This window comes from Ambystoma mexicanum, chromosome 5p, assembly GCF_040938575.1.
Source record: "Ambystoma mexicanum isolate Mex_15411 chromosome 5p, UKY_AmexF1_1, whole genome shotgun sequence".
NCBI lineage: Eukaryota > Metazoa > Chordata > Amphibia > Caudata > Ambystomatidae > Ambystoma > Ambystoma mexicanum.
Window position 1 is genome coordinate 370183020 of NC_090930.1, and position 144179 is coordinate 370327198.

The 144179-nt window shown below is 45.6% G+C and overlaps 1 non-coding gene across 1 annotated transcript; it reads left to right on the top strand.

Annotated features, from left to right (window-relative positions):
• Window positions 1-47004: 47004 nt before the first annotated feature.
• Window positions 47005-47112, top strand: LOC138481852 (U6 spliceosomal RNA). The gene has a single exon (XR_011274450.1). It is a non-coding gene; the product is annotated as a U6 spliceosomal RNA (small nuclear RNA).
• Window positions 47113-144179: the final 97067 nt, after the last annotated feature.

Here is a 144179-nt window from a genome sequence, read left to right on the forward strand (position 1 = left end):
TCCCATTTCTCAGCTTTTTAACCATACTGCAACTCTACCACAACAATGCTCGTGTACGTTAATATAGTGCCACCAATACTTCACCAAGCAAAATCTAGAATGCTCAATATGCTACAGACACCTCCTACCCAGCCACTTATCCAGCAGATTATATGATGGCTGTTATAAAACAATGCTCTCACAAAGTGCACAACAAAGAAAAAATCAGAACAGTTACACTTAAGTACCGTTACCGTGCTGCTTCCATTTGAAGCAATTGCTGTGCACACTCCGCGCCCCGCGCCGCGCATCGTGAACAGTAAACAGTACTTGGTGTACTTGGTGCGCAGCGCGGGTGCGCTGGTGTCTATGTTTTTATAACGTCAGAACGAGGCGAGCACTCCAGAAGGAGGAGTCAGCGTGTTTGGCGCCTTTAACAAAGCAAGAAAATAAAAAGAAAAAAAGAAAAGTCAAAATTGGAGCGTGTTTCAATAAGGAGCTAATATGAAGTACGATTACAATATGAGTTATAAGTTGTGCACAACGTGCACAGCTCGTACCACGAGCTTGATTCAGTCACCTTTTTCTATTTTCGACCTCCAGGCAAACTGGTGTTACTGTAAAGGACGTCCTCCTCATGGACCATCAGCAACACAGCACCGAGCAAGGAGCAAGTCCCACGTTGAAAGCGGAGCGCTGAAACAGCTGACAGGAGCGCAATCCGAAAAGCAGGTTCCCGGACAGTAAACAGTACTTGGTGTACTTGGTGCGCAGCGCGGGTGCGCTGGAGTCTATGTTTTTATAACGTCAGAACGAGGCGAGCACTCCAGAAGGAGGAGTCAGCGTGTTTGGCGCCTTTAACAAAGCAAGAAAATAAAAAGAAAAAAAGAAAAGTCAAAATTGGAGCGTGTTTCAATAAGGAGCTAATATGAAGTACGATTACAATATGAGTTATAAGTTGTGCACAACGTGCACAGCTCGTACCACGAGCTCGATTCAGTCACCTTTTTCTATTTTCGACCTCCAGGCAAACTGGTGTTACTGTAAAGGACGTCCTCCTCATGGACCATCAGCAACACAGCACCGAGCAAGGAGCAAGTCCCACGTTGAAAGCGGAGCGCTGAAACAGCTGACAGGAGCGCAATCCGAAAAGCAGGTTCCCGGACAGTAAACAGTACTTGGTGTACTTGGTAACTTCTTTCTTTTACAATTGCAGTGAAGACCACTCTACTGGAAAACAGCAACACCTGAACTACAAACACCAACTATAAAGAAACCTGCTTATTCCACACAAAAAAGAGTAAGTACAACACTACCTTAGTTTCTCTGCCTAATCTTTAAATCTCTCCACAATCTTACTCCCCCTTACCTTTGCTCTCTCCTCTCTTTCTCCACTCCCTCCCACTTCCTTCGTTCTGCTGACCACTTTATTCTCACTGTTCCTCCTTCCCCTTGTGCACATCCTGTTCTGCTCCTTCCATCTCCTAGCCCTGCACTGGAACTCCTTACCTCTCTCCTACCTTTTCCTCATTCTGCACTTTCCTCACATCTCTCCTCACATCTCTCCTTCTCCATTCCCCACCATGAAACTCCTCTCCCCTTCTTGCCCCCTCCCCTCTCCCCCCTTGCCTTATCTCCTCAATCATCTCCCTTCCCTACCCTACCCCATCGCCCCCAATTCTCACCCTTCACCTCATCCGTTTCCCTCCACCTCCTCTTCGCCAACCCTCCCTCTCTCTCACTTCTACTGCACCACTCTCCTTCTCCCCAGTCTTGGTCTGATTCTCAATTTTTAAATTGCTTCCACTGTTACTGTTATAATGTTAATGGTTATATGTATCCAATCGTTGTTAAAATGTGTTACTCTAACACACTGTACGGGTGATTCATGTAATTTGTGCACCAAAAAAAACAAAGATGTGTGCACCATTCTGCCCACAAATAACCATTTATTAAAAAGGCATTAGCATGCAGAATCGCACACAAATCCCCGTTTTTTGGAGCACAAATAACATAACTCAGCCCCTAGAATATTAGTATTACAAAACAAATAATTGGTTTAATTGTATACCATAAGATTTACTATTAGTGCTTATCCTCACCACTAGCTCACTTTCTACTGTCATCTGAACCACAGTATAGTAACACACAAATAGAAGAATAGCCTTCCCAACTAATTGTAGCTGCATAATGCACAATCACATACCACCAGATACATCTTTACCATCATACTCAGACACTCATGCATACAGCACACATACATTGCACAACAGCCCAACCCATACCTTCTTTTTTTGTTTCAACAGACCCCACAGAATGCCTACCAGAAAGCAAGTCCGTAGAAAGCAAGGCAGAAATAGAGCAAATGAAAATAAAAAGGTCCAAAATAACCATCCATCTCTAGCAGAGTTTGAACAAATAAAACAGCTAACAAAGTCATTTAGCAAAACAAAACAATTGTCCAGTACAGAAACGTTGCCTCCTCTATCAAAATGTAAAAGAAAACAGAAAATGATTAACAAGAATGCAGCTTCCACTAACGCTAAAACTGCTCCTATAAATCTTGATATATTAGGAAGTAACCATACCAAAAAAAGTATATTAGCAAAAATGTTCCACCACAGAGTCCTTCAGAATCTTATAAAAACAGGAGACAAATCATGCACAACCCTTAAAAACTACCGTAGAAAATTAATCTTAGAAGGTTTGATAGACAGTGCAATCCTTCTCAAAAGAAAGTTGGTTATTTTAGTGTTAAACAAAATGAAACAACTAACAAAACTAAGTACTAAACTACAAAAAAGAATTCTCAATAAACAGAATCAGCAAAAATACATTCTTAAATATCTGTGGAGGTGACTGGAGTCACACCACAAGCACAGAACAATATTTCAATGAAGAAGCATACAAACAAAATCAAACAAAGACAATTGCCATCCATAGTAGTGGACGAGGTTATGAAAAACGTAATAATGCCATACTGGAACAATAAATACTGCTTACTAAAATATCCCCAGAAAACTCAGTATCAATTCTCCATTCGACTGAACCAGTAATTCAGTATACAAATGGCCATGCATGTCAATGTGCAACATTGCAAAAAAATCTTTCAAATCTTTACGCCAGTTCCTCAATCAATGTGTTAAAGGCATAGCCAAAATCAAAATAAAACTGCTGCAAAATATGGATACCTGCCCAGCCCGCAAATACACAGGACTGCAAGGACATTCATTGGCCTGCATTTCAGGACCTATTTGCAAAAGCACCTTCCATCATATCAAAATGATATTAACACATCATTCAACTATAAGAAATCTAGTCTATAAACTGTACTATGCTAAAAGTCCTGCTTTAGCACTAGCCAATTTAAATAACAATCTTCTACATGTTACAGCCAAAGACCTACTTGAAGAATTCAACCATATCCAGACGAAATATTTTGGAAGTGAAAACCACTTACAAAATTCAATAGCTTTACAACAGACTAGCAACAATTCTGCACATGGCAACCTTCTACTACACACATACAAAAAAGAAATACTAACATTCAAAAGTACATCCGCTGAAGTACCAAACCACGTGTGTGTTGCCGCAGAACTTTTTATAAAAGTAACACAAAAACTATAGATGTAACATACACATAATTTGGAATTATTCCCACTACCAAAACCCCTGCAACAACTCAATTTATATGGGAGCATCATAATTCAAACAGTGCACCCATTTCAAGCAATAATACGCCTTCAACCAAAAACAGCAAAATTACCTCCCTCTGAATTGGTCAAAGGCAATCGGGGCAAAGTAGTGTATTTACCATTTGATCTAAAAGAAAATGTGGACACTCTGGGAGTGCAACTTCCAATAGAGCAATCTTTAATTGTCTTAGTAAATGGTGTACCTACAAAAGAAAAACAAAATTGGCAACAACTGGTAGACTTATATAAAGTTAGACAAGCCTTGCAATATCTAAACGACAATAATGAATACTACAAAGAAATAAAGATTGAAGAAAACTTAAGGGAAACAACTAAAATAATTCAAGAGTCACCAGGAACTGGTGAATTTGAACTTATAGATCCTGCTACAGTATCCAATATTTTAGACCATTATACAATTCATCCATTACACTCTAATGACAATATAGAAGATGCACTAGAAACGTACCAAATGCGACAAACAAAATGATCACCAATCAGCATATGGGAAAAAAGTATAGACGCACATGCTTTTCCTCTACTCTTTCCTACTGGCTAAGGAGGAAGGTACAATGATACACCTATTCAAATAACAGCATCAGAATACCGCTCTTTACGGATGTATTCTGACAATCCCAGATTTAGACAAAATGTGTAATACATATTCCACCTACTCTTTGAAAGTGAACTAGCAACTCTATGTTACAGAGTTGCACACACATTAAAATCAGGAACCCACTTTCAAAATATGTCAGCTACGCAATTACTACATCAAGTGCAAGAAAAAGATTAGGTTTTACAATCAATCATTACAAATCTATTAGCAAACATGCGTGGTACTGAAGAGTACTGTTTCCAACGTCACGGAGATGTACATTGTATGATAAGAAACCATGGCACAACCTCTTTGTTTGTTACATTAAGTTGTGCAGAATATGCATGGGAAGATTTACACGATTTCCTACGCATATCAAACAAAAACAAAACAAACATAGATATACTAACACCTGGAGAACTTTGCTCTCTAGATCCTGTTAAGGTTTCTAGATATTTCCATCATCGCTTCATTGCTATGCTACACTTTATTTGCAATAAAACTGTTCCTCCCCTCGGAGAAGTGCAACACTTCTTTTGGTGAAAAGAATACCAAGCCAGAGGAGCACCACATATCCACATGCTTGTATGGATTAAAGATGCTCCTAAATTTGGTCAAGACAGTGATGCCACTGTGTTACAGTTTATCAAAAAATATGTCACTTGTGAAATTCAATCAGAAGCAACAAATAGTGATCTTCATGCACAAATTGTACAATGTCAAAGACACAAATGTGGCAAATATTGTTGTTGCAAATACAAAAACAAAGGGAAATACTACACCAATTGCCGCTTTGGTTTCCCTAGACAGGTTACAGAAACAGGTGAAGTGAACAACTTCATGTCTTCAGTTAAACATAGTGTTAAAGATAAATCAGATAAAAATACATATTACATAAAAAGAACAGAATAAGCAAAATATATCAATGATTACAATGCAATCATTGTCCTATCATGGAATGCAAACATAGATGTGCAGTACATTGCAGACAATTCCACTGCAGTTGCACAATATTTTACAGCCTACTTATCCAAAGCAGAAAAAAACAGAGCTTCAAGACCTCTGGAATGACCTGTCATCAGACAAAAGACTGTCTCAGAAATTGTACAGTTTGGGCATAAAAACGCTCTCCCATAGACAATGTGGCTGCTATGAAGCTGCAGATTGTTTAACCGGTACTGCTTTGTATGGACAATCTGAAAATATAGTATGGCTAAGTCTTGGTCCTGCTAAATCTAGAAAAAGTGTTCTCAAATCATACGATGACATAGCCAAAAATGATCCCAACAGCCAAGACATTTTGAAAAACAATTTACTAGACACATACTACCCAAACAGAAGTACCACTTTGGAAACCATGTGTCTATACCACATAGCCCAAAACTTTGCATACACAAATAATATAAAACCAGGTGTAAAAAAAGGTAGATACAGAGTGACAAATTGTGAAGGCAGCTTAGTAAAACTTACCAAACCAAGTTTAATTAATCATATTAAATTGTCATTAAAAACTCCTCAACATAAAGAACTATATTACATGTCCCTGTTACAAATCTTTAAACCATGGAGAAAAGAAGAAGAGATACTAGATAACTTTGACTCCATTGAAGACGCTTTCAAAGCAAATGAAAGCACTATAACCAATGTAAACTTTGAACAGTAGAAAACAATGTTGCACAATGAACAGCAACACGAAGAAGAACTCCAGGCCCAACTACATAAGGACACTCCCGACAGTAGTCAACCTTTTGTAACAGGAAGCCAATAACCACTGGGACAGCCACTATTAGTAAATGAGGCAGAATTAGCTATGACAGAAGTAGAAAACACCATGTGTCAGTATGAAGATACAGAAGACTTAACTGTACTACAATCAAAACTAAACAATGAGCAGTGTAGCATTTTTCAAGAAGTAACAAAAGAAATTGCACATGGTGTACAACATGAAAATAAAGAATGTACCTGCCAAAATTACAAACCTATACTACTATACGTCAGTGGTGAAGCTGGTTCAGGCAAAACATTCTTAATCAAAATAATCAGCAAGTTCCTTCAACAATTGACAAACAACAGACTGTCAGCTGTTGTAACTGCCCCTACAGGTTTAGCTGCCTACAACATAGGCGTTGTCACTTTACACTGATTACTACTCCTGCCAGTAGAACACCAATACAAATTAGAATATTACAAACTTACTACAGAAGCTGCAATGGAACTACGCAGAGTGTTAAAACAAATGAAAATGCTACTAATAGATGAAGTGAGCATCGCCTCCAACCTAATGTTGGCTTTGATTCACCTCAGATTACAAGAAGTACTTAAAACAAACTAAATTATTGTTTTAGGAGATCTTCAATTGACACCAGTGAAAGGTGAACTTATTTTTAAAACCTTAGGACACAAACTCTGCCGTAAAACTGTTGGCAGGATAGGAAATGTTACCCTTTGGCAACATTTCCAATACAGAGAATTAACAGAAAACATGCAACAGTGTGCAGACCTCACCTATGCCAACATTTTAAAACGTATTAGAGTTGGTGTATTATCTCAAGAAGCACAAGCAATATTAAAATCCCGGCACATCCATGCACTTTATGGCCATAACTCATGTGCTACTGATGTCATGGAACAATTAGCACACAAAAATGTCAATTGTATGTCCTTGATGCCAACTCTTGCAAGCTGTTCCAAATTCAATGAAACAATGTTGAGAAATGCAACCAATAATTGAAATTTCCGCAACAGACAAACTGGACGTACATGGTATGCCACTACCCATGTGTCAACAGGCCACAACAAGAGAAAATTCCTTGGAAAATTCAATCTCCAACACAGCTGGTTTGGAGAAAAAATTTAAATTATCTTTAAACTGTAGAGTAATGCTTAAAAGTAACCTTGATGTCTAACAAAGACTAGTTAATGGAGCACTGGGTACAGTTGTAGGCTTTCAAACATACCCACGTGACAACAACATTCAGTTTGTCAATATTCTCTTTGACAAACTTTCAGAAGTAAAAAGGATTGGGTGCTCAACAGCTCGATTCTTTCTTTTCAAAGACATGTATGTACGCAGAGAACAATTTTCTCTAGCATACACAGTCACCATCTACAAATCACAAGGTCTAACCTTAGATAAAGCATTGATAGATATTGGGAACACTGTCGTCAAAGAAGGCATGAGCTACGTAGCACTATCACGTTTACGTACACGTGACAGTCTATTTCTAATCAACTTTGATGCAAGTAAAGTAAACGCTGATGTTCCTTGCATTTTAGAATACAATAGACTACGTTCACTATACACCACCATCTAAAAACATATCCTGTTCCACAAAAAACTAAACGTTGTAAAAGAAAACCACTTCAACCAGAAATGAAACAGGATGTCACTACAAATCCTCCAAAGAGAGTAGAAGAAACTAATACTTCATTAATTAGTGCAACCAAAGAAGAATCTATTACTCAAAGTAACGCACGTACTTCTTCAAAGAAGCAACACACACTCCAAAAAAATGACTTGGACACAGAACTATCTGGTCCATTCAAATTTTCAAATGTAACTGGTGTAAGTTGTTATGCAAATGTAGCAATCAATATTTCAATTGCCATCAAATATTGACAACATTTACTTACACAGTACAGACCAATTGTGTTTGCAAATGTTAGTACTTCATAGAAATGCAACCAACAATCCTGACAACACCTACAGTGTTCATGGAATAAGACAAGAATTGGAATCTGTGCTGGAATGTTGAAATTCACTATAAACTCACACGAAGATCCACAAGAATGTCTAATGTACTTGCTACAAGTACTGGAAAACAAAAACATACCTATAAATGAAATCTTCCAGATTTCATACATGTGTAAACATACATGCTCTCTGTGCAACAATATGCAATATGAGCAAATCCCTAATGAACGTTTTGTGTATGTATCCATACCTAACTGTGAATCCATTCCATTTCAGCAACTTGTACAATATGCAAACCATGGCAGATTATGTACTACCTGCAATTCAAATAATCGCTCCACCTTACTAATACAAACACATAGTAAACATATAATATTAATGCTTCTATGTTATAAAATGCAGATGGTACCAAAGACAACTGCAAGCTGACTGGATTCACACATAGTTGTGATCTATGGGCGTGATATGCTGCGGTGGTTGTGGCCAGGGCCATGCACCCAAGACTCTAGGCCCTGGCCACAACCACTGCAGCATATCACACCAATAGATCACACCCATAGAATCAAACTTTTTAACCATGCAGTATGGGCAATTTTTATGTCCGCTGACAGCCAAAGTGTTCTAAGAACAGTTTTATTTTGCTAGCGTACAGTATGGACAGAAACAGTGTTCTTAGGACACCCCCAATTTTTGGTAAGTGCGGACATCCCGGACACCAGGCCCATTCTTATAACAGTTTCAACTTGCCTGTGAACAGTACGGAAAGGAACAGTGTCCTTAGGACACCCCCGTTTGCCCAATTACAGACATCCCGGACAGCGCAACTGTCCGTGGATATGACGAACACAACAGGGGTGCCTGCCACCTAAATAAATACAGCATTTGAACCATCTCTTACTCTCCTACCCTCTCCAAATGCTCTAACACCAACACACTTGCCAAAGTTGTATTTCTCCACCATTTGTCACTGTGCTGTGCACAGATCCAAGATGGCGGGCATTTCCAAAAATAGGACGCACTTCACGCTCTTCACCATCCAATCAGCGAACATGTCACATGTCCGCGAACATGACGTAAGCTGATCGGCCAATCAGGACACTGTCCACGGAGCGAACAGGGAAGTGTGTCCGCAGAGCGGACATAGATATCAGTAATTTTTTGTGACCTACTTTTTGCTCGTTTTTTAAAAAACTACTGGACGGATTTTCACCAAATTTACAAAAGCACACTTTCGAGACGAAGCCGCTGCTTTAGCCGCAAATTTTGTGAAAATCCGTCCAGCGGCTTTGGGCTGTAGGCGTGAGCAAAGTTTTTTCCCCATTCACGCTATGGGAAAAAAAGAAGTTTGGATTCGGCCAGGAGGGCGAAGTTATAAGCCACCCAAAAAGTGCTCTTCCTATGGGAATAGCAACTTAACCATAACTACAGAGCCACTATCATAGCTGTGTAATTTGTGAAAGAGTTTAAGGATTTTTTTTTTTAAAGTAAGCATACCTCTATTATGCATTGTTAGATGCAGATCTTGTTGTATCTGGAAATAGAACTATTGGACAGTAGCACCGTAGTTTGTAATTCATATGCCATTAACATGAGTTATGTACTGTGAGAGTTCAAGTGTACATCTGAAGTGTTGAAGTGACATGACAGGGTAAGGTTTAGACGTTGTGTATGTGATTGTTGGATGGATGTGTGACACTTTGAAAGCAGGCAATGAGAGAGTGTTGAGAACATTAACACTGAGGGTAGAAGAGCTGCCCCTGTGTTGGATTGGCAGAAGTGGCTTAAACTGGGCAAGCTTGTTTTGAATCTGTTTGCCCTGAAGGATTGAATTCTGCTGCTGCTGGTGGAAGAGTTTTCACCTATCCACTGCTACTGCTACTGCCACTTTAAGAAAACCTATTTCAACAAAGACGTGTAGCGGAGCACCTTCGTGGAGTCCAAAGCCGAGTCCAATCACTCACCAGTCAGCCGACTACAGCTGAGTGTGTTTGGGGGAATCAGCTTGGGGAGACTTGGGGAATTAAGTGGATTAAGGAGCTGATTGTTTGAAAGCGTGGCCAAGAAACAACTTAAAAGCGGCTTGCCTGATGTGAATGACCCTGGAGAATGGACGCATAGCCTGCAAAGTGGCTGGCTGCAACATCCCGCACATCCTGCACAACAAACGTCGTGCTGGTGAGTGAATCAGGGGGAGGTTGATTGACAAGCAACACTGACTACCCACTTATGATAAAGGAAAACCTGCAGCCTTGTTCTCCCAGACCTCCACAGGCAGTCTCTGCCTCTCCTCACCCGTCATTGTTGGGGTCTACCTTGGCCTCCAAAGATTCTACACCTCCAACACGTCTGCTGGAACTGTTCCCCCCTGCAGAGATGGGGGTATTTCCACCTGCTCTACATGGCGGCCTTTCAGATTGGGGAACGGGGGCATTGGATGGACATGGCAGCCCTCCGAAATGGATAATGTGAAGCCAAAAATTGCCTCACCCTCCTCCCAGGTGCATCTACCTCGCCCGCAAGAAAAAGAAGAGACAGCTATGGAGCCCCCCGTATTGTCGCCAAAGAGTGTAGCCTTTGGAGATTCTCATTTTACCGCTGCCCACACAGATTCTGGGGCATTAGAAAGTGGAGCTGTGGTATTTATAACACACACTATGGCATCATTAGGGCCTAACCCCCCAGCGGGACCAGTGGTAGACCCTACCACCCGAGCCCCTCAGACCACAGCAAGAGAGGCGGGAGTGGGATAGCATCTGTCTCGCCCTCAATCTCTGTCCCCTGTCGTCTGGATGAAACAGCCATTTTCTCTGACCATGAGGCTAATCAAACTAAACTAAATGCAAAATCAACATGTCTGGCAACACAACTCTGATGCAGACAATAAAACAGCATGGTAATGTGGTGAATGTTAACATGGAGACACAAAAAATCAAACAATACCAGAACTACAGAAGGAGGAAAACTGGTCCTGGTTGGCCACTGCTCTATCAACCAATCCCTCACACTAGGACAACCCCCTGGTGAAGGGGTGGAGGAACCTCATTTTCATTTCATCGAACACAAGGGGCTTGTTTCATCTCTTTGATAAAGAGGAGTTAAACTGGTGTGATCTGGATTTTCTGTGCCTATAAGAAACCTGGCTAGGAGATTGCCCAGTCTTGGATTTTATTACATCGATTCTGAATCGCACTGTGATGGATGTGGCAGGCCGTCCACAAGCAGGCTTACTGACTTTGTCAGAAGTGGCATAGACTTTGAAGTAAGATCGCATATTACAAGAGGACGCTACATCCAACAAACCACGTTGGGATCTAAAGGGAACTTCCGGTCCTCAAAGATGGAAGGCCCAAAATGTCTAACAATCATAAACATCTACTGGACCCCGATATGTTCCAGCTCTAAAGAAATGCTCAAGGAGGTGGCCCAGGTAGTTGATGTAGCATACAACCAAGTAAAGCCTTCAATCATACTATGCGGCGACCTGAACTCTCCCTGCATTTATGACCAGCAAAAGGCCACCTAAGAACATTTGGAAACCACCAATGTCCAAGCTCAGAGAGGAGACCTGTGGATGGATTTAATGAAAAGCAGGAACCTCCACATTGTTAATGGCCATTTTGAAATAACAGGGTATCGCCATCACACCTGGAAAAGAGGTTTGCAAGGCTCAGTCATAGTCTATGGGCCGTATCATGAGTTGGGCAGCATCCCAGCGGTTTTACTGCCGGGATACCGCTCAGACTAATAGCGTTTCTGCCTAACGGTCTAGGGCTATTAGCGCCGGATCAAGGGTTGGGCGGTAATGGGTATTCCCCATTCCCATGGACCCAATGGGCATTTTTGGTGGAATTAGGGCATGCTAATAGCACTACGCTAATTGTGGCTGAAAATGGGTGTTTAGTTGGCGCATTTAGCCTCAGCTTAGAACTGGGAGTAAATGCTGCCAGACTTGAGATTGGGTGGACCCTATTATATGGCAATAATAGTGTTACCGCCACATTTAAGGGCTACTGCCCAACTCGTGATGAGGCCCCATATCTTTCTTTCCAGGGACTTGATTGACTCTGTAGACTCCTTAGAAGTGCTGCCGACTGCCTTCAGCGATCATCACATCTTAAAAGTGTCATTGTTCAATCATGCAGCTAGAGAGAAAAAATCTATGATCGGCGAATTTGAGTAAGTAAACAACGGGTGCAGACTGAGAATCACTAAGAAGGATCTCAAGCTACCAACTGTCTCTGTTCATGAGAAGATTGCTGAATCATCTACTCTGAGCACATTGGGGGCAGTTAATTATGTTCAAACACCGGCCCCCTTTTTGGTAAAAAATGGGTCAAAAGGGAAAGGTTCTGGTGCCCAATTGCATGCAACCAACTGATAGTCATACAAAAAAGGGAGATGAGGAACTCTATCTGATGGGCCAAGAGAGCCACCCCTTTGAACTGGAAAATGTCAGTGTGAAGGATCAAAAACATCTACAACAGCTGGCTAAAGGGTCATAAAAACGCTATTATAAAGCATGTCACGGAACAGATGTTGAAAATTATCTGCTCCAAAAACACAGCAGAAATTTGAGGCCTCTTAAATCAGACAAATCAAGACCCCAACCTTTCACAAACAAATGAAGTGTCAGAGACTAGATGAATCGACTTCTTCAAAACTTTATATGCTGCCCCCCAGACAGGCCCAAGAGCTATGCAGCGTGACAAAGCCCATGGAGTTTGAACTTCGATCATGAAGACCTGATCCACTTAATAAACGTGCCAATCCCTCCTGAGCCCCAGGTCCGGATGGCCTTTAAAATGCATCACTCAAGGAAAGCCCAGTGGAATGGGCTGTAATGCTTCAGATGATACTGAAGACTGTGTTGAAATCCTGAAAAATTTGGGACTCCTGATCGTCGGCTAGTGTAGTACCAATCTTCAAAAGTGGTAACAGACAGGATCAGAGTAAATATCAGCCTATTGTCTTGCTGGACATCCTAGGCAAAATATATGCAACTCTCCTTCTAAAGAGACTAAATACCTAGATGAGTGAGGCTGGTCATTTTCATACATTCCAGACTGGTTTTGTTAAAGGTTTGGGAACAGCTCCCCCCGATATGTATACTATCGACTCTGAAGGATAAAACCTTTAGGACCAATGGCAAGTTGTACTTGGCCTTTGTAGATTTTCAAAAGGCATTTGACAGTATCGATACGCAGCGTCTATGGAGCAAATTAACAACTTGGGGATGCCCGGAAGACCTTGTGGCACAACTAAGGTCTCGTCATTCTGACATCTCCATTAAAATCCCATTGCCCACTTCCAGATCCCTCCTTACTAGGGCTGGAGCCCCTCCTCAACGCAGCTGCACAAGCAGCTGTACTACCCGACATCAACTTGAGCGCTGCAGGAGCAGCTAGACCTCACCTGAAGCCATGCACAAGTCTGCACCTGTGATGAACAGCTGACTGCAATCTACGTTTTGTGCTCACTTGCAGAGGCCTACCTGGCCTGAGTCTGAGGCCCTTTTGCCTAGACAACATTACCTACGTGGAGCCGCTGCTCCGTGGTGCACTCCACCTGTCTTACTTTGGGCCCCAAAATGGCCGCCGATATTTCTCCTGCATTTGTTTGTATCAGGTTGCTAGGCAAGCACAGCCAAACGTGTTTATAGGCCGTGAGGAAAGCTGGAAGGTGTAAGCTGGCTCCTCGCCTAAGGCCCGAGCACAAGGCCATCCCTGTCTGTGCCTGTCCGAGCCTCTTCGGGCCGTCGGCCAAACACTCTGCATGCCCTGCCCTCCTTTCCCTGTCTGATCCCTCGCCTTCTTAAAACCTCACCTTGCAAACTGTAAGTATTATAACTGCTAAATCATCACCCCCACCCAGCTACCAGAGTCCCTGCCTCTCCTGCATCACTGTCGGCATCCACCTCCTTTGATAGTGCCACACTGCCCACACATTGCACAAGGCACGACTCTGAACTCTCTCTATTGTCACCATTTAGCACCGACCACTCCTACAGCAAGCATTTGTCACGCCTCAGCAATTGACACACTACAACAGCAGAGGTAACTAATCAGCACACTATCTTACATCCTTCGGTGATACCTCCCTGATGCTATAATACAGAGCATTTCAAAACAACAGCATGCATATGCAGGCAAACCCACGTCTTCGCTTGCAGCTCCTGCTAATACCAACATGAAGGCATTTTATACCCTAACGTATAGTACAGTAAGGCACTATTAGTATTCTTCCCGCCTGCACATCTGCATGACCTGCTGTGTTGTCTATTGCTGTTACCACTATTCTCCCATGCTCTGCTAACCAATGCCAAGACCAGTTTTGTATTGTACCTGCATGCCCTTGCTTGCCTAATTGTTACCAATATCAGAGATGTACTGTGCCTCTGCGCCCTTGCCTGCCTAATTGTTACCAATACCAGAGTTGTACTTTGCCTTTGCGCCCTTGCCTGCCTAATTGTTACCAATATCAGAGTTGTACTGTGCCTTTGCGCCCTTGCCAGCCTAATTGTTACCAATACCAGAGTTGCACTGTTCCTTGCACCCTTGCCTGCCTAATTGTTACCAATACCAGAGTTGTACTGTGCCTTGCGCCCTTGCCTGCCTAACTGTACCAATACCAGAGTTGTACTTACCTATGCACCTCTGCCTGCCTATTTGATGCCCTGACTAGATTTGCTACTGTCCCAATCTAACTACTGCCTACCCGCAGCATGGTGAACAAAGAGGAGGAACATATCCCCCCACACCTTTCCTTCCCTCCGTCTTTTGCCCCCATACTGCACTACACGAAATGACGCCCAACCACAATCACCACCCTTCCTAGCTGCCAGCCGGGGGTTTAGGGAGCTCACAGTGCCGCTCAAGGCATCCCCAACCTACTCCATGCCTCCCTAGACCCACCATAATAAGAAGTCAGCTACTAAGACTGCGCCTCCCATCGTCTCTTCCTAACACCACTAGGAAAGGAGAAGTTCAACTATCCCTACCCCCCTAAACAGTGGCCCAAGTACCTATCCAACTACCACAAGGATGCAAGACCCTCATCCCGCCCCAATAGGGGGAATGCAGTAGCACCCTCACCTACTCCACTGCAATGTGCCCTTATCAACACTCAATCTCTCCCGGCTCATGCCTCTGAAATTCATGACCTCCTCACTTACCTGGTTGTGGACATTCTCGCCATCACTGAAACAGGGCTCATGTCGCTTCAGAACCAGCCACACGCCTAGCCCTACCACCAGACTACTCCATCTCCCGGCAGGACAGAACAACTGGTAAAGGTGGAGGTGTGGCCCTAATAGCTAAAAACCCATTGGCTATTAGACAAATTAACTCCTCAGTAGGTGAGAATTCAGATACCCTCTCTGCAAAACTCTCCCTCTCTCCTAACAATAGCATCACCTTCCATATCATCTACCATACCCCAGACCCAATACGTGACTTCCAGGGAATCTCCTGCACTTGCTAGGTTATAACTTAAAAAAACTCTACCAAAACAATCCTTCAAGGAAACTTCAACCTCTGCTTCAATGAATCAAAAAACAAACAAAGCAAGTCCTTGGCCAAAGCACTCCAGGAAATGAGTTTCCTTCAAAGAGTCACTGACTCCATGCACACTATAGGTTGCATACTAGATTTGATAGCCGACCACAACTGTGCAGTAGATTTCAGCTCCAACACTCCCTGCCCCTGGACAGACCACAACCTCATACATTTCTTCATCCCAACCCCTAACACTACTAAACTCACTCGACCAGCCCCTCAGCATTAGTCAGATCTGCATGGCTCATGACTAAAGACAAGATCCTCCCCCTCCTAGAGGCCTCAGCATTGAAACCCCCATTCTCCAAAGACCCAAAGGCACCGATAGAACTCTACAACTCTACAATCAAAGTAGCGGTAGACACCATTGCCCCACTATAGAGTAAAAAAGCCAAATCAAATTAACACTCTAATTCATTGTTCACTCAAGAACTACTAGCACTTTGTTCGAACAAGCGCTCTGAGCTTACCAAGTGGCAACCCTCCCAACACAAATCTACGCTACAGGCTTACAAAACTCTGGCCACTCAATACAAAAAATCCATTAAGGTAACTAAAGCAGCAGCCTACAACGCTAGAATCTCAAATGCAAAATCAGAATCAATGGAGCTATTTGCTATTTTCCACGAACTGTCAGCCCCTACTACTAACTCCCATGAGACCGTAAAAGACGAAGCCTGGTGCACCAAGCATGCTATGCTATATAAAATCAACCGCCTTCAGAAAAAAATCAACTCACACTACAAAGCACTAGACAAATCTAGCTCGCCAAACGCCTGCGAACAATCATCCATCGTTGTCTAAGGGGAATGCCTGCCCTGATAACTTCGTTAAAGAATGCACAGACTCACTAGCACCATTCCTTACAGCCTTCATCAATGCCTCCTTCCAATCTCCTTCCCCACCCTCAAAGAATCTTGGGTTTGCCCCTTGCTCAAAAAACCCTCCCTGGATCCAGATACGCCAAACAACTATAGGCCCATAACTACCGTTTCATTTCTGCTCAAAATCTTGGACAAAGCTGCCTATGTCCAGATATAACATTTCCTGGAAACCAACAATATCCTTGGCAAGAGACAATCAGGCTTCTGCCCACGCCACGGATCAGAGTCGGCCCTACTCTACCTTAAAAACCAGTTAGGAGAAATTATGGATAAAGGCAAGCCAGTCCGGCTCCTGCTCCTTGACTTGTCTGCAGCGTTCAATCTTTTTGATCACAAGACCCTATGCAGGTGTGAAAGTAGATATATTTTTCATTATAATGTTGGCCTAAGAAATATATATAACCTGCAGATGCCCAGAAGTTGGGGCCCACTTTCCTATGCTTGTATGCCGTGCATTTGCAAAGTTGGTCCGTACTCGAGTGCGAATAAACTGTTGTTTATACCTTTGTTTCCTCTTGACTGGTTAGTCTTCATTGGCTTACAGTAGCCTTCTATTTTCGGATTGACAGAATGGCGCCAAGAACATGAGCTCTTCCGACCAGGATCCATTGCTTGGCGAAGACAGAGTGAACAATCGGAGATTGGGAGTATCGGGGGCCCCTGCACATCTTGAGACGCGACTCCTCAGCAGTCTGCTGCTTACGATCTCTGGATGCACGCTTCGCCTAAAGGTCCTGGCGGCAAGAGATTCGGACTGAGGCTTTTTGGGAAGACGGCCAGCCACAACGAGTTGTTGATTGATTGGTACAAGAGATCTCTCTTTGGAAATCAGGTAAGTCTGTTTCAAGCTGACAGTTGCTCTGCCTGATTGTTGTTTTGATGTAAACACGTTCAAATATAGGTCTGGTGGAACTAATTGTTTAGACATGCCACCCTATAGTAAATTGTCATCCTGTTGGGAAACCCTTTGTTGCAGAGGAAGGCAATTAAAGGATTTGGAATAAATGCAACCGGTGCCACCGCCAGGGTCACCGGCGTACAATATGTTTGTAAAGTACGGTATAGGAGGTGTAGTGTTTAATACTATTTGGCATTCTCAAACCAGACATGAACCTGAACATCAGTGGCTGAAATTGGGCAGTTTTGAGATAGTGAGCATTGGACATTTGGAAACTATATTGTTGGAGAAGAAGGCGAGGCCGGAAGCGTTTGACATTGTTAGGGATTGGAGGAAGGAAGTCACACAACGTCTTAGGATTAGAGAGAAGCAAGCACGAGATATATGACACAAGCTAGCAAAGCATTAGTACATGACCAACTGAAAGAGGAAGAGGGCCATGAGGAAAATGGATAGGGGTTTTTAATTAGAAGTGCATAAAATATATCCATCCCAAGATTTGCATGCATCGGATGAATGAATGAATGAATACATTGTTGCATGAAAGGAGAAAGTCTCCTACCGCACCGCCTCCATATGTATCACTGCAACCACAGCCATCTGCACCGCAAGTGCAACCAACATCGCCTACACCAGAGGCACCATCTAATAGTTTTCCCTTACCTCCCAGTGCACGCGATATACTCTTGCTTTCATTACCAACCACTTCTAGCACTCCACTGTTAACACATGATGATACTACTGACAATCCAAGAATTGTAACTCGTACTACAATATCATCTGCGCGAAAGAAGGAATTACGGGATTGGACAGAAAAGTATATAGAAGGGGGTGACGAAGCAGCAACTTTGCATGCTCTATCTGACCATGGGGTTATTCCAGAGCAAAAGGTTTAGTTATACAAATGGGGTTGTATTTAGCAGAGGTTTGGGGTGATTTGACTGATTTGCAGTACCACAAAAATTGTGGGATTTGAATTTATTATCCACTACAAGACATAGGGCCTCATCACGAGTTTGGCGGTAACCCTTAAATGTGGTGGTAGAGCTATTACTGCCGCATTTAAGGGTCCGCCAAATCACAGGTTTGGCAGATTTCCCCCCAGCTCTGAGCTGGGGGAAATCCGCTGACATTTCGCGCTCTTACCGCCAGCGGGAAATCCGCCAGCGGTAAGAGCACGGAAATTCCCCATTGAGCCCAATGGGAAATGGGGAATTCCCGAACGGGCTCAGTGGGGAATGGGCAATACCCGTTCCGCCAAACCCATGATCCTGTGCTATTAGCGCTGGGGGTTTGGCGGTAGGGCTATTAACGCGGCGCCAATAGCGCCAGCATTACCGCCCAACTCGTGATGAGGCCCATACTGCGTTAAGAGTGTGCGACCATGTGTCAAAATGATTTGTCTATAAACGAGAACTTGAACACCTACATAAAATAGCATTAGGCGAAGGCACGCAATTACTGTCGTATGTGCAGAAGACATTTTTACCAACCTCAAAAAAAGTCAGCGAAGAAACACGCATATGTACGAGGGACGCTCTTAGATGGATTTCAGACACTTCCATTACACCCATTGAGGTACATGACGCATTCAATCAATATTCTCCGTCTATGCAGAGAAAGGTATTACAGGTAATGGTAGAATATATACAAGATGAATGTTTAAAAAAGAATTTATGCTGTCCTGCAGACATCATGGTAATTTGTAAATCTACGTTTTCTGATGGCACTGCACTGACTTCATTGTCACTCGATTAAGCTTTGCTCCTCAATAAACGTTTGCAATTACCAATGAGAGAGGTTCCTCCAACTCTTGTCGCAAAGGTAGAAATACCTGCGATAGGGGGAGCACCTGCCACGACTATACCAGCCCATTATATTTCCTGATTCATTCACGTTCCCTTTTCAAGACAGGAAGTAAACACACTAAAGCAATGAATTCCAGATATTAGAAAGCATCCTACAGGATTTTAAAAATAAATAGAGTCAGTTTTGATTTTACCAGTTTTAAATTCAGGGGATATTGATCTATTGTTTCCTGTAACTTTGCCGATGGATTTATGGAAACAAATTAGAACTATAGATGACCAAGCTGCCATGGGAGATACTTGGGTTACCCTGGAATTAGCGGATAGATCTAGGAACACTGGGGAAAAAAGCACTGTAGAGCATATTAATGTTACCGAACCACATAGTGATTAAGCATAAAGCATTAGTACCTAAGAAAAGAATTATTAGGGATAAACTCACTGCATGTACGCAAGGCAAAGGGGCGACTGAGTTCTTTAATAGATTTGAACAAGTATTTTCAGATTTCAGTGGTCGAGATTTGAGTACAGAGCTAGGAAAGAAATTGTTTGTTGACAAATTTGTACAAGGATTATTGCTGGACATTCAGTCACAGATCACTGCTTCTAAGAGTGCATGGCAAGCAAAATCTCAGTCAGAAGTTCTGCATATGGCTCATTATTAGGAAAATAGGGTAAACAATGAGAAAGAGAAAGTGGAGAAGAAGAAATGTGATTTAAAGACTAGGGTACTACTGCAACAGATTGCTAGAAGACCACAGGGTGGGAATAATGGAAATAATGGGAATACACAATCAAGGAACCAGTTCATACCACAACTAGGTACAGTATATGCATACCAATGTACCTATTGTAGGCAAGAGGGCCATTGGAGGGCACAGTGTCCGACCCTCCAGCAAAGAACAGCAAATAGAACCATTGGTAGAAGACCACTGAGAGCACACAATGGCATGCCTGGTTTAAATAGAAACCATTTTACCCAAAATGAACCCAGCCAGCCATAGGATAGTAATGCAAATAATCAGGGAGGCCAACAACAGAATAACACTGGCAATACAAATGTTTTTGATACCAACTCGCAAGCCTATTTTACTGAAGACTTTACATCTGATGATGTTTTGTTTCGCAAGGACCGCCGGAAGCACAATCTGGAACCTATTCCTATTCCCGTAGATCAGAAAGGACCCTACGTTGAAATGAAAGTCGGGAATAGAAAGCATGTTTTTCTAGTAGACACAGGAGCACAGAAATGTTCCATTGACGTTCTGCAGGTCCCAGATATCCCTCTGTCAGGGCAAAATAATGTTTCCGTAATGTTTTCAGATACACCAGTAGTAAGCCCGGTTTCTCGATCGGTGCTGATAGCCTTGGGTCCGATTACTGATTCATGCCCATTCTTGTTAACTACGAATTGTGGTGAGTAACTTCTGGGATTAAATCTGTTGTTGAAAAAATTGAATGCAGTGATGTACTGTTCCCTGATGGAGTATATTTAACTATTTCACCCCGCATCACAATCTATGACTTTGCCTCTACCAAGTGAATTACACCAAGTACCTATACATTTATGGGAAATAAATCACACTGATATAGGGATACTACATGTTGAACCAATATGAATAGTGTTAAAATCCGGTATTACATTGCCACAGTTTAAAATGTTGGTAGAAGGAGAACAGGCGCTTAAAAGTATTATTTCAGATTTAATACATCGAGGTGTTATTGAAGAAATTTCAGGTAGTATATGTAATAGTCCGGTTCTGCCTGTCTATAAGAAAGGTGATAATGCTTTTCCATACCGTTGTTATTCATTTACACGCGATTAACAAGGTAGTAGCACCACAGTTTCCCATTGTCCCTGACATCACAACCATTTTAACTATGATTCCTGCCACAGCTACACATTTCTCGGTAATAGATTTGAATAACTAATTTTTTAGCATACCCATTCTTCCAGACAGCAGATACTTGTTTTCATTCTCGCTAACAAGTTTACACTGAGAGTTATAGTATTTACAGTAAAGCACTCAAGGAACAACTAGATATGCTTGATTTACCTTTGACTTGCACATTAATACAGCACATTGATGACCTACTTATAGCAGCTGATTTCGAGGATGCTAACAAAGAGGGTACTGTTTTATTGTTGAAGCATTTAGCTCTGCATGGTTATAAAGCCTCTATGAAAAAAATCCAATATTGTTGACATGAGGTCGCCTATTTAGGCTATCTCCTGTCAAAGGATGGTAGACGTCTTGCACCTGAACGTATACGAAGCATCTTTGGTATGACTGTTCCAAATACGCAAAAAGAAGTTAGGGCCTTTATTGGCATGGATTCATATTGTAGGCAATGGATTCGGAACACTCTTGATTAAGCCAATGTTGGCATTGACGAGGAAGGATGTAACTATGCCGTTACCTTGGGATACGGATTGTCAAGCAGCTTTTGATCTACTCAGGACCTCGTTATGTTCAGCGCCGGTTCTGGGCAAACCTAATTACAGAAAGGATTTTGTCTTGTTCGTGCATGAGAGGGATGGGTGTGCCTTGGCTGTGTTGACACAGGAACATGGGGGAAGAAACAGAGGGCCTCATTACGACCTGGGCGCAAAGGGATACTGGGCACCGGTAATGACACCTGTGCCGGTAATCCCTTTGCACCCTATTCCGAGGTCCCTTTGCAGGTACTTCCTTAACGCCTGGTTTTAGCAGGCGTTAAGGACGGGACCCGCAAAGGGTCTTCAGAGCTAATAACGATACCGTAATTTACGGTACCGTTATTAGCACCCTCCCCATTCCCATTGAGCCCTATCGGGGCTCAAATGGGAATGGGGATTGACATTTTCAATGGGGGCTTACCGGTCCCGCAAAGGTCGGACTAGACCGGTAAGTCCCCATTGAACCAGGGCAGACACGGTACCGGTAATGGTGCTAGTCATGGCACTAATAGCACAATGACTAGCACCAACCTCGGAATGAGGCCCAGACTGTTTGGTTATTTTTCCTCCACGTTGGACCATTTTGCATGAGCTTTGCCTAAATGCCTTAGGGCTGCAGCTGCCGCTGCTGCCTCAGTGAAACAATGTGAGGGAATGGTCTTGGGTCCCTCCTTGACTGTATTGGTACCCCACTCAATGAATGTTCTGTTAAACAGAACACAGACTCAGCATCTCACATCTGCCAGACACACAAGGTATGAATTGATTTTATTTGCACCTCGTATCAAAATGAAGAGATGCTGTTCCGCTTTGAACAAGGATTGCACATATATATTGCATCCCATGATTGCTTGTATGCTACTGAGCAAGATACCAAAGGCAGAATTGACCTGAGCGATACAACATTACCATCACCAGAAGGAGAGATGTTCTGTGATGGCTCCTGTTTTAAACTACCTGATGGTACGTCTACTCCTGCCTATGTGATTACCATTTTAGATAGCATTATTGAAAGCAAAAGAATTCCACATTACTCCACCCAGGTTGCGGAGATAGCTGCCTTGACTAGAGCTTGTGAGATATCCCAAGTGCTCAGCATTGACATATACACTGACAGTCAGTATGCCTTTGGAGTCGCTCACAACTTTGGCCTATTATGGGCTCAAAGAGGATTTTTAACATCTCATGGTATAAACATTCAACATGGTCCCTTGATAGTTCAACTGTTGTCTGCATTAACACTTCCCAAACAACTAGCCATATTGAAATGTGCAGCATACCAGATGGTTACTGATGATATTGGAAAAGGAAATGCTTTCGCAGACAAGATAGCTAAACAAACTGCTACTGACCCCCACTCCTCGATGTATGTGTTAGATTCTAAAAAATGGGTTGCTGAAACTGGGGTCATCGAGGAGGGTGTTAGTATTGTGAAAGAGATACAGGCTGAGGCCCAGTCAGAAGAAATTGATAGTTGGGCTTTGGGACCTGGGATATTGGACAAGGAGGAATGTTGGGTAGATCAGGAAGAACAAAGATGGATGCTGCCCAACACATATTTAACCGCAATAGTTACTATGGCACATGGACCAGCACAAATTAATGCAAAGAGCATTTGTTAAGATTTAGATGCAGTTTGGTACAATGATAACATTCCCAAGGCTTCTGAACAACTTGTCCAAAACTGTATGGTTTGCTTACAATTAATATTGGTAAAGGAACACCAGCACCTACAGGTAGTTTAGGACCTCCCAAAATGTCATTTGAAGTGATCCATTTTGACTTCATTCAGATGGAACGATGCTAAAACTAAAAATATGTGTTGGTGGTGATATGCGCCTTAAGTAAATGGATTGAAGCCTTCCCTCTCAAGGATCACACTGCCATGTCAATCACAAAAGCCATGTTAAAGAATACTTTTCATGATTTGGCCTACCCAGAGTGATTTGGTCCGATAATGGACCACATTTTATAGCGGCTATAATGCTACAAGTATGCAAAGCGCTACAGATAGACAAGAGATTTCACCCAGCCTTACATCCCCAGAGTGCCGGTTTCGTGGAACGTCACAACAGTATCCTACAAACTAGCAAAGATATGTGAGAACAGCTAATTAAAATGGCCCAATGCTTTACCTTTAGCCTTACTATCAATGAGAACAGCAGCACAGTATAAAACTGGACTTTCCCCTTACAAGGTCGTGATGGGGAGGCCGGCTAATATATGTAATGCACCTAGACCAAGAAGTCAAATGAGATACAGTATACACTATTGACTGACTATTGTGATCAATTGACACAAAACCTGCGTTTGATGAAGGACCTGGTCACCGCATTCGACCTGGGGACTTTATTCTGGTGAAGGACTTCGACAGGAAGTCTAGCCATGCAGCTTGTTGGAAAGGTCCATAGCAAGTACTACTGGCTATTCACACAGCTGTTCGAGTCGACTGAAAGCACCACTGGATCCATGCAGCGTACCTGAAATGAGTACCTTTGCCTTTGCCCTATGAAGAAGGAGTTAAGGTAGAGGTTGTTAACCATGTTGACCACACAATTCTGCCATGGACAAGGGCCATTCTGATTCCAGGCTACATTTTTTGCCTAAAGCAGCCCAGGATTCGCTGCTTTCTTCAGAATCTGTTTCTTTGTTCACTGATCAAAATGTTCCTGGAGCAATGAGGTACAATCTTTGACCACAGAACTAGATATGGATTGAAGTTTCTGCTAGATTAGGAAAGTGTAGTTTGTACACTGCACCTACAAGAAACCAACAAACCAACTGCTCTCTCTTTAATCCCCCCAAAGACACAGGAACACTGTTTCATTTCAGAGTAACAGCGGGCAGGGAGAAGAACATTGAGACATGTATTCATTGATCCAGAAAAAGACTACAAGCAAGATAGGCCACATGGTCAAGTGCCACCAACGGATGAACTTATAAAGACTGTTTAGTGAGGCTTCTTAACAGACACTAAAAAGAAGAGACTATGCCTATCTTTGGGGCACGTGTAAATGAGGGCAGATGCAAACTCTCTACTGGAAAGCCCATATCTAGAGGGCTATGGTCGACAAAAGAAAAATGTATTGTGATAACGCTTACAGCATGTGTAATGATGATTTTAATACCTGCATTATGGTATCTGGAGAATTCACATTCGCTTAACATACTGCTGCCCATTGCTGACCCCAATTTGTCTCCCCTTTATGTGCATTCTCATACTCTTACACCAGATGATTTGAAACATCGATAGGGTTACCACAATAACACTCTCATACAGATCATGAATGCCACACATTCTATTTTGAATAAAACCAACTGCTGGGTTTGTTCTCTCCTACCACAACACAGTGAGAAAGGGTTGAGATGGTACATCTATCCACTACCACTATCGACCTTGTGCTATGCATACTTTAGAGCCCTGTTATTTGGGAAATTGAACGATAGTGCCAGTGGTAACTTTGATGGGACAAACATCAATGAATGTGTTCATTTGCCCCTGGGATGCTCTGTCTTCACAAATAAAAGCACCACAAATGTTGCTTTCACTAGGAACTCTGAAAAACATTCCAGACCCTATCAATCGATGATCTTCTTTAAAATGGCACCTGTAGGGAACTGGGACAGTGTCCCTCCCTCTTACACCATTAATCATGATCCAGATACAGTCCCTCTCTGTGTGAGAAAAGAAGGATCTGGGTATATGGGCACATATGATAAATGTCTGAATACTGCAGTCTTAGTGAATTAGTGAATGAAAATAGACACTTGTACACTGGGGGACCCAGATATTTTATATGTGGAAGAGAAGCCTACCCATGGTTACCTAAAGACTTGAAGGGGACCTGTTATTTGGGGATATTGTTGCCTGGGGTTTATGTCACATCCACGATAGACATACTGAAGCATAGGCCTAGAAGGGGAATAGATGATCACACCCCTCCTCCAGGTATTGGGTGACGTAGCAAAAGCCATGATTCCGTTTTGGCGCAAAGTCCTTAATTCACACCATATTAGGAGATTGGTGAGAGTACTGGAAAACACTATTAATGAAACTACTAACATATTATTCAACATGACACTAGAGCAAAAAGCGATTAGACTAGTGGCTCTTCAGAATGGGAAGGTCTTTGATGTCATGTTTGCTGAACGTGGTGGTGAATGCAAAATGGTCATATCCGTGTGTTGTGTGTACACACCTGACTCCTCCCCCATGGTGTTCTAAGAGATAAAACACCTACACATACTTAGTACTGAAGTTCACATTCCTGAAGGGAATTTGGATATAGGACAATGGACCTGGAACCTGTACAAAAACTGGGGTTGGAAAAAATGTTCAGCACTTGCTATTATCATTGTGATAATACTATTTTTCTGTTGCTTTATTCAGTGTCTGCCTGTCTTAGGTTCTGCACTAGGTAGTTGTTGTGCTAAATAACTAATTAAACTTAGGCATGCTCCCCATCCTCCTGTAGATGTAACTAATGCCTTGATAATGCAGGAAGCCACTATCAAACAAGTCATGCCTATCAATATAGAGGATAGCGATGACTCTCATTGCTCTGATGATGACGAAGATACTTGTTTCCGGTAATGTGTTGGCTTAGGCCAAAAGGAGGGTTTGTAGAAGTAGATATAATTTTTATTATAATGTTGACCTAAGCACATACACATACATAGTGAACATGCATCATTGCGGTCTCCGAGAACGCCATCTTGGCTGCTTTGCTCTAATTTCTTAGCTTTCATTCTGAACGCAGTGGAAGCTTGTAAAGTCACAGCTTCAGAAGCTTCACTGAAACCTGCCCCCACGCAAGAATGCACATTATTTCTGAGCACGCTCAACCTTACAACAGAGAACCTTGAAGTACTGGCACACACATAGCTAATCTGTAAATTAGGTACCATTCCGTCTCTCCTGACTGTCGTGTTTTAGCAGTTAACTGTGAACATGCCATTCAGACTATTAAAGCAAAGCACGATTTACAGCATATTCTTTTGCTATAATGAACAAACGACTGAGTAAGACATGTAGACTGATCTTTTCGCTTAGTAAAACATAGATAAAGTAGTGCAAAGAATGTTACATTGTACTGGGGAACACAATGGGCCTCATTACAAGGTTGGCGGAATGGGTTTACTGGTGCCGGTAATGGTGCCGGTGCCAGTATACCCATTCCACCCTATTAGGAGGTTCCCTTGCGGGACCCGCTCAGAACGTCTGGTCAGACCAGACATCCTTTGCGAGTCCCGCAAGGGGACCAGGGAGCTAATAACGGGCCCGTTATTAACGGGCCCGTTATTAGCTCCATCCCCATTCCCATTGAGCCGTATGGGGGCTCAAATGGGAATGGTGATTGGCTTTTTGAATGAGGAATTACCGGGTCCTCCAAGGTTGGAATAACCCGGTAATTCCTCATTCAAGGAACCTGGACACGATTTGGATGCAGCCATGGTGCTAATAGCACCATGGCTACCTCTAAACTCACAATGAGGCCCAATATCTTCCTAAACTCTTTCTGCCTAAAGAAAATAGTTTGCTGGGTGACATGGAGTGTTCAAGCACATGTTACCATGGAGAAATTGCCCACGTACATGGGTCTTAGGTCCTCAGTAATTATCACATGATCATTTAGCATCGATGTGTCATGATATTACGGAAATGTATATAACCTGCAGATGCCCAGAAGTTGGGGCCCACTTTCCTATGTTTGTATGCCATGCATTTGCAAAATTAGTCTGTACTCAAGTGCAAATAAACTGTTGTTTATACCTTTGTTTCCTTGTGACTGGTGAGTCTTCATTGCCTTACAGTAGCCTCCTATTTTCGGATTGACAAAGGCATCTCAAGGACCCCACCCATTTCTCTAAGTAAGCCACGTCCTGGATCAACTCCTTCTTGGAAGGAAGACTTATGAGAGTGTTCTCAGATCAGGCCTGCGCTCCCCCGACCACCATCCAATGTGGAGTTCCACAAGGCTCCTGCACCTCCTCTACACATTACAACATATCTACCCTACCACTTTTCATTGAGCTGGAACATCATGGCATAGCATATACCAACTATGCCGATGATACCCAAGTTCTCATCCCCCTGTCTGGCTCCTATTATCTTGACTTGGCCACACTCAACAAAACGTATGCCCTTATTCAAGCCTGGATGGCCGCAAATGGACTGTGCCTAAATGGAGAGAAAACGGAAATCCTCCTGGTAAAACCAAAGGAAATTCTCAACAAACTTGACAGCCAATATAAATCTTTTAACTTTGAGAACACTGTTATCAAGGCATCAGAGGCAGTCAATACATTGGGAGTCTCCCGGGACTCCAACCTCTCAATGACGCACCAAGTCAGCGCCATCGCCTCATTGGCAGCACTCACCACTAAGATAATAAATGCAGTCAAACCGTACCTCTCATCCAAAAACTGCCTCACCATAGCCAGAGCCACTATTGGGGCCAAGTTAGATTACTGTAACGCCCTATTTCTAGGTACCTCAACAAAAAACCTCAGCAAACTACAAATCACCCAAAGCAATGCACTCCAAGCAGCATTAAGGATCCCAGAAAGGGAACACATTTCACAGGCCAGCTGCAAAGCCCACTGGCTTCCTGTCAGAGAGTGCATACTCTTCAAAACCTTGACCATCACTCACATGTGCATCTCCTTCTCAGCCCCTCCTTACCTGGCTGAAACAAATCAACAAGCCACCTCCATCAGACCTAAGAGAGCCCAACACTCCAAGCAGCTTCTTGTTCCAACTGTTAAAACAGCCAAAGCCGGGGGGCGAGCGTTCCATTTTTAGCACCTAAAATCTGGAACAATCTGCCCACCTTGCTCAGGAATGAGCCATCCCTCGCAGCCTTCAGGAAAGCACTCAAAACCAAGTTCTTTAACTAGCCATGCTGACAAAGATCTTGTGGTACTATTGTAACCCCAGGACTTGCCTAAATCATGTTTGTTAAATGTCTGTCTGAAATGCTCCACTGTATCTACCTAAATGTAATGCCATATGTTTTTCTTCTCATATACCATGTAACTGTAAACAATTTAGCCTACTGTAACCGTGCCACAATGCCCCCATGCCATTGTGCGCTTTATAAATTCAAATAAATAAATAAATAAATGAAGTACACTTAAACACCAAGGGGTAGCTAAGCGAAGCAATTCCAACACAAAGAGGAGTAAAGCAAGGATGCCCTTTGGCACCAGCCCTCTTCAGCCTGTACATTTATGATTTAGGCAAATCAATGGAAAAGACTAGATGCTTCCCGCCGACAATAGATGGGGAAAGGGTTCCTTGCCTATTATATGCATACCACTTAGTCGTCTTGGACCAAACCACCATTGTCCTACAGAGACAGTTACAGGCCCTGAGGGAGTACACTGCCAAAAACAACCTCCAAATTAGAATTTAAAAAAAAAGATTTTGCTGTTAAAGAAGGCCAACCTGGCAATGGTGAAATGTTTCTGATGGTCATAAGGGGCCGAAGAAATTGATGTAGTGAAATCCTTCAAATCTCTAGGGATACACATCTCTGGCAGTATGGTAGGAACACATACTTGGGTCATCTCAATGGGAGAAGCTACAGCTCTTGCAAACCAAGCACTGATAATTAAACATTGATACTGTTGTTATTCCGTTATTTCTATTCTGGAGATGTACAAGGTTAAGGTGGTCCCGATTCTAACCTACAGAGCGCAGGATTTGCTTTGGCTCCCATAAAAACACTGGGCTATCCTGGAAAGGATCTTGTGGAAAAGGACACTGGCCATCCTCGATCAATCCCTATAGAAGTCTTTAGACGAGAGCTTGGACTATGTTCCCTAAAAGCAGCCGCGGAATGGAACAACTTGAATTGTTTTCGGTAAATGCATAGACCCAATGCTGGCAATCATAAGAGCAGTGCTACTGAAGGATGATGGGAACACTCTTGCCACTTGGGGAGCCGAACATAAAGCCAAACTGGCTGTGCTAGGCGTATCATTGGAATACCTTCACCGCTCACCAGGGACAGCAAAGAGGAAGTTGTGGACCCTGGGCTGGATTACAACATCCAATGAAGTTAACAACTACAAGCTTTTTCATAATCCGACAATCAAGCCCAGGAGCAGGGATAATCCACTGGAATATCTAAAAAAGTTCCCAGATCCACTGTTCAGGTCTGATTTTATGAAAATGCGGATGAATCTGTTTAAAACCAACAAAATCATGTCAACCAGGGAAGGCATGAAATTAACTAATCCTGATTTCAGATTTTGTAACATTTCTGGGCAGACGAAAATCCTCTACCATCTATTTACGGAATGCAAGGCTCTAACCGTGATCAGGACTAAACATTTTGGTTGATTCCTTGAGGCCTATGAAACCATAAGTACCGATGAGTGGTGTCCTATGCTGTTGAGAGGAGAGAAAATTGGCATATCTCTTGCAGCAGTGAAATTCATAAGAGAAGCTCTTAACTTAATGGAAGAGGACGATGGATTGGAGACAGAACATTAATTTTTAAATTGGATACAAGAAAGGAATTTGACATGAGGATTGTGTCACAAAATGAAACAGTTTCCTGCTGCCAAGATAATTTGTTCTGAAATAAATCAGAGGGAAACATGGAGAAGTCCACACAATTTTTCAGTCCACACATTGAAGAATCAAGGCAACTTGTCAATAAAGCTGCTATTTTATATGCTGCAGGAATGTCATTTTTTGAGAATGACATTATACGTTCTGATGGTGTGATTTTATTTTGTCAAGATGGAGTTCATTTCACAGATGTCGGAAATGTAATTTTCCTTTCCAATGTTTGGAATACATTAAAACGTTCCTGTAAGAAAATTGTAAAGGAAGCTGTATAGTGTACATTACTGGTTTACATAAAAGCAAAAACAAGGAAAACAAGGTGTTTGTTAACAAACCCCCCCAAAAAAAACAAAAGCAAGGTTCTTTTCAGCGCCACCACTAAAGATTAAATAACTTGCATTGTGTTTAATTTCCCCACCCACACCTTTGATTTTGATTTTTTTTGTTGATTTTGAGTATTTTTTACAAGCACCAAGCAGAATAAACTGCATTCGGGTGCAGATGTTAACTATGGTTTGTACATTGATCAAGGTATAGCGGCCATAGTATAGATCTCCTAGGTTTATTTAAATAGGAAGGTTTTTGGTGCTTTTCTAAAGCTTTCCAGCAATGAACATAAGCGAATAGTCAGTGGTAGTAGGTTCCATAACTTCGGACCAAAAACTGAAAACCTCCTATCCCCCTTTGAGATCTATTCGGTCCAGGGTATGGTCATTAGCATTTTATCTCCCTATCTGAGATCTCTAGTTGGCTCCAGGTGGTGGATCCTGGCACTCAAATATTTTGGTGTGTGATCGTAAAAGCATTCATGCATAAGGCAAGCCGTCTTGAACTTTACCCGATCTTCCACCATCAGCCAGTGGAGAGATCTGCGCGAGGCTGACACATGATCTCTTTTTCTCAGATGTGCAATCAGCCTAACTGCTGCGTTCTGGGCCCTTTGCAGTCACATCATCTGTTTTGCTGGAATCCCTGCCAGTAGGCTGTTGCAGTAGTCGAGGTGCGAGTTAGTAACATCCCTACGACCACTGGGTTGTCTTCCGCTGCCAGAAAAGGGAGCACATTTCTGAGCATACGCAAGGAATAATACACAGCCTTCACCTTGGCACCTACCTGGGCTTCACTCCCTAGGTTTTCCTGCCATATGCATCCGAGGTTCTTTACTTTCCTTGAAAACTGGATTTCTTCTCCTAGAATCCATGGGGTTATCTTTTGTTTTTCGGCCTCATCTCGCTCTCTGCTCCAAATAGAATTACCTTGTTTTTGGCTGCATTAAGCTGTAGCTGATTGCAATGTCCTGCATGCATTGGTCAATTTTTTCAAAGGCCTCCCCTATATCTCTGTTTCCACATAAATCTGGGTATCATCAGCGTAAGAGTGAAATCTCAATCCATACTTCCTTGATATATCAAATAGTGGACGGATGTATAGATTAAAGGTCAATGGTGACAGTTCTGATCCCTGTGGAACTCCACATTTTAGCCATAGTAGTTCTGAGAGAAAACCTCCCAGTGTTACATGCTGGGTTCTGTCCTTCAAGAATGAACTGAACCACTCTACCACTACTTTTGAGGCTCTCCCGACCATCCCAATGTGTTGAAGAATGATCTTATGGTCGATCGTATTGAAGGCCGCAGATAGGTCCAGCATCAACAATATTGTGGATCTTCCCCGTCTGCGGCTTCTAGCAGATCATCCTGGACTGCCAATAAGGTGTTCTCTGTTCCATGATTAGGCCGAAACCGTGGCTGACATTCATCCAGGAGGATCTTGCTGTCCACAAAATCCTGAAATTGACCACAAACCACTTTCTCTAAGATTTTAGTGGGCCAGCATAAATTAGCTACTGGAAGATAGTCTTTAAGAACTATTGGGTCTAAGTTTGGCTTTTTTAGTAGAGGTTTTACCAGTCCTCCCTTCAAGGCACTTGGAACATAACTCTCCATTAAGGATTTATCTATGAACTTTGTTAAAAATGGTGCAAGATTTGCTGCCAAACGAATGGCTGTGCACGCTGCTATTGGAAATGCCAGGTCCTTTGTTGGCTTCAGATGGAGTATCTGGACCAACACAGTCTCATTTTCAATGGTTTAAAAATGGTAGCTCTCAACTTCTCCCTTTAGAACCTCTGTCTCTTCTAAGGGCTTCTCCCATTGTTCTCCCATTTTCACTTTGGCAATGCTTTTCTGGATATCCAGGATCTTTTCTTCAAAAAAGTTGTTAAACTTGTTAGCCTGTGTCATGCCTGCGCCAAGGGCGCATACATTGGCAATCAATATGGACAAATGGTTATTCATTTATCTACAGAAAACTCCTGGATCTACCGCTATTCACTATTTGGACTTTATTTCCCATTTGCAAGACTTTGGTGCCTTTTTATTTTTCCCTGAAAACTACACTTACCATAATGCACTTGGCTATAACAATCCATTCCTGGCTATTCCTATTTTTCTTTATCAGAACTACAATCCCCAGAAGCCCTAGGGATTTGCTCTGCTCCCACCAGCTCAGGAACAGAGAGGGAGGTGGCCGATTGTCTGCAGGTGGGCTGAGCCAGGTGAAACCAATTAGCCTGCCTCTGTGCTGGGCTGGGCAGTATAAAGCCTGCTGCCTGCGAGAGCTCAGTCTCTTGCATTGAGAGTCCTTCCTCCACCTTTCGCGAGTTGTCTTCGGATCCTTGTATGCTGTTTATCCTCACTCCTGCTTGGACCCTACCTTACAGCTTGTTACACCCTGCTGCCTACAGCCCTAGCCTTTTGGGCTTCCTGCCTTGTTGATTGCTCCACTCTGCTGCCTCCAGTCATTGCCTTCCAGGCTCCCTGCCTCTCAGCCCTGCTCCTCTGGGCTCTCCACCCTGCAGCTGATCACGCTCTGCTGCCTTCCAGTCTCCGCCCTTGCCCTGCCGGGCTCTCCACATTACAGCGGATCACGCTCTGCTGCCTTCCAGCCTTCGCCCTTGCCCTGCCGGGCTCTCCACATTACAGCGGATCACGCTCTGCTGCCTTCCAGCCTTCGCCCTTGCCCTGCCGGGCTCTCCACATTACAGCGGATCACGCTCTGCTGCCTTCCAGCCTTTGCCCTTGCCCTGCCGGGCTCTCCACATTGCAGCGGATCACGCTCTGCTGCCTTCCAGTCCCCGCCCTTGCCCTGCCGGGCTCTCCACATTACAGCGGATCATGCTCTGCTGTCTTCCAGCCTTAGCCCTTGTCCTCAGGGCTCCCTGCTCTACAGCCTCCTCTCTCTGGCTGCCTTTGCCCTTGTCCTCTGGGCTCCCTGCTTGCAGCCTATCTCACACCGGCTGCCTTAGCCCTTGTCCACAGGGCTCCCTGCTCTGCAGCCTGTCTCTCTCCGGCTGCCTTTGCCCTTGTCCTCTGGGCTCCCTGCTCTGCAGCCTTCCTCACTCCGGCTGCCGTAGCCCTTTTCCTCTGATATTTCTACCCTACCGTCCCACTCTTGTGGGCTTACTCCTTGCCTTCCTGCTCCTCTGAGCGCTCCACCTACCTTTCTGTCCTCTGTTATCATATCCTGTTACTCGACTTTCCCTTCCTATCCTTCTGCTAGTTTGCTATCATCTCCTTTCCTGGATTTGTCTGTTGTATCTTCTCTTGTACTGTTTGTAGACCCTTTGTACAGAGCTTGTCTGCTGGTTCCCATCAGTCAACCTCTGCCCCTTCCCTTGTCTCGTTTCTATATCACAGACACCCATAGCTGCTGTTCCAAGTTATGAGCAAACAGCGTGGGACTCTGTTATAGCAAACTGTGCAGAAGGCTAGAGTATTTCCAAGGTTCGTGGAATACTCTTATCCTATTCTGCATACACCCCAAGAGGGTATTCACTCTATACCTTTTCCCTTGTTACTCTTCCCTACTCTTCACTCCCTTTCCTTTCCGCGGTGTGTGTTCCTATCTGTCCCCTTTATTTCAACACCCAAACTCGTCTGGGTGTCTTGTGCCACTCGTATTCGAGTGCCATCCTTGACAGAATGCAAGAGCCAAAAATTTCTTATTCCGTTGGCCGGAAGGGCACACACAGACCAAAGATGCTTCCCTTTCGAATTAAGAAACCTTTGCATAAACCTATGGTTTCCCTAAGGACAGCAAACAAGAAACTTAGTCTAAAGGACAGTCTCGCCTTAGAAAACAAAGATTTACAAGCACGGTACTATACCCACTGGCTAGCTGACCCTTCTTCCATGTACAACTATTATGACATTTGCGACTACGATCCGCAGTCCTTATCGGTTGAAGAGCTACAGCAAGATAATGAATTCTTACAGATCTTGTTAGCCCAAACAGTGAAAGACACTCCTGAGCCTGATAATTTTTCTAACACTGTTACAGCCAAGGATATTGCACTCATTGTGGGGGTCTCTAAACCAGAGTACGCTGTTGCTAGAGTGATATGTTCAAGATCTGATTGGCAAGCTCCCCAGTCTACTGGACACCCTCATTTGACAGGACACGATATTATGTATCCTGAGGTTAGTTCACCTAGTCCTGGGTACAAAATACCAATACTGACCATCGGTGGTCTTAATACTTCCCCAGTATCTACCAACCACAATAACCTTAAGGTCAGTCTTCCCATTGCTACAACAGAATATTCTGCCACACCAGATACTGAAGCTTTAGATCAGGCTAATGAAACATACCTGCTACAAGAAAAACTCCTCCGCCTTAAAAGAAAGACCGAAGATCTCTATGATGACTTTGTTTATTTACATAGTAAAAATTCTATGAAGGGACACAACATTCCAGACCTTTTGACACAATGTCCTACACCCGAAATACTGTCTTTAGAGATCAACTTGGTAATGCCTGGAATTGCCACGCAGAAAAGGATACAGATGTATACCAAGCAGATGGAAGACCTAAATTTAGCATATGCATCCCTTTTAGAGTCTGACACAGCTCTTTCACTTTCCAACCACAGTAACTCAGGTTCTGGGACTCTAGACCATGATTCCAATCCTGAACAATACCCGGTACCTGCCTGGAATCCAGCCTTTCCATCAGTCAATATCCCAGACCCACCGAGTAATCTGAGCACACCAGACTTTGAAGATAAGCCTGCAGAACGCCTACCCAATCATGATCCCACATCTGTCTTATTATCTGTTCCTGTATCTGCTAGCCCAATCTCTGCTGCTCCCCCTGCTGATACTTCTAAATCTGCTACTGTTGCAGCAGCTCACATCTCTCTTTTCGCAGCAGAAGCACCCCATTCCTCTCTGCCTGCAAGGACAGAACTTGTTGCTAAATCAGACAACAACTTTTCTTTTGGGATTACAGCTCCGGTTATTCTTGCTGGCGCCTCTGCAGCACTAAAACTACTAGACTCTACTCTATCAGTCTCAGGTGCGTCCCTGTCCGCTGGTTCTTCTATGGCACCCACTCTCCCAGTTGCTACAGCATCGGAACTATCCACAGCCGTTCATGATCTCTCTGCTGCGGTGGCTTCTGAAATTCCTACAAATCATGGAGAACCCGCCATTGTGACTCCTGACGTTTCTGCGGCTAATCTTGACTCTGCCATTGCTGTGTCTGATGCCTTGGGAAACCTTGCTAAAGAAACCAACTCTGCTGTACCTCTGGCTCCACCTTTCACCACCTTACTGTCACCTTTCAAAGCAAGCCTTGCCATGGAACCTGTAACAGACATTCACAGTTCCTCTATTCATGAACACTCTGTTGGGTTTTTTGCTCCAAAGACTTTGTCTTTTCTGATTTCTACCGTAAAGATTCAGCACATTGATACCGTCTCCACCTTTCAAGACTCCCACATTACAACCTTAAAAAGTTTTTTGTGCTTCATGGTATGCCTTTTTGGAATAAGACTCTTTCACGGTGTGACAGACCTTCCTCCTGTTGGTCAGTCTTCAGGGAGCCTGGAGAGGGGCCTGGAGAGGGGCATACTGTCATGCCTGCGCCAAGGGCGCATACATTGGCAATCAATATGGACAAATGGTTATTCATTTATCTACAGAAAACTCCTGGATCTACCGCTATTCACTATTTGGACTTTATTTCCCATTTGCAAGACTTTGGTGCCTTTTTATTTTTCCCTGAAAACTACACTTACCATAATGCACTTGGCTATAACAATCCATTCCTGGCTATTCCTATTTTTCTTTATCAGAACTACAATCCCCAGAAGCCCTAGGGATTTGCTCTGCTCCCACCAGCTCAGGAACAGAGAGGGAGGTGGCCGATTGTCTGCAGGTGGGCTGAGCCAGGTGAAACCAATTAGCCTGCCTCTGTGCTGGGCTGGGCAGTATAAAGCCTGCTGCCTGCGAGAGCTCAGTCTCTTGCATTGAGAGTCCTTCCTCCACCTTTCGCGAGTTGTCTTCGGATCCTTGTATGCTGTTTATCCTCACTCCTGCTTGGACCCTACCTTACAGCTTGTTACACCCTGCTGCCTACAGCCCTAGCCTTTTGGGCTTCCTGCCTTGTTGATTGCTCCACCCTGCTGCCTCCAGTCATTGCCTTCCAGGCTCCCTGCCTCTCAGCCCTGCTCCTCTGGGCTCTCCACCCTGCAGCTGATCACGCTCTGCTGCCTTCCAGTCTCTGCCCTTGCCCTGCCGGGCTCTCCACATTACAGCGGATCACGCTCTGCTGCCTTCCAGCCTTCGCCCTTGCCCTGCCGGGCTCTCCACATTACAGCGGATCACGCTCTGCTGCCTTCCAGCCTTCGCCCTTGCCCTGCCGGGCTCTCCACATTACAGCGGATCACGCTCTGCTGCCTTCCAGCCTTCGCCCTTGCCCTGCCGGGCTCTCCACATTGCAGCGGATCACGCTCTGCTGCCTTCCAGTCCCCGCCCTTGCCCTGCCGGGCTCTCCACATTACAGCGGATCACGCTCTGCTGTCTTCCAGCCTTAGCCCTTGTCCTCTGGGCTCCCTGCTCTACAGCCTCCTCTCTCCGGCTGCCTTTGCCCTTGTCCTCTGGGCTCCCTGCTTGCAGCCTATCTCACACCGGCTGCCTTAGCCCTTGTCCACAGGGCTCCCTGCTCTGCAGCCTGTCTCTCTCCGGCTGCCTTTGCCCTTGTCCTCTGGGCTCCCTGCTCTGCAGCCTTCCTCACTCCAGCTGCCGTAGCCCTTTTCCTCTGATATTTCTACCCTACCGTCCCACTCTTGTGGGCTTACTCCTTGCCTTCCTGCTCCTCTGAGCGCTCCACCTACCTTTCTGTCCTCTGTTATCATATCCTGTTACTCGACTTTCCCTTCCTATCCTTCTGCTAGTTTGCTATCATCTCCTTTCCTGGATTTGTCTGTTGTATCTTCTCTTGTACTGTTTGTAGACCCTTTGTACAGAGCTTGTCTGCTGGTTCCCATCAGTCAACCTCTGCCCCTTCCCTTGTCTCGTTTCTATATCACAGACACCCATAGCTGCTGTTCCAAGTTATGAGCAAACAGCGTGGGACTCTGTTATAGCAAACTGTGCAGAAGGCTAGAGTATTTCCAAGGTTCGTGGAATACTCTTATCCTATTCTGCATACACCCCAAGAGGGTATTCACTCTATACCTTTTCCCTTGTTACTCTTCCCTACTCTTCACTCCCTTTCCTTTCCGCGGTGTGTGTTCCTATCTGTCCCCTTTATTTCAACACCCAAACTCGTCTGGGTGTCTTGTGCCACTCGTATTTGAGTGCCATCCTTGACAGCCTGTTCCTGGGTGGCAGTAGAGGAAACTGCCATACACATTGGGTTCCTAAACCTTGCCACTACATCAAATAGTGCTGTAGCTTGGTTTCCGGCCTGTTTGATTTGTCTTTTCAGTAACTCTTTGTTTTTGCTGTAATGAGAGCTAACTTGTATTCCTTTAACAGGACTTTTGCCTTCACTGCATCTCTATCCTGTTTGGAAATCCTCCTCCCTTTGTTGACCAGACGTACTTGTTTACGCATAAGTGCCAGTGTTGGTCCAAACCATGATTTGGATTTTTTTTTGTAACTTTTAATTTTAGAGGTGCATATTTATCACAGATCTCCTCCAAAATCTCTGTCCCTTTACTGAGAAACTCCTCACAGTGGAGTTTGAGATCTAACTTTTCAAGCCTTGACTCCACTTCCTGTCCTGGGATCTTTTCCAAATCCTCCATCTTTCTGATCCACACTGGAATATTTTCCCATCCTTTCCCTTCTATTGATCCCATTCCCCCTAGTCCAAATAATTGTACATGGTGATCTGACCACAAGAGTGGCAAGGAATTGTGCCACTCCTCCATTTATTGCTTATGGGTCTAGACAGTGACCCTTGTTATGTGAGGATTCCCTAGTGACGACCTCTAAACTATGGTTGTCCAAGAGTTCACTTAGGGCATCAGAGTTAGGGTGTTCATCACTCTCCAGCCAAATGTTCCAGTCCCCCACGCAGAGAAGCTCTTTGTGTTTGCTTCCCGTTAAATTAAGATGGGCATCTAGTGTGTCCAAAAAATGCTTTTTTGTAACAAAAAAAGAAATACAATTTTTTAAAGCTATATGTGCTTCTACCTGTTTTTTATCCCATGTTCTCCAAGTTTACTTATCCCACCCTGTTCTCTCTTGTTCTCCACGTTTACTTAACTTTCCCACAACCACCTAATATAATGTCCTTTGTTTATTCTTACACAGTTTATATATCCCTGTTTGTTTATTGTAGTGGTATTTTCTTATAATTGTTTATATTATTGTATGTTTTTTTAATCCAAGTTGTTTTTCCCAATGTGCAAAAAGTACAACAGTGTTGTATGCACAAATGTTATATCTTATATAGTGTATATGATGCACTGCATACAAGATATGACTGTCCTAAACATGTGTATTAACTTGTGATTCTTAAAGTTTGTATGTTTTTTAACTGATTATGTTTTCTATTTTTTCAGATAGAAGGATATTATAAATTTTTTTAAACATAGATTAACAACCACAGCTACGGTGTAGTCCAATGGGTTCTTGTGTATTGGAGACTCAGTTAACCTCAGCAACGACTGGGGAGGGTTGTACCTGTGGGTTCACTTCGACCATACCCACGGCCATCGGCCTCAATGTGCAAAAAAGTACACTGTTTGTCCCTGAAATATCAAAAAATGATCTTTGTTGTATATATTTATGAAAAATCTATGTGACCTACCTACAAAACTTCCATATTGTAACTGCAGCTAGAGAAAAGTGAATGAACTCTAGCCATGACTATGAGTGATGAGTTATTATGTACTTCACATAACTATTTTTATGTACTATTTTTACTGTGTCTATTATTAGTCATATTCTGTGCTCAGATTCTTGATAAAAAAAAAAATCCTATATCCGCGGCTTCTTTAAAGGGGGTGCCATTGGAATATCCATGATTGTGTCTATGAGTATCAGCAACTGTGGGTGTCTGTCCGTGGCTATCCCAAACGCACCGCATGTGCTGGATTGGTAGTCATAGAAATGGAACATTTGGGGAAAAGAAATTACATGTGGACGGTTATGATTGTGTTGTTTGTAAACAGTTATTGTAACGTTTGAAATACTTTTTATTCATTAATAACACATATATTTGTACATACTTGAAAAAGGTAAATATATAGCAAACAAAGTTGTTGAAAACAAGTTTATTTGGGGGGTTGTGGGTTTTCTTTTTCTTTTAAATGCAACACATGATATGATATGATGTGATATGATATGATATTTATAACGCACCTATGCACAAGTTTTCAAGGCCCAACAAGGCAGGGGAGGGGAAACAGAGGGAGTACAAAGACAACAATCTTACTAGGCCTAATGACATTGAGATTGCACAAGTTCAGGGGAGAGGGGAGGGGAACAATTCCAGGGGAAGGGGAGGCATGTCAAGTGCAGGGCACAGGATCAAAAACAAGTAGTGCGGCCAGCAGGTGGCAGTGCAAGGGTTAAGTACAGACAACAAGTGTCTGATAAGAGTAGGTGAAGGGACTGTAGGGTTGCAGATACAGACACAAGTGCAAGGGTTGCCAGGAGGCAGTGCAGGTGTGCAACTGGGCGGGCAGAGCACTGGGGCCGAGGTTAGCCAGGTGACCAGTGCAGTATCAGACAGTGTGAGAGAGTGGCCAGGAGAGAGAGAAAGCCTACATACCAGGCATCTGAAGGAGGAGTAGGCCTGCATGGGAATGATAGAGGCAGGAATCCACTCCAGGAAGATCAAGGCTACACCCCCAACTGACCATTTGTATCTGGGAGCGGATAGCATCTTGTAGACATCAGGAGACGAGTGTCAAAGCTTGTGACAGAGCTGGCCATGAACCATGTCTCAGTGAGACCAAGGACATCAAGATACATTTCTTCCAGGAGACTGCAGATTCCTGAGGAGTGTTTGACAGCTGAGTGAGATGTAAGAGTAGCGAGGTGGAGAAGGTGGCCATCCTTGAACAACTTCCAGGGAGGGGTACAAATCAGAGTTACTCCCTGCGGAAGTATAGAAGGAGAACGAGGGTGTGAAGAGAAGATAGGAGGAGACAGCAAGGTAGCCCAGGAGGAGGAACAGGGTGACAGGGAAGTTGCAGAGAGGTGGAGAAAAGGAACCTGAAGAAGGGATAAAAGGGACAGCATGCGATTAAAGGAAACTGATAAGGCGCAGGAAGCGTCCATCAAAGGGGAGGAGGTTGGCCTGAGTGCTTTGGACCAAGATGGTGCTCTTCAGGTAAACATTAATGATTACCTTTGAGGAGTGTAAGGAAGCCAGTAGGGCCTCCACCCGGCTGCCACATTTAATGGGAGAGGAAGAGAAAAGAGAGAGCATATAGGTCATATGAAGAGTCCACAGTCAGTGAGGGTCTGTCTGGAGGAAGCGCTGGTATAGGTATCAGCAATAGGGAGGCCTCAGTTGGAGACCAGAAAATCCTTTTTGAACTTCTTCCTACCAGACTTAGTCAGCAGGGTAGGGTAAGTAGTAGAAAAGCAGTTGGAGAAGATAGGAGAAAAAGTGTGTACCATAATTGATGTGGAGGATTGGAAGAGGAGAGATGAGAGGGATGAGGGTGGGGAGTGAGAAAAGAACGGAAGGGGTAGAAGGCGACAGGGTGATAACACAGGGGGGTGCAAGCAGAAGAGACAGAACAAGACAAGAACAAGTGGTAAATAGATCAACTAAACTAAACTAGATGGAACGCTAGGGAGATAGCATAAAAGAACACAGGGCAGTATGTTCAACAACAACCAGGTTAGCAGGGCAACAAGAAACAAGAGCAGTCAATGAAAGAGAACCTGGAGGAAGGAAGAGCACAACAGTACAAAGACAATTAACAGCATAAAACAGAACAGACGGTGGAAGAAGACCTAGAAGAGGGAAAAAACAAAGTAGAACACAGAGCAGTACACAGCAAAAACAGCAAAACAAATGGATAGTTGATGAGGGAATCTAGAAGAAGGAAGAGAGCAGCAGAAACACAGAGCAATACAAGCAAAGCAGAGAACTCAACGTAGAAACCATAGAGAGGGGAGTACAGCAAACACAGAGCAAAACAACAAGGACAGAGATGCGGCAGGGGGTCGGGGAGGGAAAGGGACAGCAGGGGAGCAAGGATACTTGGGCAGGGCACGTGAGTATTGGAGAGCTGGACAGGGAAGGGCACAAGGCAATCATGATCAAGGGATTGTGAGGAGGCACACGGGCAAAGGACGAGCAGTGCGAGCAACCAAGGATGTCAGGTGGCAGGAACCAACGAAATTGAGGATCACAGGCTAGGACACGCAGGTGCAAAAACATGGCCAAGGATGGAGAAGGCGCTGGAACACATGCAAACACGGAAATGCAACGGACAACGCAGACCAAGGATGCGTCGCACGGGGAGGCAGGAAAAGGAAAGGACGCAGTGATATACGCGATCAAGTAATGCAAGGGGTTGCGCAAAATAGGGGGCATGCCGAGGACAGAGTGGGGTGGATGCACAAACCCTCATTGGAATGTGAGACCCCCAGCAGACCGAGGACACGCAGAGCAAATAGACAGTGATGGAAGGGGCGCGAGGGCACACGCGATCGAACAATGCGAGGGACCATGCATGTCAGGAATGTGCAACGGATGCAAAAACATGGATGGAAGTGGCTCAGACGTGCATGCTTAAAGGTAATGCGAGGGACAACGCAGGGATATGACCATGAAAAGGGATGGGGGACAGGCTGGCAGGGGGAGAGGGGAACTCAAGGAGGGCTGAGAGGGGATAGCACAGGTAAGCATGACAGGGAGGGGGTGCACACAGCAAGGGCAGGGTCGGGCAGAGGTCGAAGATTGCAGGGGATGTGATAGGGGAAAGGCTCAGGAGAAGAGCTAAGAAGCGCAGTGCAAGCTAACGCCAAAACTCCTTCCCCGGCAGCCGCAGACTGGAAAGTGAATCATCTGCACTCACTGTCTACGCCGCCTACCCCATTGTTGTCAAACACCTGCGTTGCTCAACACCACTGCATTGTCCTGTGAGGGCTTTGCCGCAAAGGGTCCAAACCTCAGATTTTATAGGGTTGTTAGCATGGACGTAACCAACGTGTTACGTGTTGTCGGGCAGCATATTCTGCAAACCTGCGCTGCTCAACACTGCGGCCTTGTCCCGCAAGTGCTTTGATACATGATACATGATACATCTTCTTCTTTAGACCAATTATCTTGAGTTTCTACTGTCCATGATTTGTCTACATTTTCAATGTCCTTTTTCATTGATTGTACTTCTTTTTGAATATCAATTAGTAGTTGTTTTAATTCTATTAATTAATCCATGATTCGTGTTGTGGGTATTTGTTGTGGTGCTTCTTGTTTGAGTATTGTTGATATTTGAATGACTTCTCCAACTGTTTGAAAATATTATTAATATATTTAAACAATTGAAGATATACTACACTTTATAAATAGTTATGTTGTTTGTACAGACATGTGATAGTAGGTAGATAAAGTATATCTGTTGTTACTGATACGTGTTCCAAATATATTATTGTTAGACTCATTTTACACATATATAACAAATGGACCTGAATGTGGTGTATTTTCTTCTGGTCCATTTTCTTCAGCGTCTTCTTTTTTGAGTTCTTCCTCTGTAGGATAATTGTCATCCACCCATTTCATGTAGTTTTTCATTTTAGTGTGGTTGAAGGAAATAATGTGTGTCACTTAAGATACTAGAAGTAGAAATGGAGGAAGAGTATATGAGGAGAGAAAGTGGAATATTTGTATTTACTTGCTGATTGTGTGCTCATTGTGTGGTGGGTGGCTGACAATCTGATGTCAAGTACCTCAGATGCTGTTGAACTAATTAGAGAATACATTTTTTGAGTGATGTTTATATATGCTAATAAAACTGTATATTATCTTGTATCATTGTATGACAAGATTTTCTACATAGAACACGTGGATTGCTTGAGACTGTGTTGTTTTAGGAGATTGTGCTATTTTCGGGGTGTATTTATTGATATTTACAACATGCAGCCCATTTAAGAAGGAGAGGACTTTCATTCTTCAGAAGACCGTGGAGAATTTTTGAATTTTGAGTATGTAGTTCATAATGATGGTGAGGACGTAGGTGATGTGTTGTCAAAGCATTGGCTTGCAAAGTTTTTTTGATTCTATAATATTATTTTAGATGGAGTGTTTGAAATTAGAGGTTTATGCTGCAATTGTGGAGAAATAGTTTTGACAGGGAGCACAGTTGATTTTTGGGAAACGAAAATTCATTCATCATTTAAAGAAAGGGCACAGACAAATGTTCCAAGATTTCTTTAATTGTAGTAGAGGTGAAGAGAATTTCTCTGATTAAAAATATATTTTTGTGATATATATTGGAAAAAGAACCCAAAGGCTCTTTTAAGAACCACCCAGAGAACTTTTTAAGTATATTGGAAAAGGAAAATACTGTAGAAACCTTTTTTGTTTTATAAATAGATGTGGTTATGACAGCAGACAATGAAATGTGGTGCCCTGTAAAATGTATTACAGCCATGGCTACCACTAAGCCAATGGAATGTCTTGGTTGGTGTATAGGCATCTATACTTATTGCATTAGCCGCGGGTATGATGATTCCAATTTCTGTGCTTTGATTATGTTGTTTCATTGATTTTATACTACACAATTTTACATGTGTTCCTGATTCCATGCCCTCATTTGTACCTTTATGTTTTTTAATTGTTACACCTGGTTAGTTTGGGCCTCATTACACGGTAGGCGGTGAGCCATGGCGCTATTAGCGCCATGGCTCATGCCGGTAAAATACCGGCACCGCCTTGGCGGAAAGGGGATTTACCGCCCCATCCCAAGGTTGGAGGGGCGGTAAATCCCCCTTCCGCCATTGCCCTTCCCCATTCCCATTTCTGCCCCGTAGGGCTCAATGGGAATGGGGAAGGCGCTAATTACGGCACCGCAATTTAGCGGTGCCGTAATTAGCTCCGAGGTCCCTTAGTGGGTTGGTATTTAACGCCTGCAAAAAGCAGGCGTTAAAACTCCAACCCGCTAAGGGACCTCGTAGTAAGGCGGCAGGGATTTACCGGTACCGGTATTTTACCGGTACCGGTAAATCCCTACCGCCTACCGTGTAATGAGGCCCTATGTCTTTTTGAATCTGTAAAGATGTTACGGGTAGCAGCAACTACTGGCGGTTGACTCGATCCACAGCTATGAATGCTCCAATTGTACGTCGTACTTTGTGCTGGGCTTTGGTAGCCAAGAGCATGAACCTGCCCAACCCGTGGTTATGGGCATTTGTATTTTGTTGCAGTGATCATATTATTTCAAGGATGTTTTAGCACAGATTTCTACATGTATTTCTGTTTGGATGTTCTCATCTCATGGCATGTGTTATGTACATTTGAAACCTTTGCAATATGTGTTTTCCAGCGCATTTAAAAAATGTACGTGTACCCGCGTTTATATTAGGTCCCTCAGCATGCAACCATGGTTATAGTCACAGTTATGTAATTTGTAAATTAAGAAGAAACATTTTTTATTTAATTGTGTTTGTACATGTTCTACAAAGTATTCTTTGGAATGATTGTGTTGGGGTTTTTGACTGTTCTTGGTTGTAATAAAAATGTGTTGGCCATTTTACTTGTTTGCTTTCTACTGTCTTCTTTTCATGCTATTGACTACTGAAAGCTATGAAAGTGACATTTTTGTGAACTTTTGACATTCCGATTGCAGAACTCAGTGTGTGCACATGTTCTCTGTTTGGCTATTGGGAAGATCTATTCATTATTTGGAGCAGCTGAAGGTGAGTGATTGTGTGTTTTTCTATATGTTATGCATATTATAAATTGTGTTTCTAAGATACATTAAGTATTTTTAGGTGTCTGATTTAGTCAAGTTTATAAGTATTGCTTGTAAAGTATGATTTTCCATAGTTTAGTTCAGTATTGTTAGGAGCCTGATGAAGCAGTATCACATGTTGTGCTATGGTTATATGTGACAAAAAATATATTTGCAATTAAAGGTTGTTTCTCATTGACATTGCAAGATGTGATATGAATGAGGGTGCAAAAGAAACCCTAGTGTGAACCAAGCAGCATAACTCCACCCTTGACAAATATTGCAGCTGTCTTTTTGCTTTGTAGTTGGATATTAAGGTGTTTTCTGTGACCCTATTTTGGTGATGTTCTACTGTGTTAGAATTGTGAATGTGTTTGAATGTGTCTTTAAATATGAGAAGTGTTACAAGGCAGTGCACCCGACAAAGGCTAACTTGGTTATGATGTTCAACAATGTTCTTTTGCTTATTTGTGGAGATTTGTGCATTCTGCTAGCTTACTGGGAAAGTTAATTTGAACTGATAAGTTTGGATTGAACATTTCTTTGCTTGGGAAGTGGTTTGGGAAATGTATTATGAAGTTCTTGCTAGAGTATGCCAGGTATTATTGACGTCTTGGCCTTTCTGGAAAAATACAGCCTGTAAATGGTTTCTGAGAAATTATGAAGCAAATTGAAGAAGGTGAATTCATAGAGGCTAAGTGGCTCGGGTCTTATAGTTTGCATTTAAACTTTTATGCTGTGAAAGTATACTTATTGTATATAGGTGTGAGCCTGCAAATGACATGGTTTATGCATATATTTCTCTTAATATGTACATGCTTAAATATGAATTGTTAGGTTACGGAAGAAGTGGGTATTATGGCGTACAAGATTAGCTTACTTTTAATATAGGCTTATAATTCAGAAAATGTTCTGTGCCAATCACAGATATATCACAACCCAACAAACTTAATGCCCACATAGTCAAACTCTACTTTTCTCATCTTGTCTACGCTATGTGAGCTGCTCAATAGCATTCCACATTACTCAAGCACTTTGAGGAGAGTTATACATGGGGTGTTCTTTGACACTGCAGTATTTTCACTCCCATCTAATTGTTGGTATAATTTAGCAATAATAATCAGCAACCATATTTGTCAGTTTCACAATTTGCTTGAAAATGGTGTGCTTTGGAAGGGCAGGAACCTACTATGTAATCTCCTATGTTGTTAGACAATGCACTGGCACAGGGAGATGTAAAATTAATTGGTTTACATAGTCATTTGTATCATTAAACAAGCAGTATAGCTCAACTCTTGAAATATATTGCTGCTGTGGTTGTACTTTGAAGTTGGACAGCAGGATCTTCACTATGATCCCAAATTTGAAATTCCTTTTGTGTCAGATTTTTGGACGGTTTTCAATGTGGCCTTAAATATGAACAGGGTATGCAAGTGTACACCATGTTTATTGTGTTCAGTACTAAGATGCAGACTTTAAATGTTCAGTTTTATGTGTTGAATGAATGTAAAGCGAGAAGACCATGCATCCTTCCTGCAAATTTCTGGTGAAGGAATACCTTTTGCCCTGTAGGCAGATGTAGCTCTTATATATTAGCCTTACATGATTGGAAAAAGTGTGTGCAGAAATGCATGTTGTGCAAATAAGATGAGTTTGAATTATGCTCCCTTTCGGCAGCATATTTACTCAAATTGGAACGATACAGAGAATATTAGCATGGCCCCTGCACAAGGATGATACACAAATTTGTGAAGCATTCCATATTAAAACATTTTTAAAAAAGATGAGTTTGAATTGATGGTACCTGAGTTTCTCAGTTTGTGATGTATTTTCGGTTGGAACAGTACATTTTCAAGATGGTATGACTGCATGAAACCTGAGGTAATTGTATAGATGATAGTAACCTTTTGTTTTACAGCATTAGAAATCATGATAAGGGATGGGCAAAAGAAATGAAAGATATGCATCAACTATAGGGTATGCCAGGTCATACATATAGAGAAAGAAGGAAGGACATTTGATATGGAAAATTTATTTTTTTCATACATAACCATAGCATAACTTGTATTACTGCTTGAACCATCTTCAGAAAACACTGCAATTAATTATGGAAAACTGTACTTTCCAAGTTATACATATAAAGTGTATTAAATTACAAACCTAAATATGCTGAATATATTTATATAAAGATTAATTCATATTATATGTAGAAAATATAAAGAAACTATGACTGACCTTCGCCATCCCATTTTTTTAATACAGCTTTTTTGTGAGATGCCCTTAAGAAAGCAACTGCAACATGCCATAAGAATGAATTGTGTGCAGGAAAGTCAAGTTTCAAAATATTATATTTCAAAAAGTAGTGTTCTTAAATCTGTAGATACAAATCAGAAATGTGCCAAATGAACACATTGATGGAACCAAGATAGCTTTTAGTGAAAGTAAGAAAGGAAAGCATTTATCAAATCTGTTAGTAGCTAGTAAGAGATATATATAGGAAATGTACCACTCTCTAGTTTTGTACACATCTTTGGAGAAGTGTGAAACCAAATTCTAGGTGTGTGGTAATGCGTGTTTTGCAAAAGAAAAAAGTCAAAGTATTAATTAAAAACGCTTTTCATATTAAAAAAAAAATTGTTCATATTCGTATTGAATAAACTTAAGAATGTACTTAAACTGACTACACCATTCTATATAAATATAGAAAGAGTTAATGTACTTAAACATGGCAACTTTTGTGACTTGCTTGTTGGAGACTGGAGACACACTTCTAATACAGAAAGATTTTTAATAAGGACAGTTACATTTGAGGAAAGAGTGTTCCCCTTGCTATTGATGAGAGTGGATGTAACTATGAAGTCCGAAATGGTGTGATTTCTAAAAAAGAAGAAATCCTAAGGTCTGATAATACAGAAATGGAAAGCTGGGGTCAGTCTAGAATAAAACATAAAAAGCGTTGTGAGGTATGGATGTGCAATTATTTATGCAATATTGATAATTTTTCTTGTAAAGTCTTAACAAGAGTTTTGCAAGTTTTGCACAAAAATAATTATGTTATAAGACTGATCAAGATGCTGCAGAGAATATATTACTGTGACTCTCTAGATTGTCTTGATAAAAGTAGATGTAAGAGTCAGTTTCATCATATACAGATGCTGGCTGCACATCATTCTCAAATTAGTTAAACTGCATGAGTGCAAAACACAAGTTATGTCTCTTGCACTTCTAAATTAAACACTTTTGACTGGAACTATAGAAAGTTTAGTTTTTACAGTGAAAATGATAAATATCATGCATTGAAAAGACTATGGGCCTCATTATAACCTTGCTGGTCCAGAAAAAACTGTGGCGGTAATCTTACCGCCACAGTTGTTTCCAGACCGGCTAAGTACAAGTCTGCATGCCAGAGCTGCTGTGCCTGACAGGTCTGACCATGCCGGGCACAGTGGCCACGGTAGGCAGACTGTCACAAAATCACCGGCACCATTAGCAATGGTGTCAGTCCTTCTGTGGTTCCCATTTCCATAGAGTCGTATAGGACTCTATGGGAATGGGAACTTACAATTTGCTGGTGCCAGTGTTCGCGGACCGCCGGGGGTTGGAATCCCCCGGTGTTACCAGGAAGTCCTGGTAAATTATTAGAAGTCTGCCGGCAAACTGCTGCTAGCGCTGGCAGTGTTACCACCGGACACGGAATTAGGCCATATGTGTACCTAGATGAAACACCTATAGGATATGGAAATGACGATCCTAGGCTTTCAAAGATCTGATTTTTCAGCAGTATATGTTTGAGCTGTCTTCTACTGAAAGACCTGACATTGTTTGCGTATCTTGTTGACACTTATTATAAGTTTGAAGTGCAACTAGTGTACATTGAGGAGAACATTAAAGTGATTACATTGCATCCTGTTCAAATTATTGTTAGATTGAAAACAAAGGTGTCAAATCTGCCCAAACATCATTAGTGCAAGGTGTGAGAGACAAAGTTGTGTATTTACCTCTCAATTTGGAAGAAAATGTGAACACTGTAGAAGTGAAGCGTGACACTGCAGATTCTGTATTTGTTTTAGTAAATGGTGTTGCCCCTAAAGATAAGAGCATTTTTCAACAGCGTATATATATATAGAAAGGTGAAAAATGCATTGGCGTTTCTATTGGGGTAGAATGATTTATACAAAGACAGTCTGACTTTGCTAGACTTGTCTATGCTTGATGTTGAGTCAACATACAAAAGCAGTGAAGTTCAGTTCCAATGTCTATCTGTTGCAGAAAGGAATCATTTGCATGAACATTACACTCTAAATCCTTTACACTCACGTGAAGTCATGGTTAACAGTTTAGAATTGTATCAAATGAAAGCAATAAAAGGTGTACCAATCAGTGTCTGGTAAAAGACGCTAGAAGCGTGTTGTTTCCCTATGCTTTTTCCTACAAGTACCAGAGGCAGATTGGATGATCAGAAGGTTTCAATTTCTTCTGCAGAATATTGTTGTGCAAGAATGTATTCTGAAGTTTCCCGATTCCGCACCAATGTTCAATATCAATGTTACTTATTGTATGAAAGTGAATTTTCAACATTATGTTATCCTGTTGCTCATACAATTCAATCCGGAACTAGATTTCAAAATATTGATGCATGTGGGATGCTGCAACAACTGAAAGAAAAACATGAAGCTTCATAGGGTAAAATTATGAATGTGCTTGACACAGTGAGAGGAACTAGCGGATATTGGTATAGAAGACACTCAGAGGTTAGATGCAACTTGTTGTGACTTTAAGTTGCTCTGAGTACGGTTTGGATGATATTGCAGAATAGATTTGTGAAACTAATCCACAAAAGAAGACATAGAACACATGACACCAGGGGAATTGTGTTCTATGGACCCAGTAGGAGTATCACAATACTTTCATTACCAATTGTTAGCCATTTTACACTTTACATGTAATATAGAGAATGGCTCACTAGGCACTGCAGAACATTTCTTTTGGAGGAAAGAGTACCGGGCATGTCAGGCTCCACATGTACATTTTGTATTTGTATTTTGGAATTTATAACTCACACCGAACTGAATAATTGTATAATGGCACAGATCCTGTTGTGGATTAAAGATGGTTGGTAAAGAAAGTGATGGCTGTGTGATGGAGTTAATAGACAATTATTTTACTTGTCCCTTTCCTGCTCGGCATGTGAATTCTGATCTACAGAACAAGGTGGAAAGATTTCATAGGGACTGGTCAGAGGGAAGGACTGTCAGAGAAAAAATAAAAGTATAAAAAAAGTATAAAAGTAAAGACAAGTACCACACTCAGTGAAGATTTGGCTTTCCAGTGCCTGTGACACCAGTTGGTCCAGAAAATTGTCTAAAGTCATTTGTTCAACACCATGTTACTGGTAAGCCACAGAGGAATGCATATCATTTAAAAAGTGATAAGGAATGCCAATTCCTTAATGATTACAACCCTGTCATTGCTCAGATTTGTAATGCAAAGACTGATGTACAGTGCATTGCTGATGACAAGAGTAATGTAGCTGAACTATGGGTAGTCTCATCAGTGGACACAACTCTTAGTCAGAAACCTCTAAGCTTTGGTCTCAAGATGCTCTCTTATATGGAGTGTGGAAGCTATGAAGCTGCAGATCAACGGAATATTTTTCCTCTGTATGGACGTAGCATTAATGTGTTATTGCTAAGTCTTGGCACAGCTCCTACTAGAAATCGGGTACTGAGGTATTTTAGCGAAATTCAACAGTTAGCTGAAAGAGTACCTGATAATGCAGAGATTCTGAAAACCAACTTGATTGATACCTATTATCCAAATAGGTCTGTAGAGTTGGAGGGTCTTTCTTTATATGAAGTTGCAGAACGCTACACATATCGAAATATTGAAGCAAACCATGACAAAGGATGGTTTAAAGTACATGGATGTACTGGTTCTCCAGTGAGACATGACAAGTCAACCATCAACCAAAAGAAACTGTCTTGCCAAACTGCAAAGAAAAAGGAATTATTGTATTCACGCCTTTTGCAGTTGTTCTTCCCATTGCGTGCAGGGAGTGATTTGCTTGGAAGTTTTGAAACTTGTGAGCAATATTATTTTGCAAAAAAAGAGTTAATTAAATATCCACAATGTGAGCAGCACTTATAGTTACTAGAACATTAATTACATTAAGAAGAACTTTGGCAGCTGAACTGGCAAAAGAGACTCCCGATGGCAGTGAACATTCTGGTGTAGGAAGTCAAAATGTCTTAGACGAGGCAAATATTCAAACTAATACTCAGCTCGCCATGGTAGAAAGTGCAATGCAACAAACTAAATTTGCAGATGCAAAGTATGATACATTAGGAAGTAAACTCAATGGAGAGAAGAAGGTTGTTTATTGTAGGTTCTTACACAGTTTACAACATGACAAGCAGTAATGTCCTTGCCTCCAATGCAAACCTATATTGATGTATGCTAGTGGATCAGCAGGAACAGGGACATTTATTTTAATTCATGCATTAAGACCAATGATACAAAATGTAACCGATTACTCTCTGTCATGTATTGCAACTCTCCAAACAGTTTTAGCAGCATTCAACATACGAGGTGTTACTTTACATCGATTGTTGATGCTACCAGTAGAGCATGACAAGAACAAGAGTATTGTAAACTTGTATCAAGTGAAATTAAATGCCCTGATGGTAGATAAAGTAAGCATTGTGTCTAACTTGATGCTAACTTTCATTCACTTGCAAATCCAAGAAGTAGTGAAGACTAACTATGATATTTTGTTTGGAGGTAATTGTGTCCTTGTTTTCAGAGATGTGTTACAATTAACTGCTATCAAAGGTCATCTAGTTTTCAAGATGCTGCAATCCAAGGATAGCCAGAATACTATAGGTAGCATTTGTAATGTTAAACTTTGGAAATGTTTTAAAATCCAGGAACTTACAATTACTATGACGATTCTGCAGCCTTGCTTAGTAGGATTTGTAAACTTATCCTTGAGGAGAATATGAAGACAATTTTAACATTGAGACTGATTTCTAATATGTTTGATGCAGATTGTACTGCACATGATGTCATGTTGACTCTTCAAGAAAAAAACGTTTCTTGTGTTACTTTGACGTGTACACTTGGCGAGTGTTACACGTTCAGTTATACAGTGCTGCTCTCTGAGAAGCATGGCATTGTAGTGATAACATTGTGAAAGGGTTTAGATGGCCATCTAATGCCATTAGAGTTAGATATAAGTGCAAAGGATAGATTAATTAAATTAGTCAGTTCAATATCTAAAACAGCAAGTCCAGAATCACTTTTAAATCTGTGCATCAATGTACGAGTAATGTTAAAGAGGAACTTTAATGTATATATTGTGATAGTCACTAGATCAATGGGAAGAGTGCTTATATTTCACACTTTTCCTAACAGTACTAATATTGAACATATTCAATTAAAGTTTCATTGTGTAGAGGATCTCATTTGATTTCTTGGACCTCTGCACGCTTCATGCTTTTTAAGGCTACTTTTCTGAAAAGAGCACAATTAGGTTTGAGGAAACAAATGTGACAGCTGTCATTTCATGCATTGAAGAATATAATAGATTACATGTACTGTATTCACTTCACCTTGACCATATACCTGTACCTGCTAGGCACATAGCAAGGAAACATATGGAACCAGTGAAGCTACATTCAAATAAAGGTGCTCCTCTTAGTACAAACAAGAGAATCTACCAGTATGGGAAAGTCATACAAATAAGACATGCTCCACTTTAGATGTAATACTCAAACAGGAGTTGAATGCTATTCAAATGCAGCAGTGTGCATGTTGTTTTAAATGACACCAATGATGCAAGAAATAGCATCAACAGTAGACAAGCAACTATGTATGGAACTTTCAATTCTTAAAGTATCTGTAGATGAAAGACCATGCAACACACATCAGGCAATGGCGATTTGAAATGTAGTAGCTGCTGTAAGTGGAAGTCAACATTTTTCCCAAAGTACACAAGAAGAAGTCAAGAATTGTAATGACTATTTTAAATGTTCTAGTGTAGAAAACTGTTAGTGTAGTTATATATGTAGGGATTTCTTACCACTGTAAGCAAAAATGTCAAAAATGTGACAAGGACCATCATTCTTGTGATATTTCATAGACGTGTTTATGTGTTCCAATCCCTGATCATCTTTTTGTGATGCAATGCAGTGACTGGTTGTAATTTACAATCTACACTGCAAAATCAACTTTTTCATAAGTATATCTTAATTATTTTTCAAATATATAGTGTGGATGGTAGCAACATTAACACATGAATTTTGTATATAGTCAGATTTATATTAGTGAGAAAAGTTTCATAAATTGTGAAATCCATTCGGTGTGGACATTTCACAATATGGGTGCATACAGAAGTAGATTGGTGTGTTTGCAATGCCTCTGTAGTCACACAGCAAGCTAGATTGCCAAATGGTTTACAGAATGCATTTTTACTGTTTGCTAGAACCAGCATTTTAAAATATATTTTATATTGCTTGTCAATATAAACATTCAAAATGTATGATTGAAATGTGCGAATAGGGTGTTTTATGTTACTATGTTGCAAATGCAATCTATATGAAATACATGTATATATAAAAATGTCAAGATTATATAAATAACAAAAAGCAGCATTCCGCAATTGTATACTTCTGTTTTACTGTGTAAAACACTATGGGCCTCATTACACGGACGGCGGTGGACCAAGGTGCTACTAGCACCTTGGTCCATGCCGGTAAAATACCGGCACCGCATTGGAGGATAGGGGAATTACCACCCTATTCCAAGGTTGGTGGGGCGGTAATTCCCCCTTTCCCCCATTGCCCTTCCCCATTCCCATTTTTGCCCCATAGGGCATAATGGAAATGGGGAAGGTGCTAATTACGGCACCGCAAATTGCGGTACCGTAATTAGCTCCCTGGTCCCTTTGCGGGTTGGTTTTTAACGCCTGCAAAAAGCAGGCGTTAAAGTCTCCAACCCGCAAAGGGACCTCGTAGTAAGGCGGTAAGGGTTAATGGTCACCGGTACCATTAACGGTGACCGTTAACCCTTACCGCCGTCCGTGTAATGAGGCCCTATATATTGTAATATGTGCAAGTGTTCCCTATAAGTCATGGGGTACATAAGTGGTTCCATGTACATTATTTTGAGTGTTAGGCTATGTAGATGTTCATAACAGTAAACTGTAGGATTTAGATATAAAGTTGTTTACTTCTTATGTGTATAGGTGGCCAAAATAAAGATGCAGACAAACTTTACAAGACGTATTGCAATCAAATTAAGTACTAGTTGGTGGATTATGTAAAGTATACATTTTTTTAAAGATATATCAATTTACTTTTATATAGTAGATTAAACAAAAGTGTTATTAACTTCTAATGGGTGTAGGTGGCCAAATAAAAGGACACACAGGGCCTCATTACACGGTAGGGGGTGGACCAAGGTGCTAATAGGCGGTAATTCCCCCTTCCCCCATTGCCCTTCCCCATTCCCATTTTTGCCCCATAGGGCATAATGGAAATGGGGAAGGTGCTAATTACGGCACCGCAAATTGCGGTACTGTAATTAGCTCCCTGGTCCCTTTGCGGGTTGGTTTTTAACGCCTGTAAAAAGCAGGCGTTAAAGTCTCCAACCCGCAAAGCGACCTCGTAGTAAGGCGGTAAGGGTTAATGGTCACCGGTACCATTAACGGTGACCGTTAACCCTTACCGCCGTCCGTGTAATGAGGCCCTATATATTGTAATATGTGCAAGTGTTCCCTATAAGTCATGGGGTACATAAGTGGTTCCATGTACATTATTTTGAGTGTTAGGCTATGTAGATGTTCATAACTGTTAACTGTAGGATTTAGATATAAAGTTGTTTACTTCTTATGTGTATAGGTGGCCAAAATAAAGATGCAGACAAACTTTACAAGACGTATTGCAATCAAATTAAGTACTAGTTGGTGGATTATGTAAAGTATACATTTTTTTAAAGATATATCAATTTACTTTTATATAGTAGATTAAACAAAAGTGTTATTAACTTCTAATGGGTGTAGGTGGCCAAATAAAAGGACACACAGGGCCTCATTACACGGTAGGCGGTGGACCAAGGTGCTAATAGCACCTTGGTCCATGCCGGTAAAATACCGGCACCATTTGGTGGAAAGGGGAATTACCGCCCTATTCCAAGGTTGGTGGGGCGGTAATTCCCCCTTCCCCCATTGCCCTTCCCCATTCCCATTTTTTCCCCATAGGGCATAATGGCAATGGGGAAGATGCTAATTACGGCACCGCAAATTTGCGTTGCCGTAATTAGCACCAAGGTCCCTTAGCGGGTTGGTTTTTAACACCTGCAAAAAGCAGGCGTTAAATTCTCCAACCCGCTAAGGGACCTCGTAGTAAGGCGGTAAGGGTTAACGGTCACCGGTACCATTACCGGTGACCGTTAACCCTTACCGCCTTCCGTGTAATAAGGCCCACAGATTTGAAACAAAGGGGGTCATTACGAGTTTGGAGGTAAGCATGGTGTTATTAGCGCCATGGCTGCCTCCAAACCCTTACCGACTCCGTCCTGGTGAATGGAGCTATTACCGCCCCAATCCAAGGTTGGTGGGGGCGGTAATTCCCCATTCACCAGGGCCCTTCCCCATTCTCATTTGAGCCCCAATAATGGTACAACAAGACTTGGAAAATATTTACACTCAAAATAATGGTAAAAAGTTGGTATGTCTTCATATTTTTATTTGTAAAACTGAAGACATATAGTTACGTTATATGTCTTGGTTTCCTGATTAAGATTGAGAAACTACTCTGAAAATGTAATATAATGTACAATGAAACAAATTTTGTACAGAAATGAAACATTGGTTTTGTGTATATAGTTATTTACTTTTATAATATTACTATTATTGTACTTGTTTTCTATAGAAAATGTAGTGATGTACCTTTGAAGTTGCATGAACCATTGCTGTTGCAGGCAATTCTGTTTATAATTTGCTAATGCAAAACCAGTTTCATAGTTACCTAGTTACCTAACTGCTTAGTGTAGGTGTTGTACCCATGAACTTAGTGTTGTACCCATGAACATAGTGATATAGTAAATCATTAGTGTGCATATATGAATTATTTTGAGTTATTTTAGCTAAGTGAGTATCTCCAATGAAAACTTCTATTCCTGATTAATCTGTACAAACTGGTTGAGTATCACAAAAATATTCAGTATTCATACCGTACTCTTCTGGAAAAAAAAAGTTACCAGTCTTATTTATATTATGAAATGTATTGCATTGTCTTCCACAGATGTAAAACTGACAGAGAAAATGAGAAATACATGAAAGAAATAAGGCAAGCCATTGGGTAAACATAAGTTTGTTTGTATAAAGTTAACAATTATTATGGCTAGTGTTCTGGTAGTGTTCAAAAATCTTAAGTGGGCACGGCCAAAGGCCATGGGTATTGGCCATGGTTAAGAGCCATGACTAATGCTATGGAAAGCATCTATGGAATAACAAAACCCTTGAAATTCAAGGGAAAAAATCTTTAGGTGCAGGGACTTTAGGTGAGAATTTAATACAAAAAAATGAAATTCAGCTAAAACCACCTGAGCTTCGAATCCCCTGTGGCTCAGCATATAACCACAATGATGACATCACACATGACAGCACTGATGGCTTCACTAATTACAACACAACTGTAGTTGACATTAAGCATGGACTTTCAGCACATGGTTTGTGTGCATGCTAAAATATCTTTGAACACATTAATGGCCCAGTAGTCATGGTCTTCAGTCATGGACAATAGCCACGGCCTTCAGTAGGGCCCACTTCATATTTTAAAACACTAATAGGGCAACAACCATAGCCTTTCACTTTCACCAGTGAATATGGACTTTAGCTGTGCCCACTGTATAGCACATACACTAACCAGCCATGGCCTTCAGCATAATACTGGCCAGTGGCCGCAGGCTTTGGCTGTGTCCAATGTATATTCTAACATGAAAATGGGCCACTAACGGTGGCATTTTACCATGGCTAGTGACTATATCCTTCATAGATGCCCACTGTATATTTTAAAATATTAATGTGCCACTAGCTGTGACCTTCGTCCGTGCCCATTGTATATTATACAAAACTAACCACTAATCACTAACCAGTCAGTGGTCATGGCCTTTGGCTGTGCCGACTGTATATTCAGACATATCAATGGATACTAGCCATGGCTTTAGCAATGGCCAGTGGCGATGGATGTGGACCTTGCCCACAGTAAATTGTAAAACAGTAACGGAACACTAGGCATGGCTCTGCACCATGCCCTCTATATATTTTAGAACACTAACCGACCACTAGCTATTTCCTTTGGTGATGGCCAGTGACCGCAGCCTTCATTTTGGCAAGGTCTATGGCCTGAATTGTTATTAAGATAATAAAAGTTTTTATGAGATGCGTATAAATGATGTCATGTGTAACACAATTATGGATGGAATGGTTTATGTACAATGGAATAGTGTTGTCACCAGTGATGCCATCAGTTATGTGATCTGTGATATCATCAGTGATCTGATAGAACATGGAATTAGTGATGTCATCATTGTGGTCATAGGCTATGCAACATGGGGCACAACGTTAAGGTAGCAGCTGAATTTCAGATGTTTTGTTGCTTAAGTTCTCACCTTAAAGTCCTTGAATTTCAAGGGTTTTGCTACAAGGTATCACTCACCTAAAGTTTGTTTGCTGAATATTATAGGGCAGTGGTCACTTCCCTATAGTTAAGGTGAGTCAGACTCCCAAAAGAACCCCTCAAATGTATATACTTGTGATTCCAGTAACGTATTTGACCAATATTTCTAAAGTAATTAGCAACTTGGGCATGAAGTGTTGACTAGTGATCATTGTGTGGTTTGGGGTTATTCTGTGCAGTTGTAATTTAAATCTTTCATGGAAAAGGGGGTACACCCTTCCCAAAAATAGATAGCTATATCTCAGGTAAATTACCAAAACTGTTTTTTTTTTTTTAAAATGAAATTACCACCATCTTGTTTTTCTCTCGATGCAAGAGATAACCACAGTTATAGCCGAGGATAACTGGAAAAGAAAGAAGTTAAAAAGTTGTTTGCAGATTCAAATATTTCCAAATGACATTAGTCTAGAGGTGGGGAGGTTACTGGAGGACACCACGTGCAATTTCGTTGTTATAGAAGGTCCAGAGACTGAATTTGCAACACAAAGCTTTCTGTAGCTGTGGCTATAGCTTCGAATAGCCGACATCTAAAAGCAAACTGCATCACAGAAACCGCATGTGTTGTGGGGGAACGGAGATGGCAGGGGAGTTGAGGAGGCCATCTAGGAAGTGCGGGGAGCTGACACAGATGGGGTGGTAAATGGTGAGTCCCTGGATGTACAGGAAAGCAATTGCTTTGTGCCATTTTTCTGATGGTCATAGTTATATTTTAAACTATAAAGGACTACAGATAGCCACGGCTATCAGTAGCTCCCTGCCCACAGCTGAAGAGTTTGGCTTGTTTGTGTTTTATTTCTTTTTAAAAGTTACTTGTATATGTATAGTGACACCAGGGTTGAACAATCACTGGCCATGGTCAAAGGCCATGGTCAGTGGCACAGTAGGTATTTGGGATTCTTATGTATTTTAGGTGTGTGTTTCCCGACTTTCTTACATGTGTGACTGTGGAGAAAAGTGTAAACAAAACTCATTACAAAAAGGAGTGTGGTTCTTAAAATGGAAATGCTTAGAAGAAAAATATAATGAAGTGTGTGTGTTTTGTTTTACTTTTTTACAGATCGAAGTATATTCTGTATCTTTCCTTTTCTACATCCAGTGAACGTATCCGCAGCCTTTCAACCTTAGACATTAACCATAATCCAACCTCTTTATTCTTATTCAATTTATAGATATATAGGGATGTCGATATTTGTTTTAAACATATATGCATAAGTGCAGCTACAGTAATGCCCAATGGGGTGTTTAATTTTGGCAGCACGGTCAACAACAGAAACGGCTGGTGGTTGTAGCCATGGGTTTCATGCTGAAAAGTACACTTTATGTATTCGAATGAATAATTCTTAAGAACTATTACATTAATATGTATGTATGCATGAAAACCTATGTGACCCCACCCACTAAGTATCATCTTTTAACCACGGCTATAAAATGAGTCAATGAATGCTAGCCGCAGGTATATTGAAAATTAATTTTCGATATTTTTTCATTGTATTTGTTTATTTATATGTAGTATGTAGTCCTGGGTGCACAGTTTTGGGGTACACTGAATGTAGTTGAATGTAGTATTTTAGCACATTTGGAAGTACTGCTTTGATGTTATGAAGAAACTTCTGATTACCTTCAATGGTTAGGTGTCCTCCGTCATGTGTATATAAATTGGTTATGTAGAACTGAATGTTGTTGTTTGAAATCCATACATGGTTGTGGTATATCATGAATGCTGAAACTACTTTATTAACATGTGTCTGTGATTTTTCAATGTTACCTTGTTTTGTGGTTTTGAGTTTGGAAAGTATAAAAGGCACCATGTTGTGCAATGTTGTGCTTTTGATTGTAGAAGTCATTATTGACCATACATTCATTCTTTTTGTCCAGTGCATCTGTTACCTGCTTTTGAACCTCATCCACCATTCCTAACTCCAATCTTCTGTATACTAACTATGCATGCGTTCATTATCATCATCCACTTTAAAAAATTCCATGAGCAGTCATTTATTGTGTTGACACCTTTTAAGTACTATTGTGTTCCTACTGTCTCTTTTATCATTTGTATTCCTTACTCATATTTTTAAGTTTAAAAAAAAAATCTAATTGCTGCGGATATAAAGAAAGGGGTGTGATTGGTGTATTGAAAATCTCGGCTAGCAATATCAATGACTGGGACAAAGGTGCTTTTCCCAATGGCACATCGGGTGTTTGTGGACATGGGAAAGCCGCATCTACAAGATATCCTGGGCAGGGATAAAATGTATTCCAGTGCATTTGATTATTTGTGATAGGTTGTTGTTGTTTGTGTAGAAGTCTGTGATAGCCTGTGGTGAAAACGTGTCCCCGATTTGTTGTTTTATTAGTATTTAGTCCTCTTTTTGTGGTATTCATTTTTTTAAGTATAGAAGCCACCATTGTATGCAGTTTCATCCTTTTAATTTCAGAACTCACAATGTGCACATGGCAAGAGTGTGGCTGATGTGAAAGCAAGAGGTAATAAATAGTTAAAAATCTGAAGGTTTATTTGCAGTGATGTGTGTGTTAGTTCTATTAACCACTGCTATCGGATGGTGTCCATTGTATTTTTTTTCATCTGCTCTGATTCTGTGGCAAGTATTTTTTAATGTATATTTTAACTTTCACTAACATTGGCCAACAAAATTAGATTTGTCAATAAATGACATTAATATGCAAGCATTTAGTTTGTGTATTCATGTTAGTAAGGTTGAACATGTATTTGATTGTATTTGTTGTCACATGAATGCACTTTCAATATGCAGTACTATTAGCTGTTTTCTGTAGGTATTGGGGGTGTTTTAGTCTTTTTTTTTTTTCTTGTAGCTGCATAGTTCTTATCATCCCTGTGGACTTGCGCCAGCTGCTGTACAGTTACCTCCCATGAAAGGCTAACCCATATTCAAAACATAAGAGTGGATGAGGTGGTGGAGGCATTGCTTTTGTTACATTCATTGTCCTAGTGCACCTGTAACAGGTGGTTTATCAGTACATATGTTCCTAAGCTTTGGGATGAAACATTGTTCACTAAAAAGGACTGTTTTCAATCATGAACATAAAGTAATATTTTGGGTGTGGTAGATATCTCCACTATGGAATCTTAGGTGTCCTGTTTGGTCATGGGTATTGTTTCTATTTGTGTGACTGTTTTGTTTCCCATGTTCTCTAAGTTTACTTAACCTGCCCCATTCTCTCTTGTTTCTAAAATGTACTTAACCTACCTGATTCACTGTATTGTAATTCCTTAGCAGAATGGCCCTTATTTGTTCTTACCAAGTTTAAATATATATGTTTATTGATTATAGTTAAGAGTTGTTATACTTTTATTGTACCCCTGTTGTGTTAGTGAATTAGTGATGGCAATGTACATTATGGGCCTGATTAATTGAATCGGGCGCAGAAATGGTGCAAGGGTCTCGTGCCGAGAAGGACCTTCGGCGAGCCGTGGTGCAGATAAAAAGTTGCGCGGCACACATATTCATGGATTCCAAGAGGCATAAGTAGCCGTCGCGCAAGTAATCGCTAGCTGCACGAGGAACGCCCCCAACATGCCTCCACGCACACCAAAAAGCAACGCAACTGAAAGGACTAATACGGTGCAAGCCACTGCACCATCCCTGGGCCAGCATATAGCACCCCAGTGAAATAATATGACAACACTTCGCAATCCCCGGCCGCACGCCAGACAAAACGTGTGCCCTCCCATGTAAGGCCAGGCCGAACCCTAGCCAAATCGTGTGACAACACCTCGCAATCCCCGGCCACAACCCAGACAAATTGTGTGTCCTCCCATGCAAGCCCAGGCCATACCCCGGCCAAATTGCAAAACAACACAACACAATCCCTGGCCACATTCCAGACAAAACATGTGCCCTCGCACACAAGCCCAAGCCATAACCTAGTGAAATCTCAAGGCAACATCTCGCAAACCCCGGCTACAGCCCATATAAAACACGTGCCCTCCCACGCAAGGCCAGGCCACACCCTGGAAAAATTGCGCACCCCCTCACCCGTTACAAAAACCTAAGCCCACCCCCTACACCATCAGCACCCACCCTGACCACATACCACCCACTGCACATAAATGACTGTACTACACCCACCACCCCCAGGCCTTGTCACCTGTGACACTCCCTGCAGGCAGCCCACTCATGAAGGGACACCACCCTCATGCCCCCTCACCTGTGACACCCCTTGAAGGCAGCACTCTCATGAAGGGATACAACCCCAGGCCCCATCACGAGTGATACCCCCTGCAGGCAGCCCACCCATAAAGGGACACCAGCCCCGGGCTCCCTCACTTACGACACCCCCTGTAGGCAGCCCACTCATGAAGCTACACCACCCCCAGGCCCTCACATGTGACACCCCCTGCAGGCAGCCCACTCAGGAAGGGACACTACCCCCATGCCCCCTCACTTGTGACACCCCCTGCAGGCAGCGCACTCATGAAAGTGTTACGCTCACCTGGTCTCTGCAGAGGTGTTGGAGCACGGTTGCAGCCCTCCCTGGTGTTAGATCTCCCCCTTCTGATCTTGTCCCCTGCGGATCAGCTATTGGCAGCGACAATTGGTGGCACTGCTCCTGCATGGATATGGGAACACGTGAATGTGCTGGTAGGTGACAGTGGTATCTCCCAACGCCTTCGACCCAAGGTGCAATTTCTGTGGGCACGTACCGGCCAAAAAGGCTCACCTGATTAATGTGAATGATGAACTCTCCGTCCTGCTACTTTTGGCAGGGGTGCTTGTTGGGTGGAATCTAGTTCCTTCACTGATTCCTGAGTATAAGTCCAGTCCAGCTGCGACTAAGTTCCTCTTTCTGCTTTCTCTCAATGTATTTTGTCTTTTCCCCTCTTTCTGCTTTCTTTCAATGGCCCTCATCACAAGGTTAGCGGAATGGGTTTACCGGCACCGGTAAAGGTGCCGGTAAACCCATTCCGCCCTACCACGAGGTCTCTTTGCAGGACCCACAATGGGCGTCTGGAAAAACCAGGCGTCCATTCCGGTCCCGCAAGGACACCAGGGAGCTAACAACGGGCCCATCATTAAGGGCACGGCTACCGCAGTTAATGATTTTTTATCGGGTCCCAGAAAAGGGCAATAACCGGGTCATGCCGACCATGGCAGACCCGATAAATGCTCTTTCTGGGACCTGGTAAAAATGAATTCCCATTCCCATTTGAGCTCCATAGGGCTCAATGGGAATGGGGAGGATGCTAACAATGGGCCTGTTAATGACGGGCAGGTTGTTAGCATCCTGGACTGCTTGCGGGACCCGCTAAGGACCTGGTCTGACCAGGCGTTCCTTAGCGGGTCCCGCAGCAGTCCTCGTAATAGGGCAGCCCGTAATGAACAGTGCTGGTCCCGTACTGGCACCGTTCATTACGGGACCGCCAGGGTCCTAATGAGGCCCTTTGCCTTTTCCCTCTCAATGTGGATGTTTTGCACTGAATAACGTTTCTCTCTGTTTTCTCCCAAATAGGTGGAAATGCGGCCTAACAATGGCCGTGGAGGTGCAGAACGCGGCTGAGAAGAAGCTGGATGCGACCGCAATGTGCAGCAGCAGGTCAGTGATAGCTTTAGGGAAAGCACAAGGTTTTAATGGCAGCAAGCCATAACGTAATGTCTGTTAAATATCTAACCTTGTCTTTTGCCTTTTCTTTGTAGGTGCTGCGAGTTCGAATGGAATGCGTCGTATCAAGGTACCTGGATGATACTGTCTGCATTCAGGGGTGTTTCGCCGGTGAGCCGCGTTGTCAGGAAGAAGATGTCTGCACTCCGAGGTGTTTGCAGGTGAACCGCAGTGCCAGGAGGAAGATGTCTGCACTCCGAGATGTTTGCAGGTGAGCCACGGAGCAAGCGTTCAGGTAACAGTAGGAATCTCCAGTGACAAGCACGGATGCAGATGGCAGGATAACTCCAGGTAAGAAGAATCCCAGGCGAAGGTGTGCGTTACGCTGCACGGAGGTGCAGAATAATGTGAAGCATGTGCCTTGGGGTTGGGCTGGCTTTTATAGCTGAGCTCTTAAGGCCACGCCCCTTAGCAACGTTCTGCATGCCACACCTTGCCACTCCTAGAAGTCAGAAGATGCATGTGCAAATGCAGATGAGAATGGAGACCACACCCGGACTAATTACACAAATGAGAGTTCTTGACAGTATTCTTGCTCATAATAAAAGAGTTCCTGTTCATTATAAGCACTTCTGCCCAAAATGGAAATGTCCTGTTTAAATCCTCCCATGAGCCTGGCGCCAAAGGTGCCAGGACTGTGTCCAATCAGGCCCCCATGTATAAATATCCCAAAGGGAGGTGTGTGACCCACAATGCCCCCTGCTACCTCCACTTGATGGTATCACTCTTGTGATCCTGGGCAAGTGGCCTTGATAGCACTCCCCCTCAAGGCCGCTCTCAAGGGTGATCCTCCTCTTGGCCCCAGCTTGGTGGGATTAGTACGATGGAATTGCCTGACCAATCGAGGGGCATGAACATATTTGCTGGGTTCCCAGGTTCGGTATTGTATCCTTTCCAGTCTATTAGGTAATACAGTTCGGATCGAACCACCTTGGAATCCAAGATAGACTTAACTTCGTATTTGGGTTCCCCATTTAGTAATTCGAGCTCTGGCGGAGAATCAATCTTTGTATTTGGTTTCATGGATGAGACATGGAATACTGGGTGGATTTTCATGTGCAAAGGTAACTCCAATTTCATGGCGGCAGGGTTGATTATCACTTTGATAGTATAGGGGCCCAGATATCTGGAGCGGAAGGCCTGTGGTCCTTTCAAAGGTATGTGTCTGGATGCTAACCAGACTTTATCTCCAATCTGGTAATTAGGAGCTTATTTTCGGTGCCGGTCAGCAAACAGTTTTTGTCTTTCTTTGGCCTTGTTCGATTGTTCTGTTTCTTCTTCAAGAACTTGAATGATGGATTTGTGTAAGGTTTTTATTGCTGGCATTTCCAACATGTCGGGTGGATCAAACACTGATGTCCGTGGGTGTCTCCCATGTGGAGTATAGAATGGGGTTTGTCCAGTGCTTGTATTAACTGAATTGTTGTTGGCATACTCGGCTATCCAAAGTATGTCTTTTCAGGAGTTTTCGGAGTGCTGAAGCATACATTTCAAATATTGTTCTAGCGTCTGTTTGCTGCGCTCGGTTTGTCCATCGGTTTGTGGGTGATGGCTAGTGGACAACCGGTCGATTTTGGCAATCGCACAAACCTTCTCCAATAGGCGTAAACAAATTGTGTCCCACGATCCAATATCAATATTGATGGAAATCCATGTAACCGGACAATTTGTTCCAAGAACACAGTGGCGAGAGTGGATGCAGTGGAAGTCCTTTCAGTGGGATAAAATGGGCCATCTTTGAGAATAAATCTCTGATGACTAAAATGATGTTGTAACCATTGCAGGGAGTAATTTTCATGATAAAGTACATTTATAGTGTATGCCAAGGTGCTGGTGGAATCATTAACGGATGTAGTAATCCAGATGGGTTTTGCTTCGGAGATTTGTGCTGTGTACAAATACCACAGGTTTTAACAAACCGGGCAATGTCTTTCCTCCAAGTGGGCCACCAATAGTTTTGCTTTACCTTAGCATGTGTCTTTGCTATTCCGGGGTATCCTTCCACTAAGGAATCATGGTAGTTTGCGATGATTTGAGTTTGCAGTTTTGCTGCTTTTAGCGGCATGGCTACCCCCATGCCGGGTACCAGGTCCGGGTTCCAGGAATGAGGAATTACAGGACCATTCTGACATTGGAGGGCCTGTTAATTCCCTTTACTGGGACCCGGCCCCGATACATCCCTATTGAGCCCTCGTAGGGCTCAATGGGAATGGGGAGGATGTTAACAACGGGCCCGTTAATGACGGGCCTGTTGTTAGGATCCTGGTCTGCTAACGGGTTCCGCTAGGAACGCCTGGTTTTACCAGACGTCCTTTGCGGGACCCGCGAGCAGACCTCTCAATGGGGCGGTAGAGGGTTAACGGTGCTGGCAGCTCTACCGGTGCCATTAACTCTCTACTGCACTCGTTGTAATGAGGTCCTTTGTCTTTTCCCTCTCAATGTGGTTGTTTTGCACTGAATAACGTTTCTGTCTGTTTTCGCCCAAATAGGTGGAAATGCGGCCTAACAACGGCCATGGAGGTGCAGAACGAGTTGAGCAGAAGAAGGATGCAACCGCAATGTCCAGCAGCAGGTGAGTGATGGCTTTAGGGAAGGCACAAGGTTTTAATGGCAGCGAGCCTTAACGTAATGTCTGTTAAGTGTCTAACCTTTTCTTTTGCCTTTTCTTTGCAGGTGCTGCGAGTTTGGATGGAGTGGGTTTTGCCGCGGTGCCTGGTTGATGCTGTCTGCATTCTGGAGTGTTTTGCCAGTGAGCCACGTTGTCAGGAAGAAGATGTCTGCGCTCCGAGATGTTTCCTGGTGAGCCGCAATGCCAGGAAGAAGATGTCTGCGCTCCGAGATGTTTGCAGGTGAGCCGCGGTGCCAGGAGGAAGATGTCTGCGATCCGAGATGTTTGCAGGTGAGCCGTGGTGCCAGGAGGAAGTGTTCAGAGAAGAGCAGGATTCTCCAGTGACAAGCACGGATGCAGATGGCAGGATAACTCCAGGTAAGATGAATCCCAGGCGACGGTGAGCGTTACGCTGCACTGAGGTGCAGAATAACGCGAAGCGCGTGCCTTGGGGTTGGGCTGGCTTTTATAGCTGAGCTCTTAAGGCCACGCCCCCTAGCAAAGTTCTGCATGCCACACCCTGCCACTCCTAGAAGTTAGAAGATGCACGTGCAGATGCAGATGAGGATGAACACCACACCCAGACTAGTTATACAAATGAGAGTTCTTGAGAGTATTCTTGATCATAATAAAAGAGTTCCTGTTCATTCTAAGCACTTCTGCCCATAATGGAAATGTCCTGCTTAAATCTTTCCATGAGCCTGGTGCCAAGGGCACCAGGACTGGGTCCAACCAGGCCCCCATGTATAAATGTCCCAAAGGGACGTGCGTATCCCACAATGCCCCCTGCTCCCTCCACTTGATGGTACCACTCTTCTGATCCTGGGCAAGTGGCCATGACAGAAGGGGCACCACCCGCAAGCCCCATTACCACTCATGCAGGGGCACCATCCCCAGACCCCCTCACCTGTGACACCCCCTGCAGGCAGCCCACTCATGAAGGGACACCACCTGAAGGCAGCCCCCTCATCAAGGGACACCCCCTGCACCCATCACCTGTGACACCCACTACAGGCAGCCCACTCATGAATGAACACCACTCCTATGCCCCCTCACATGTGACACCCCCTACAGGCAGCCCCCTGCAGAACAGATAACCCCCTGCAGGCCATACCCTGACATTGTGACACATCATCACTGGAAAATTGTGTGTCACGCACTTCAACCGCTGTGTTGTGACATCAGATGAATATCATCAGGATCATGTATCGTGCAAACAAAAATACTTGCATCCATCGGAGCAACATCCATGAGTGCAGCATGTACTCAAACACACACATTCTCCGACATACACATGTGACAAGTGAATGTTAAAGTGAGTTCCTGCAGCACATGTGACAATGCCATGTCATTAAGCCCCAGTGACCGAATGTTTGTCAATGACAGAAGCAAACATACCAACAATGTGTGCTACATCAACAAACAATGGTCCGGTGTGTCACAGCCTGAGAATGAGTGAGATTGTAATTTAAAAAAAATATTAATTGAACAATCACATTACTGGTCCAGGCATGTGTGAAGGACAGGGCAGTCAGAGAGTGCTCAATTCACTGAGACTGGGGAATTGGGCAGCCACTGTGGAATATAAAAAAAAACTGCCACTACTTTATTCCACTACAAGAGGTTGACAAACACCTGAGCAAATGTATACTGTGGAAACACATGCTGGTCAACACAGCATTAACAAAGTCATGTGCAATGATGGTGAACATGTAACACTCCCACAGTCACCCCACCTCCCTCCACACCAACCACAGTGAAGGAAACATAGAGTGATACAGCACATCTTAAAGGAAATTCCATTTGACAGTGCACACCCATCCGTTTAGGTGCCACACCACCACTGGTCAGTGGATACTGCTTTCGACGACTATTCCAGCAACAATACAAAAGCATGTATGCAACCAAGACTAAAAATGGAGAGAAGCACGGCCCCTAAATAGACAAGCAAACAGCCACACACCCAAAAGAACAGCAAAACATAAAATCAAGGTGTCCATGTACATCATCCAAAAAATGTATATCAACTTGCCTAAACTACTATGTACAAGTTAAAATTGAAAGTAATGTCCATAAAGTATGGTTGTAAAAAAATGAAACATACACCTAAAGAACTATGTAGAGAAAAAAGTGGACTAATGTCCAAATTATCCACTCCAAAAATAAAAAAAAGGAAACCTACACCTAATGAGGTATGTACATACAAAATGTGGCGTAATGTCCAAATGGTCCATTCCAAATAAAAAAAAATAAAAGGAAACTTACACTTAAAGAACTAAAAGGAAACTTACACTTAAAAAACTAAAAGGAAACTTACACTTAAAGAACTATGCTCACATGCAGCGGGCTACTCAATCTCCTCATATCCGATGTCACTCAAACTCTGCACCAGGGCATCATCTGGCACTACGTCCATTTCCCCCAGGCAGGCATCCGTTGTTACCTGGAGGGCTTGCAGGGCCTCCAGCATGTTGCTCTGCCACCCCTCCGCCTTCCTGCAAGCTGCCTGCAGGATGGCAGCCTGCCTCCTTCCCTGACGCAGTGTAACCTCTGCCCTGGCCATCGTCACTCTTGCCTCCTGAGCCCACTGACTCTCTGCTCCAACACGCTGCCTGTAGCGTACGAACACAGAAGACATTCTGCTGTGCAGTTCCACATTAGCATCCTGCCTAAATGTGTACCTGCCCCCTTCTGATGGTATGCCCTGAGAAAAAGAGCCTCCTTAGAGCCTGCTGCTGACATAGCGCCCGGTGCCTGCCTTGTGTGTACACCCTCTGGGATGATGACGTTACCTGGGGGTGTACGGCCTATGCCCTGCTTGTGATTGCCTGCTCTCCGTCCGTTGTCGGTGCTCCTATCATTGCCTGGATTGGCACACTGACCACCTCAGCCGATTGACCCTCGACTCCCAATTCAGGCAGTGATGTTTGCTTTACCAGATTGGGCAATATGGGTAGGACTAGTGCAAAGGGGACCGTGGTGGTATCTGGGCCGGAAGGCACCCTGGAGGATAACTGGAGCACTGAAGAGGCGTATGAGGAGGGGGTTGCATCACGTTATAGCCCATGCAGCACAATCTGGACCAGGAATGTTGCTAGCCACGTGAAGAGATGCCATACCTCATTGTGATGACATGTGAGGGTTACCATAGTGTCCTGAATGGCAATAGCCGATGGCATTATGGTGTCGGTCTGTGTCGAAACATCCGACAAATGGGGCTGGGTCCAGGTTGAGGCATGTTGGCACGTGCATACAGCGCCATCCACTGCCACAGGAACAGGAATTTACATAGGCACTACAAGGGTGGCCTGCACAGCCTCTTGCCCCAGAGTCAGGACTGCAGCAGTCACATCCACTTCATTACCCCCACCTGACCCTGTGGGCTCTGTTTCGACTGCCACCTTATCCCACTCCAACCGGGATGACTCTAGAGCCTCTTCTACACTGGATGGTCCCTTTGCTGCCTCACCTGTGCCCCCGCTGCTGAGGAGTCCACTACCACCTTTGCCCTCTTGAACTTACTCCCAGCAGCATTGCCCGATGTTCCCAACGCAGCACCAGCCATCTTGTTCCCCGATGATGTGCTGTCATGGTCGTGTGACTGGGCCTTGCACCTCTGCCAAGTGGAGGCATCCCTGCTGCCACGCTCCATAGCACTTCCGCCTCTTCTTCCGACACATCTGTGAAAATGGAGACACAGAACACAAACATCAGTGTACTGCACTAATGTGTGTGTGGCAATACCAACATTCACATGAAGTTCAGTAGTCAAGGGAAAATGCATCATCCGCCACCACCACACAGATGTACATGCAATCCACATACATGCACATACATGCTTATCCATAACAACAGACATTCACATCAGGGTACATGCCACCATCACAACCAATCAATTGCGTATGCTACACACACATGCATCATGTGTCCATACACATGCCATGCACATAAATCAAGTGAGAGTCCACATCCACAAGCAGTGTGATGAGCAATCACATCAGAGTCTCGTGAACTGTAATCCTGCAACATGAATACGTCACACATTGAAATGCACATGTTGCATCCAGCTGTGAGTGTAGGCCAGTCACATATTCCCATCTTTGACACTTACACATGAACACCATGCATGTACATGACGTGGCCAACACTACCTCAACTGGCATACTTGTCACACTGGCGCGTCTCAGAAAAAAGTAACAACACATGTGCACGTTCTTAAAGGCAGCAGTACAGAACACAATGCAAATTACATCCAATCACAATCACATATGGTTGACTGCACACATGGAGAGCACTGTCTGGGGCATGCATGCAGACATCCGTATCGGAGGCATACATGCATTAAGCCTAAAATGCTCACTCACAACATGCAGAAATATGCACATGCACTGTGGAGCCTAGCACCACATGGATGCTCACCTGACAACTACAGACATGTGGTGCAACTCACTGATCTGGGTGTTCAGTGCCCAGTTAAACTTCTCCAGGACCCGCATGTTGGTGGTGTTCAGCTAGCACCTGCGCCCCTCTATGGTGGTACTGGCCATGAGGAAGCGCAGGACCTTGCTGTGGGTCCTGGATTTAAAGTCCTCCCAGTGCTTGTGCACATGCTTGAAGGTGCGGGATGCCACCCCCTACACCTTGATGGCGTCCACTATCCCATCCTAGATCAACTTACGTACTTCCCTGCCACGTTGCGTCTGTGCATTTGAGAGGGCATCATAATTCCCTAGGACTTGCTCCACCAGGATCTCAACTTCCTTGGCAGTAAAGTTGACAGCCCTCTACCTTGCTGCCACAGGGTTGCCACTTACCTCTGAAGATGATGGTTGAGACATGGCAACCCCAGAGGCAGGTGTGGGTGGGCAAGGAGGTCCCGGGGATGGGCTGTGGTAATGGTCTAGCACTTTGGGAGTCTGGCAAATCGGCTGAGGTGGTCACAGGGCCAAGGACAGGAGCACTTCCAATGGCTGGACAGCAGGCACTCAAAATGCAGGACTGGAGGGCAATAGGCAGACACAATGGGCAGGCAGCAGCAGATGGCTCGGTAGGAGGCAGCTCAGAGTAGTAGGAGGCAGGTAAAAAGGCTTGCAGGCAGGAGCGTGGGTCTTCCGTGTCTAACGCGTGGGCAGCTGGAAACAGAGTGACAGTTACTTTGCGCGTTCGAAATTAGCACAGACACGTGAAATCAGAGGAAAGGCCCTCAGCGCGCAATTTACATGACACGCGCTGGGCACTAGTGTTCAGAATGGCCCGAATCAGGATATATAAGTGTGTAGATGCAAATCAGACCATAAGTGCGATTGGGAGTGGATGGACGAGTAGATTAGGTTGAATTTTGGGGTGACAAGTAATGCGCTCACTACTGGAACAGTAGGAACACTTATTCACATGGGGGATTTGCCTCCACGCATACGCGTGTCTATTTTTCTTTTTTCCAATGCTAACAGTGAGTCGCGTACGCATTTTACAAACACTGGGTGCCCCAGTGCATCGTGTACCTCCATTATTACCATTTCAGTAGCTTTCCGGCTTCGTGTATGCATTTTTTGTGTTCCTGGGTGCCACAGTGTATCACATAATGCTTTTTCTTTTTACAAAATCTACAGAGAAGTTACGTACACATATTTCTGAATTTTGGGTTTCCTGTGCGTTACGCATCCCTTATTTTTTTCACCAGGATTTTGAGTTTGTAGAAAATGTACATGTAGCTGCAGCTACAAAGCAATATTTTCAGCCACGTTTAACAGGTGTAGCTTCGAGAGATGCTGGTCAGGTTTTTGTATGTGGTTCTGTGGTTGTAATTGGCTTGTGTTAATGTTGTAATATTGTAAATGTGTACGTATTTGTGATAGGTTGCAGTGAATATGTGTCACCCATTTTATTAGTTTTCTGTTCTTGATTTTGGAAAGTGTAAAGCCCACCATTGTGTGTCCACTTTTCTCACAGTGCTCATGGTGCAGTTCTTTTTACCTGTGACAAAATTCTATAGCCATTTATCAGTTGTTTGTCACCGTTTTGTTGAAGGTTTTATTTGGTAATAGGTTGATAATGGGGCTTTGTGATTTGTTTTGTATTTTAATGTATTTGTTAACAATCAATGAATGGGAACAATTGTTGGAAGTTGCTTATTAGGAAAGAAAATACATTTCAGTAAGGTGTATGATATAAAATCACTCAGTATGCTTCCTGCACTCAAAATAAATGAATAATCACAGAGCAGTAGTACAGTGATTTTATTTACAATGCTTTTATAATCTATGATGGTGTTTATTAAAGGTCTGTTTGGGGTGATTTTAACATGTGTCTGATTTAAAAAGATGTGTTATGCTGGAGTGTGTTACTGTGTGGTTATCTAAAAGTGAAATATATTGGGCCGTATCACAAGTGGGGCAGTATCACAACTTGGATACCACCCAACTTTATTAGCATTACCACCCACCCATCTGGCGGCATAACTGCCGGATCATGGATTGGGCAGTAAACGTTATACCACATTGGGTCCAATATGGAATTTTTGGCACAAGTACCGCCAGTGGTAGTACTGTGCAGTAATTGCACCGAAAATCAGCAATTTTCCACTGTGTTTACCACCAGCTATGAGCTGGTGAAAAACATGTCATACTCATGGTTGGGTGGACCCTTAAATGCAGTGGTAACCCGGTTACCACTGCATTTAAGGGCTACCATCCAACTTGTGATGAGGCCCATTGTCTTCATTTGCTGTTTGTTGTTTTGTGAAACCTAGTGTTTAATTTCATGAAAAATATGGTTGATTGGTTCTATTTTTAAAGATATACTCATAAAGAATATAGGAATGGAATTACGTAAAAAAGAAATAGAATGTTTTTCCGGTGCACATTGCCCCAATAAATACAGGCATACTATGGACTTCAGCAATGCAATTTCAGTCCACAATTAATATTTGAAGTATGGGGTTGTTGTGCTTACTCTTTTCATGGTTTTTGTTTCTGTTTTTATTTTTGTAAAATAAGGGGATGCATACATTGCCACTAAAAAACATTGATATATATTTGTAGTGGCAGCAATTGTGTTGGTGTTCTAAATAGGTCTTCTGTAATGATATAGGATTTGATCTCACACCATGATGCAGTTATCATATTTCAAACACATTACTTTGCAGTTGTGCAAATTGGGTATAGATAGGATGGGAGAAGGTTAGTTGAAGGTGGCTGGAACAGAGGAAGTAATAGACATGGAAAAGAGTGACACAGATATGATTTCGACAGTAGATAACTGTGTGCAGATTATATCCCATGGATTTTTACATTTTGATGGAAATTAGCCTTCCAATAGGGTTCCTCCACATTGTTGTAATGGAATCGGATGAGTTGCTGAATAAAATTAGAGGTTGCAAAAGTTTGGGATGGTTTATTGGTAGCTTACAATAGGAAACACAATGAACTTCTAAAATGTTCTTCTTACTCTATTGCTACTTGACACAGAAATGACAGTTTTCTGGGTACACTGGTTCTTCCATGGAGTTAAGGCAAATATTTAACATACCCATGCCCATCTTCGTAACTTTCTTTCATTGCGTTTTCCTCTCTGTGATGATCAGGTTTCCTGTAAGTTTTAAGCAAGTGATTCACAAATTCCCCAAGAAAGTGACCATATCCAATGCAACTTAGACACATCCTTGGTGTTAATTGTATTCATATGTTGAAATATGTCAGCAGGATATGTAGTAGAAGATTTTTAAGTGAGTGATGTATATGAAAATCAAACAAAACAGAACAAGTAACAAATGTTTATTTTTCACCAAACTGGTTTTTCTTAAATAGGGGACAGACCAAGTCTGAAAGAATGAATACAAATCAATGTTTGTTTTTTGTGTTTTCCTTGATGAACAGGTTGCTAAATATTTTTCCCATGGCTGCTGCTGCCTTCGATCTTGCTAACTCGCTCAGTCTAGAATCCATTTTTACTATGATGGACCTTTTCCTTTACGTTGTGATTGTACTGTTGGCATTATGTAGTAGGCACATGGTTTTCAGGGTCCGTATTGTCAGAACCGCAGGGTCTATGGTCCCCCTTTCTCTTTTACTTTATCAGTCAGGTGGAGTATCTTTGTAATTGGTCCAGTAATTTCAGGAATTTCAGTGATTCCTTCTGGCAGATGTAGACTCTAAATCTATAGGTTGTTTCTGACTTTTTTTGGCCAGTGGTGTTCTCAACCTCCTCATCAGGTACGCTGCTAATTTTGTTGGCAGCTCCCATGTTGGTGACCAGCGATGAATGAGAGTGTCTAGGTCAAAATTGTCTCGATTCTCCTTCTGTTGTTAATCAGTCTTTCTTTTCTTGAGAGCTCTTTTGTGTTCATCTTCACTGGAAAATGACAGTGTTTCTGCTTCCTCTTCACTGGAATGCTCCTGACAGCTGTCATTTTCCGTGAACGAGGATATTTTCTGTCATCTGCTTTCTTTCATCCTTTACCTCAGTGTTTTTCTCTTGCCACCTTTCTCCTTCTGTGGTGTTCTCAGAGGTGCATGGCCATCATGTGCCATCCAGGCTTTCTGTCTTGCCCCTTTTTCTCTTTCAGGCTCACCTGTACTTCACCTGTACTTCTGATTTCCTCCATGCCTTTGGAGTAATTTAACCAATTCTAAATGAGGGATTGATTATGTGAACTATGTTTCAAACTAGCACCTAACACTTTCTGGATGGTCTGCCCCATACTGGGATGCAGCCTTTTTTGGCTCACATTTGGTCTTATCTCTTCACTGGAGCTGTGAGTGGTGGTTGTGCAGAATCAACCTCCATCCATTAAAGGTGCTGCCAGCAACAGCCAGAGTCTTGAAACAACTGCAGCACTGGAGCACTCCATTCAAAGGTCATCAGAAATGCTAGAGAGGTTCAGAGATGAGGCTTTGTATGAATTATCTACATATGTGCTGCTCCCATCTCCAGCAGTAGCACTTGGATGAGACAGAGGCCTTCCCAGGATCTTTTCTTTCTGATGCCAATGCATCTGCCTGAAGCCTTTATCCACATCATCCCAATTTTGTGTACCAAAGTTTGTTTTGAATTAGATCACATAATTCACTTTGCTGATTTTCATGAAAAAGTTTAAGCATCATTTTCCTCAATTCATATACCTGAGAAAGCACTCAACCTATTGAGTGCCAACAAACTTCTGAGTGCAGTAGAAGCTTTTTAAAACTTGCCCACATTTTTTCACAAATACGAGCAAATAACTATGATTGAAGAGGTCTACTTTTACTGTAATTTACCATTTGAACCACTTTGTCCAAACATGTGTAACTGTGAATAATTGCCCCACCCACAAAAAATAATGTATATTAATTATTGATACTAGAAATGAAAACCCCTGCAGACAGTTGGAGATATTTGCTGCTCTAAAAAGGAGGTGCAGGATGTTCAGTGCACATTGTTCATGAAGACTCTGAGATATGGACCATCAAATGTGCCATTTCAAAGCCTTGGAATATCTCTGATTATCAATCATTAGTGGACAACACATATTGTAAATCACATGAACACCACAAAACAAAAATGCATGGGGCTCATGCATTACATGCATGGAAATTGGCACTGTGTCCAGCACCTGATTCCACTAGTGTGACACCACTGACATTGAATATACCCTCAACTTCTGCAGCAATGTCAACTCCACATGTTCCAATTTTACCGGCTCCCAATGTAAGCTATTAAGTTGTTGCAATCCTTGTCCCAAATTATGATAGTCATGTGTGATCTATGCCACCAATGGGTAGCAGTGGGAGGTTCCGTAACTAAGGATTGCGAAAAGTGAATAGATGAATACCAGATTTATTGTCATATAAGTTTTATTTTAGGTGGCAATTCCCTACCCCATCCCTTTTTTTGAAAGAAACCACACACAAATACCCAAACATAAGACAAAAAAAAGACATGCAAAATAAAACTTTAAAATTAAAGAATAGGATAATAATTGATTTATGTAAAATGCAAGATAGATTGTTACTAGGATTTTTTTTTTTTAAATGAGTATAAAAGAAATGTACAGATTACATTCTGAAGATTGCATACATTAGAATAAACAAACAGCATTCTGCAATCTTCTACTTCTGCTGTATTGTGTTTTTTTAATATATACAAGTGTGCCCTATAAGTACTATGTTACATAAGTGGTTCCATGGACACACACGCATCTAAGCACACGAGTACTGGTCAAGTGCGCAAAGGGACAACATTACAAGTAGCATTTACATGATGCACAAACCAGTACAAGCCAGCATGAGAGTACTATGCCCAATGTGCACACATACCACACACATATGCATGCACACATCAGAGCAGTCATGACAACCAGACACCATGTCCAGGCCAGGTCACATACAATGTTGTAACTGTGTAATGAAAGTCTGTTGTAGTGACACACAGGTGAATAGCTACATGCCCATCTCATCCTGACAGGCACATCCTCTGACAGTGAACATGCTGGACCCTTCAAAGCCCTGGCACCCACACAGAGGAAGGCAATGCCAGCACGCACCACCACATCACAGCCAATGCCAGCTGTAGCAGCACAGCCATCAGGGCCTGCAACACAGACATCGGCCCTATGCCCCAACCGTCTGGCACTACAGAACTCAGAGCAGGCCCTGTCTCCCAACCATATGGTCCTGCAGAGCTCACAGCAGACCCTGTACCTCAACCTTCTGGTCCTGCAGAGCTCACAGCAGCCCTATGCCTGATCCATCTGGCCCTGCAGAGCTCACAGCAGGCACTGCACCTCCACCATCTGGTTCTGCAGAGCTCACATCAGGTCCTGTGCCTCACCACCTGTGATGCTAACATCAGGCCTGCCAAAGCATCAAGTCAATGCACCCACCAAACAGCAGCTAGCATCCCATCCCATACCATTCACTGACGATGATGCGTTATTGGAAGTAGGTGATAGCATGGATGGCTCCCTGGACCACACCCATGCCACAGGCTGACATTCAGCCCCTCAGACCTGCACAGCCCCCCTCCACCTCCAATGCCCAACATACGGGAGATGGGAGCAACCATTTGCAGGATTGAGAGCAGGCATGATGAGATGGTTTACATAGTCCGTTAGCAACTGGTGGAGTCCCGTATGATACATGAATACCTGCATGCCAGCAACCAGTGTTGTGCCCATGCACTGGTCCACACAACCTCCACCCTGGTGGTCTTGGCACAGAGGGCCCAGGAGGGAAACAAGGGGGTTTCTGCACTTGCAGTTTCTCTCTGAAACACAGTATGCAGGCAGCCCTGGATCGCACGTGTGTCCAGGTAGGTGTCCCCCCTCCAGCACCACCAAACCAGCATGTTCCTACCAGGGCAGTCCAAGGCTCCACTCCCAGTGGCTTTTGGGTTCACTGGCATATTCCAAGGTCCATGATGTGAAAAAGCACAGGACATGACTTTGATCCATTCATGACACTTTGTTTTTGGGGGTGTTTGGGGAGAGAGTGTTTGTGGAGGTAGTATGTGAGGAGGGAGTCTTTGGGGAGGGGGTGGTTGTGGAGGGAGTGTTTGGGGAGGCAGTGTTTGGGAGGGAGTATTTGGGGAGGGGGTATCCGGGGAGTGGAAGGGGGAACAGGGTGTTGTCTGTACATAATTTTATTTGAATACATCTTGTTAAGCACTTGCAACTATGAGTGGATCTTCCTTATCGGTGTGGTCAGATTTATTGGTTGTGCGCATCACATGCAGGGGCATGGGTCATGCATAGTGGAGGGGGAGTCAAAAAAGGTTGTCAATGAGTTCTTGATGTGCTTCACACCCGTCCCTGGCATCCATGCACAAGTGTGCCAGGCTGGAGATGCCTCTCCATCTTAATCACCTTCACCTTCTGGTGGTGGCATGTCCATATCCGGGGGTTTGGGGTATCTTGCATCTGACACATATATTATGCAACATTGCACAGGCCAGGACTATCTTCCCTACCTTCTCTGGCCTGTAAATGGGTTTAGACATCAGAAAGATACCTTCGATATTCCGCAGGTCTACTCAATCGTTGTCCTGGTTTCCATATGTGCACAATTGTCGGCCACCTCCTACTGCATCTGTGGATCTCTCTGATGGGCCATCAGCCACGGAAGTATCAGTTATACAGAATCACCTGCAAGGGGTAAGGCACAATGTTAACATGACATGCATATGGTAGAACAGTACATTTCACAATGACCGTCTGTGGGTGTGGTCTACGTCATTACTTTCGTACTGTGGGCTGGCTGTGCCTCAGACACCCTACTGTACACTGGGACAGCCACTCCAGGACATGCTGTCTGTGCAGGGTTTGTTTACCTGGGATGAATTGCTGGGCGTAGGACAGGACTAGCCACCCATATGCCTGCATATCCCCATTGTCTGGGGTGAATGTTTCTGTGCCCCTGCCACAGCTAAGAAAGTAGACACTGCCTGACACCCGAAATGTGGACTGGACATTAATTGAATTCCATGTATGACAAGTGACGGCTCACATGCACATAAGGCTTGGAAGACCAATTCCCACTTTGGACGCACTGAAGCTATTTGTGGCACAGCATGGACGTGTTCCTGCTTTCTTTTCCATTCCACCACTGCACTACTCTCATTGTAGTCCCATCTGAATGCCATACACCTAATTCACAGAAGCCTTTTATAATGGCAAACCCCCATTGGAAATAACTCAGGCACCCATATGTCAATGACAGTGGAAACTGGCATTGATATTTGCTGGGTCTGAGTGATTTTGCATGACTGTGGTGTTTGCTGTGGTGTTTGCACCATGCTTCACCAGGGCATGTGTTACATGGGCCTAGGTGCGTCTGTGTACTGATATACTTCAATTGGTGAAACAGCAGTGTTGCATTCAGGTACCTTTAGTGCATAGCATGTACATGTCCTTATGGGTTCAGAATGTATAGGTCTGTCAATGATACCACTCCGATCATGTGTTGTGCATGTGATTCATGGGCACTCAATCGGTTGTGCCATTTTTGGTCCTGCCTATGCAGGGTGGCTGTGGGACCTGCATTAGTGCCACACCCACTCCCCCTTGCCTGTGACCCATGAAGCAATGTGTGCATTGCTGTACATTTATTTACCCAATATCCATGTCATTTTGCCCCCATAACGCACCATGTATGCCATCTGGTTGCTGTTCTAAAGGACCATGGAGTCGTGGGTTGATCCTGGGAAGTGGGCCCAGCAGTTTGTGAGCAGTTTGTGATGGTGAAGTCGGCATCACAGGTCACCTAAACATTGAGTGAATGGTACTGCCTACAGTTCCTGTACACCTCCTCTGTGGAGTGGGGGGCCACCAGCTCTACATGTGTGCAACGTATTGGGCATGCCTGCAATTGCATGGAAGCGGGCCTTGGTGGTGTTTACCTGTGCCTGAGTGGTTGGGAGGGCAAAGTGCCTTCCCACATGTGGGCCAGGAGGGCATCCAGATCCTGCACCAGCACTCTGAGAATAGAGGCTGGGGTGTGCCATGCAGCTGGCTCACAGAGTGCTGGAACGTGCCTGTGACAAGGAAGTGCCGGACTGACACCAGCTTCAACAGTGATGATATGGCTGTCCAGATTGTCATCCTGGATGAGGTCCACCAGTTCCAGTATTATGTCCCTGTTTACAGGGACACATGGGCCCATTTTACGGCTGCTCCATGGTGCTGGTGTTTCCAGCACAAATTTGCCAGTAGTACTGCCACATTTATGCTGTTGTTACCGGTAATTCCGTGCTTGTAATGTCACTGTGTTTCCGTGGGAACGTGTTGCCGGCACAAGTCTAGGAAGGTGCTGCATCTACCACTGGCACGGGTTTGTGCAGTGTTATCAGCGACAGTGTTACCGGCAAATCAACTCTGAATGCGCTGGTCCGGAAATAGTGCCACTAAACATCATCACCAGCACTTAATTTCCTGACGGAACACTTAAATGTCTCCTGTGTCATCAGTTTTACTTAAACATATGTAACCATCCCAACATTCTATCATTATTCTGAGCGTAAATCTATTTAATCTATAGTTATGCTATTATGTAAAATAATAGTTAGGCAGTAAAAGCTACCCTTTATTTAAATACACAAATATTTACTACAAGCTGTAATAACTATCATATAATTGTTGTTGCAATACTTCTTGTAAAATCTGTGTGCATCCCATTTTTGGCAACCTACACACATAAGAAGTTAATGACAACATACTCCACTATACACCTCTTCTTTCAATCTTTTGTTCTTTAATTCTCCACTTGTGTAACACTTTCATATACACAGAGACTTCAATATTACTGCGAAATACATTCCTGAACTTCTCAACGAAATGGCAAACTCCAATTTTGAAGTATCTCAGGAACTCCACCAATTCAACCATGCAATATCCCTCAAACTCGGGCAGCTCAAGGGCCATGTAAAACAGACATTTTGGTGTCCAATCTGAAATACTAGTTAAATTGGTTGTTCGCCTGGTAGAGCACAGCACTAGTGACCCAGGATGCAGAGTGGATTCTGTTTTTTCTGATACCTTGAAATGTACTTAATAGTACACTAATTATTTCTAAATTGCCATAAAAAACCTCTTTTAAAATGTGTGTGCCTCCTCACTTTGGCCACCTACACAAATATGAAGTTAATGAAAATATTCTATAATCTATACTGCAAAATAACATGTTTCTATTTGAAAAAGTATCATCTTTTTTTAATGGTTTATTGTACACACACCATACATTTCCAGAATTGTATAGAAACTAGCAAAGTTGAATTGGAGGTACATCAGAGAATCCATAAAGAAGTAGTTAAACTATGCAGATTTGTGGACACAGATGTAGCTGAAGAGACTGTGTGATACAGTGATATTTGCTTTGACCCCAAAATGCTATTAGTATGAAATATGTACATGAAAGCATACACAAAGGCAATAGCCACATACGTGCATTAAATGTGGATGTCCCAATATGAACGGTTTTCTCTTAATTGTCATTACATTATTTCTTGTAAAGTCTATGCATTGTTATTTTGGATACCTACACTACTTAAGGAGGTAATGACAACTCGCTACAATGTTTCATTAAAAATGTACGATTTCTGTCACAAATGATTTCTTATTCCAAAATGTACTATTCTTTTTTGATCTTCTGGCTAATGTTTAACGCTCTACCTCCAACTTTCTCTTCCAAAACATCTTCCTTCTCAAGCTCTCCGCTCAACCACCTCCAACTTACTGAGGGTCAGATGTTGTGCCAAGTAGAGAGTTAAGTCAGATCTCTCTCCTTGGCTGCGGTCGCCCTCTGGAACAGTCAGCCCTGCCTCTCTTAAACTTGAGCAGCACCACCGCTGGTTTCTGAAGCAACTCAAGACCTTCCTTTTCACTTCCGCTTTCTCTCTTCCTCTCCCCTACTGACATAGCTGACTGCTCCGTGCTCTGGTCACCTGGATACCCTCTGAACTCGGCCCAGGCTCCTGTATGTCCAGTTGCCCTTGCACTGCCTCTGGGGTCCGCCAGCACTTAAGGGTCTGTACCTGTAACCCTACAGTCCCTTCTCTCTGCACCTATGGGCCACCTGTTGGCTGCACTTATTGATTTACTTGCACTTCTCCCTTCTCCTCCCCATGGGCAGTTCTCCCCTTCCCTGTTACCTGCATGTGCACGATGTGAATGACACAAGGCCTAGTAAGATCGTTTTGTCTCCATTTGTTTCCCCCTCCTTGTCTTGTTGTGCCTAGAAACACCTGTGCAAAGGTATGTTATAAATGCCATATCGCATCATATTTAAACAGATCAGATATCTTTACACTCCCTAGCACTCAAAATAATGTACATAGAACCATTTGCATAGCCTGGTACTTATAGAGAACACTTTTGCATGTTCAAATATACATAGTGTATTACATAATATAACAGAAAACAAAGATTGCAGAATCTGTTTTTTTTTAAATGTATAAGAAGTTGACTACTATTCAAATTTGTTTTGCAGTGATTTAATGTTACAACTTAATAAATACCTACTCATTACATTTTACAAATACGCTTTGACCTATTTTACTATTTTACATTACCATATTGCATGTTTATATTCATACATTTTGAAAACCATTTTCCTTTGGGCTTCACTCTGCGGCCTTTCTGCATCGTGGCATTCATTGCATGATCCCTTCCATGTTCCCCCACCCTCCTGTGCCATGTTCCCCCACCCTCCTGTGCCCTCCTGCCTCCCACCCCTCACCTGACCCCTGATTGGGCATGCCCATTCTTCTTTGAACCCTGCAGGGTAGCCACACTGCCCGTTGTAGCCCCTCAGCTGAAGGGTCCCAAGGCTAAAAGCAGCTTCGCTGAAGTATCTCAAGACAAAGTCGGCCGGTGTCAGCCGAGGCAGCAAGAAGCCTGCAGCTGTCAACCTGCTGCGACCAATCAGGTAGGTGCACTGCAGTCGGGGGGCAGCAATCACTGCACCCCACTAAACTGACCCACACCTCTAATTACTCCTTTTTTGCTTACTGCACCACCCATAAGCATCTCAGTTAACTGCATTGTTTAGCTAGCCCTCACTTCTTACTAGGAAATCTGCATTAATTTATTTTGTTTTTGCATTGCTGCTGTTTTTAAACTAGGCCTTTTCCCCTCTTTTTAGGAAAGTCAAACCTGGGTGTTTTGCAATGCTGCTGTGTTTAAAACTAGGTATTTCCCTATTCTGGGAGGGTTGAATCTGAGTGTTCTTTGAGTGTGTTGTCCCCCCATCTTCCGTCCTCGCTGCTCCTGCATTCCCCTGTGGTGTGTTACCTGCTTGTACCTCCTGTGCGCTCCCTTCTGAGTGAACCCTCCCACTCCGGTGCCTCCTGTGCTTCATGGCTCTAGGCTGTGCTTGTTCTCCTCCCTCATTCTCCTCTGCCTGTCACCTCACACCCTCTATGTTGCTCTCAATCTCTCGCATCTTCTCTAACTACTACTCTACTCTATCACTTATCCTATCCCTCTCACTAAGTCTGGAAGAAAAATGTTCAAGAGAGATATCCTGGTCTCCAACTCGGGCCTGCCTATCACTGATACCTATACCACTGCTTCCTCCAGACAGACTCTCACCGTCATATGGTCTCTGTTCTCTCTCCTTCCTCCTCCTCTCCTGTTAATGGTGGCACCCGGTGGGAGGCCCTCTTGGCCTACTTCCAATCCTCTAAGACCATCATTAAGGTCTATCTAAATGTACCGTTATGGTCCACAGCCCTCAGCCCAATCTCCTCCTTCTTGATAGGCATCTCCCGCATCTTATCAACTTCCTCCCTTCTCCTGCTTCTACTTCTACCACCTCTCTGGCTCCTCTGCCACCTTAATCCTTCTCCTCTACCTCTACTCTGGCACCCCCTTCTCTGACACTTATGTCATATCCGTCTACTGCCTCTGCTAATCTTCGGGCCCCTCGTCCGTTGGGTGTACCTCACTCCTCTACCCCACCATGGAAGTCCCTACTCTCAACTCTCACTCTGCTGCCAAACACTCCTTTGACATCTGACACCTCCTCAGAGAGCTTGACCTGGATGTACTTGTACTCACCAAGACTTGGTTCATGGCCAGCTCTTTCAAACATGTTGACACTCTCCTCCCTGAGGGATACACAATCCTCTCCAAGCCCAGAACCAACAGGCCCGGAGGTGGAGTGGCCATGATCTTAACTGACTGGGTCCCTGAATCTGTCATTCCTATGCAGGCCTATTACTCATTTGAATGCCTGATCTACAAGCTCTCCTGACCTCTCACTGACTGTAGCCACCATCTGCAGGCCACCTGTACTGATCACACTCTTCCTCTCAGAATGGGCTGACCTCTCCTCCTCTCTCCTTGCCTCTACCTCTCAATGCCTCCACCTCAGAGAACTCAACATCCACCTGGATACTTCTAATCCCTCCTTTCAACTCTCTCTCATTTCCATTCTACCCTCTGGTCTGATACACTCTGCTCTACACACCTTGGATATTCTCATCTCCTCTGACATACCCTTCTCAAACCCTCTTACTACTTCTTTCTCTTGGACTGACCACTTTCTGCTCTCCTCCCACCTGAAACTTCTTGTCCTCCAGGCAGGTCCCTCCCCACCACAGCCACCCTCCTTCTCTGTCATTCGGCCCATGAAGCGAGTGTCAGTGGCCGCCTTTGCCTCAATTTTATGTGCTATTTCTACTCCTGCTGCTGACCCCCGACCCTGACACAGCCCTCTCTAACCTGCATCTTTCCATCTCTAAACACCTTGGACATCCTTGTCCCTGTCATGAGAGTTACATCTGAAGCCCACCTCTAAGTGCAACACTTGGTATGACTCCAACCTCGCCACCGTGAAACACAAGTGCAGGCTTGCTGAGAGGAAGTGGAGGGCTTCAGGTGCATCCTCTGATAAACTGTCCTTCTGCCTGCTCCAAGGGCAATACAGACTCTCTGTCTTCTCCAACAAGAGGATCCATATTCAAGGCTGCACCTCCATTGCCTGTAACAACACGGATGAAATCTTCAAAATCTGCAGAGAGTTAGCCAATCCAACTGCAGTCTCCACCTCGCCTGTTCCCTCCCAGGCCATCTCATTTCACCACTAAAACAAAGGACATCTTATCTCTGTGTTCCTCTCCATCTCTCCTCATCCACCTCTCCAAGGCCTATCTTCCTTTCTCTGACAGCATCTGATGATGTTTCCAGACAAGTCTGATCTATGAAAGTGTTGTCCAAACAGGTGCTCCCCTGCTCCTCCTGAACTATTAAGGACCATGTTGCCACCCTCGCACCAGTCTTGGCTGATTTCTGTAATCATTATTTCACCACTGGATCTTTCCCCTCTCTCCTCAAGCACTCCCGTGTGCACCCCTCCTAAAAAAGTCTTCTGCTGATCCTATCTGTCCAGCAAACTATCATCTGATTTCTATCACTCCTTTCCTGGGCAAACTACTGGAAAAGCTTACCATATCCCAGTTTACTCTATACACTGGATCTGTTTGTAGTCTCCATGACCATCAGTCTGGCTTCAGAGCAGCTAGAGGCACAGAACTGCTCTCCTGAACCCATGTGAAGATTCTCTTTCTAATCTTGATTCCACCTCTGTGCTCATCATCCTTGAACTGTCCTCTGCTTTTGATAGGGTCAATCACGCCACCCAGATGAATCAGCTCTGTGAGAACCTGGTCATCACAGATCAGGCCCTGGTGTGGCTAACCTGCTTCCTCCTGGACCAACTTTCCAAAGTCAATCTTGGTTCCTTTCTGCCCACCACCTCTCTCTATGCATGTGGTGTCCCCAAGGGCTATATCTTCTCACCCTGGCTCTTCAATGTCTATCTGGCCCCTTTGGCCCACATGATCTCCACATTCACTTCTAATATTCAGTGTTATGCGGGTGACACTGAGCTCTCTTTCAGGCTTCCCTCAGCCTCCTCTACTTCCTCGCTCATTCCTGATTGTCTATCCGCGATTCGGGATGTGTGCACCTCCAACAATATTTGTCTTAATGGCAGTAAGACTGAGATCCTTTTCATTGGTGTGCCTGGTCCCGCTTTCTCTCTCTCACTCCAGCCAGTCTAATTGGGCCCTCTTCCCTTGCCTTCCTGTGAGGCAAAATACGTTGGTGTCATCTTCAACTCCACTCCCTTGTTCTCTCCTCACATCATGGACCTTGTCAAGAAGGCCCACTTCCAGCTGCACCTGCTCAGAGGTATTCTACCTTTTCTCACCTTCCCCCATAGGCTCACTGTCTTGAGAGCCCTGGTTCTCTCCAGGCTGGACTACTTGAACAGCCTCTTTCTCAATCTTCCTAACTCTTGACCACCTGTAACTAATCCAGAACAGAACTGCAAGACTTATCCTTAGCCTAAAGCCCATGGACTGCATCTCTCCTGCCCTGAAATCACTCCACTGGCTCTCGGTTGTGGCAAGAATCAAGTTCAAGACCCTTTGCATTGCCCACAGTGGTCAGTGGCCCACACTATCTCCTACTCTCTCTGCCTTAATACCTTCCTTATAGAGATCTTTGCTCAGCTACCTCCAACTCTATGAGGGTCAGACGATTCTCCAAGCATAGAGTGTGTGGTAGATCTCTCTCCGCTGCAGGTGCCTCCCTCTGGAAAGGCCCCCTGCCCCTCTCAAAACTTCAGGCAGACAACCTGAAGTTCCAGAAGCGGCTCAAGACCTTCCTTTTCTCCTCTACCTTCTCTCTCTCTCTTCCTTGATAACTTACCTGTCTGTGGTTCTGACTGGTTACTTGGTACACTCATATTCTCCCTAGGTACCAGGCTCCACCATGACCAGTCTTACTTGACTGCCTCCTGGACTATTGTGAGCACACTTAGGGGCTGTTGTAACCGTAACCCCTACTGCACCCCTGCCTCCTTGCACTTACCCAGAGCCATGCTGCCCAGGCTGCACTTACTCAGAGCATTGCTACCCTGAGTGCACCTCCCCCTACGTTTCCCTGCACTATCCCCCCTCCCTGTCACTTGCACTTCTCGTTGTCGCACTTGCATGATACAAATGTCAGAAGGCCTTGTCGGATTGTTTGTCTTGTCCCCTTCCTTGTCTTGTGATGCCTAGAAACTCTTGTGTACAGGCACATTATACATATCATATAACATCATTTCATATCATAAAGAATATAGAACATATGTTATAACCTAACCTTATCGCACTTGCATGTCACAAGGCCTAGTAGGATTGTTTGCCTTGTACCCCATCTGTCTCCCCTGTCTTGTCTTGTGGTCCCTAGAAATAATGGTTTACAGGCACATTAAAAATATCATATCATATCATAAAGAATAAATAACATACTTTATAACTTAGGTACTAGCAACATTAAGTAAGCATTCTTTAAACCCTTTAGCAATCTAGATCGGTGAGCTACAACTATAGTCATTGTACACACGCCAATTTACTTCTGTACACGCCCATGTTGTGAAATGTCCACAGTGAATGAAACATTATTGCACATGTTTTAAATATTTTATCACAAATGGAATCCTGACTATTTACAAAGGTTAAAAAGGGTAGTGTTAGTTTTCCTACCACCCATACTATGGGTCTCATTATGAGTGTGCCGGTCCAGTAAATATGCCAGACAAAATGCATTTTTACCAGGCCATTGCACTCTGAGTTTCCCGGTAGGGGGAGTGAACTAACGGTAGGCCTGACATGCCTGGAGTTTTATGCCACTACCGGCAGGGTTTTGCTCCATTCACTGGCACAGTGATTGCGGCAAAACCATTCCATGGAGTCCTATGGAGCTCCATGCAATGGGGGCTTCCCACTTGTGTCGCCGCCCATAAGAGCCTGGAAACACCAGGATATCGGGCACTGGTAACAGTAAGGCAGGTTTGCCAATAACCCACCGGTATGACCCTCTATATCGTTGAAACATCATAAATAGATACTTATTATAAACTAGTGTTTGCAGTGTAGATTGTAAATTGTAACCACCCTCACTGCATCTAATTTCATGGTATACTTTTTTTACTAGTTCAGAAAAAGTTACAGTTTTCTGATCTGGGAGAGGAAGTTGTAGAAATCTGTATTTAAGATCTCAAGTCATATCCTGCTTCAGACATTGTGGACACTCATAGTTCCACTCAAATTACATTCCTTTATATACACTAACTATTTTGTGTTCTAACACCTCAAAAATAGTAATTACAAATTATTCTTGAGTATTTTCCCAAAAATATTCTCTTCCGCTCTCTACTGCCACTACATTTTGGATTGACAATGTCGGATGTATGTTGTGTGGTCTTTCATCTACTGATAAACAGGGAAGTAAGTGGGCACCACTAGTTTAGACATTTTTATATATCCAGGTAGATGTAGAGGTAAAAAATGTATAATAGTAGATATTTGAATGGAGCTGGCTGTGACAAGTCTGGAGACACCCGGACTTCAAAATACACCAACAGCTAAAGACCAAGTAAGAATACAAGGTCACACAACCGCTCTCAAAAAGGGCCCGGATCCAGGCATTCAATCAAGACATTCAACCGCTTGAGTGTTCCTGCATTGCTCGGCTCAGCGCAGGCTTCATAAGTTGGTTACAGAGCTAAAGACTTGCCCTGATGAAGGAAAAATGTTCCGAAATGCATTGGCTTTAGTCTGAAATATATATGGGTTGCGGCAAATGCTCCCTCACTAAGGAAATATTAGTGACAGCTTTATTCTTCCGATAAAATACTATATGAAAATCAACCGACAACCTCATCTTTATTATTTACCAACCTTGAAGTACTCCTGTGATACCCTGATAAGAACTATATTTTTGAATGTCTTTCATCTACTGATACCTTAAGAATAGAAAGTTCTCTACAGACTTTTTTCTATACTGTTGAAGCTATTTCATGCATCAATTGTGCTATTTGAAACCACATGCGCAAAGCTGCATTTTAATAGCATTAAACCCCTGTTTAATTACTCAAACTACAGTGGCAGTAAGTCATATGTATTGCCTTTAATACACTGGTACATTGTCTTGTTTTGTAGTCTTAATAGGCACATCTTTCTTTGAAAGCAGGTTTACCGGTTGTTTTTTTTTTCTAGTTAAAAGCTTTACAGGAATAGGAAGTAGGTCAAGTTGAGGCACATGCTGTACAAGCAATTATTATATTCTTCAATACATGATAGGTCAGCTGTCACTTTAGACTCATCAAATTTTATCAAAAACAAACCTTCAATATGTTGTACATGTGTCTGAGCTAAATATGGCATTCTTGTTTTAGACACTGTGTGACCAATGTCAATAAGTGCAGCTTCTAAAGTCAAATATTGTGATTTATGCACCGTACTTGAATATGCACATCACAATAGAAATTGTGCTCTTTTCACAAAGGGATCCCTAAGAATCATGAAGCATACAGAGGTTGATAAATCAACTAAGGTTCTGGTACACAATCAAACTTCACAAGAATAAGTTCAATACTTCTACTGTGAAGAAAAGTATGAAATGCCACTACTCTTCCCATGTCGTCTGGCACTCTTTTCTCCAAAATAAATGATCCACAGTACCTAGTGGTCCATTTTCTTTATTACAAATAAAATGTTACATGGCTAAAAAACGTACATGGTCAATGGCGCACATTTCTGCTGGTGTCATGTATAGTATCCCTTTTTTTGAGGTCAATCTTTAATTAACAGGTCAATGACCCGACTGATGTCTATGCCAGAAACATATTGCTACGTATGAATTTTAGTCTTGAAAATTGTCCTCCTGCGCATAAGCAGGAATGTGTCCATGCTTTAATTTTCTCTCTATGTTCCCTCACTATGAATTATAAACCTTTGTCAATGATATGGATGGATGATTGTGTTGTTCCATTTACATTTGCCTAACCTCTGGCCCATAGCCACTTTCTTAAAATAATATCTAATATCATGGCCATAGGGATACATTGAGGGAGGCCGAGAACTTTTCTCCAAAACTTACCCTCCACGAGTTGTAGCCATCCTAGATTCATATTAATCAGGGACTCTAATCCGTACGTAACCATAGGAGCCAAACATTGCATATATAACTGGCGTGCAGCCCAGATTGAGAAACCACACTGCTCACACGTGAATTTATATATTAATGCTGTAAGTTGGGCGGCTTTTGTTCTACGTTCCTGAATAGATGTATGGTAATTTCCTTTATTGTCAAACTCCACACCTAGGTATTTGTACGTGGAGGTGTATTAAATTTCAATCGGACCCACCATCATGCGAGGCCTGGCAATCCTTCCTGCAGTGTATAATACCAGTTTGGTTTTGCTGTGATTAATGATAAGTTCATTGGATTCTGCATATCGCCATAACTGGTTTGTAGACCTTAGAATCCCATTAAAAGTGTGATCTAGTATCACCAGGTCATCCGCATAAGCCAGTATGGGACATTTGGTAGGTGCCTATTTTAGGGGGGCAGTTGTTAATACCCAAAAAACATTTAGGCACGTCAGACACAAACAGGTTATATAGGGTGGGGGCCGTCACGCATCCCTGTTTTATCCCTCGCATCAAAGAGATGGGTTTAGTCACTGCACCCTGATTATCCAGCCTAACTTGTACAGTATTGTTAGTGTGTAAAAGCTCGAGATAATATAGCAGAGGCTCAGGGCAACCCAGTTTCCTCAATTTTTCCCATAAAAGGGAACGATTTACCGAATCAAAGGCTGCCCTGAAATCTACATAAAGTGCATATAGTGGTGGATTACCGTGTACCAGGGCCTTATTTCTTAGTGCATTCATAATAAATAGATTATGTGAGGTGGAATAGCCAGCCCTGAAACCACATTGAAATTGGTCCAAGATATCTGCCCCCTCAGTCCATTTTTGTAGTTCATTGAGAATGAGAGCAGCAAACATCTTCCCGGAACAATCCAACATAGATAACAGCCGATAGTTCTATGGTTCAGTCCTGCTACCTTTTTTAAAAACTGGTATGATTATGGCCGCCTGCCAGGATGTTGGAATACGACCCTCATACATAATTTTATCAAACAAAATTTTAAGTAGATTGGCTTAGAAGGAAGGGTTGTTTCTCAACACTACATTCGAGAGGCTGTTAGGTCCTGGGGCTCGTGAGGTGTTTAGTTCCTTAATTCTACATAGTAGGTCCTCAATAGAGACGTGGAAGGGGGGAGAAGGGGGTTTTGAAAAAGTGGGAGAGTAGATCTTATTACTGATCCCCACGTTCCGCTTTTCCAGATGGGAAATCCATTTATCACAGCCAATAGAATTCACCATATTAATGGTCTTCTTCCCTTTCACCTCCCCTAATATGGACCAAATTTTGCGAGAGTTCTTACTACATAAGGATCTAATTGTGAGCTGCCATCTCTCCAATTTCCTATGTCTTTTATGTGTTTTTAGCCATTTTTGATAAGTAGTCTTCAGCTTTCTTATTTTGATGGCTTTGACATCTGTAGGCTGTAGGCCCTTTCTGATAGCACGAATATCACCTCTGAGCTTACGTTTCCTGTCTCTGATGGTACGGTCATAGAATGCCTCTTGCGGCAACTTTCCTACCATCGACCGCATTTTGCAGGAACCGTGCAAACCTGAGAAATTGCTGATCCATCCTTCAATTTGTTCAAGTGACATCTGTGTGAATAGCTTAAACTGTTCGAACCCCCAAACACCTGATGCCTTAAATGCCTTCAGCACATTTTTCACCGACCAGGATATGCGATTTAAAGAGTGGTTAGTTGTAAGCTCGCCCAAGTTGACCATTCCCTCCCTCGGAGTGCAAGACCCCAAATTTAATATCAGGGGATCGTGATCACTCCATTCACATTCCCTCACCACCATGTCATCAACAATAGTTGCAATCTCAGCACTCGTAAAGATATGATCGAGGGTGCTCCCACTTCTCCCATTCTTCCAAGTGAATTTTGCAGGTTTATCACTTCTTGTTCGGCCATTGATAATTTCAAGGTCCCAGCAGTCGAAGAAGCCCCTCCAGCACTCCCCCTCATTAACGGTATTTACCTGTTTCCAGAGGCTGTTACTGGATAGATTCCGGTTATTGGTAATACCCCCCCACAATTTATCCGGCAATTTAAATCCCCAGCAACAATGACAAAATATTTATGATTTGTTAACCTCCAATTACTCAGAAGATCATGTAAGGCATCTTGTATGTGGTCTCTATGCTTTGCCCCCGGGGGTTATATATGTTTATTAACAGCATTTCTTCCCAAGCATCTTTTATTCTAAGGGACATGGCTGCAGCACATATATGACTGCTCTCCACTGGGATCATTTTACTTTTAATTTTATTTGACACACCAATAGCTAAACCCCCATAGGGGCCCCCCTTGGTCCTTTCTTAGCCAGGGTGTGGTAGATAGAGTAACCAACTATGGCCGTGGGTTGCAACAGCCAAGACTCTTGTAATAAAATAATAGGGTGGCTGTTAATGAGTGCAAGTGATCCCTTATCAGTAAGAAAATGTTGGTGACCGTGAGTATTCCAGCTTAGTAAGGAATAATCTCATGGTTGTTGTAAGATCATTGGTAGTGAGTCAGCCAACCATTTCAAAGTGTTTTGTATGTTCGTCATCTGAACTTTCTTCCCCAATGGTTGGGCAGGTCTGCCACCCTTATTCTTGGATGGAACATGATCACCTCTTGGGAGGTGTGGGTCTTCCTTCTCTTTACTGGCATCTACCTCTATCCCAACCCGCATAAGGCCTTTTTTTATGAGTTCGAATCAGTTAAAATATTATAATAATTACCTCCCATCAGATTTGGAATAAGGTCTGCTCTACTACTCTAGCCACCCAGCTTGTTAGCATCTCAAATTACCTTGTAGAGATGGCAAACTGCAACCCGATGGGTGCCCTTCTTAAGGCCGTGACAGGTGCAGCTGATTCTGTTGCACCTGTCATAATGTGCAATACTACTATTAATCAATCGGCTAGCTGGTTTATCTCTGAACTGTCATACCTCAAGTGGATATGCTGCCACTTGGAGAACTAATGGTAGATTAACTATGATGTGACATCTAAAATACTTGATAAGCAGGCCGTGATATGGTACCAAAAAGTGATAAAGGTTGCCAAATCACAGTTGTTTGGCAAGCGCATCCTATCTGCTTCATGCTCCTCAGGTGAACTGTTTAAATTGGCAAAGGAACTTTCCACATTGCCATAAAAAAGTGCATACCTCTCGTACATAATCACAATTTGATGCTATAAGTCTTTTCTTGTATGTGAAAATATATAAAATATGACAATCTATTGAGAGTACAGCCTCTAATCCTGTGGTGGATGCTATCTCAACTAATTTCATCAACAGGGAACTCCACCGGGAATTGTTTGACCTGGTTACCAATGAGGTCATTTCAGCTGCTTCTAAAATAAAATTTTAAACAATCAGCTTCCCCTTCGGGTTATCCGGGCCGTGCTGCAAACAGTCATTCCATTATTTACTGATGCTCTGCAATACTCTTTTTCCACAAGCATTATTCCTGGGGATTTTAAACATGCACTGGTTACCAGACATCTGAGGAAGCATGTATAGATAGTGCCTTGGTTGCAAACTAAGGCCAATTTCGCTCCTTCTGTTTCGGATGAATCTCATGGAAGCAATTGTAGAAACACAATTATCTAGCTTCCTGGAAACTCACCAAATTTTGCACCCTTTTAAATCCAGGTTTGGACCTGACATGGGCACACAATCTGTCATAATTTCAGTACTAGATGATCTTGCCATGCTGCAGAACCACCGAGAGGTCAGAGTCTTGATTCTCCTTGACCACGCCACAGCATTTGTTACCATTGATCATTGCATTCTTCTTCATCGGCTGGAAATGCAGGTTTTTTGGGGTTCCCTCTTAGATGGTTCTCATCTTTTCGCTCAGGTCGCTCTCAATCGGTATTTCTTTTTCAATTCCGTTCAGACCCTGTGGCCCTCTCCTGTGGGGTGCCCCAGGGTTATGCCTTGTCACCGATTCTCATCAATCTTTATATCCAGCCATTGACAGAGCTTATTGCTGAACACGGGGTATGTTTTTATACCTACCCAGATGACACCCTATTCCCTTTTCACCTGAACTCTCAGGAGTATGATCCTCCTTTATAACTGCAAAACTGTCAATCAGCAATTGGTAAATGGATGACAAATAACCGGTCAAAGCTAAATGGAGATAAAACAGAGATCCTGGTTGTGGGCTCTGACTCTTACAGCTTGGCCTGGACCCCGGCTTTTCATCCATACTGTCTGTGCCCCTACCCTAAACCTAGCGACTCAGTGAAAATTCTGGGTATTAAAATGCTCTGGATCCAGGGACGCCCAAGTGCCGGCAATGTGTAGCTCTGGGTTTTTAGGCTGAAGGTCCCGAGGAATATCCTGCCTTTTCTTCTGTTGGAGATCGGGACGAAGTTTATGACTGAAACAACGATGGGCTCCCTGGCAGAGGCATTGCTAGGGGGGGGTTACGGGGCTATAGCCCTGGGTCTTTTGGTTGTAGCTCCCAAATAGAAGCTCATGGGATCCAACCAAAAGGCTAGCTAGCCCCGGGTCTGGACAGACCTGATAGTAGCTTAGCCCCAGATTTTTCCAGACCAAGCAACACTCCTGCTCCCTGGATTACTGGAACAGAATCTATCTCGAACAAGTAGACTTTTTGATTGACAGTCTTCAGTTGCTTCAAAATTCTTCAGCCCACCTGGCAGTGAGAGCTGCAAAAATGGCTCATTCCTCCAGTCTTCATCGCTAGCTTAATTGGCTCCCAATTAAGAGCCATATTCATGTCAAGGTTCTCTGTATTGTACATTTGGCATTTTACAATACTTGCATTATAAGCTGACCAGATATATCCCTGCAAGGCAGTTGAGGTCCACCTCTCTGAATTTGTTGAGGGTTCCCAGGTTCCATAGGGCCCAGATGGGGGTGCACTCCTTCTCTGTTTTGGCACCTTTCCTCTGGAATCCCCGAACTTTGGGAGATCATGAACCTCATGAGATTTCATAAGGCCTAACAAACTCATTTATTTTGAACCTCTTGCTGTTGTTTTTTCTTGCTAAAATCGTTGGTCTGACTGCCTTTATGCTTTTTGTCTCCTGCAGCATCTAGATGCCTTCAGGCCTTTTGGTTGCGCTCTATACTTTCTAAAGAAAAAAATGCATACATTGTGGCAAAGATATTGGTGATTTTTTCCTTCTAATAAAACATTTCTTTGTTTCACCTGTTGCAGCATCTCACATGCAGTAACATTGTGTAATCGAGTTCCTGTCAGAAGTGTATGCACAACAAAATAGCATAGATTTTAAAATGCAATTCCATAGAGTAAGTGAAAAATGTATTCAATAATAATAATGGTGCGGAATCTGGAATTTTCACAATACATTTGTGTGTATTCTGAAGAAGTTATTTGAACATTCTGATTATTCAATCTGCCTCCTTTTCCAGTGGGGAAAATCATAGGGAAACAACAAGCATCTAAAGTGTTTTCCTTAATGCTGATGTATGCTCCTTTTGTTGGTTTTATCTGGTATAACTCTAGACTGTCACCCATCACGTCAAGTGAGTGAAGAGGATTTATAGTGTATTGTTTGTACAAACTATTCCCTGCTGCAACCGTTAGACATTCAAACTGCCTTTCACTGCTCTTGCTTGTTGATTTAACATCAAGTCCATACAAGTGTGGAACAGTTAGACTGTGTTTGTACACATCTTTGATCTTCATTAGAAACTGTAAAGCCTTTTTGCCTTTTCTTACATCTATAACCTGTTGGCAATTGTATGTATCCATACAATTTACTAAAACAAAGAATCAGCAATCTCATATTTTACTCCTAGAGTGTGAGGGTTTTCTTGTGTGTTGAGAGGCAATTACACAAATGTGCCCCTCACACCTTGCACTAATGATTTTTTAGACAATTTAGACATCTTTGTTTTCTAATCTGAAAATAAACTGGAAAGAATGAACAGCTTGCAAGGCAATCACTTCAAACATGTTCACTTTTTGATGCACAACAGGATATCAGGCATTAATATGCCATTTAAGAGACTTTAAGGAGGAATGCATTTTCTTTTATAAAACCTGACACATTGTTTACAAAGATATAATGCCTCAGTTGTATCAAATTGCTCTTCTACAAACAGATACAGGTAAAAGTCCTTGCAAACATCTTCTATACAGTCATTAACTTTCTCCTCAATATTTGCCAGTTGTAATTGTGGTTTATAGAAAGTGCATCAACAGGACACACAAGCAAGGTCAGGTGTTTCACTTGAAGATGCTTCAAACATTGCAATCCCGTTTTGTACTGTTCAAAAATTAGATCCTACAAAGTATAGCATCATCATTTCCACTTCCTACTAGTGTTCGATCTACATATACAAAATCTTTAAAATTTGTCATTATTACCATTTGAAGTGTAGAAAGTAAATTTCGGCAGTTCCAGAAGTCAGTATTTTATTTAACCAGGCAAGTAACATACATGGTGTTTTGCACTGATTTAGTTTCACAAGAAGATATCCCATTTTGGTATGATGTGCAGCCAGCATCTGTGTAAGATGACACTGACTCTTATATCTGCGTTTGTGAAGACAAGCAAGAGAATGACCCAGAAGTCCTGTTTTTTAAAGAACTTCACAGTCATATCAGCAACATCTTGATGTGTCTGTGTGCATTATTATTTTTGAGCAACATGTGCAAGAAATTATTTAGGACTTTACAAGAAAACGTTTCAATATTGTACACATGATTACATGTGCATACCCAATTTTGTTTGTTTACTTTAATTGCACACTGGTTACTACTTCACTACTTATTGTCTTTCAGAGTTCTACATTTCCAGAAATACATTATTTTTTACTTTGTAGCCACATCCACTCTTGTCAATAGCAAGAGTCACATTGCTTTGTTGAATGGAACTCTCTTCATTAAAAAACTTTCGGCATGAGAAGTTTGTTTCTACTGTCCACTAAACACATCACAAAAGTTGGCTTGTGTAATGACACCAACTGTTTGTACTTTTTGGTAGAATGGTGTTGTGAATTTATTTAATTTGTACATTTGTGTCATGATGAAGTACTCCTCGAAGCTGTGGTCTAGGTGGAGGATCCGCCATCAAAGCTCTGCCACGTTTTCTTTGCAACGCTCAAGTCTTTCTGGCTCACTTCTAATATATGCCTTCGAGCCTCTCTCCCGGTGAGTTTCAAATCTAGTATTGCCTTCGATCCACTTTTGAACTTGTGTTTTCCGTCCCAGCTGCCTTATAGTGCCTCTCCATTTCTGTCTTCCTGGTTTCCGCCTTTTGCCCAGTATTCTTTGTTATCTCCTTCTCCTTTGGCTTCGCTACTCCTGTTTAGTTTCTCACTTTGCCGCTGTGAGTCACTTCTCATGTCATACCTGTCACCAGCACCCTTTCCCTTTTTTCCAGCCTGTGCTTTCAGATTTCTCCTGTTTGGATTACGGTTTGGATTACGGGTACGTTTTTATTCTGCTGTGTTCTGTTTTTCCAGGTTCCTTGCATGGATCTGGCTATCACGCTCTCTCTTTCTCTCTCTCTCTCTCTCTCTCTCTCTCTCTCCGTCTCACCCGCTCTTCCGACATTGGGTATTCTTGCATCCAACAGCCTTTTTCTTACCTTTTCTTTCCTTTTCTTACCGTTTCCTCCAGCTTCGTTCATGTTGGGTTTGCCCTGCACTTTGTTATCCTTTGCGGGCACTATCTCCTACCGTGACGGACCACCTCCTCCTAGGAATCACCTTTGTTCCTTCTCTTTGCTTCTTGTTTTCCTATTTACATGGCCCTTTCTTGCTAGTTCCCGATCTGTGCAATTGTTGTGTACAGCCTTCTCTTCGAGGTTTCTGATCACCTTAGTTTCTCAGCCTCAGCATTCAGAGTCTGCAAGTTTCCCATCAGCTTCATTGTCGTCATCCCATCATAAATCTCAGGGCCTTTCTGCATCTCTTAGAATACCAAACACACTGGACTATCGAGCAGGCGTTTTCTGTGCCTGCAGGATTGTACCCCTTTACCGGGCTGCGCAGGGAGTATGCCATTCTTGTAGCCACTGTTTTCTTCGGTCCATCCAAGGTGGCAAGCTCCTGGAACAGAACCTCCCTCTTCAAGAAGAAGGCTGTCCCTGACGAAATCTCTGCAGATAATTCCGTATCCGAAGCCTCCTCCAGCGACAAAGACGTTGAAGTCCACGTGAGCCCTCGCACAGTTGACAGTTTGTTACCAGTAAGATTGACACATCTCTTTTAAAGCGGAAAGCTTTTCTGACGATTACCTCTATTTTATTTTGAAGAAAACGCTTTGCCACGTTCCTTGATTCTAATTTCCCACTTCTTAAAAGATTTTTGAAGACTCGAGAGTGCAATATTTTCTTATGAATATTCTTATTCCTCTTTTAAACATCTAAAGAAGTTCCTGTTTTTTTCTTCTTGAAATGTTGATCTTTTTTGATACACAGTACAGATATTGGTATACATTTCCTATTATCAGTGTGACTTGAAATGTGCTTGATTCCATACACTTCATTAGTTAACATGTCTTCTGTCTCAATTTGGATTTGAAATACTTGATCTGTGACAGGCAATTGCACATTGCCATTTGAGCACCTTTGTACAGAACATGAAATATCTTTCCTTCAAGTGATTGACATGTAGCATCTGTGTTTTTGTAAGCAATATTTCATCATTGCTGTAGAGAAAGAAGCAAAATGAGTACATACAATTCACCAATAACATTAAAAAAAATTAATAATTCAATAAAATACAGATTCCTGTTATGAGAGTAACTTATTAGGCTATATCAAGAACTCTGGTGCGTTATCGTGGTCTAGGGGAGAAGGCCTGAGCATAAGCCATTATCGTTGCTTAGAGCTAATGAACACTGTTCGGCACTCATCCATCACCAAGCGAATTTGGTTTACAATAAGACTTTAGGCGAAGTGAGGCGGAAGTGTTCCGTGGTGTTCGAGGTGCAAGCAGAAGTTTCACAGCTTTCTATTACCTAGAGTGTTTGTTGTGCCCTGGAAACCAAAGTGGATGCTGTGCCTTTAATTGACTTCTTCAACTACTTCCCAGCAAGAGAAGCATTGCGAAGTGAGCAAGAAGTGTTCCGTGGTGTTCCGTGAGGACGGGAGATGGGTCTTGCGGCCAGCTATCATGCTCACCTGCAGAAGCACAGAACCATTGGGGACACAGGAGGGCTGTGTTGCTAAGGACTACTGTGTCCTACAATTTAACTTTCAACAAAATGTTCCTGAAGAGATTTTTTTTTAAACAAACAGCATTTTGCATTTTCCCTTTTGTATAAGTGTCATACTTTTCAACCTTTCTCATCCATCCTTTATAGGCCCACCATTCTCTGCATGCTCACACATATATGTATACTGACAAAGTATTTATATGCAACACTTCTCTTTACATACAAAATACTGCTCTTTTCCAACCACTACTGTAATACACCATACACTGCTCCAACTACAAACTGCCAGTGCATTACCACTACACCACAGTTTCTGTATTCTTTAAAAAAACTGCAACACATTACAAATACATTGCACCATAAGCACAGCACTGTTCTTATTAAAAACACCTCCATAAAAATTGCCCTACTGCAAAAACATACATTTGTCATGCATTTAAACATGAAGACAACCTTTGCTGTACAGCTAATATCATTACATATTAGCCCAAACTCCAATTGATCTAACAACTTAGTTAACATACTTCACTACTCAACCCATAACACAACTTAATTCACTGTTTTTCCAAACAACTCCTACCTTAATAAAGAACAATCTTTCTTAGTGAAACTACTTCACCATTAACACATATACCAACTATACTTATTTTACAATTACAGGAATAATGGTGATTGAGAAAGACAGCTACTGAATATAGAACACTCTTTACATTGTAAAAAGTAAGTAGATTAGTATAACATGTATATCTCTCTAATTGCAACAATGCACTTTCACTATATAGTAGCCTAAGTAGCCTAAAGTATTCTTTTCTACTAAAAAAAAATATATTTCACTCTTACTTATTCTATTGCAGCATTCACACTCTTTCTATTCCTATCTGGACATTGCTCTTTATTCAATACACCACCAAATCCTTATAGCCTAACAACAAATCCATCCAACTTCTGGGCTACAATTTAATGTCCTTATCCTTCTATAGCCCTATCCATTGGAGGTTCTTAATTCCAACTCAACAGCTTGCATACTCATTGCATTCCAAATCACTAACACACAGTAGCACACATAAACACACCTCCTCACCCTATTTCATGTACACCTACACAACCCTAATACTTATGCGCTGAATCACACCATTACCGCAACAACTGTTTTCCTCAACACATCATAAAAATCCTACTTATTTAATCACACCATCACTCCCTTACTCACTAACTCCAGAATTGCTCAACAGATTCTACTATCATGAGTTTTTACCCATTTCCCATCAGATATATATAATTATGTTATACAACACCATCTGATTTCAATCTCATATTTACCCAGGCCCATCATGCCTATACAGCCTCTTACTCTTACAACCTTGCCAAAACACCTTTCATGCCACTACATAATAGAACACCACTCTATGCATCTATACAATAACACCCTTCATTTTCTTCCCAACAGACAGAACAGAATGCCTAATAAAAACCAACTCCATAGAAAACAAAGGAAATTATGGAGTAGCTACAAATAAAAACAAGTCATATAGTTATCTGCCTTTAAAACAATGTATAGAAAACATTAAAACAGAACAGCTAATTAGCTCACTCAACAAAACTAAATCAGCCACAATTAAAACATGCAAGACACCTCTTGTAAAAATGTAAAAGTAAAAAAAGATGTACAAACTAAAGCAGACCTATAAATGAACTTAACACTATATCTACCGATGTTAAACTGAACTCAGGTATTAAGCACGCTATATATATATTTTTTAATAACATTAAAAAAAATCATAGCCACAGAAAAACATTTGAAAAAATAGATTCTTTTTTAAAATGCTCCACCCTATAGTTCCTAACAATCGTATAAATAAAGCTAAAAAGTCACAATCAACCCTTAAAAACTACTACAGAAACCGAATCTTTGAAGCTATAATTGACAGCTCATTTCTGCTAAGGGAAAAAGTTGTTTATATTCAATTTAAACAGAATTAAACCACTAACTAAATTAATCAATACATTAGAAAATTACTTGGTACTGGTGCAATGTCAATATAGATAGCATTTCAGTCAAGATGAATGGATTCACACAATCAGCACTGAACCATATTTCAATGAAGAGGCTTAAAAACAAGAACAAGAAAAATGTTCCTCTTGCCCAAACAAACTGTTCAGTATACCAATAGAAGTGCAGCTCAATATGGAACGTACACCAACAATCCTTCAAATTTATGCGACAATTCCTCAATCACTACGTGAAACTAAAAGACAAAAGTAGAATAAAAATTCTACAAACCATGGACTACTGCCCAGTACGTATCCACACTGGACTGTGAGGACATTCATTTGCCTGTGTTTCAGGAACTGCTTGCAAAAGCACCTTCCATCACATCAAAATGTTAGCAACACACCAGTCTGCTATACAAAACCTTTTGCATAGACTGTACTATGCAAAAGGTCCTGCTCCAGAACTGCAACATTTAAATAAAATTTTCCTACAAGAAATAGAGCACATCCAAAGTAAATATTTTGGCACTGAAGTTGACTGAGAATATTCAGTAACTGTAGAAAACATTAGCAAAAACCTCACAAACACCAACCTCCTTACAAGAACGTATAAAAAAGAAAAAGTAAAGATTAAAAACACAGCTGCTGAAATACCGGACAAAGTATGTATCTATTGTTTCAGAACTTTTTATAAAAAAGAGCACAAAAATAGTAGAAACGTTGTACAAAATAGAGGACAATGAGGAATCCCAATGGTAATTAGCTTTATACCTAACAGCAGAAAATAAAAACAAAATAACTGACCCCTCAACACTTTGCATGTACTGCAAGATAAAGCTTGACAATATCTGTCTAACTCCTTCCTTTGCCCCATTCAGCCAATCCAGAACAGGATTGTAAGACTTAATGATGGCCTCAAGCCCAGGTACCACATCTCTCCAGCCTTAAATTCTCTCCACTGGCTCCTGGTTGCTGCTAGGATCAAGTTCAAGACCCTCTGCATCATCTACAAGGCTTACTGGGGCTTGGGACTGCTCTACATCCAACTCTCTCTCTGTAATTTGCGTCATTGCTAGAACCCTTTGGTCATCTAGTTCTAACTTTCTGCAGATCAGATGCTTTTCCACACAGAGAGTGGGGGGTACATCTCTCTCCTCTAGAATGGCCTCCCTGATCCTCTAATACTTGAGCCGGATCTCCTTAAGTTTCAGAAGCTTCTCAAGGCCTTCTGTTTCTCTCTTCTTCATTCCCTCTTGCACTCCCCCAATAATGTCCCCATCTGCCTCCTGGACGGCTACCTGGATCCTTCAGAATCTTACAGGGCATCAGCTCTGCCAAATGCCAGTCTACCCCTGTACTTGGTCTCTCCATCCCTTTATCTGCACTTGCTCTTCTGGGTTCCCTCTGTGCACTAGCCTGGATGGCCTGCATCCTTGCAACCCCCTAAATCATATTTAGCTTATGGTCCTTCCTTGCCCTGCACTCTCTGTTCCCCCTGGCTTTGTCGGCCTATCCTCCCCTGGTGTGTGCTTTTTCTCATTTGCCCTCTCCCCCACAGTTCTCTTTTCTGCACTTGCACAACCCGAATATCACAAGGCCTACTAGGATCAATTTTGTTTTTTGTTATCCCTGTTCCCCACACTCTTGTCTTGTCTATAGGTGCATTCTAAATACTGAATAAATACAATAAATAAATATCCAAATGCCATCACGTGCCTTTACAAATAACCAAAGCTCCAACAATTTAATTTGTATGAGAGCATTATAATCCAAACTGTACATCCATTTCAAGCTATTCATTACCTTCAACTAAAACTGGTGAATTGCATTTATGGCAAGTAGTATATTTGCCCTTAGATCCTAAAGAAAATGTAGAAACTGTAGGAGTTAAAAGGTCAATAAATTAATCTTTTATTGTACAAGCTAATGGTATAGCAACAAAAGACAAAAGAATTTGGCGACACCTAGTCGACTTAAATAAAGTTAGACAAGCCCTACAATACCTCAAAGAAAACAATGAATACTACAGAGATATAAACCTAGAGGAAAACATAAGACAAGCCACCCAAATAAATGAAGATTCACCACAAACAGGCCAATTTGAACGTGTAGGTCCTGTTACTGTAGCCAACATTTTTGACTAGTATACAATTCACCCACCAAATCCCGAAGACACCATAGAAGATGGATTAGAAAGATATCAAATGGCCAAGCCAAAGAATCCCCAATGAGCATTTGGGAAAAAGTGTAGAAACCCTTAGTTTCCTCTACTCTTTCCTACAGGAAAAGGACGACAATATGAAAGTTCACACAAATTAGTGCATCAGAATATCACTCTTTATGAATGTTTTCTGAAGACCCAAGATTTAGACAAAATGTAGAATATATTTTCCATCTCCACATTGAAAGTGAACTAGCAACTCTATGTTATGGAGTTGCAAACACATAAATAATGGGCTCCAATTTCTTTAACATTTCTGCTATCCAACTGCTTTAAAAGATAAAAGACAACAATACATTTTTCAGTCAGGTATCAAAAATCTCTTGGCAAACATCCATTGGTACAAAAGAATACTGGTTCCGATGTCACACTGATGTACAATGTATACTAAGGAACCTAATCCCACCCACGTGGTTTGTCCCTTTAAGCTATGAATAATATGCATGGGATGACTTTCATAACTTCTTACATACTGCAAACATACACAAGGGATTTTGGGTTGCCCAAAGTAACCTGTAGCAGACTAGGGCAATCATAAGAAACGAGCAAACAAAAAGGAGAAGTGCTGCTACCAGAGGGTTTTACCCATAATGGTCGTATTCCATCCAGACCTAATTGGGGGCCGTCAGTATTACTGATTGAATGAATCAAAAACAAAAACAAAAAAAGTTTGGCCAAAAAGAAACACACAGAGAGGGGATAAGCAGTAGGTTCAAGTGGTTGTATTTGAAAATGAAGTTAATTTTCACAAATAACAATACCTAATTAAACAGAAATATACTGACACCCTAAAAGTGAAGTTACTCCTGATTTGGGTTAATTTTCACAAATAACAATGAAAGATATATGTTGACACCCCTCAAAAAGTAAAATTACTTCTAATTTGAATCTAATGTACCAACAAAATATATAATTACAGAGGCCTATTGTGGGTGAGTACATCTAATACACAAACATAAAAATAAGCAAATATGAAAAAAACAGGTCTCTAATTAGACCTGGTTGAGAAAACACAATTGGATTTCTCAAACAATAAATCACAAATCACCCTAGTTATACCCTACAAACTGCAAACCGAAATAAAGAGGGAATAGATATAAAAACACCAGGAGAACTCTGTTCTCTTGACCATGTCAATGTATCAAGGTACTTTCACCATCGCTTCATTGCCATGCTGCACTTCATCTGCAATATAACTATCCCTCCACTCGGAGAAGTGGAACACTTCTTTTGAGAAAAGAATAACAATCTAGAGGAGCACCACACATCCATGTACTTCTGTGGATAAAAGATGCTCCCAAATTCGGCCATGACAGTGATGCCACTGTTTTACAATTTGTTGAAAAATACATTAACTGTGACATTCCTTCAGACACCACACACAGTGATCTACGTACACAATTCTTACACTTCCAAACACATAAGTGTGGCAAATACTGTGGACGACGATATAAAAACAAAGGTAAATACTATAACAAATGTTGCTTTGACTTCTGTAGACCAGTTTGCACAAAAGCACAAGTAAGTAGCATGATGTGTAGACACAGTGTAAAAAGGAAATAACCTGAAAAACACATGCAACATTAAAAGGGACGAAGCATCCAAGTACATCACTATTTCACCAAAGCTGAGAAGACAGAGCTAAAAGACCTCTGGGATGAAAGATCATCTGACAAAACACGGTTTAAAAAATTATACAGCTCTGGTATAAAAATGCTCTCCCATAGAGAATGAAGGTGCTACGAAGCTGCAGACCATTTAACAGGATTTGTCCTTATAAGGGAAATCTAAAAACATTGGATAAACCTTGGTCCAGCTTCATCATGATAAATGGTACTCAAATCCTACCAAGAGATAGAAACAATAGCCACACATGATCCAAACAGCCAAGACATTTTAGAACACAATTTAATTGACACATTTCCCAAACAGAAGTAATGCTTTGGAAAACATGTGTCTATACGACATAGCCCTCAACTACTCCTACAGAAACAATGTCATGGCAGATGAGACAACTTGTGAAGGAAGACTAGTAACATTTACACAACCCAGCCTAATTAATCATTCAAAGTTATCATTTAAATCTCTGAAACATTGAGAACTTCATTACATTGCCCTACTATGCATTTTCAAACCTTGGAGAAAAGAATAAGAATTATTAGGTAACCATGACTCATTTGAAGCTTCATTTAATGCAAATGAAAGCAGCATAGTAAATGTCAAGTTCAAACAGTACAAACATATGTTGGCCAATGAATGCCAATAAGATGAAGACATTGAAATTCTACTAGATAAAGACACTCCCAAAGGCAGTCAATCTTCTCTTACAGGAAGCCTAGAACCACTTGGAGAACCACTCATTCTAAATTGAGCAGAAATACCCATAACTGAGGTAGAAAATAGCATGTATCAATCTAACGAATCTGAAAACGACTTGGCAGGCCTCAAATCACACCTAAATGATTAACAACTCCCCATATATCTCTAAGTCACTGAAAAAATTGAACGTAGTTTTATACATGAAACTAAAACGTGTAGCTGTAAACATTTTAAACCTCTATACCTGCATGTAAATGCTGAAGCAGGTTCTGGCTAAACGTTCTTACTTAAAATAATCAGCACTTTTTTTTACAAGACTTAACAAACAACAATGTTTCAGTTGTTTTAACAGCCCCCACAGGTTTAGCTGCCTGTAACATAGGAGGTATAACTTTACACCAACGACTGTTCCTCCCATTGGAGTCACAAAACAAATTAGAACACTCCACATTATCGGCATAAACTGCTAGTGAAGTATGCAAAATTCTGAAACAAATGAATGTTCTTGTGATTAATTAAGTAAGCATGGTTTTCAACCTCAAGTCTGTCTTTAATTCATCGCAGAATGTAAGCAGTCCTAAAAACCAACTATGAAGAACTGTTTAGAAGAACACATTATATTTTCAGAGACCTCCTACAGTTAACACCCGTAAAAGTCAACCTATTTTCAAAACATTAGGACACAAAGAATGTTGTAATACACTTGGCAGCATTTGAAATGTAAATCTCTGCTGCAGAGAACTAACTCAAAAAATGTGTCAGTCTGCAGATCTTACATATGCTAACATTTTAAAAAGCATTTGAACTGGTCTGATTACTACCGATGCAAAATCCATCTTACAAACTAGAGTAATCTATTAGCTAAATGGGCAAAAGACACTTGGCCCTGATCTCATGGAACAATTGACTCAACAAAATATTAAATATATGTCCTTAATGCCAAGCCTTGCAAGTTGTAATTAACCAGCTTCCCTGTTCAAACTGCCAACCTCTGGAATTCCCTATCTCCCTCCATCAGACTAGAACCATCCTTCAATGCCTTCAAAGCCAGTGTCAAACTCTGGCTTACTGATAAGCCCACTATTTGTTGAGTCCAAGTGATCCTGCCTCACAGCCCCGTTGTTCGATTGGTAAACAGCTGCTCCTCATCCTATTTTGTACTTATCTTCAAGGTCAGACCAATATGTAACCCTGGTCGACCCCTTTGCCATTACTGTGTATATCCTCTTATGTAAATATGTAACTATGTCTTTTTGTCTATAACATGTTAAGTTCTCCAGTGCCCAGTTAGCTCAGGGTTAGGTGCGCGATACAAATAATAAACATATACAAAATACAAATTCAATGATACAATGTTAAAAAAAGGAATGGAACCCATAATGTATATTAGCTCCACAGACATACTAGAAATGCATGGCATGACACTCCCTATGTGTTAACAAGCAACATCATGACTACATAGCTTAGAAAAAATGTATCTCTAACATAGCTGGATTAGAAAAACTATTAACTCTGTGTCTAAAACTTGACCCAGAACAATGTTTAGTCAATGGAGCAATTGATACAGTTGTTGGATTCCAGACATATCCACATGACAACATTCAGTTTGTCAACATCCACTTTGACAAACTTGCATAAGTTAAAAGAATAGGCAGCACAATAGCATGTTTCCTTCTTTTCAAAGATGTGTATGTACAGAGAGAAACGTTATCTCTATCTTTCACATATGCTATTCATAAATCGTAAGGTCTCACTCTAGATTATGCATTCATTGACATTGCCAGCACAGTCTTCAAAGAAGGTATGAGTTACATAGCACGTTCACATCTCCATACAATCAATAGTCTATTGCTAGTTAACTTTGATGCAAATAAAGTCAATACAGACATTCCTTGCATCCTGGAATACAACAGGCTATTTGCACTGTACACCCCACATCTAGATATGTACCCTGTACTTCAAAAAAGAAAACCTTCAACAAGAAAACTAAAGCAAACAGAAACTATACCGGATCTCTCTGCAATACCACAAAAAAGAACAACTACTGCTCCATCAAATAATACAATCACAAAACCCTCTAGTCCAAAGACAACTGCACATCCATCAGAAGATATAGAGACAAACGTCTGATCTCAAAAAACAACTGCAGGCCCATAAATGATATAGAGGCACGACTCTCTGGTCCATTTCAATTCAGCAACACAACTGGAGTAAATTGCTATGCAAATGTAGCAATCAATCGTCTCTTCCAATTGCCACCAATTGTTCACAACATTTACTTAAACAGCTCAGACCAATTGTGTTTGCAAATGCTTGTACTTCATAGAAATGCCACAAATAATCCTCACAGCACTTTAAGTGTCTCATGTATAAGACAAGAATTGGACTACCATACAGGAATGGTAAAAATCACAATAAACACACAGGAAGATCCACATGAATTCCTAATGTACTTACTGCAAGAACTAGAAACCAAAAACATCCCTGTGAATCTTCCAGATTTCATACACATGGAAACATACATGCACTCTCTGCAACCATGTTTCACAAGAGCACATCCCCAATGAACTATTTGTCTATTTATCCATACCAAATTATGATAAATTCCATTTCAACAGCTTCTGTAGATTGCAAATATGGCATATTGTGCCCTTTTAGCAATTCAGAGAATCACTCCAGCATACAAATAAACTCATGTGGCCAATATGTCATACTAATACTTCTAAGATACAATGCAGTTGGTACTGGAAATGTATGTGAGCTCACTGGCATCTCTTGGCAAGAAATCCTTCACAAAAGTAGGCATAAGCTACCACGCTGGTTCCACAACCACTTAAGGCCACTGTACTAGATATGTCAAAAAGGAAAGGGTTGGTTTGAATGTAACAACACTTCTGTTACTACAAAACATAGGTTACCAGCAAATCTAACAAATGACTACTTAATATTCCTTCAACCCAATTTTACTCACTAAAGTATAGTACACCACACAGTTAGAATATGCCACAGGGTATCTAACTACTTTAAACATACCCTTTAAGATAATACAATTAAAATCTGCCATCAAAGTTATACTTGCAAAATGCATACATAGTACGACAATAGTACTTGTAAAATCCAATACAGTTAAAATACACCAACAGGCTTCCATAATACAATAGTACTTTTAAAATCTGAGACAGTTAAGCATATGCCAACGGGTATATAACTACGTCAAAAAATACCCTTCATTGGAATACACTTCAAATATGCATTCATAGTTATTCTTGCACTACATATCCATACTACTACAATACTTCTTGTAAAATCCATTATAGTTAGAATATGCCAATGGGTATCTAACTACTTTAAACATACCCTTAATTACAACACACTTCAAACACATGTGCTATAACACTTACAATCATATAATATATACGTTACCACAAACATGTATTCAGTAACATATATTCTTTATCACCATGTAAATGCCTAAAACTGTATTTAAATACAGTACTTTTTTTCAAATTATTGTTTTGTCTCACTACAACAATAGTGTACCGCACAGGAATGTTGTACCAAACATAGTACATACAATATACTATTTATGAGGGTCAAAAAAGTTAATCTATATGTATAATTTATGCATTTAAAGGTTTTAAGCTACCTTGTTTAACAAATTATACTGTTTTTTTTTATTTCTGCAGAAAAAGAACCAGAGATTCTAGCCTCATTAGCATATGCAACTAAGTATCCCTACCCAGAATTACACTTTGTTTTCTTCACAAAGACACAACTACAGATTCCATAAGCAATACCTCAATTGTACTACGATCATAAATACCATATACATTTCAATTATATAATTCCACCATATTACAAATTCTGTATACAACCCCTACAATACCTATAATTACTGTACACATATTAATATGACCACAAATATAACAATAGAATTAAACCAAATGATGATTATGTACAATACACTTACAAACAAGAAGACTCCCCCAGCACCCCCCAATTCCATTGACATATGTCCCCCACCCCTGCCAGACACTCTTTCAGGCACAAAATTACCCTAAATGTATTTGTCAGAGTTTCCTCACACTGTGCTGTCTGCAAACAAATGCTGTGGTCCATGGTACAATATAACAACGTTTCAAAAATTATGACGCACCTTTTTTCAACCTTTAATCAGCGTGCATGTTTTTTGTCCGTGGGTACTGAGCCACCCCCTGATTGCCCAGCAGCGTCCGCGGACACTGAATAAGGAAATGAGTCTGCGGACCTGATTCAGGTATCACAAATATATGTTTATCTACATTTCAGACATAAAAAAAAAACTACTGGGTGGATTTACACCAAATTAGCAAAAGCACACTTTCGAGACCAAGCCTCCTCTCCTTCTGCAAGTTTGTTGAAAATACTTCCAGAGGCTTCAGCTGTAGGTGTGATTTTTTTTCTCCACTCTGTCTATGAGGATTTCAAATGTTTTGGGAACCCGCCTATAACTTTATCTTTGCCCCGACCCATACGAAACCACACCAAACTTCGCAAAATCATTCCAAGTTGGCCATAAACTTTTTATACAATATTTGGTGAGGATTCTTCAAATGGCACCTAGGCTGCCCAAAAAGGGCTATTTCTAGAACCATTTTTGGAATATTGTGTTAGAATGATATGATATGATAGTTTATTTATATAGCGCCTATACACAATGTGTTTCAAAGCGCTTCAAGGCAAGGAAGGGAACAAGGGAAAATACAACGACATTCTTACAGGCCATGAACAGTAAGGATGTGAAATGAACTATCGTACTCGGCCTGACAACATTTCAGATAGTGCAAGAGCTAAGATATAGATAAGGAAGGGAGGGGGAGAGTGGGAAGGAAATGGAAACAGAAAGGCGACTACCGTACTCGGCCTGACGACATTTCAGACGAGATTGCCATCATAGTAGGTCCATGGACAATTCTGATAGAGTAAGTGCATAGAAGAAAGTAAGGGGAGGAGGGGAGAAGATGGGAAAAGGGAGAGGGGAGGAGAGAATGATATAAGTTAGTGCATTGTGAAGCTGGTTGTTTTGAGAAATATTAGTCTTCATCCTTCATGACAGAATACATTCTAAGATATGTCATCTAAATACCACATCAGGATCCAATAACACATTTTCTATGAATTTTATCATCAGGTACGATTTCAAGAGTGAAGGCTGACCTGATGAATATCATGATGCAACTTTGATACTTTTACAATTTTAAATAACAATAAGTACAATGATGAGAACTGAAGTTTTAAAATTCACTTATTAAAACCACAAACATCACATTATGTTAATTCTTTCAAAATGAATTGTTATGGAATGCATGCTGTTTGGATGCCTTCTAAACTCTTAAATTGATATTTAGGACACTTTTGTGAATGAAAAATAAAATGCACACAAGGATCACTTGACACATAAGTTTTCCAAGTCATCTCTGAATCCTCCAACTGTATGCCCAGTAAGCAACAGAACTCTACATCTATTGAGAAGAAATGACATGTCAGTGTATTTAATATGGGACATAGACAATTGATGAAGTTAGAGGATAGTTTAGGAAATATTAGATCTGATACCTGATAATACCGAGGCAGCCTCATCTATAGTGTGATTTACAAAGCCTAAAGCGTAGGCCCAGCATGCTAATGCATGCCTGGTGTGTGGTCAAAGTAGGCTTGTTTCCTGAGTTTCTTCTCTGTGCAGCTACTCCGTTTGACAAAGGCCACTGATCACATGTTCTCTAAAATACACAATTTGGAACACATTGAACTTGAAAACTCAACCTTGGGTATGACTGAAACAGTCTGTCAGTAAAGGAATTCATGGCCAATTGTGAGTGTGGGCAATTTTGATTTGTAACAGAGCCAACCGTATGACCCAGTCAAACCCTGGTTGATACTGCAAATAAATGATCTTGATTAAAAGTCATTAACACAGTATATAAAAACATTACAGGTTTACAATGGAAGATGGATGGATGGGTGAACAGATGTCAAGAATGACACATAAGGACAAGTGTTAGCAACGTAACATATTGTTCCACCAAACTGATGCTACTTGGACTGCGGAGACAAAGAGGCCAGGATCACTATCAATGTTGCTGGAGGACCTACGTGGCTGTTACTAGTTTCACTTTGCTGACCTGGTGCGTACATTTATCTCCTGAAGCAGTACATGAACACTGACCCAGCTGCCTGCACATAATTGCTAAAGTATTGTATGTTAAAAAACGTTCTTTTCCTGAAACTCGAATTGATTAATTTTGTGTAATTAACTATACTGCGCTGTATGCAAGTTTAAACTTGCCTTAAAAGCAGCTTCCAGAAGTCTTAGTTCATTACAGATTGGGTGACCAGGTGCACCAGCGCTAGCGCACCTGAGCCTAGCCCAGTCGTCACCGGTGTGCGCTGGGCCGCAACTGTAAGATGCAAGTTTCCCTATCTGCTAGCTTGCTGTTTACAAACACTCCATTAAGATATGCTCCCTGTTAGAGAACTTTAATTAACACAAGCTCTTTATCAGAGAATCCTCCTTCGACAAACCATGAGGCTACCTTTACAGCATCAATCTTCTACTTGCTGCCCAGAAAGCAAAGTGTCTGAATATTGTGGATAAATACATTCATATGAAACTTGATACGTTGTCCGGCATCGCATTAGAACACACTGTCAGGCCGATTCACGAAATTAATGTGCGCCGAAAATTCCGGCGCAGAAGTGCCAAAACGTGCGAATCGCAGTGCAAGAACGAAAACCGCAGGGAAACCAGCGCACATCGATTCATGGAAGTCCGTGTGCGAGAAAAATATTGGATGTGCGCTGAAAAAGTGTGCGGCGCACAAGTCATCCAACGGCGTGCGCCACGGCCACAGCGAAATCGCACATAGCGTGGCGCACATAACAAAAGTAGGCGGAACACGGGGCGTAACACTCGGAATGGGGAACAACGCGGGAAAATATGGGCGTCACGGGGGAAGTACAGGAGGCAAGTGCGCGGAACACACACACGCTCGCCTACAACTCGTATTCATGGAATCGAATAGGGCAAACCAGCGCACGGGCAAAGACGCGCACAGGGCCAAACAAGTTCGCCACAAGAAAGCAGGCGGTAGCGTCCCTGCGCCTGAAATAAATGTGCGCCAAAATGTGCGCTAACAAAAACCACCTATATACAGCTATGATGAATGATCCATACTGTGGCCCTCTGGGACAAATGAGGTGCAAAGGTGTACGCGACAAACACAGACACCCGCTGTGTGACAAATAGCGTGTGTGTGTATTTCGGGGTGCGTGGGAAGTTCCACACGCGATTGACCTGGGTACGTGTATTTCGGGGTGCGCGGGAAGTTCCACACACGGTTGTCCTTGGTACGTGTATTTCGGGGTGCGCGTAAAGTTTCACACGCGATTTCAGCAGGGTACGTGTATTCAAAGGTGCACGGGAAGTTTCACATGCGAATTTGCAGGGTACGTGTATTTCGGGGTGCGCGTGAAGTTCCACACGCGATTTCAGCAGGGTACGTGTACTTCAGGTGCGCGGGAAGTTCCACACGTGAATCCAGCAGCCTACGTGTATTTCGGGGGTGCCATTGAGTACTACACGTGAATTGGCCATGTGGGTCCTCCCAGGTGTTCTCTCTACACCCTCCACGGCCCCTGCAGGCAGCCCACACCACAGGGGACTACCATGCACCCCCGCACATGTCCCGCAGGCAGCCCATCCACCATGGCCATGCCCCCCAGCCAACCCACATGTCACCTTGCACTACTGCCCACCAACGCATGTCTCCCAGCACCCCCACCCCCCAGCATCCAGGGGCACTCTCCACCAGGCCCCCACTCATGTCCCCCTGCACCCCCACCCCCCAGCATCCAGGGGCACCTGCCAGCAGGCCCCCACTCAGGTCCAACTCATGTCTCCCTGCACCCCCACCCCCCAGCAGTCAGGGGCACCCTATACCAGGCCGCCACTCATGTCCCCCTGCACCCTCACCCCCCTAGCATCTAGGGCACCTGCCAGCAGGCCCCCACTCATGTCCAACTCATGTCTCCCTGCACCCCCACCCCCCAGCATCCAGGGGCACCCTCCACCAGGCCCCCACTCATGTCCCCCTGCACCCCCACCCCCCAGCATCCAGGGGCACCTGCCAGCAGGCCCCCACTCAGGTCCAACTCATGTCTCCCTGCACCCCCACCCCCCAGCAGTCAGGGGCACCCTATACCAGGCCGCCACTCATGTCCCCCTGCACCCTCACCCCCCTAGCATCTAGGGCACCTGCCAGCAGGCCCCCACTCATGGCCAACTCATGTCTTCCTGCACCCCACCCCCCAGCAGTCAGGGGCACCCTCCACCAGGCCCCCACTCATGTCTCCCAGCACCCCCACACCCAGCAGTCAGGGGCACCCTCCACCAGGCCCCCACTCATGTCTCCCAGCACCCCACCCCCCAACAGTCAGGGGCACCCTCCACCAGGCCCCCACTCATGTCTCCCAGCACCCCCACCCCCCAGCATCCAGGGGCACCCTCCACCAGGCCCCCACTCATGTCCAACTCATGTCTCCCTGCACCCCCTCCCCCCAGCCGTCAGGAGCACCCTCCACCAGGCCCCCACTCATGTCTCCCAGCATCCCCACCCCCCAGCATCCAGGGGCACCCTCCACCAGGCCCCCACTCAGGTCCAACTCATGTCTCCCTGCACCCCCAACCCCCAGCAGTCAGGGACACCCTCCACCAGGCCCCCACTCATGTCTCCCAGCACCCCCGCCCCCCAGCAGTGCAGGGGCACCCTCCATCAGGCCCCCACTCATGTCCAACTCACGTCTCCCAGCACCCCCACCCCCCAGCAGTGCAGGGCACCTGCCAGCAGGCCCCCACTCATGTCCAACTCATGTCTCCCTGCACCCTCAACCCCCAGCAGTCACGGCACCCTCCACCAGGCCCCCACTAATGTCTCCCAGCACCCCCACCCCCCAGCATCCAGGGGAACCCTCCACCAGGCCCCCACTCAGGTCCAACTCATGTCTCCCTGCACCCCCACCCCCCAGCAGTCAGGGGCACCCTCCACCAGGCCCCCACTCATGTCTCCCAGCACCCCCACCCCCCAGCAGTGCAGGGCACCTGCCAGCAGGCCCCCACTCATGTCCAACTCATGTCCCCCTGCACTCCCACCCCCCAGCACTGTGGGGCACCTGCCAGCAGGCCCCCACTCATGTCCAACTCATGTCCCCCTGCACTCCCACCCCCCAGCACTGTGGGGCACCTGCCAGCAGGCCCCCACTCATGTCCAACTCATGTCTCCCTGCACCCCCACCCCCCAGCAGTTTGGGGCACCCTCCACCAGGCCCCCACTCATGTCTCCCAGCACCCCCACCCCCCAGCATCCAGGGGCACCCTCCACCAGGCCCCCACTCAGGTCCAACTCATGTCTCCCTGCACCCCCACCCCCCAGCAGTCAGGGGCACCCTCCACCAGGCCCCTACTCATGTCTCCCAGCACCCCCTCCCCCCAGCTGTGCAGGGCACCTGCCAGCAGGCCCCTACTCATGTCCAACTCATGTCCCCCTGCACCCCCACCCCCCAGCAGTCAGGGGCACCCTCCACCAGGCCCCCACTGATGTCTCCCAGCACCCTCACCCCCCCAGCATCCAGGGGCACCCTCCACCAGGCCCCCACTGATGTCCAACTCATATCTCCCTGCACCCCCACCCACCAGCCGTCAGGGGCACCCTCCACCAGGCCCCCACTCATGTCTCCCTGCACCCCCACCCCCCAGCATCCAGGGGCACCCTCCACCGGGCCCCCACTCATGTCCCCCTGCACCCCCACCCCCCAGCATCCAGGGGCACCTGCCAGTAGGCCCCCACTCATGTCCAACTCATGTCCCCCTGCACCCCCACCCCCCAGCACTGTGGGGCACCTGCCAGCAGGCCCCCACTCATGTCCAACTCATGTCTCCCTGCACCCCGGCCCCCAGCATCCAGGGGCACCCTCCACCAGGCCCCTACTCATGTCCCCCTGCACCCCCAACCCCCAGCATGCAGGGGCACCTGCCAGCAGGCCCCCACTCATGTCCAACTCATGTCTCCCTGCACCCCCACCCCCCAGCAGTCAGGGGCACCCTCCACCAGGCCCCCACTCATGTCTCCCAGCACCCCCACCCCACAGCAGTGCACGGGCACCCTCCACCAGGCCCCCACTCATGTCCAACTCATGTCTCCCAGCACCCCCACCCCCCAGCAGTGCAGGGCACCTGCCAGCAGGCCCCCACTCATGTCCAACTCATGTCTCCTTGCACCCCCACCCCCCAGCAGTCAGGGCACCCTCCACCAGGCCCCCACTAATGTCTCCCAGCACCCCCACCCCCCAGCATCCAGGGGCACACTCCACCAGGCCCCCACTCAGGTCCAACTCATGTCTCCCTGCACCCCCAGCAGTCAGGGGCACCCTCCACCAGGCCCCCACTCATGTCTCCCAGCACCCCCACCCCCCAGCAGTGCAGGGCACCTGCCAGCAGGCCCCCACTCATGTCCAACTCATGTCCCCCTGCACTCCCACCCCCCAGCACTGCGGGGCACCTGCCAGCAGGCCCCCACTCAGGTCCAACTCATGTCTCCCTGCACCCCCACCCCCCAGCAGTCAGGGGCACCCTCCTCCAGGCCCCACTCATGTCTCCCAGCACCCCCACCCCCCAGCAGTGCAGGGCACCTGCCAGCAGGCCCCCACTCATGTCCAACTCATGTCCCCCTGCACTCCCACCCCCCAGCACTGTGGGGCACCTGCCAGCAGGCCCCCACTCATGTCCAACTCATGTCCCCCTGCACTCCCACCCCCCAGCACTGTGGGGCACCTGCCAGCAGGCCCCCACTCATGTCCAACTCATGTCTCCCTGCACCCCCACCCCCCAGCAGTCAGGGGCACCCTCCACCAGGCCCCCACTCATGGCTCCCAGCACCCCCACCCCCCAGCATCCAGGGGCACCCTCCACCAGGCCCCCACTCAGGTCCAACTCATGTCTCCCTGCACCCACACCCCCCAGCAGTCAGGGGCACCCTCCACCAGGCCCCCACTCATGTCTCATAGCACCCCCAACCCCCAGCAGTGCAGGGCACCTGCCAGCAGGCCCCTACTCATGTCCAACTCATGTCCCCCTGCACACCCACCCGCCAGCAGTCAGGGGCACCGTCCACCAGGCCCCCACTCATGTCTCCCAGCACCCTCACCCCCCCCAGCATCCAGGGGCACCCTCCACCAGGCCCCCACTGATGTCCAACTCATATCTCCCTGCACCCCCAACCCCCAGCCGTCAGGGGCACCCTCCACCAGGCCCCTACTCATGTCTCTCTGCACCCCCACCCCCCAGCACTGTGGGGCACCTGCCAGCAGGCCCCCACTCATGTCCAACTCATGTCTCCCTGCACCCCCGGCCCCCAGCATCCAGGGGCACCCTCCACCAGGCCCCTACTCAAGTCCCCCTGCACCCCCAACCCCCAGCATCCAGGGGCACCTGCCAGCAGGCCCCCACTCATGTCCAACTCATGTCTCCCTGCACCCCCACCCCCCAGCAGTCAGGGGCACCCTCCACCAGGCCCCCACTCATGTCTCCCAGCACCCCCACCCCCCAGCAGTGCACGGGCACCCTCCACCAGGCCCCCACTCATGTCCAACTCATGTCTCCCAGCACTCCCACCCCCCAGCAGTGCAGGGCACCTGCCAGCAGGCCCCCACTCATGTCCAACTCATGTCTCCCTGCACCCCTAACCCCCAGCAGTCAGGGCACCCTCCACCAGGCCCCCACTAATGTCTCCCAGCACCCCCACCCCCCAGCATCCAGGGGCACCCTCCACCAGGCCCCCACTCAGGTCCAACTCATGTCTCCCTGCACCCCCACCCCCCAGCAGTCAGGGGCACCCTCCACCAGGCCCCCACTCATGTCTCCCAGCACCCCCACCCCCCAGCAGTGCAGGGCACCTGCCAGCAGGCCCCCACTCATGTCCAACTCATGTCCCCCTGCACTCCCACCCCCCAGCACTGCGGGGCACCTGCCAGCAGGCCCCCACTCATGTCCAACTCATGTCTCCCTGCACCCCCACCCCCCAGCACTGTGGGGCACCTGCCAGCAGGCCCCCACTCATGTCCAACTCATGTCTCCCTGCACCCCCACCCCCCAGCATCCAGGGGCACCCTCCACCAGGCCCCCACTCATGTCCCCCTGCACCCTCACCCCCCAGCATCCAGGGGCACCTGCCAGCAGGCCCCCACTAAGGTCCAACTCATGTCTCCCAGCACCCCCACCCCCCAGCAGTCAGGGGCACCCTATACCAGGCCACAACTCATGTCCCCCTGAACCCCCACCCCCCTAGCATCTAGGGCACCTGCCAGCAGGCCCTCACTAAGGTCCAACTCATGTCTTCCTGCACCCCCACCCCCCAGGAGTCAGGGGCACCCTCCACCAGGCCCCCACTCATGTCTCCCAGCACCCCCACCCCCAGCAGTCAGGGGCACCCTCCACCTGGCCCCCACTCATATCTCCCAGCACCCCCACCCCCCAGCAGTCAGGGGCACCCTTCACCAGGCCCCCCCTCATGTCTCCCAGCACCCCCACCGCCCAGCATCCAGGGGCACCCTCCACCAGGCCCCCACTCATGTCCAACTCATGTCTCCCTGCACCCCCTCCCCCCAGCTGTCAGGGGCACCCTCCACCAGGCCCCCACTCATGTCTCCCAGCACCCCCACCCCCCAGCATCCAGGGGCACCCTCCACCAGGCCCCCACTCAGGTCCAACTCATGTCTCCCTGCACCCCCACCCCCCCAGCAGTCAGGGACACCCTCCACCAGGCCCCCAATCATGTCTCCCAGAACCCCCGCCCCCCAGCAGTGCAGGGGAACCCTCCACCAGGCCCCCACTCATGTCCAACTCATGTCTCCCAGCACCCCCACCCCCCAGCAGTGCAGGGCACCTGCCAGCAGGCATCCACTCATGTCCAACTCATGTCTCCCTGCACCCCCACCCCCCAGCAGTCACGGCACCCTCCACCAGGCCCCCACTAATGTCTCCCAGCACCCCCACCCCCTAGCATCCAGGGGAACCCTCCACCAGGCCCCCACTCAGGTCCAACTCATGTCTCCCTGCACCCCCACCCCCCAGCAGTCAGGGGCACCCTCCACCAGGCCCCCACTCATGTCTCCCAGCACCCCCACCCCCCAGCAGTGCAGGGCACCTGCCAGCAGGCCCCCACTCATGTCCAACTCATGTCCCCCTGCACTCCCACCCCCCAGCACTGTGGGGCACCTACCAGCAGGCCCCCACTCATGTCCAACTCGTGTCCCCCTGCACTCCCGCCCCCCAGCACTGTGGGGCACCTGCCAGCAGGCCCCCACTCATGTCCAACTCATGTCTCCCTGCACCCCCACCCCCCAGCAGTCAGGGGCACCCTCCACCAGGCCCCCACTCATGTCTCCCAGCACCCCCCCAGCATCCAGGGGCACCCTCCAACAGGCCCCCACTCAGGTCCAACTCATGTCTCTCTGCACCCCCACCCCCAGCAGTCAGGGTTACCCTCCACCAGGCCCCCACTCATGTCTCCCAGCACCCCCTCCCCCCAGCAGTGCAGGGCACCTGCCAGCAGCCCCCTACTCATGTCCAACTCATGTCCCCCTTCACCCCCACCCCCCAGCAGTCAGGGGCACCCTCCACCAGGCCCCCACTCATGTCTCCCAGAACCCACACCCCCCCAGCATCCAGGGGCACCCTCCACCAGGCCCCCACTGATGTCCAACTCATATCTCCCTGCACCCCCACCCCCCAGCCGTCAGGGGCACCCTCCACCAGGCCCCCACTCATGTCTCCCTGCACCCCCACCCCCCAGCATCCAGGGGCACCCTCCACCGGGCCCCCACTCATGTCCCCCTGCACCCCCACCCCCAGCATCCAGGGGCACCTGCCAGTAGGCCCCCACTCATGTCCAACTCATGTCCCCCTGCACCCCCACCCCCCAGCACTGTGGGGCACCTGCCAGCAGGCCCCCACTCATGTCCAACTCATGTCTCCCTGCACCCCCGGCCCCCAGCATCCAGGGGCACCCTCCACCAGGCCCCTACTCATGTCCCCCTGCACCCCCTACCCCCAGCATCCAGGGGCACCTGCCAGCAGGCCCCCACTCATGTCCAACTCATGTCTCCCTGCACCCCCACCCCCCAGCAGTCAGGGGCACCCTCCACCAGGCCCCCACTCAGGTGCCCCAGCACCCCCACCCACCCCCCAGCAGTGCACAGGCACCCTCCACCAGGCCCCCACTCATGTCCAACTCATGTCTCCCAGCACCCCCACCCCCCAGCAGTGCAGGGCACCTGCCAGCAGGCCCCCACTCATGTCCAACTCATGTCTCCTTGCACCCCCACCCCCCAGCAGTCAGGGCACCCTCCACCAGGCCTCCACTAATGTCTCCCAGCACCCCCACCCCCAGCATCCAGGGGCACCCTCCACCAGGCCCCCACTCAGGTCCAACTCATGTCTCCCTGCACCCCCACCCCCCAGCAGTCAGGGGCACCCTCCACCAGGCCCCCACTCATGTCTCCCAGCACCCCCACCCCCCAGCAGTGCAGGGCACCTGCCAGCAGGCCCCCACTCATGTCCAACTCATGTCCCCCTGCACTCCCACCCCTCAGCACTGCGGGGCACCTGCCAGCAGGCCCCCACTCATGTCCAACTCATGTCTCCCTGCACCCCCACCCCCCAGCAGTCAGGGGCACCCTCCACCAGGCCCCCACTCATGTCTCCCAGCACCCCCACCCCCCAGTATCCAGGGGCACCCTCCACCAGGCCCCCACTCAGGTCCAACTCATGTCTCCCTGCACCCCCACACGCCAGCAGTCAGGGGCACCCTCCACCAGGCCCCCACTCATGTCTCCCAGCACCCCCTCCCCCCAGCAGTGCAGGGCACCTGCCAGCAGGCCCCCACCCATGTCCAACTCATGTCCCCCTGCACCCCCACACCCCAGCAGTCAGGGGCCCCCTCCACCAGGCCCCCACTCATGTCTCCCAGCACCCTCACCCCCCCAGCATCCAGGGGCACCCTCCACCAGGCCCCCACTCATGTCCAACTCATATCTCCCTGCACCCCACCCCCCAGCCGTCAGGGGCACCCTCCACCAGGCCCCCACTCATGTCTCCCTGCACCCCCACCCCACAGCATCCAGGGGCACCCTCCACCGGGCCCCCATTCATGTCCCCCTGCACCCCCACCCCCCAGCATCCAGGGGCACCTGCCAGTAGGCCCCCACTCATGTCCAACTCATGTCCCCCTGCACCCCAACCCCCCAGCACTGTGGGGCACCTGCCAGCAGGCCCCCACTCATGTCCAACTCATGTCTACCTGCACCCCCGGCCCCCAGCATCCAGGGGCACCCTCCACCAGGCCCCTACTCATGTCCCCCTGCACCCCCAACCCCCCGCATCCAGGGGCACCTGCCAGCAGGCCCCCACTCATGTCCAACTCATGTCTCCCTGCACCCCCACCCCCCAGCAGTCAGGGGCACCCTCCACCAGGCCCACACTCATGTCTCCCAGCACCCCCACCCCCCGGCAGTGCAGGGGCACCCTCCACCAGGCCCCCACTCATGTCCAACTCATGTCTCCGAGCACCCCCACCCCCCAGCAGTGCAGGGCACCTGCCAGCAGGCCCCCACTCATGTCCAACTCATGTCTCCCTGCACCCCCATCCCCAGCAGTCAGGGGCACCCTCCACCAGGCCCCCAGTCATGTCTCCCAGCACCCCCAACCCCCAGCATCCAGGGGCACCCTCCACCAGGCCCCCACTCAGGTTCAACTCATGACTCCCTGCACCCCCACCCCCCAGCAGTCAGGGGCACCCTCCACCAGGCCCCCACTCATGTCTCCCAGCATCCCCACCCCCCAGCAGTGCAGGGCACCTGCCAGCAGGTCCCCACTCATGTCCAACTCATGTCCCCCTGCACCCCCACCCCCCAGCACTGTGGGGCACCTGCCAGCAGGCCCCCACTCATGTCCAACTCATGTCCCCCTGCACCCCCACCCCCCAGCACTGTGGGGCACCTGCCAGCAGGCCCCCACTCATATCCAACTCATGTCTCCCTGCACCCCCACCCCCCAGCAGTCAAGGGGAACCCTCCACCAGGCCCCTACTCATGTCTCCCAGCACCCCCACCCCCCAGCATCCAGGGGCACCCTCCACCAGGCCCCCACTCAGGTCCAACTCATGTCTCCCTGCACCCCCACTCCCCAGCAGTCAGGGGCACCCTCCACCAGGCCCCCGCTCATGTCTCCCAGCACCCCCACCCCCAACAGTGCAGAGCACCTGCCAGCAGGCCCCCACTCATGTCCAACTCGTGTCCCCCTGCACCCCCACCCCCCAGCAGTCAGGGGCACCCTCCACCAGGCCCCCACTTATGTCTCCCAGCACCCCCACCCCCCAGCATCCAGGGGCACCCTCCACCAGGCCCCCACTCAGGTCCAACTCATGTCTCCCTGCACCCTCACCCCCCAGCAGTCAGGGGCACCCTCCACCTGGCCCCCGCTCAGGTCCAACTCATGTCTCCCTGCACCCCCACCCCCCAGCAGTCAGGGGCACCCTCCACCAGGCCCCCACTCATGTCTCACAGAACCCCCACCCCCCAGCATCCAGGGGCATCCTCCACCAGGCCCCCACTCATGTCTAACTCATGTCTCCCTGCACCCCCACCCCCCAGCAGTCAGGGGCACCCTCCACCAGGCCCCCACTCATGTCTCCCAGCACCCCCACCCCCCAGCAGTCAAGGGCACCCTCCACCAGGCCCCCACTCATGTCTCCCATCACCCCCACTGCCCAGCAGTCAGGGGCACCCTCCACCAGGCCCCCACTCATGTCTCCCAGCACCCCCACCCCCCAGCAGTGCGATTGGCCTGGGTACGTGTATTTCAGGGGTGCGCGGGTAGTTTTACACGCGATTTAAGCAGGGTACGTGTATTACGGGTTCGCGTGAACTTCCACACGCGATATCAGCAGGGTCTGCGAGACTGGGCCTGGGAGAGTTGGGTACGTGTGTTCCTGGGGTGGCCGGGAAGATTTACACGCGACTGGGCCTGGGAGAGCGTGTTACGTGTATTCCTGGGGTGGGCGGGAAGATTTACACGGTCGCCTACAACGCGCCAAAAAAGACGGTCCAATCCGGAAACACGTACGCCAGCATGAAGCAGGCGCAAGTCGACTCGCAGGAAGTAGGCGTACGTCGACCCACGCAGCATAAAAGTCTGCGCAAACAACAAACAAGCCCAGACGCCAGGATGAATATACCGTTCCTAGCAGCAGTGGCCGTGGGATACCGCAGGAGGAGGAGGAGGATAGTCAGGGCCAGAATATTTACACCCAGAACCAGCCTTTTTGGTATACCTGATGACCAGTGTTATGGGAGGTACAGGTTTCCACCTCACATAATACTCAACCTGGTCAGTGAGTGGGAGGATGACCTCACATCACCCACCCTGTGCTCCCAAGCACTCAGCCCCCTGGAGAAGGTCCTCAATGTACTGCACTTCTTGGCTACCGGATCATTTCAGCGGACAAGTGCCATAGTGGGGGGGTGGTGTCACAGGCCACGCAGTCACGGTGCCTACACCAGGTGTTGGCCATCATCACTGCACGCCTATCAGTACACAGGCACATATACCTGCCCAGAACACCTGCAGAAAGGCAGGCTGTCATCCAGGATTTCTACGGGGTGGCACAATTCCCCAAAGTGCTAGGTGCCATTGATTGCACCCATGTGGCTCTACGTCCCCCCAGGGCATCTGAGCACATCTATAGAAACCGCAAGCACTGGCATTCCATCAACGTCCAGTTAGTATGTGATGCCAAGGGAATCATCACCTCAGTATATGCCAACTAACCAGGGTCCCCCCACGACAGCTTCATTTACAGGATGTCAACCCTAAACCGGGACATGGAAGCTGGGCGGCATGGCGATGCATGGCTGCTTGGTGAGTATAAATGCCACTGCACAAGCATGCATGTCAGATACAGAGTAATGTCACTACCCCACTAATGATACCCATCACCACCTCCCCAGGGGACAGTGCCTACCCTCTGAGCACCCACATGATGACGCCAATTCGGAACCCCATCACACCTCCCTAGGTAAGATACAACACAGCCCATGTTGCAACCCGGGGCATGGTGGAGCGCACATTCGGAGTGCTCAAGTCACGCTTTCGCTCCCTTGACCGTTCTGGCGGGCAGCTGTTATACGCTCCCCCAGTAGTGTGCAGGATATTAGTGGCAGCATGTGTCCTGCACAATGTTGCAACACGCCGGGGCTTGGCTGTGGACATGGTGGTGCCCCCACATCCCCAGCCACATGCACGCCCGCTGCGCATGGGAGGGGAAAGGGCACCGGGTGAGGCAGCCTGTACGCAGTTGGTGGCTAATTAATTCACATAGAAATCACACCCCTGTGGAGTGCACACAGCCCTGGCACATACCATCTGACAATCAATGATGACTCAATCTGACAATGATGATGAATGAAGGGACAGTGAACTGTCAGAACCATAGTAGCCTGAGATTATTCACCTGGAAGTGTCACAATGTGTGCATCCCTACCTACACAAACACCACCAATGCAGTGTCATCAAAAGACACACTTCTATGCAGCAAAAATGAATACCCACTTGCAAAATACAACATGAGAACAGTGCCATGTCACCCAACCCCTCCCCGGCACCGCCACACAACACACCATGGCATGTCATGCCATGTGAGAGCAAAAAAAGTAATCCCCACAACATGACACAAGTGTCACAAAGTACAGTGTCCCTAATGGAAACTGGCCAGACATGAAATGCTCACAGTAATGCAGGACCAACAACACACATTACCAAATATTTAGCAATAATACAAATCGCCTACACAACCTCAAACCTACCATAAACATGACAGTACGGATTTAAAAAATCGGTAGTCTCACTACCTGATAATGCCAGCACTTCAACCACTTCCAACTGTACAGTGTTAGCGCCACGCAAAAGTGTAGGTGCACTGCTTACAACATGGACTCCATTTCCAAAGTAGACCGCCTTGTGAAGACATGAGGAATGGACCTGCAAATTAGGAGGATGGGATGTATGCAGAGGCACATATCAATACACCATGCAGTGTACAATACAACAACAATATGCACTAGGAATGTATATACAGTATTGACTACAGACTGCCCACACAGCAAATGGGAATCCAACGTCAGAGTGTAAGTCAATGTCACTTGGGCACACCCTTTGCAAGCCCATGGAAACGGGAAGCAGGAGGGGTGTGTGTCACACAAACCCAAGCATCTAACCCAAATTCAGGACAAGCCTGCATGTGCCCAGCCACAATACAGCGTATGCCCACGGGAGCCACACAAGGCAACACACTGTAAACAAAATCAAAAATCAAAAATCAAAAATCAAAATTCAAAAATCAAAAATGGCCATGTATGGGCCGGGGGGGTGGGGGAGGCCACCCAGGAGGTCCGAGGACAGGGTCCACACCAAAACCCACCTGTGTGGATTTTGGGAAAAAAAAACACCTCCATGGGCTCATGACCTGCACGGCTACCCTATTGTGGGAGAATCGCTGCTGTCGCTCTCCTCACCCTCTGCAGCTGCCTCAGGAGGTGGTGGTACTATGGGAGGCAGCCCACGCAAAGCCCTAGTCTGGTACTCCATGGCAGCAAGCATGCAGGTGTGGAAAGTCTGGTTCTGGAGGATAATCGTGCAGAGGTCCCCATGCAACAACTCACGGGATGCCCGGACCTCCTCCCGAGTTGCCTGCATCTCAGCTGAGAGCGTATGTGTGAGCCGCTCCAGCTGCTGTTCTGTCCTCGTGTCAGTTGAAGCCTCATGCTCAAAAAGAGTCACCCTGAGTTGACGGAGTTCCACCCTCAGGGCTTCCCTGTGGCCCTGGGACTCAATAGGATTGGCTTCCCGCAGAGTCTCCAGTGCCGCCCGTCTGTCCCTGTTGGACGCCAACATGTCCTCCCTGTGTGACTGGCAAATGGAGTCTGTTGCCTGCTGTAGTTGTTCCATCAGCCTTTCTTGGGGGAAAATGGAAGTGGCCACCCTATCCATGGCCTGAGCCATCATCTCAGATGATGCTGCCTGTTGGTTTGCCATACCGTATATGGATTGCTCCCATGCGGTATTGCCAGGTGGCGTACGGCCACCGCCTCGGCGGGCACCACACCTGTCTGGGGCAAGGCGAACTGCGCCTTGCTGTGCCGGCACTGCCTGAGGCTGCAGGACTGCATTCCCCCTTTGATCTGCTGGCCCAGGAACAGGATCAGATGTTGCAGAGTGTGACCCTGCATCCGTAACCACCAAAGGCAGACCTACCAACACTGACATCCCCATTGAGGGTTCTACCCCTGGTGCAGGTGGGTTGGACAGTATAGAATCCCTCCCAGAAACACTTTCCTGCGATGGCACATAGGTCTCATCATCTGAATCGACACTTGAAGAGAGCTCGGGGGAGGTGCACCCAGAGACACCCCTTGAGAGAATGGTCTGCAGTAAGTGTGGGTTCTCACCCACCACCACACCACGTCCCTCACTGGTGCCCGGTCGGGCCTGAGACCCCTCCTGGGTCTGCACCATCTCCACAACCCCAGCAGTATCAAGTGCGTCATCCCCTGCAAAGACATGAAAGAAAAGAAATGGGAACAGGCATTAGCACCATGGCACACAATTAGGGCTGAGAAGCAACAGAACCAGTACTTCATTGACACATGTCCCACATGACTATAACCCTCCCATGCATGCACCGTTACTGCGTATGAAGGGAAGGCAAATGGCACACATTGATGACACCAAGATGGAAGACCAACACATTTGCTGCATGCTGGCTAGCAGTGCCATCACACATTGGCCTGTGATTGGCATGTCCAATACACATATATGACACATGCCATCACACAGATTGCATGTACCATAGCCATGTCACACATGTGACAATAGGACTGAGAAAAGCCTAGTGAAAGTGGTGGAATGCAAACAATCAGCCAGAATGAACACAGAATAATACGAAACAATGTTGTGGCAAGATGACACTTCAAGGTCAACTGGCGTGATGTTGGGCTAAATATCGACTGTTGCCAGAAGGGATACTGCAATACCCAAATCCTGGTGCCCAGAATGTATTGGATTAAGCACATGGGTGACCCAAACCACTCAGGCACACACACCCTCACCTGCCACTCAATCAGAAGCCCTCACACACACACCATGCACATGGATGACACACACATGCATAGTGCACTCACCGGACAATGCCTCGTAATCTGGCAGGTCTCCCACGCCTTGGATCTGTCCCTCTGTGACGTAGGTCCCAGCAACATACTCATGTGGAGTGAGTTCAATGTCCTCTGCTGGAGACCCACCTCCAGTCACTAGAGTAGCGGCATGACTTGAGGCCAGCTTTTTCTTTGCCCTGTGCTTCAGGTCATTCCAGCGCTTGTAGCAATCATTAGCTGTGCGCCTCACGAATCCAAGGGCACTTATGATGTCCGCGATGGTCTGCCAGTGTGCCAGACGTTGTGCAGGTGTGGTCTTGCATCCTGCCGTAATCACCATTTTGTGGTCATGTGCGGACACATACTCCATAAGTGCATCAAGTTCGGCCTTGATTGAAGCTGGGCTTCCTTGGCGGGCCGGACTGTCTAGCCGTGTCTGGGGCATAAGCCTGTACTGGACGAGCACTCTTCCTCTTCTGCTTGGAAGGTGGTGGGGATCCTGAGTGTCCTACGCCGCTCTGGACACTAGGGGCAGGAGCCCCGGTGGACTGTGGACTAGGAGTGTGGGAATGACACTCACCATGGGACTTGGTGCAGGCATTAGCTGAAGTGTGATGTAGTCAGGGTGAACGTCAGCAGGATGCACTGGGACCGACACTGTCCTGGCTGGGAGACTCAGAGCTGGGGTGGATGGAGCCGCAGCTACCCCTGCAGCCTCCCCACCCTGCCTACTCGGGGCAGCAGATGACATAGCTGCCCCTGATCCACCTGGCCTGGTGACAACAACGTGCACCGCCACACGTGGCCTAGACCTGCTGACCTGGAAGTCAGCCATGGAGTCACCCTGTGCCAGGTCTGGTTCCACAGTGGGCTGGTCCAACAAGGGCTGAGCATGGATGGTGTCAGCCACGTTAACCTCAACCAGGGGGGGCATGGGTGTCCCTGACTGGTCATCCACACATGGAGGGCTAGGGGCACCCTGCAAGTCCCAGCCACGTCCCCTACTGTATCCACCATTCCCACCTCTTGTGGCTCGGCCACCTTTGCCACCCTTACCGCGTGCTCGCCTCCCAACCATGGCACTGATGTTGCTGTGCGTATGGGAGTTGCAGTAAACTATTGTCCTGGGCAATTGGGGGTCAAAGGGGTAGGGTACTAGATGGAATTCGTACCCTAGAGCTCTAGCAAGACTGTATGTGACCCCTGGAGGAAGATGACGGGTCACGCAACGCACAGGCACCCCAAAAAAGGGAGATAATGTGCACGAAACCCCTCCTAGACTACGTGCGTGGAAAAATAAACCTGCACTACGCTGTGGCACTCAGAAACACAAAAATGAACGTATGTGTGTCACACGCAGCCTAGAATGACCTCTGAAGGGGTACGCGACACACGGGGCAAGCTCAGATGTTAAATACGTGCGCGTCTCACCGTCTGCCTGTAAAAATAGCATGAAAAAGGCGCGCGTGTGCGCGTTGGCAACACCCCCGCCAAAAGAAGAATTGTACGCTGTCTGAGAAGACAGGACAACAGAAGAAGTGAACGCTGTTTGAGGAAACAGGCCCAAGAAAAAGACAAAAAGAGAAAAAGCTGTCAGAGGTAACAGGGAGTACGAACTTGGAACGCCGTGAAGTAAATCGTGTGTGAACCGACAAGAAGTACAGATTTCACCCACTCGCTCTACACGAAAAGCACGTACAATGAAATGGCGTTCTACACGTACCTTTTAAACATGCCCACACGTCCAGCGTCACTTCCGCGTGTACGCGCTAAGGCCCTATCCTCCAATTACACGAGCTGACACTCTGACGTGCAGTCATTGGACGTGTAACATGTACCCGTGTACAGGAAAACTCCCGCGCACGCACGTCACAGACGCGCATACGAGCTGAGGCCCTTTCCACCAATTACACGCTTTGACACTCTGACATGCTTATTTTTTCTACGCACCATGGAAAACGCACGTGCGCGTAACGTCATAGACGCGCCTACACGCTGAGGGCCTTTGGGCCAATGAATTTGCGTATGTGTGCTGACGCGCTTACGCGCTAAGGGCCTTTCCTCGAATTACACGCAGACGTGCTGGATTTACAATTACTCCGTATCAAGCTGCCCACGCGTAAGCACACAGAAGACCACGCTCCTGCCCAGAAGGCCAAATTACTGCCCCCCAGAGCCCCGAGCACGCTCCCACCTGCCATCTGCTGCTGCCTGACTGCCTGCTGCCCACGTGCCCTGCCATTTGCTGCCTGCACATCAGCCAGGGGTGCTGTTGCTGTGACCACCCCTGCTGGAACCGAAGACTCCCGGCTGGGATTCCATCGCTCCACAGACCAGCCCCAGGACCCAGTTGCCCACCCACTCCTGCCTCTGGGCACTGCAACATCTGGCACCACTGGCAACCCCCAGCCAGAGAGGCAGAGGGGCACCAGCTTCACTGCCACCGAAGTTGGTGTCCTGGTGGAGCAAGTCCTGGGGCAGTATGATGCCCTCTTCAGAAGTTTGCGCGCCGACAAGGAAGGACGGACTCGGATCTGGACGGACATCATGACTGCCATCAATGCGGAGGGGGTGGCAGTCCGACTATTCCATCATGTCAAGAAGCACTGGGAGGACTTCAGGTCCAGGATCCTCAACAAGGCCCGGCGCCTCTTGAAGGCAGTGGATGCTAAGGGGCGCCGGGGCCACTTGTCGGAAGATCAGATGAGGGTCCTGGAACGCATATCCCCAGCGCTCCACGTCCAGGTCCTTGAGAGCCAGACCCGTCTGGAGTCGAGCGGTAAGTGTACATGCATCCTGATTGTAACCTGTGCGTGTGGTGGTGTGCCAGTAGTGTGCAGGTTGCACATGTGTTTTTATGGGGCCAAGTATGGGGGGGGTACAGGGCCGTGAGGCTAACACATGTGAGGGCTCTCATGTGTGAGACATGGATGGTGCTTGAGTGTGTAGGCGTGCATGCCAAATGCAGATGTGTGGGCACACATGTTTGAATGAATGTGTATGTAAGTAGGCATGTTTGTGATGTCACACATGGATGTTGGTTTCAGCTGCATGTATCTGCACTGTGTACATGTGCATGTGTGTGTATTTGACAAGGGTGCAACAGTGATGCAACATGGATGCATATGACACCGGGATGTGGAAGACTGATTGGCAGATGTGACATGGATGCCGATCTCAACACTGCGACAGTTGGCAGAGGTGTACACATGCATGCAAGTGTGGTGGTGTGTGTGCATGTGTAGTGCACTCCCTGTGTTGCATGTGATGTCTGGCTCACCTTTGCCTGCTCATGCTGTTGTATGTGTATGGATGGTGCTGGCTGTTGGAATGTGGCTGTGGTATGGCTCATATGTGCGAGTTGAAATGACATGTGTTTTGGCGATTGTGATGCCATGTCTGAGGTTTGCCAATGCCACTCATGTACAACTGTCATGTGTGTATGCGTCCATTGTACAGTGCCCTGATGCCTGTGTTTTATTTCTCCCTGTCTGCAGCGTCAACTGATGAAGAGGGCGGAGAAGGTGCTGTGGAGCACAGCAGCAGGGATCGCACCACCAGCCGGAGACGCAAGGCCTGGCTCCCCTCCCAGGTTGTCATCTCGTCAGGGAGTGAGGAGTCCGGTGCCGCGTCCCAGGCCGCAGCTGCCGGGGCGAGGTCCAAGAGGCAGAGGTCGGAGTTGGACTCCTCGGCAGCAGAAGGGGCAGCTGGGACCCCACAGGGCCCAACGGGGGAAGATGGCACGGAGTCATCCAGGTTGGTGGGGGGTTTGGTGGAGGAGGAGGCCATGCAAGCGACAGAGACAGGGTCTGGAGGTGGGGATTCCACTGGTGCTAGTGGTGCAGTGCAGGACCAGGGACAGGAGCCAGCACAGGCCGCCGCGGAGGTGCCTGTGTGCAATCCTGTCCCTGATCCTGTCACTGCATCATCTTGCACCAGCAGGGATGCCTACGTCCAGACCCGTTTTCAGGCAGGGGATGAGCTTACAACAACTGGCCTTCCTCTGCCTGCGGACGTGGCTATCCAGGTACGGGTTGAGCCTGTCCTGACTGGTATGGCGTTGCGTCAACGGGCCATGCGAGCTGACCTGCAGTCTTTTCATGAGGAGACTGCACGTCATCTCGAATGGCACGTTGACCGCGTCGGCCTACTGGGACAGGTCGCCCAGGCCGGATTCCTCCGTTTGCTGGAGCTTGTTCCGACCCCCTCCTCAACTGAACACCCTATGTGCCAGTCGTCCTTGTGCCATCTTTCCACCCATTTGTCACCTGGGTGCCCTGTGGAGCTGCCTCTGACGGTGCGGCCAGGCTGGTGGAGGACACATCCCTGCCACAGTCGGGAGTCGGACGTCCAGCAGGGGTGGCCACATCAACGACTGCACCCCGGCCGGTGGAGGATGTGCAGGCAGCAGGAGCCAGGGCACGGGCACTGGCACAGCAGCAGCAGCAACGAGGTGGGAGCCATGATTGCTCGGGGCCTTCGACATCGGAGGGGCAGGCATCGGCCGGAGGGCAGGAGGACCCAGGACGGGAAGTGTCTTCCGTGTGGCAGCGGTTGGGCCATGCCATAGATACGGAGCGGCAGCGGGGGGAAGAGGCACGGCTCACGATGGTCAGGGCGGAGAACTCCATGTGGAGGGCCCTGAGGCGGGCCGAGTGCCTCGAGGCAATCCGCAGGGGGTTGGAGGAGAACATGTCATCATCCCTACGGACCCTCGGGGCCATGGAAGAGGACTGCCTCCGGGACATTGAGCAGGAGTTCGATGATGCCCTGGCCCGGAACAATCAGAAGTGAGCTGTCGAACTAGCCCGCTGCCCTTGTAAATAGTTCTTTAGTGTTAAGTTTCCTTTCGGTTTTGTTTTGTTTTGGGGCGCTTGGACAATGCCCCAACTTCTTGTATATAGTTCTTCATTAGGTAGGATTTTATGTTATAGGTTTCATTTAAAGGATTGGGCACATGGACCCTGGATGTTCACTGTGTACATAGTTTGACAATGGATTTGGAGTGTTGATTTTTTTTTTCCCATGGATCAATGTTTTTTTTATTATTTTTGCACCTTGGATTTATTTTATCAGACTGACACTTTGGAGACTTGCTTTTGGATTGCTTTTCATTTGGATTTCATGCATCTTTTTCATTTATTGGACATGCTGGATTTCATTTATTATTTCCATTTTCTTCTGTTCCATTTCATTGCCTTGCTTTTCTGTTTAATACATTATCATTTGGTACTTCAATGTGTGGTATTCTCTCTTTGGTTTCATGCATGTCACAATGTGTGTTTTATCATTCACATGCTGTCATTGTGTGGGTTTGACGGATATATGTTGATGTGCAGACTAGCCATTTGGGATGCATCATGTGCTGGTGATTTCTTTGTGGGGTAGATGTCATACCTGGTGGTGTGTTCGGACTGGGGTGGCGTAGGCAGTGTATTGAGGGGGCATGGGGGCCATGATTATGGATCGTCATGAGGTGTTGGGGGGGCATGTATGGGGGCCTGCTGGCAGGTGCCTTGCACTGCTGGGGGGTGGGGGTGCTGGGAGACATGAGTGGTGGCCTGGTGGAGGGTGCCCCTGACTCCTGGGGGGTGGGGGTGCTGGGAGACATGAGTAGTGGCCTGCTAGCAGGTGCCCTGCACTGCTGGGGGGTGGGGTGCAGGGGGACATGAGTGGGGGCCAGGTGGAGGGTGCCCCTGGATGCTGGGGGGTGGGGGTGTAGGGGGACATGAGTTTGACATGGGTGGGGGCCTGGTGGAGGGTGTCCCTGGATGCTGGGGGGTGAGGGGGCAGGGGGACATGAGTTGTACATGAGTGGGGGCCTGGTGGAGGGTGCCCCTGCACTGCTGGGGGTGGAGGTGCTGGGAGACATGAGTGGGGTCCTGGTGGAGGGTGCCCCTGACTGCTGGGGGGTGGGGGTGCTGGGAGACATGAGTTGGACATGAGTGGGGGCCTGCTGGCAGGTGCCCTGCACTGCTAGGGGGTGGGGGTGCTGGGAGACATGAGTTGGACATGAGTGGGGGCCTGGTGGAGGGTGCCCGTGCACTGCTGGGGGTGGAGGTGCTGGGAGACATGAGTGGGGTCCTGGTGGAGGGTGCCCCTGACTGCTGGGGGGTGGGGGTGCTGGGAGACATGAGTTGGACATGAGTGGGGGCCTGCTGGCAGGTGCCCTGCACTGCTAGGGGGTGGGGGTGCTGGGAGACATGAGTGGGGGCCTGGTGGAGGGTGCCCCTGACTGCTAGGGGGTGGGGGTGCTGGGAGACATGAGTGGAGGCCTGGTGGAAGGTGCTCCTAACTGCCGGGGGGTGGGGGTGCTGCGAGACATGAGTTGGACATGAGTGGGGGCCTGCTGGCAGGTGCCCTGCACTGCAGGGGGATGGGGGTGCTGGGAGACATGAGTGGGGGCCTGGTGGAGGGTGCCCCTGGATGCTGGGAGGTGGGGGTGCTTTGAGACATGAGTGGGGGCCTGCTGGCAGGTGCCCTGCACTGCTGGGGGGTGTGGGTGCAGGGGGACATGAGTGGAGGCCTGGTGGAGGGTGCCCCTGGATGCCGGGGGGTGGGGGTGCAAGGGGACATGAGTTGGACATGAGTGGGGGTCTGGTGGAGGGTGCCCCTGGATGCTGGGGGGTGGGGGGCAGGGGGACATGAGTTGGACATGAGTGGGGGCCTGGTGGAGGGTACCCCTGCACTGCTGGGGGGTGGGGGTGCTGGGAGACATGAGTGGGGGCCTGGTAGAGGGTGCCCCTGACTGCTGGGGGGTGGGGGTGCTGGGAGACATGAGTTGGACATGAGTGGGGTCCTGCTTGCAGGTGCCCTGCACTGCTGGGGGGTGGGGGTGCTGGGAGACATGAGTGGGGGCCTGGTGGAGGGTGCCCCTGACTTCTGGGGGGTGGGGGTGCTGGGAGACATGAGTGGGGGCCTGGTGGAGGGTGCCCCTGACTGCTGGGGGGGGTGCTGGGAGACATGAGTTGGACATGAGTGGTGGCCTGGTGGAGGGTGCCCCTGGATGCTGGGTGGTGGGGGGCAGGGGGACATGAGTTGGACATGATTGGGGGCCTGCTGGCAGGTGCCCCACAGTGCTGGGGGGTGGGGGTATTGGGAGACATGCGTTGTTGATCAGTAGTGCAAGGTGACATGTGGGTTGGCTGGGGGTCATGCCCATGGTGGATGGGCTGCCTGCGGGACATGAGCAGGAGTGCAGGGTAGTCCCCTGTGGTGTGGGCTGCCTGCAGGGGCCGTGGAGGGTGTAGAGGGAACACCTGGGAGGACCCACACGGCCAATTCACGTGTAGTACTCCCCGGAACCCCTGAAATACACGTACCCTGCTGAATTCGCGTGTGAAACTTCACGCGCACCCCGAAATACACGTACCCAGGGCAATTCACATGTAGTACTCCCCGGAACTCCTGAAATACACGTACACTGCTGAATTCGCGTGTGAAACTTCCCACGCACCCCGAAATAAACGTACCCTGCAGGATTCGCGTGTGAAACTTCACGCGCACCTCGAAATACACATACCCAGGCCAATTGCGTGTGGAACTTCCCGCGCACCCCTGAAATACACGTACCCTGCTGAATTCGCGTATGGAAATTCCCGCGCAACTTGAGATACACGTACCCTGCTGGAATCGCGTGTGAAAATCCACACGCACCCCGAAATACACATACCCAGGCCAATTGCGTGTGGATCTTCCCACGCACCCTGAAATACACGTGCCCTGATGGAATCATGTGTGACACTTCACGCGCACCCCTGAAATACACGTACCCTGTTGGGATTGCGTGTGAAACTTCACGCGCACCCCGAAATACACGTACCCAGGGCAATTTACGTGTAGTACTCCCCGGAACCCCTGAAATACACGTACACTGCTGAATTCGCGTGTGAAACTTCCCGCGCATCCCCGAAATACACGTACCCTGCAGGATTTGCGTGTGAAACTTCATGCGCACCTCGAAATACACATACCCAGGCCAATCGCGTGTGGAACTTCCCGCACACCCCTGAAATACATGTACCCTGCTGAATTCACGTATGGAAATTCCCGCGCAACTTGAGATACACGTACCCTGCTGGAATCGCGTGTGAAAATCCACACGCACCCCGAAATACACATACCCAGGCAAATCGCGTGTGGATCTTCCCGCTCACCCCGAAATACACGTGCCCTGATGGAATCGCGCGTGACACTTCACGCGCACCCCTGAAATACACGTACCCTGTTGGGATGGCGTGTGAAACTTCCCGCGAACCCCTGAAATACACGTTCCCCGCTTGGCGTTTGCTGTTTGGCAGCCCTGTGAACTGGTCCAGGGTTAGCGCAGACTTTTCCGATGAAATGGGGATTTTGATGGTTTTTCCTTGCGCGAGGGCGTTCTTGGGGGCGTAACTGGCGCTGCTGCAGGGTCGCTGCGCCACTCTGCGCCACGGCTGGTTTTGGAGGCTAAAATCCATGAATACACTGTGCGATGAAATGGATTTTATCGCACGCGGCTGGCGCAGTGTATCGCACGGGGACACTGTGCGCCAGACGCTGCGCCACTTTTGTGCGAAATTCTATGAATTACCCAGTGTGTCTACTTCTTGTGAACATCTCACTCAGAATCAATCTCAGATCATGTGTCTTAGGTGACTTAATGGATAAGGTTGAACACTTACCTCATACTAAACATGCTCACAACTTTGCTCCTCCCATGCGGCTTTCCCGTTTAAACACCTCCCTTCCTGTTTCATCTGTTGCTCAAAAATCAAGGGAAGAGGCCAATTGTCTTAACCATTCAATGCCTTTACATCCAACCCCGATGGTCCGTTCAACTGATGGAACCGTGCCCACACCTTTAGATATTCTGGACTCTACTACAAAACCCACACCCTCGAAACATCTGTGCAATAACTCTCCTCTAGTCACATTGCTGAGATGTGCGCTGCTTAATCCACGTTCCCTTACCAAACACGCAACAAATATTAATTACTACATTTTCGAACTTGACTTGGACCTCATTTGCCTTACAGGGACTAGGAATAGGGTATGCCACTACCTGCCATAACCAGAGCTCTGGCCACAGGGAGCGAAGTGCTAAAATAAATCAGAACTTTTTTCAAGCATCCTGCGACTGATCCAATTGTGAAATTCTTCACGTGAAAATGATCCCTACTGCTCAGAGCTGTATTAACTTCGTCCTAGTCTATCTCATTCCTACAGATATGCCAAACTTCAATGAAAAACTTATCCATATTCTAAACGGGTTACATGGCCCATGTTGCTCTATTCTGCTGGTTGGGGACTTCAATTGGTGGCTTAAAAACAGCACCGATAACAAAGCTACAGCACTACAAATTGATTTGAAGAACATCGAACACTATGTAATTACCAACGCACCAACCCACGACAAAGGAAATATTCATGACTGCATAGTGGCCAGGAACTTAACGGTGCAGGTTGACAGTACACTACCTTGTTTCTGGTCAGACCATTTCTCTATGTTTTTTTAAATTAATCTTCAAAATCTGCCTCCAAAAAGAAAGAATCCAGCAAAAATAGTAAAAAAAACACAACTTCAAAAAAGTCACTACCAATGACTTGAAAGAGTGCATGAACATGATTATGTCCTCAAACTCAGACTTAGGTCCCCCAGTTATTCCAGTCAATGCAATCACACCCATGGCACTATGCTAGACAGAGTGGCTCATATCAGGAACAAATAAGAGACAATAATACCACCCATCAGAAATGGAATACTCAAGACCTGAGCCTAATGAAAAAAAAATAAAAAGAATGCCAAGACAAAATGTCTAAAATGCCCCACTGAAGATTACAACACCTCTTTGAAAACTCTAGATAAAGCATACACATGGGCAAACTGCAACGCAAAAAAACAAAAAAAAACTTCTATAACAAGCAGATTGAGGAGGCAAACAACAACCCTAAAAACGAATTCAACTCCTTAGAGATATCGGGCACTTTACCAACACCTTTCTCCCTCACAGACCAAGACTGCCACGAAACACAACTAGCTTTTGAAGAAGCAAAAGTGGACAAGGCCTGCACAAAAATTACACCTGATTTAAATAAGAGCATGACTAATCCAGAACCTTTTCTCAAAATTGCATCCGAGGAGACACATACTGAATTCAACTTATCTCCTGTTACAACTTCTGACATGATACTTACACTGTCTACACTATGCCCGTCCCGGTGCCCAGAAAACAAGGTCCCTCCTAACTTAATCCTTGGCCATAAAGACACTTTCGCCCCTTTCTTGTTAAGTTTGTAATAACTAGGTTCTTGACTCCATTAAAAAAGTCAGTATAACACCAGTGGTAAATTCTAAAGACCCAACTTTCTGTTCAAAATATTGGACAAAAGTGCCACCATTCAACTTCAGTCATATATAAAAACATCTAACATCCTACACCCTAGACAATCTGGTTTCCGAACACACTACAGTACTGAGACTGCTATTTTAGATCTCCAAACTTACATGCTGAGCATTACAGATAAGGGCAACACTGGAATGCTTGTTAGATCTGTCAGCGGTGTTTGACCTTTTGGATCACGACCGCCTCCTCTTACAGTGTGAGACATTGGGCTATGCAGCAGGAATACCAACACATGGGTGGAGTCCTTCCTATCTCATCTAACTTCCAGAGTTTGCTGGGGTGATGCAACCTCTCCATCGGCCCTGATTGGCTGTGGTGTTCCACAGGGGGCTTGTATGTCTTCCCTGCTTTTCAATCTGTGCATCAGGCCCCTGTGCGACCTCTTGGACGAACTGAAGGTGTTCTTCACCAACTATGCTGACGATACTCAGCTAGTACTTGAGCTCTCAGGGGACTAAGATGTTGACACCATCAGCATACAATCCATCAACAGCCATACTGAAGCCTAGATTAACACTAATTGGATGTGCCTTTCTGGGAATAAGACTGAGTTGCTTATTTTCAGATCTGCCCGCGCTCGATCCAAACTTGACTTTCTACATCTATGACTGATGCATCCCAGGTTATAAGAGAGTTAAAACCCTAGGGTTCCATCTTGATTCCGTCCTTAGTTCTGAAACCCATGTTACTTAGACTGTGAGAAGCTGCTCCTACTATCTCAGGCTATTGGGGAATCTTCGACCCTTCGATTCCGAGCTCAATTGTTCAACTGTTGCCAAGGTAACTATTTTGTCTAGATTGGACTATGGAAATGCTGTCCTGATCAGTGCCCACAAAAAAGGGAAATAACAATGGCATTTGCAATGTTAAAGGGAAATACATTAGAGAGTCTATCACTCACAGTCAGCAGGACTTGCACTGGTTCCCTATTACTTCTCGTCTTCAATTCAACTCTTGTCCACAAATCCTCACATGGCAGTGCTCCAGCCTACATTAAAAACTTGGTACACCCCTACGAGCCTCCAAGAAGGCTACGGTCACATGCATTAGTATTGGTTACAATTCCAAAATGTCACCTTGCCAGCAGTTTAGGAAGGTTGTTTCCCGTTCTTGCTGCAGAAATTTGGAATTCCCTTCCACTGGATTTCACACTACAGATGGAGCATACGAAGTTCATTCGACAACTAAAAATCCTTCTTTATCAAAGAGGCCCACTCTTCAACACCTACTTCGCTAGCATCTGCTTGTCGTGTCTCTTTTTTTAAATGTTTGTGTTTGTGTTCTGGTGCCCTGATGTTTGTGGGCTTTCAGCGCCTTATACATAAATAAATAAATAAATAAATAAATAAAATGAATAAATAAAATGAAAGTAAGGTGTGAGTAATTTTATTATCAACCAAAGTCAAAACTCACTGTAGGTTCCTGGGAAGAAATGGTGTACCATATATCATGCTTTGATGTTATCAGCAAATAAAGAATGCAAAGGTTAAGGCATACATCCTAAAGTCCTTTTGTTGGGTGCCACCTTGTTGGTTGGATTTTCATTGTTTACTTAAGTATAACACAATGAATTCTCCAGACAACGGATGCTTTCTTGTAATGTGGACATCAGTTGACACGCTGAGTTTATATGGCATCTGTGAGACTTGCTTCAGGTACACGAATATCATCTACTGTGCCACTGCCTTGCATCTGGATTTCTTCAATTTTCCTTGCTGTTATTTACTCATCAGTATACTCTGGTTCAAACATAAAGGAGCATACATTATTCCTAAGGGTACAAGATATGGGTTGGTCAAAAATAATTTAATAATGTGGCCAACATGTGAGAAACTGTACAGATAAAAGGATACATTATTAATGACAATGATGATACATGATTGAAGATGGAAATCCCACTGTAAACATATGTCACAAGAGATATGTTGATAGCATGCCTATTGCAACATTTATTTCCACAGTACATTCTAATAGACAATATTGTAACTATTGTTTATTTTCTTTTAAATCACATGGCCGTAGAATGCTTAGCGAAAATGCAGACATACCTGCTGCAAGTTTTTTGTTCCCCAAAACACTTGAATTTAAGTCCTTTTATACATTCATGCATACCTCTTCCAAAACATAATGTATCATAAAAAATATATAATTTAAACCATCTACTGATTCTGATGAAAAGGACAGTTAAACATTCACAACGATGTAGAAAGGGATTTGGTAGGACACGCAGTTAGCATTAAAAATGGTTTACATCAGTGAACCACCAAGCAGAAACGCAAATAGATAAGTGAGAACAGACAAACAATCTTTTAATATGCATTGGAGGTGAGAGTGCCCTCCCTATTTTTCAGGTGGCAAATGGTTCTGAAAATATGTTGAGCGAGGGTGGAGATCTGGTGGCTATATTAATCAACAACAGTGGCTTAGCTATGCTATGTGTCTTGAGAAAAATCGATGTTAACTCAGCCATGTCTGACTGTCAACAATATATCTGTTCTGGATAAGGCTATGGTTCAGTGTTCAGGGCATGAAAAGTTTGATGCTGGCCCTTTAAGGGCGCGCACGCGATGGGGTGACGTTCACTCCGTCGCGTGCCCTGTTAAATAAACGGGGCGTGTCCGGTGGCGACACAACCACCGGAGAGCCCACACGAGAAACATCTCTGTCTCCGTGTCTCTGTGTCACGGGGGGTGGGGGGCTCACGGACGGCAGTGCTTGGACACTGCCAACAGTGGTGACGAGAACCGGACCACTCCCTGGGACAGGCAGAGATTATCGCGTGCAGCGCAGATGATCTCATGTGAGCGCTGTAGCGAAATCTGACCGCGGAGAGGGGAGAGGCACACGCGGCCGGCGGCCATTTTGATGAATAGGCCTTGGATGCTCACTGCTTCGTAACGAAGCCTCTGTGAGCCATCTGGACACAATTTTTGGACCATCCAGTGGCGGATAGTCACTGGAAACAGCACGTGTCAATTTTCAAAGGATTCATTGACATTTTCACTGTTTGTCACTGAGTGAATGGGTGAGACTCCATAGGAAGCCTGCCAAATCCACGTGGAGGCCTGCCCTGCTCAATTTTTGGACTCTTCATTTTCCTGCCTGCTGGCCGGAGCGGTGCATCTACGAGGGGCACATCTGAAGATTGGTGGCATTTGAGACCGCGTCAGGAGACTCCCTGCTGACGAAGGTGCTGGTGGCATCTGGTGGTGAGTTGCGGCCCCATTACTCAAATACTCTGGGGTGCCTGTGCGCTATCCACCATGAGCCAAGCTGCGGCTGCTGCCGCTGCTCCTGCGGTTCAGCCTCCGGCCGCCGTCCTGCCAAGACCTCTGCTTAAGCCACCTGGGTCCCTACAGCCAATGCCTGAGTTTGATATCTCGGGCACACCATCAAGCCTGGGACAGAGGTGGAAGATGTGGATGGACAGGCTCAAGATGTACTTCAGGGTCACGATGGAGACGAGTGATGACAGTAAGCTGGCGACTCTCTTGTATTCGGCTGGCCCGGCTGTGCATGAGATTTTTCTGTCCCTACAACCAGCGGATGGGTCGTTTGCGGCGGCGAAGGATGCACTCCATAATCAGTTTCTGCCGATGGCTAATGCTGATTATGAACGCTTTCTCATGGGGACTGCTCGTCAGAAGGATGACGAGACTCTTGACGTGTTCTATGGGCGACTGCACAGACTGGCGGCGCCATGTGCATGGAACGACCCGGAAGTCATTATTCGCAATCAGCTCATTCAGGGGTGCGCCTCTGGGAAACTGCGGTGCCAAATACTGCGCGAGCCTGGCATCACCCTTCCTCGCATCCTCGAACTTGGAAGATGCCACGAGGTGTCTGAGTTGCGGGCAACTAGAATGGAAGCTAAATGTGCACCCAGGCAAGGTGGAGGAAGTCTGCGCGGTCGGTAGAGGCCGCGGAGTGAGGCGCCCCATGAACACCTAGGGCCTGCGCCCGCCAGGAACGACCTCATTGTGCCCGAAATGCGGGTACGACCTCCCGCACCCCCGCTGAATGCCCTGCAACGGGGGTGAAGTGTGGCAGGTGTGGAGGCGCAGATCATTTTTCCAGGATGTGCAGAACTGCAGCTCCGAAGGTAGTGCCCAGGGGGCCTGTTCGAGCCGGTGCATTCCGCCCCCAGAGGGTGTCAAACGTTGCCCAGGTTGACCAGGGTGATGGAGGGGCCCCTCAGGAGGGGGAGGAAGAGGAAGAGGATGATGAGAACATTTTCTTTGTGTCCAGTGTGAGCATGCTGAGAACTCGCTGCAAGAGACAGCCCAGATGCGACGTGCTGGTCAATAGGGACTCTATACCAATGCTAGTGGACACCGGTGCATCCGTGAATGTGATGGCCAGACAGCACTATGACACAATGCAGACACCGCCTACGCTGGCGACGCCACGGGCACGTATTTTCGCATTTGGAGGTGACCAGCCCATTCCTTTGGACGGCGTGTTCGTGGCAGAGGTTCAGTACGGAGACTCATCCATACGGGCCACATTCTATGTCACGCTGGTGAGTAACAACACACTGCTGTGCTGTGCTGCGGCTGAAGCTCTGGGCATTGTGACATTCGCTTACTCGGAATATCTGGACGACATTCAGGTGCTCCTGGCCAAACACAGCTCCCTGTTCAAAGGCATTGGACAGTTGGTGGGTGTGCCGGTTCGGCTACACATCGATGAGTCCATCCAAGCAGTGGCGCTGAAGCACCGGCGAGTACCCTTTCATCTCAGAGATCTGGTGGATCAAGAGCTGGACAATCTCGTAGAGTTGGACATCATTGAAAAGGTTGAAGGCCCCACCCCCTGGGTGTCTCCCATTGTCATCGCACGCAAGCCCAAACAGCCCAACGCAGTGAGGATCTGCGTGGACATGCGGCTCCCCACCAAGGCCATAAAGAGAGAACAGCACTTGACCCCTTCCATCGATGACATTATAGCAGAGCTGCAAGGGGCGAGATTCTTTTCCGAACTGGATCTCAGAGCAGGCTATCATCAGGTGGTCCTGCACCCGAGTCCCGCTACATCACAATGTTCACCACTCATCGAGGTCTGTACCGATACAAGAGGTTGGGTTTTGGGGTGTCTTCCGCGGCGGAGGTGTTCCAGAACATCATAAGAGGAGAACTGGCTGATCTGGATGGAGTTCTTAACATCAGCGATGACATCCTGATGTACGCCAAGTCAGAAACAGAGCATCTGGCACGACTGGCCAAGACCTTTGAACGCCTTTGCTCGCTGGGACTTACCCTACACGAAAACAAGTGTAAGTTTCTGAAGACCACCATCGAATTCTTCGAGTTCGTATTTAAGGCGGATGGAGTGTCGCCTGACCCCCGCAAAGTGAGAGACATAAAGGAGGCGCGTCCACCAGAAAATGTGGCAGAGGTGAGGAGCTTTTTGGGCATGGTCACATATTGTGGCTGCTTCATCCGGAACCTGGCGTCCCGCTCAGAGCCGCTGAGATCTCTGACAAAGAAAGACACCGTCTGGCAGTGGGGCCCCCTTGAGCAAGCGGCATTCGATGATATCAAGAGTGCCTTGGCGGCGGACCACACCATGGCGTTTTTCGATCCGAGCCTGCAGACGGAGATCGTAGTGGATGCCAGCCCTTATGGCCTGGGGGCAGTGCTGACTCAGGTGGGGAGCGACCAGGAGATTCGGCCCATAGCATACGCCAGCAAGGCGCTCTCTGATACCGAGCAAAGATACTCTCAGATTGAGAGGGAAGCCTTGGCGGTGTTGTGGGGCTGCAGACATTTTCGCCTCTACATCCTGGGGCCCCCCAATGACCGTCGTCACGGACCACAAACCGCTGTTGCCGATCATGGCTGGCTCATCATCCCAACCACCAGTGAGGATAGAGCGCTGGATCCTCGCACTGCTCGAGTATGGTGTATCGCTGATATATCGCCCTGGGGCTAACAATGCGGCGGACTACCTCTCCCGACACCCAAGAGGGGGCTCGCAGGAGGCCACGTCGGCGGATGAAGCCGACGAATATGTTCGCCTGGTCGTGGAAACGGCCACCCCAAACTCCATGCAGGTGGAAAAGCTGGAGCTGGCGTCAAAAAGCGACAAGTGTTTTGCCATCCTGAAGAAGGCCATGCAGCGGGGTGCCTGGAAGACGGTGTTGGAGGCGGTGGAACGCCGAACATGTTAAGGCAAGGTGGCCCTGGAGCAGTTATGGCGAGTGAGAGAAGAACTGACGTTCTCGGAGTCGGGGCTGTTACTAAGGGGTGAGAGGATCGTGGTGCCCCAGGCCAAAGTTGCGCAGGTCATCGCCCTGGTGCACCAGGGCCACCATGGGGCCCCCAAGACAAAGGCTCGCCTCCGCCAGAAGGTGTGGTTCCCGGAGCTAGAGCGGAAGGTGGAGGCGTCTGTGGCATCGTGCGTATGGTGCCAGGCCGCGGCACAGGCCCAGCGAGAACCATCCATCGAAACGATGCCAAGAGGGACTAGGCCATGGGAAGTCATGCATGCGGACTCAGGGTCAAAGTCGAGAGGCACTCACTTCCTAGTTGTGGTGGACGAGTGGTCTCGGTATCCGGAGGTCGAGTTCATAGAGTCCGTCGCATTTGAGAACGTGGTGGTGGCGCTGGAGAAAATTTTCGCCACCCATGGCCTGCCCTCCGTGCTGTGCTCCGACAATGGGGCACCATTCCAGCTGAGCTCATGAAGGACTATGGTATCCAGCACCGAAGAGTCACCCCACTCTGGCTCCGGGCCAACGGTGAAGCAGAGCGCACAATGCGCACACTTAACAAAGTCTTCAGGATCGCCCAAGGAAAGGGCGAGTGCTTGCAGAGGGTGCAGTATGTGTTCCTGCGGGGATACCGAACCACACCCCACTCGTCAACGGGGGTGGCACCGGCAGAGGCTCTCTTCCAACGATGCCCGAGGGACGTGATACCGGAGCTGAGCGACAGGGAGCCTGCCGTGATTGACAATGATCAGGTCGAGGAGGACAGACGAACGAGGACGCAGATGGAAAACATCAGA